General features: G+C 38.5%; 1 protein-coding gene and 1 long non-coding RNA gene across 5 annotated transcripts; one reads left to right on the top strand and one right to left on the bottom strand.

The window, feature by feature from the left end:
- Window positions 1–32117: 32117 nt before the first annotated feature.
- Window positions 32118–63529, bottom strand: LOC143654247 (uncharacterized). Of its 2 annotated transcripts, XR_013161719.1 has the most exons (4): window positions 61337–63529; window positions 51016–51101; window positions 49786–49939; window positions 32118–32405 (listed from the first exon to the last, which is right to left on the bottom strand). It is a non-coding gene; the product is annotated as an uncharacterized LOC143654247 (long non-coding RNA). The 2 variants fall into 2 exon arrangements; XR_013161718.1 differs by lacking the exon at window positions 49786–49939.
- Window positions 63530–63599: 70 nt separating this feature from the next.
- Window positions 63600–103284, top strand: STN1 (STN1 subunit of CST complex). Of its 3 annotated transcripts, XR_013161717.1 has the most exons (11): window positions 63600–63707; window positions 64043–64234; window positions 70518–70613; window positions 74703–74771; window positions 79587–79754; window positions 81066–81189; window positions 82676–82847; window positions 88536–88658; window positions 91015–91087; window positions 94402–94626; window positions 102256–103284. XR_013161717.1 is itself a non-coding variant. In XM_077125931.1 (10 exons), exons 2-10 carry the CDS (start codon window positions 64102–64104, stop codon window positions 94557–94559), a joined length of 1116 nt encoding a protein of 371 aa, XP_076982046.1. In that variant the 5' UTR covers window positions 63600–63707; window positions 64043–64101; the 3' UTR covers window positions 94560–95664. The 3 variants fall into 3 exon arrangements, 2 of the variants coding, with proteins under 2 accessions (XP_076982046.1, XP_076982047.1); XM_077125931.1 differs by lacking the exon at window positions 102256–103284 and having other exon boundaries at window positions 94402–95664; XM_077125932.1 differs by lacking the exon at window positions 102256–103284 and having other exon boundaries at window positions 63704–63802; window positions 94402–95664.
- Window positions 103285–138306: the final 35022 nt, after the last annotated feature.

The raw sequence follows: 138306 nt of genomic DNA, 5'->3' as shown, positions 1-138306 counted from the left end.
GACTGTGGGTTTGGTTTTCAGAGATCTCAAGGTTGAGACCACAGGAAATAAGATTTTCCTTCAGGGCACAAATAGAAACTTTTACATCCTTCATATTGCATTTAAGTTGCAAATTTGAAGCCTTCAACTCATTCCTTTTCATCATAACTGTATCCAGTGTATCTAAGAACAACCAGCCAACATCATTATACCTCTTAACTCCAAAAATTCCATTAAAGTGACAAAAATACCCTCACCTAGAGCCTTGCCTCATATAAGCATACAATTAGCAGCATCAAATGGTGCTATTTTGCGTATCTCTATTGCTAGCACATACCATGGATTGTCAGTGCCATCCTGATTATTGGAAATAGAGTCATTAGTGCCTTTGAGTCTAGTCAAAGTAGAAAGCCAATTGCAAAAACCCGTTTTTAAGATTCTGTTTCTCAAAGAATCACTCCTGATAGGAAGCTTATTAGTCAGGGTTCTCAAGAGAAACAGAACCAACAGGGCAGTAGATATCTGTAAATATGAGATTTACAAAAGTGTCTCATGCAACCATGGGATGCAAGAGTCCAATGGATTCATAGGGCAGGCTGCGAGACTGGCAACTCAATGGAGGGTCTCCACAAACTCCACAGGAAGGCTCACTGGCTGAAGAAACAGTGAAAATTTTCTCTTCACCCTTGAAAGTTTTCAACTGATTGAATCAAATCCAACTGACTGGATTTTCTCATTTGAGGAAAACATACCCTTAGTTGGTTGCACATTAAATCAGTCATAGATGCACTCAACTAACTGACTGATGATTTAATAAACCAGCCTTCTGACTTATCAACCAGCCACAAAATATCCTTGCAGTAATGGTCAGGGCTTGCCTGACCAGACAACTGGGAACCATTACGTGGCCAAGCTAACACCTGAATCCAATTATTACAGTCACGATTTTCACTTTTGAGAGAGGTGACTTCAGAAAGGTGAAACAATTTAAAATGACAGAAAAAAGGAGTTCATTTTGAAGTAATTTGCCTCAACAAAGTGACTATATGATTTCTAAGAGCTCTTGGAATTATAAAATCCTATTTTCGTTGTACCCTAGCTTTGCTTCTTGCTTTATTTTCCTAGACTGCTGAGAGCAGATACCATGAAGAAGTGGAGTAGCTTAACAATGGGAATTTCTTTGCATTCAGTTTTGAGGCTGAGAAAAATGCCCAAATCAAGGCATCATCAAGGCAATGCTCTCTTCCGAAAGACTGGCTGCCATTGATCCTTGTCTCCTCTGCCTGCTGGACTCTTCCTTCTCTTACCAATTTCACTACTTTCAGCTTCTTCCTTCTGTGGCTTTCTCTCTCTCTGTCTTCATTTCATTTATGAGACTCCAGTAAGTGGATTAAGACCCATCCTGGATGAGGTCACACCTTAAGAGAAATAGCTTCATCAAAAGGTCCTACTTAAAATGGGTACACCCCACAGGAATGGGTTAAATTTAAAAACATAATTATCTGGGCTACATACAGCCATTTTTAGAATGAGTGACTGAAGAGTAAATAAATGCAGCCAGGAATTTCAAAATGAATGGCATGCCTGTCAAAGTTCATTGAGAACCCTTAAAAAATGTACCTGGTGAGATGAAGAGAGTCTGCCATGTATGTGTAGGGGTGTGTGTGTGTGTGTGTGTGTGTGTGTGTCATGGGAGAGGGGGGTGTTGTTTTCAGAGTAATATCAGTGGCTATTTTCCAAAAGAAATTTTAAGTTACCTCTGTAAAGAACTAACTTCCCAAGTACTTACTACTACCTTGTGCTCTTCCTGCTCTTTCTTCTTTCCTCTTCTAATCTTTCAAAATCTAGTACTTCTCTCAGTTTTTTAATACAAACTTTGTTGTTGCACATTCCCCTTTCACAGAGCTACCACAACTATTTCAAACCACAAGTTGTAGCTTATTGCAGTAAGTTATTAGCATGGTCATGAGATACTGCCTATTTGTCTTGAAAATCACTATCTTTTGTATTTCATGACTCACATTTCATTACTACATGAGGAAATTAACTAACAAAGTCCTATTTAAAGACACATACACTCATGTTTTATATGGGGGTGAACTTCATAAAATGCCCATTTCTAACAAAAATGAACCAAGTGATTTGTAATAAAAAATTCCACTGAATACAAAAATATAAATTACAGAGTTCATTCTTTAAATAATTATTTAGAATTGCTACATTTCTTGTATTCAGTCAACATATATTCATCAAATTCTCTATTATGTCAGGCAATATTCTAGAAACTAGGGAATTCATGAATCAAAACAGACCAAAAAAAAAAAAAATCCTGCAGCTTCATGGAACTTATGCTCAAGAAAATTAAGTGGGGCTTTAGATAAATAATAAAGGATAGATATTCCATTCTAACTGAGTAAGCCTCAACCAGGGGCAATTTGGCAACGTCTGAAGACATTTTGATCGTCACAAATGGGAGAGGAGATACTACTGGCATTTCGTAGGTAAGAGTCCTGGGATGCTGCTAAACATGCTACTGCACAGGACAGGCTCCCACATCAAAGATTTATCCAGTCCAAAATGTCAATAGCACTGGGCAGTGCGACGGTAGCACAGTGGCAGAATTCTCGCCTGCCATGCCGGAGACGCAGGTTCGGTTTCCGGTGCCTGTCCATGCAAAATAAAGTCAATAGCACAGAGATTAAAAAATCATGTACTAATATTTGGTATTAGAGGTTAGGAGAGTGGTTACCCTCAAGAAAGCAGTGACTGGAGGGGAACAAGAGTGAAGCTTCTGGATGCTGATTACATGAGTGAGTACAAAAATTCACTAAATTCTGTACTTGTGGTTTGTGCATTTTTCTATATGCAGGATTTTCATATAAGCCCTTAAATTCTTTGAAACTTCTCCCATTGGAAGGTGGGTCTATGGACCCTACCCTTGATCAACTCTTGCATCTGTGACTGCTTAACCAATGGAATGCAGCAGAAGTGACTCTGTGCCAGTGTCCGTACCCAGGCCTTATGGAATTGGCAGTTTCTACTTCTTCCCACTTAGGACACTCACTCTTTTTTTTTTTTTTTTTTTTTTTTTTATAAGTGTATTTTTTTAATTAATTAAAAAAAGAATTAACAAAACAATTAGAAATCATGTGCAATCAGTAATTCTTAATAACATCACATAGTTGCATATTCATCATTTCTTAGTACATTTGCATCAATTTAGAAAAAGAAATAAAAAGACAACAGAATAAGAATTAAAACAATAATAGAAAGAAAAAAAACAAAAAAAACAAAAACAAAAAACCTATACCTCACATGCAGCTTCATTCAGTGTTTTAACATAACTGCATTACAATTGGGTAGTATTGTGCTGTCCATTTCTGAGTTTTTATATCCAGTCCCGTTGTACAGTCTGTATCCCTTCATCTCCAATTATCCCTTCTCTTTTTTTTTTTTTTTAATTAACGGAAAAAAAGAAATTAACCCAACATTTAGAGATCATACCATTCTACACATGCAATCATTAATTCTTAACATCATCACATAGATGCATGATCATCATTTCTTAGTACATTTGCATTGGTTTAGAAGAACTAGCAACATAACCGAAAAAGATATAGAATGTTAATATAGAGAAAAAAATAAAAGTAATAATAGTAAAATCAAAACAAAACAAAACAAAACAAAACAAAAACCCATAGCTCAGATGCAGCTTCATTCAGTGTTTTAACATGATTACTTTACAATTAGGTATTATTGTGCTGTCCATTTTTGAGTTTTTGTATCTAGTCCTGTTGCACAGTCTGTATCCCTTCAGCTTCAATCACCCACTGTCTTACCCTGTTTCTAACTCCTGCTGAACTCTGCCACCAATGACATATTTCAAGTTTATTCTCGAATGTCCGTTCACATCAGTGGGACCATACAGTATTTGTCCTTTAGTTTTTGGCTGGACTCACTCAGCATAATATTCTCTAGGTCCATCCATGTTATTACATGGTTCATAAGTTTATCTTGTCTTAAAGCTGCATAATATTCCATCGTATGTATATACCACAGTTCGTTTAGCCACTCTTCTGTTGATGGAGATTTTGGCTGTTTCCATCTCTTTGCAATTGTAAATAATGCTGCTATAAACATTGGTGTGCAAATGTCCGTTTGTGTCTTTGCCCTTAAGTCCTTTGAGTAGATACCTAGCAATGGTATTGCTGGGTCGTATGGCAATTCTATATTCAGCTTTTTGAGGAACCGCCAAACTGCCTTCCACAGTGGTTGCACCCTTTGACATTCCCACCAACAGTGGATAAGTGTGCCTCTTTCTCCGCATCCTCTCCAGCACTTGTCATTTTCTGTTTTGTTGATAATGGCCATTCTGGTCATTATCATTCTGGTGGGTGTGAGATGATATCTCATTGTGGTTTTGATTTGCATTTCTCTAATGGCCAGGGACATTGAGTATCTCTTCATGTGCCTCTTGGCCATCCGTATTTCCTCTTCTGAGAGGTGTCTGTTCAGGTCTTTTTAGGACACTCACTCTTGGAACACAGCCACCATGATCAGAAACAAAAGAAAAAACCCAATCAATCTGTGGAAAGACTCATGTGGAGACACTGTGTGGAGAGGAACCAAGACCCTCCATCCTGAGTCCCAACTGACAGCTAGCATCAACTTGCTGGCCACATGTGTGAACCATCTTGAGGAGCATCTTTCAGCGGAATCTACATGGAGTAGAGATAAACCTTCCCCTCTGAGCCCTGTCTAAGTTGTAAATTCTGAACTAAATTAATGACTGTTAATTTAGGCCAATAAGTGGTAGAGCAGCTTGTTAAGCACCAATCAGTAACTGGAACAGTGTTAAGTAAATTAATATTTTATTTAAAAAAGGAATACTATAGTGGTGCAACAGTGGCTCAGTGGCAGAGTTCTCACCTGCCATGCTGGAGACCCAGGTTCAATTTCTGGAGCCTGCCTATGCCAAAAAAAAAAAAAGAAAGTGTAAGAAACTCTGGATTAAGTAAAAATTTTAAAGTTTCACTTAGTGCATAACTTTCAATGGGTTAATGTGTTCATGTTTCTCAAATGTTTTTAAACCCAGAATCTGTATTTTAGAGCGCCGTCTTGCAAGATTGGTGTTCCAGGGGCCAGACTTTAAGAAAACCTAGACTAATCTTTTAGTAATTCAGCAATGGAAATTCTAACCCCTAGAATTACAAAGAGTTACTAACAGGACAGTTTTTTGTTTTTTTTTTTTGTCTCTCTTTACCTTTCTTTTTTTAAATTTATTTATTAATTAAAAAAATAAAGAAACAAAATAAAACAACATACATAATCAGTAATTCACAATATCATCACTTAGTTGCATATTCATCATTTCTTAGAACATTTGCATTAATTCAGAAAAGAAATAAAAAGACAATAGAAAAAGAAATAAAATGAACACAGGAAAGAAAAAAAAAAGATTATACCTACCATACCCCTTACCCCTTGCTTTCATTGATCACTAGCATTTAAACTAAATTTATTTTAGCATTTGTTCCCCCTATTATTTATTTTTATTCCATATGTTCTACTCCTTTGTTGACAAGGTAAATAAAAGGGGCATCAGACACAAGGTTTTCACAATCACATAGTCACATTGTGACAGCTATATCATTATTCAATCATCCTCAAGAAACATGGCTACTGGAACACAGCTCTACATTTTCAGGCAGTTCCCTCCAGCCTCTCCATTACATCTTGAATAACAAGATGATATCTACTTGATGCATAAGAATAACCTCCAGGATAACCTCTCGACTCTGTTTGGAATCTCTCAGCCATTGACACTTTGTCTCATTTCCCTCTTCCCCCTTTTGGTCGAGAAGGTTTTCTCAATCCCTTGATGCTAAATCTCAGCCCATTCTAGGGTTTTTCTCAGTCACTTGATGCTGAGTCTCCGTTCTTTCCAAGATCTCTGTCCCACGTTGCCAGGAAGGTCCACACCCCTGGGAGTCATGTCCCATGTAGAGAGGGGTAGGGTGGTGAGACTGCTGGTTGTGTTGGCTGGAGAGAGGGGCCACATCTACCAGGACAGTTTTAACTTGAAAATTCAAATGTTAATTCTGATAATGATGTGAAATACCCTAAAATCATATAAGCCTTTCTAAATTTGCCTAATAAAAAGCTTAGATAGCACATTAAAAGTTATTCAAAGTCCCTGAGGCTATAATAAATTCTAAATAAGTTAAAAAAAAAAACAGCCTGGGTTCTATTTTTACTTGGAAAATAATAGTACCTATGTATATGCTGATTGAGATGTTATGGAATGCATTCCGAGTTTCCTTATATTCTCACTTGATCTTAAATTAAATTACACAACATATTTTTTAAAACATTTTTTATTGTGAAATATATGTAGGAAAGTGATAAATTTCAAAATATAGTTTAACAGGTAGTTATAGAGCAAATTTTAAAGGTACAGGGTTACGGTTCCACAATTTCAGGCATTTCCTTCTGGCTGTTCCTAAATACTAGAAACTAAAAAAAAAAAATCTAAATAATGATTAGGTATAAATACATAATCATTTATAGTGTATTTCTAATCCACTGACACAATGTTCATATCTACCAGTCCAACGCCTTAAAACAACATCGGGCTGAAGTAGATAAATTGAAAAATTATATCCTATCTCGTTTCTGATGGAACTTAAATTCACTCTTTATTGCCATCACCCAAAATCAGATGGAGGTTTTGTGGTGGTTTTTCTACCAAGACCCACTCCTAACCCCCATCCACATACAAGCAGCCCTCCCATATCTCAGCTCAGGCTTATCACTTCAGCATGAGAGAACTTTGGAACAGAAACCAAGCAGAGAAAGCTTCATGAAGGCCAAGGTATTGAACAGTTTTCCAGGTACCCCTTGTCATCATTCTCCATTAGCCTTTGAGATCCTCCTCTAGAACCTCACTTCCAGAGATACAGTGCTCCAATCCATCTTCTTTATTCCATTTTTCTCCTGGATCACTGTCAAGTCTCATCCACCTTAATCTATCACTGATTGCTAGAAAATTTATTTTTTGTTTGAACCATTGTGTTCTAACTGCTCTGACTATAATTACCTCACTCCCAAACCACCTGGATTAAGAATTCTGATTTTGAGATTTCTCTTTGGCTTATGGCAAGATCACTTGCATGATTTTTGTATGCCACACAAAAGCATACAGCCAAGAGGGCAGGGGAAACACTGAAATCCATTCATTACCATGCTGGGTGTCTATGAGTATGTGTCTGCCCAAAAGGGACACATTTTTCTAATTTTAACAAAGGCGACTTATAAAGTAAATCACTTATCAGGTGGTTACAGCCTAGTCATTTAAGCATCCAGTATGTTCTCTTCCTTGTTCTTTTTTCTTAGTCTCTTTTCAGTTCCCTAGCATTTCAGATACATCCTTTAAAACATGAGAGGTTTGACCCAGTGACTTTGAAAGATCTCTCTACACCCTAAAGTTCTATGATTCTAGATTCTGTTCTACCTATCTCCCTTCTTCTTATGGATTCAGTGCCCCATCCCTCCATTTCTGAGGCCATCTTGCTCCAGCAGAAGTTCCAGTTCTTCCTAACCCAGCTAGACATTACTGCTTTTTACAACAGTCTCATATAGAGTTGACTGACCACCCAGTTGACGTTTAAAGGTAAACCCTATTGATTTCTACTACAACTTTCAAAACAGTGGAAATCTGTGATCACATTTAATGGGGCTATTTTTTTCAGAGGAAGCCTAAAATAATTGAAACATGTTGCATGTGCCCACCCTTACATATTTTATTTTTGTTAAGTTCTGAATGAAAATGAATCTGTCTTTGGTAAGTAATTCTGAAAGACAGTTCCCTGTTGGAGATACCTGTAATCTCTTGATACGGTAATATAAAGTGATATCATGAGTCTGGGGGCAAAGGGTAGCATTTTTTTATAAGAATGAATGAAAAATGTGAAAGTTCTATGGGAAGGGATACAACTTCATGAAAGCCCCCCAATATTTTGGCCTATCTCTGTTCTAAGACAGTTATAGTTTTTTATTGCCACTTAAAAGGAAATACAGGTTTTGACTTCCAAAGCACGTTTTAATGATCTCTTATAATCTAATTATTGTAATCATTGATTGAGAGAATCTCACAGATACCCAAATAATTGGAGGGATAGATCATGCTCATGGACTGGAAGACTCAATATTATTAAAATGTCAATACTCCCCTCATTGATGTCTATGTTCCATGAATTCACAATAAAAATCTCGAGATATTTTTATAGAAATGGATAAGCTAAACCAAAATTTATTTGGAAATGCAAAGAACCTAGAATATAACAAAAGAGAGAAAAAGAAAATAAAGATGGAAACCTTATACTACCTTATTTCAAAATGTATCATAAAGTCACTAAACAAGTGAGGTTCTCATTGTAAAGATAGACAAATAGAAAACTGGGAATAGGTAAGACAATTAGCAGTAGACACATACATATACGATTAATTGATTTTTAAGAAAGGTATCAAAGTAATTCAATGAGGAAAGTATAATGTTTCCAACAAATGATACTGGAACAATCAGCTTATAAAAGATAAAAAGGAGCCTCAACTCCTGCCTTCTGTCACTTCACAATAATTGACTCAGAATGGATCACAGACCTAAAATGTAAAAGCTAAAATGATAAAACATCTAAAAAAATAGGAGAATAATCTTAGTGACCTTAGCTTTGAAAAAGATTTCTTAAACATGATACAAAAAGCACAAACTATAAAATTAAAAAATCAATAAACTAAACTTTATGAAAATTAAAACTTATTTTTAAAAAAACACTGCTAGGTAGTGCAAGGGTGGCTCAGTGGCAGAATTTTCACCTGCCATGCCAGAGACCTGGGTTCATTTTCTGGTGCCTGTCCATGTAAAAAAAAAAAAAAAAAAACACTGCTAAGAAATGTAAGCCACAGATAAGGGGAAAATATTTTTGAAATATTTATCCAATAAGAACTTGAATCTAAAATAGTTAAAGAACTCTTATAATTCAAAGGTGACTTATAGGAGAGTGAGCCCAATCGCCTAATTTGGAGATGGTTAAGAAAGGGACAAGTCTGTACTCTAGGCCAAACAGCAACATAAGAACTTGGAACAGAACCCTTGTTCTAACTGTCCTAAGGGTATTCCTTCCAACAAAAACAAAACAAAAACAGATGTCCCATATCATTAGTCAGAAGGGAAGTGCAAATTAAAACCACAAGAGATACCACTATATACCCACTAGAATAGCTAAAATTAAAAAGATGATCTAGTAAATTTTGCTAAGTGTGGAAGAACTAGAACTCTGATAGACTGCTGGTGGGAATATAAAAAAGTACAACACTTTGGAAAACAGTTTGGCAGTTTCCTAAAAAGTTAAACATACACCTACCATATGATCTGCCATTCCATCTCTATGTATGTATGCAAGAGTAAGGAAAAATATGTTCATATAAAGAGTTGTACACAAATGTTCACAGCAGCTTTGAAAATTGGAACCTGGAAACAACACAAATGTCCATCAATATGTGAGTTGATAAACAAATCGTGGTGTAGCCATGCCATAAAATAGTACTCAGCAATAAAAAGAAATGAACTATTAATATACACAAAACCATGGATGAACTGCAAATAATTATGGTGAATGAAAGAAGCCAGAAAAAAAGAGCACATTCCACTTATACAGTAAATGGAGGCTAAAATGCAAACTAATCTACAGTGACAGAAAGTCCAATGATGGTTGCCTAGGATACAGTGGGGGTGGGAAGGGATGGGAAATAAGGGGTCTATGGAAACTTTGGGGAATGATAAAGACATTCATTATCCTGATTATGGTGATGGTTTTAGATGCAAATACATATGTCAAAACTTATCATATTGCACATTTTAAATATGTGCAATTTATTGCATGTTAATTATACCTCAATAAAGATAAAAAATATATTTTAATGATGCCATCTAATCAACTAATGAGTATAATTAATGATTATGACCTTGTACTTTATTCAAAGGCAACTCTTGGCTTTGTTCGAATAAAACTAATAGACACGTTTACATTACTGCTGTGCAGCTAACATAAGTTCAATTTCAGGGTCTCTAAGCAAAACATTAAGTTATCTCTCTGGTAACTTAATGAAATGAAAATTAGTTTTCATAGGAAAGGACAATGGCATCACAGAGAGCTGAGCTACATGGGCATTTGAGCCTCCATCATCATCATTGCCAAACAACCCCTCCCTTCTTTGAAAGAGATACATATTATAGGTATGGTTTTCCTCAACCTTATGTAAAATACTATGTTAACAAGTTTGGAGATAAGTCCTCCACTCCAAGTGGATGGCCATCCCTAAGTCTCTCCCACATATAATTCTGAGACCCAACTGGAAGTGAACTTCTTTTTGTGACCCTTTCTACAACATGGAAATCACTTTGCTGGTTGTTATGCCTTTGATTAGCACTGATGATTATACTGGGATTTGTTGAACATTTTGCTTCTCATTTAGTATTTTCTGGTATTGCTAAATTCCCCAAAACATAGTGTTCAAATGGAACCCCAAGAGTCCTTTGCTCCCATTGAACCTTTCTTCCTCATTCAGGAGAGCATCCTAATTCTATCATACAGTTTTGCCTGACAAATATTGGCTAGTTCACATAACAACAAGGATTAGGGAATTATTAAGGGATAAAGACTGCTTTGAAGCCAATATTACTGCCATCCAGTGCTAGAATCAATCCTGCTAAACCAACAAACTCAAAAACACTAGTTTTCTTCCAGAGAGCTTTCCTTTGTCTTCTCCAAGCCCCATGATTTTGTTTCCCAAAGAGAGATTATGTTCTATTACATTTTTGACAGCATCCAGATTCTCCAGATAAACTAATTTGCAATCTGGTACATTCCTGTAAACCAGGCCCACTGAGTTATTTTCAAATTACTCACCTCTTTATTGAACTGGCAAGGCAAGCTAGCTCAATTACTAATATAAAAGTGCTGTAAGGTGATGTGTTTCTTCAGCTTCAATAAAATGTTGTTTTTATTAAAGAATGAGGGTCTTTGTGTGGTCAAAAGTATTACTGACTCACACATTACGCAGAAGAAAGAATTCAGTATGCCCTTAATTCACAAGGGCATGCAGCATAATAACCAGAGGATTTAAAATCTCTTCAATATGAGTTTCAAACAATGAGTGGGTTGACACTGTTTGTTTTTTTTTAACAATTAAAAAAAAAGAACAGTGATGTTTCTGTATAGAAGACATTTCTTCTTTTACAATTTACTTAACATGGGAAATTAAGTACTCAAAAAGACTAGCAATTAAATAATGTCAGTCAATTTTTAAATTAAAAAAACCAGAGTCAGGGAGCAAGGGCTAAAAGCCAGAGCTGCTCTGAGCTGTTTCAGCTGTCTTTGAAAGGGCTAACTCTGTGGACTTTCACTGACAGGTTTTAAATTGTTGTTGGACATTTTAAGATGGGTTTTGCTATAGAGATGACGCTCTATGTAATGCACCATCCAGTTTCCCCTTCGAAACTTCCCCCCATCCCTGGGAGACAGTCCTCATCAGAACTGCCTCAGCTGAAGAGTGTCCTTCACCAAGATACACCTTCCTGAGGGAGCTCTTGACCTATTGACTGGTTGATGCTGGGATGTATCAAGGCCAGGCCCTTCCACACCAACTAGAGACAACCCTAAAGGGCTATCTCAGCTTTCAAGGTGTCTGTGAGGTCAGCTGAGGCCTTTGTTGAGCCTGGTCCACAGTCCAACGTCTTCCCAGTCCTGCTTCCTTCCCTTCCCTTCAACTGGTGTTGAACCCAAGAGCACCTGTCAATACTCTTCTCTGCCTCAGTGTTTACTTCTTCCAAAACCCTTATATTTGTTTTAATTTATTTTTTTAAAAAGAATTAAACAACAAACTGGGAATACCCATATTCCCTTGGTACATTTCCCAGTAGGCACCACAAACTCTTGCTTGTGTACCTTCCAGAAAAGTCCTCTAAATCTACAACTATACACATATATAGGTATGTCACTTTTTTCTACAAATGAGAATATGTGTTCTGCAACTTGACTAGTTTCATTTAAATATAGTTTGTATCTCTTATTATATTAGTTATCCGTCATAGTGTTGGCATGTTACTCCCCTACATAAATATACCAGGGAATGTTTTAACCAGATTCCCCTACATGGATATGCAGTAGTTTTTGTTTTTTTTTTTTCTTTCACAAATAAGGTTTCAAAGAATATCCTTGAATATTTTCTTTGCCCATTTGTATAGCATTTCTGTAGGATAATTCAAAGAAGTAGAATTACTACTTAATGTGAGAATTTAAAATTTTTGAAAGCTATTATCAAAGTGCTCTCAGAGGTAGACCCAATTTAAATTAGAAAACTTCTTAAAGTCAATGGAAGAGAATGCTTCTTACCTCACACTCAATCAGCTTTTAATCTTCACCAAAAGTAATAGGTGGAAAATATTATTTTACAGGGCCCCTGCTAACTTATAGGGTGCCTATTTAATAAAGTTGTTCCCTCTGGGTGGGTGAACTAAAAGAGTCCCCTCCACTGCCACCTTCCAGGTGGACACAGGCCATGCAGTACCACAGGGTTTGCCATTCAGAACTGCATTTCCACCCCTAGTCACCCCCTTAGTCAGAGGCCATTGCAGGATGCTCAAACCGAACAATTGTACATGGCAGCCCTGGAGCCTCATTTCTTTCATTGTGAGTAAGCTTGAACATCCTTTAACATGTTGATTGGCCATTTGTTGTTGTTGTTTTCCTTTTCGTTGTGGGTACCTGTTCTGAGCAGCTTGAAAACTTTTCAAGTATTATTTTCACCAATCTGTACAATATCACAATAAAACAGATAAATAGTAAATGATAATATCACTTTGTATTTTGCTTACTATATTTGTTCAATGTAAATTTGCTTTTAAATTTAGTGATTCTTGGCCATTAGCCCATCTGTTGCAACTAAAACTTTATATCCAAACGTATGCAGTTATTCTTCGGTTGCTGCCCTCCTTAAGCTCAATAGAGATAGTGATAAAAACAATAGATACCATTAATCAGGCCTCTACCATACGGCAAGGACTTCAGGAGGTAGGGCTGCTTAGTGGTCTCATCTGTACCAGCCATGCCTGATGTGTGGCCCTGACTCTGAGGTCTGATTCACACTATTTTCATCCTTGCTCAAGCTCTTATTATCTGTGTGACTTTGGAGAATTCATTTTACCTCTCTGAAACTTGGTCTCTGTACCTACAGAGGATACTATGTAGGTACATAATAATATGTGTGGATAATAATAACAGTGCCTATCTGATGGGGTTGTTGTGAGGATTAAAAGATGTAGGGGCGGGCCGCGGTGGCTCAGCGGGCAAAGTGCTTGCCTGCTATGCCGGAGGACCTCGGTTCGATTCCCGGCCCCAGCCCATGTAACAAAAAACGGAAAAACAAAATACAATAAAACAAGAAAATGTTTAAAGATGTTTCCCTTTCTTCCTTCCTTCCTTCCTTCTATCCTTCCTTCCTTCTCTCTGTCTTTCCTTTAAAAAAAAAAAAAAAAAGATGTAGGAAAAGCATGTGACACAGCACTTGCTACATGGCAAGGGGTCGACAATTGTGAGCTGTGTTTACTTGGCATTTTATGTATACTCTGTAATATTCCTGATTGGTAATTAACAAAGAGGCAACAACAACACTTCAATGTTCCTCTGTTACCAACACAAAATAATTGTTTTTGGAACTGTGGAGATGCACCAGGCGCTACCACAGGGAAAAGACAGAGAGAGGGAAAGCAGGAAAAGCATCCAGGCCCTCTACTTCAACCAGAATAGTTCCACTTTAATTTGTCTTTTACACTGTGGTTCTAAATAAGACCCATCATGAAAAAAGTTCCACTGTTTTTGAAAAATGGAAAAATCTCCAGGCCACAGGGGAAAATGCTGGCTTTCAAGGTTTTCCACACTTTTGCCTTAACCTACTTTTCCATTCTTATCTTCCTTGATACTCAGCCATGAACTCATGCTCCAATTTGCTACAACTGTGTATTTGGCTGCCTGAACACTAGGTTACTTATTTTTTAAAGATGGACATTGTGTCTTTTTACTTTGGTATTTTTCCAAGACTAGCAGGGTGTCTGACATCTACTAGGCATTCAGTAAATCTTTGTTGAATCAAGAAAGGAATCAATATTCTCAACATGATAAAAAGTATACATGAAAAACCCACAGCTAACATATACTCAGTGGTGAGAAACTGCAAGCTCTCCTCCTAAGATCAGGAACAAGACAAGAATGCCTACAAGAATGCCCAAGAATCACCACTGCTATACAATATTGTACTGTAAGTTTTAGCAAGAGCTATTAGACTAGGAAAATTAATAAAAGGTATCCAAATCAGAAGGGAAGAAGTAAAACTCTCAATATTCACACATGACATGATCCTACAAGAAAGCTACTAAAAGCTAATAAATGAATTCAGCAAAGTTGTGGGGTATACTATCAACACAGAAATCAATTGTGCTTCTATACACAAGCAATGAAACCAGCTGAAAAAGAAATAAAGAAAATAACATAGCATCTAAAAAGAATAAAATAGAAATAAATTAAACAAGAATGTAAAAGATTACATAGTGAAAATTACAAAACACTACTGAAATAAATTTAAGATGTAAATAAAAGAAAGGTTTCTTGTGTTCATGATTGGAAGACTTAATATTGTTAAGATGTCAATACCACCTGTGCCAGTTTCAAAGTATTATGTACCCCAGAAAAGCCATGATTTACTCCTGATACAATTTGGAGGAGGGGAGGGACAGCATTTCTTTTAATCCTGATTCAATATTGTAGGGGGGAAACATTTGATTAGTTTATCTCCATGGAGATGTGGTGCACCAAACTGTGGGTATGCCTAGGTGGAGATGTGACTCCACCCATTCAAGATGAGTCATGATTAGCTTACTGGAGTCCTTTAAAAGAGGAAATATTTTGGAGAAAGCTCAGAGACAATGCAGACGTTTGGAAAGCAGAAGTAACAGAGCCCACACAGCCAGAGACTTCTGTAGATGTAAGTGGAAAATGCCTCCAGGGAATCCTTATGAAACAAAAAGTCAGAAAGAAAGCTAGCAGACATTGCCATGTGCCTTCCCAGCTGACAGAGGTGTTCCAGATGCATTAGCTTTCTTGAGTGAAGGTAACCTCTTGTTGGGGCCTTAACTTGAATATTTTCATGGCTTTAGAACTTTAAACTTGCAACTTATTAAATTCCCTTTTTAAAAGCTGTTCCATTTCTGGTATATTGCTTTCCATCAGGATTAACAAACCAAAACAGATTTTGGTACCAGAGAAGTGGGGTGCTGTGGTTTGCAAAAACCAAACACGTTGGGATGGATTTTTAAATGGATAAGGGGAAGATTTTGGAAGAATTGTGAGGAGCTTGATAGAGAAGGCCCAGAATTCTTTGAAGAGACTGTTGGTAGAAATGCAGACTCTAAAGATACCTCTGATAAGGCTTTAGACAGAAATGATGAACATGTCATTGTAAATTGGAAGAAAGGCAGTCTTTGTGGATGGAAGGCAGAATTTGAGAGTGCTGAACTAGGATATTCAGAAGAAGAAATTTCCAAACTACATGTGGAAAATGCAATTTGCTCCTTGCAGCTTATAGTAAATTGCAAGGAATGAGATGAGTTGAGAACTGAACTCTTAGGTACAAAGAAAACAGAAATTGATGATCTGGAAAACTTCTGAGCTTCCAGAAAGTAAGAATCCAGAGAATAGGGCCCCATGTATGTGAGGATTTAGCCAAACACGGCAGCAGTCAGCTATTACAGGACAAGCAAAGATTGGAGATGGGGTTATTCAGAAAGGATTTGTGGGAAGTCCTATTTTCTAATGGGTATGATCCCTGCATAATACATAGAAAACCAACAAGAATATTGTGGGATCTGTATACATGGAACCATTGATAGTCTTGACTAAAAGGGACAGAAAAGGGGCAGATTGAAGGAAAAAGGACCTTAAAGGCAGAACCATGGATGCTAAGGTATGGAGCCTAGAAATTCTGGAAAAGTTATGGTGGCCCAGGCCTCAGAGAGGGTGGAACATATTCCTTGGAGATTGGGGAGACTCTGCCTGCTACCCCATTTTTCTGGAGGGGTTGACCATGTGCCCTGGAGATAGCAGTGATCCTGGGAGCTGCCCCGAAGTTTGGAGAAGGTGGAACCAAGAAAAAGGTAGTCTTCCCAATGTCCCAGGAGGTTGTGCCCAGCACCCCAGCATTTGGATAGAGCAGAGCCCCCTGAGTATGCCTTTGCAAAGGGTGAGACTGCTATTTTTAAAGCTCCAAAGATAACTGACTCTCAGACATTGAATAAATGACTCCAGTGGAGTTTGCCCTGCAAGTGTTTTGGAACGTTGGGTCCGGTGACCCCTGTTTACCTTTAAGATTTTTCCCTATGGCAATGGAAATGTGTTTCCTATGGCCATCCCTCCTTTGTATATTAGCAGCAGGTAATTTGTTCTGAATTTCATAGATTTAGAGCCAGAAAGTAATTTTGCTTTAGGACAGACAATGCCTATAGCTGACTTTGATGAAATTTTGTAGTTTCTGACTTTGTATGGTATTTGTACTGTTACTGAAATGGTTTAAGGCCTTTGTGATATTGTGATGGAGTGCATGTATTTTATATATAGAAGAAACATGTCTTTTGGGGGTATAGAGGGTGGAATGTGCTGGTTTGAATTTATTATGTACCCCAGAAAAGCCATGTTTTAATTCTGACCCAATCTTGTGAAGGTAGCCATTTCTTTTCATCCTGATTCAATATTGTAGGGGGAAAACATTTGATTAATTTATCTTTATGGAGACGTGGCACACCAAATTATGGGTATGAGCTTTTGATCAGACGGAAATGTGACTCCACCCTTTTAAGGTAGGTTTTGGTTAGCTTACTGGCGCCCTTTAAAAAAGGAAACATTGGGTGGGCCTCGGTGGCTCAGCAGGCAGAGTTCTTGCCTGCCATGCCAGAGACCCAGGTTCATTTCCCAATGCTTGCCCATGCAAAAAACAAAATAGGTAATATCTTGGAGAAAGCTCAGACCCAATGCAGACACTTGAAAAACAGAAGTGACAGAGTCTACACAGCCAGAGACTTTTGTAGATGTAAGCGGAAAAGGCCCCCAGGGAAACCTTGTGAAATAAGTAGCCAGGAGAGAAAGCTAGCAGACATCATCATGTGCCTTCCCAGCTTACAGAGGTGTCCAGAAGTCAGAGACCCTAGCAGATGCTAGCAGATGCTAGCCACATGCCTTCCCAGCTGACAGAGGTGTTCCAGACAGCATCAACCTTTCTTGACTGAAGGTAGCCTCCTGTTGGTGCCTTAATTTGGACATTTTCATGGCCTTAGAACTTTAAATTTGCAACTTATTAAATTCCCTTCTTAAAAGTTGTTCTATTTCTGGTATATTGCTTTCTGGAAGCATTTGTAAACTAATATACCACCCAAAGCAATCTGCAGATTCAATATAGTCCCTATCAAAAGCCCCACAGCCTTTTTAGAAGAAATGGAAAAAGCAGTCATCAAATTCATATAAAAAAGTAATGAGCCCTGAATAACAAAAAACATCTTGAAAATGAAAAACAAAGTTAGAGGATTCGCACTTCCCAATGTCAAAACTTACTACAAAGCTATAGCAATCAAAGCAGTGAGGTACTAGCATAAGGAAAAACATGTAGGCCCATGGAAGAAAATTGAGAGCTAAAAAACAAACCCCCACATCTATGGACAATTAATTTTCAACTAGGAAGCCAAGTCTACTCACTGTGGAAAGAACAGCTTTGTCAACAAATGGGAAAACTGGATATCCCTATGCAAAAGAATGAAATTGGACCCCTACTTCACACTGTATATAAAAATTAACTCAAAATAGATCAAAGACCTAAACGTAAGAGCTAAAATCATTAAACTTTTAGAAAAAAAATAGGAGAAAATCTTCAGGACTTTCTATTAGTTGATGGATTTTAGATATGACACCAAAAGTACAAGTAACAGTAGAAAACATATATGAACAGCAATGAAAAAAATAGATAAATGGATCTCCTCAAAATTAAATACTTTTGTGCATCAAGGAACTTTGTCAGGAAAGTAAAAAGGCAGCCTACCCAATGGGGAGACAATATTTGGAAGCCACATATCAGATAAGGGTTAAATATTCAGAATATGTAAACAGATTCTACATCTCAACAACAAAAAGACAACAACTCAATTTAAAAATGGGCAAAAGACATGAATAAACACTTTTCAGAAGAGGAAATACAAATGGCTAAAAGGCACATGAAAAGATGTCCACCCTCACTGCTATTAGGGAAATACAAATCAAAATCACAATGAGACATCATCTCACACCCATTAGAAAGGTCATTATCCAAAAAAAGAAAAGAAAATGACAAATTCTAGAGAGAATGTGGAGAAAGGGGCATACTTATCTACTGTTGGTGGGATTGTATCCACTCATTGCTCTGGAAGGCAGTTTGGCAGTTCCTCAGGAAGTTAAATATTGAATTGCCATATGATCCAGCAATCCCATTACCAGATATACATTCAGAGGAATCAAACACAAGGACCCAAATGGACATTTGCACACCAGTGTTTATGGTAGCGTGATTTATGATCACCAAGAGATGAAAACAGCCCAAATGTTTATCAACAGGCAAATGGTTAAACAAGGTGTAGCATATAAATACAATGGAATACCACACAGCTGTAAGACAGGATAAAGTCATGAAGCATGCCACAATGTGGATGAACTTGAGGACATTATGCTATGTGAAATTAGCCAGAAACAAAAATACAAATACTGTATGGTCTCTCTCTAATATGAACTAACATTAATGGGTGAACTTTAAGAATTAAAGTTAAGAACATAAGTTATCAGGAGATAGAAAGAAGGTAGAGATTGGGCATTTGGTGCTGAAGGAGTTCAGAATGTGGAACAGAACTGATTGTGAAAATCAGAAATGGATAGCACAATACTATCTGTTGGTAGCATGATAATATAAACCTTCATATTATTGAAGGCTTATATTATTGAAGCTGAATGTGAGTATGGTTGAGGGAGAAGGGCTGGGGTCATGTATGACACCAGAAGGAAGGATAGAGGATAAAGACTGAGAAAGTACAACTTAGGAATGCCTAGAGTGGACAATAATGGTGATTAAATGTACAAAAATGAAAACGTTTATGCATATGGGAGAACAAATGAATGTCAACATTGCAAAATGTTAAAAATGGGATAGTGTTCTAGTTTGCCAGCTGCCAGAATGTGATATACCAGAAACAGAATGGCTTTTCAAAAGGGGGAATTTATTAAGTAGCAACTCCACAGTTCTAAGGCCATGAAAATGTTCCAACCAAAGCAAGGCTATAGAAAGATCCAATCTAAAGCATTCAGGGAAAGACACCTTAGTTCAAGAAGGCCAATGATGTTCAGGGTTTCTCTTCAACTGGAAAGGCACATGGAGAATATGGCAGCTCTCTCCTAGCTTCCTGTTTCATGAAGCTCCCCTAGGGGTGGGTTCCTTCTTCATCTCCAGAGGTCTCTAACTGTGCGGGCTCTGTGATTCTCAAGGCTCTCTTTCCCTTGTCTTTCTGATGGATCTCCTCTCTCCAAAACGTTTCCTCTTTAAAGGGTTCCAGTAAACTAATCAAGACCCACCTGGAATGGGTGGAGTCACAACTGCATCTAATCAAATATTAATACCCACAACTGGGTGAGTTACATCTCCATGGGAACAATTTAAAAACTCCAACCCAGCAATACTGAATGAGGATCAAAGGACTTGGCTTTTCTGGAGTCCACAAATTCAATCCAGCACATGCAGGAAAAAATACAATCAAGGCAAGTGAGGTCTATATCTTATCAACAGTAAGATTGCAATATGCCTCCACTGAAATGTAACAAAGTATTATGCCAAAACTAAATGTCAACAAGCGAGGGTGGGAGTGGTATGAGGGAGGGGTATGGATTCCCTGTGGAAAAAAAGGAAACGTCTTCATATAGATTATGGTGGTAAAGGGCACGGCTATTTACTTACGTTGGATTATATGATGTGCAAATAAAACTTTTAAAAAATTAACAGGAGAAAGGAAGAAAGGTTTATTTTGTCCAGAACCTAAATTTTCTGTAGCACATAATCTAACTTAACCTGTCTGGATAGATCATTTAAACAATCCAAACACAGGGAGTCCAGTAGAAGAATGAAAGCCTTTAATCCTGTACAGTTTAATGTAATACCTGGATACATCCCAGATATATTGCGCAGATAATCAGAAAGTATTGGCATAGTCAATTGAGGAATGGGAGAAAAAATATGAAACTATTAAACTTTACCACCTAGGAAACCTCTGATACTGTGTCAAATATTAGGGACACCCAAATCAATAGGTTAAGCCCTTGATCTTGAGACTTGCTCTTGTAAAGCTTATGCACGTAGCAGAGAATCTTAGCCTACCTATAGGTATGCCTAAGAGTTACTTCTGGAGGATCTCTTTTGTTGCTCAGATGTGGCCTCACTCTCTCTAAGCCCAATTCTGTAAGTGAAATAATTGCCCTCCCCCCTACATGGGACATGATATCCAGGGGTGAAAGTCTACCTGGCAGTGTGGGAGATGACTCCCAGGGATGAATCTGGCCCTGGCACCATGGAATCAACAATTCCATCCTGACCAAAAGGGGAAAAGAAGTGTAACAAATAAAGTTTCAGTGGCTGAGAGAGTTCAAATAGAGTCGAGAGGCTACTCTAGAGGTTGCTCTTACACAAACTTCAGTTAGACATTGCTACCTATCATAACTTGCCCAAACCCAACCAAAACCAACCCAGCCAATCCCATAGAACATCTAGAGCGATATATAAGATTCTACAAATGTTCCATGCACTAGGGTAACGTTCCAGAAACCTACAACCTCCGTATGGGTCCCTGGACAAGATAAGTCCTGAAACCTAGAGGGCCCAGACTCTCCAGAACATCAGTTAGTTCCATTTCCCTACCCCTTATTATTGACAGCCCTTCCAACATGAAAAAGTTAGAGTGGACATAGCTCAAATACCCCTAAAGAGTGGGAGAAAGATCAAAGGTGATGGTGGCATTATACAGAGAATATTGCTATTTCTTTTAGTCTCCAGTATCTTAGAGCAGCTAGATGTAAAATCTAAAATTGTGGAATTGAAACCCATATCAAACTCTGAAGTCTGTCCTACAACTAATTGTTGTGCTGTGCTTTGAAATTTATTACTTTTTTGTATATATGGTTTTTTCATAAATAAGAAAAAAAGTTGATTGTGATGATAAAAAAATACTTATTCCTTCTAGCCTTCAGTGTTCTGGAGCAGCTAGCAGGAAAAATATGAGATGATGGTATGGCAGTCCATGATACTTTCTGGGATATGTCCTGTAACTACTTGTTGAAGAGTGCTTTGGAAAACTATTGCTTTTTTCTTTGTTTTATATATATGTGTTATATTATACAATTTTAAAAGTTAAACAAACAAACAAACTACCAGATACCCCTTCATACCCATTAGGATGACTATTATTTAAAACATGGGAAATAACTATGTGGGCAAGAATACAGGGAAATATTCTAAACACTCCTAAATTGCTGGTGGGAATGTAAAATTGTGCAGCCACTGTGGAAAACATTTTGGCTGTTCTTCAGAAAGTTACACATGATTTAGAGTTACCATATGACCCAGCAATTCCACTCTTAGGTATATACATCAAAGAACAGAAAGCAGGGAATTAAACAGATTTATGTATACCAATATTCACAGCAGTAATATTCACAATAGCCAAATGGTGGAAGCAACCCAAGTATCTATCAACAGATGAATGGAAAAACAAAATATCATGTAAATATTCAATGGAATATTATTCAGCCCTAAAAAGAGCTGTCATGTTACAACACATATCCTTGAACCTTGAAGTCATCATGTTGATTGAAATGCCAGAGGCAAAAAGACAAAAACTGTATGATCTCACTTATATGAAATACCTAGAAATAAGCAAATACATGGAGAGAAAGAGCAGACTACAGTTTACCAGGGATTGAGGGGTGGAGTGGGAATGGGGAGTGTTCTACTTTGTTAGCTGATGAATGCAATATACCAGAAAAGGGATGGCTTTTAAAAAGGGGAATTAAATAAGTTGCAAGTTTACAGTTCTAAGGTCAATTAAAGAAAGTCTATAGAAATGCCCAGTCAAAGGCATCCAGGGAAAGATACCTTGGTTAAAGAAGGCCGATGATGTTCAGGGTTTCTCTCTCGGCTGGAAGGGCACGTGGCAAAGTCTGCTAGCTTTCTCTTCTGGCTTCTCATTTCATGAAGCTCCCCCAGGGGCATTTTCCTTCTTCATCTCCAAAGGTCTCTGGATGCACGGGTTCTCCTAGTGGCTCTCATCATTTTTTGTCATTCTCCTCTCTCAGAATCTCCAGCTTTCTCCAAAATTCTTCCTCTTTTATAGGATTCCAGCAAATTATTCAGGACCCACCTGAAAGGGTGGAGTCATGTCTCCATCTAATCAAGTTTAATATCCACAATTGATGGAGTCACATCTCTGTGGAGATGACCTAAACAAGTTTCCAACATACACTGCTAAATAGGGATTAGAAGAAACTGTTGCTCCCACAAGACTGATTAGGATTAAAACATGGCTTTTCTAGGGTACATAAATTCATTCAAACCAGCACAGAGAGTTAATGCTTGATGGATACAGAGTTTTACTTTGGGGTGATGAAAATATTTTTCTCATAAGTGGTGGTGTTGGAAGAACAATATTGTGCATGTAATTAATATCACTGAATTGTACACAATAGTGAGTAAAACGGGAACTTTGTGCTGTATATATGTTACCACAATAAAAATTAAATTAAAAAATGAATCAATAAACAAGCTCTACAATTCACTTAAATTTTTCTGTTAGACATCTCTCAAATATGTCTTGTGTCTCTTTTTTACTTGTCTCTTTTCTGCCAATTGCTCATGAAGATTCTCTTGTTTGGACAACCCCTCCCCACCTCAGCTCTATCAGAATCATAACTCAATCTTTAGGACTAAATGAAAGTTCATGTTTTCTATAAAGCCAGTAGTGACCATACTAGTTGGAAGGCCTCTCTCTCTTCCTACATACATAGGGTTTATGAGTAGTTTATACATTCACCTAGTGCCTTAGTATGAACAACTTTCTATTGCTACAATGTGCAGGTCTCATTTTCCTGTCCAGGAGAGCAGTGACCATGTCTTAAATGTTTATTTTTTCCTTTTTCTGCTTAGGCTAGTCTCATCTGTAGTAGTTCTTCAATAAATGTTTGAAGAACGAATCAACAAAGGAATAATGAGTGTTGGTTTCTTGATATCCCATCCAGACTAGCCCCAGAAAATGAGGCCATAAAATAGAAAAGTGGGAGTAAAACATTATTTCTCAGAAGTTTGAGTACTGGATTCTTGGATATGAGCACACTTACCCATGGAGAGATGGGTGAGGGGGCCCTCAATTCCATACTTTCCAAGTGACAACCAAATAGGTATTACAATAATGTAAGCTTAAATTCAAGTCACAAAGCAAAAATAAAAGGAAACATTTTTTGCTCCCTGTTAATTGAACAATAAATTAACATCTTTGGGCAGAAATCCCTTGTTTCTACAGAACCTTTGTGATAGAAACTCTTTGGTCAGCTTTGCCATCTATGAAGAGCAGTGTTTCAGATTCCTATTGCTGGGTAACAGACCATTCAAACCTTGGTGGCTTAAAGTATTGATCATATTATCTCTCAGAATCCTGTGCATGACAATCTGGACTCCTCTTTTTCTGGTCTCCCCTGGGATCACTTATATGACTATAGTCACCTGACCACTGTCTAGGGCTGGAGAATCCAAGATGAGCTCACTTACAGGTCTGTCTGCTGGGTCCCTTAGCCCTCTTCTGTGCAGTCTAGACTGGTGGGGACAAAAGTGGAGGCTGCAAAATCTCTTATGGTCTAGACCCTGGAATTTACATAGCATCCCTTCTGTCACATCCACTAGTTAAAGGCAGTCACAAGGACAGTTCAGATTCAGGGGGGGAAATAGGCTCCATTTATTGACGGGAGGAGTGGCAAAGTTATATTGTCAAGAGAATATGGGCACAGGGAGGTGGGATCCATTGGGGGCCATTATAGTGATTTACCACAGGCAGCTTTATAAATTTAATTAATACTACTCATTCCACTTATATCCATCCCCACCCCCCATATTTTGGTAAGAAAGAACAACTCAAATAGTCTCAGTGGAGAGAGACTCACTTTTAAGTGTTTCTTATTTAAAAACAAACAAATGTAATATGGATCCATAGGAGAAAATTTGGAAATGCTATCAAAGCAAAGGAAAGAAAACAGCAGTCACCTCTAATCCATTACCCCAAAGTAATCATTATTAAGATTTAGGTATATATCCATCCAACCTTTGTTATATAATATTGGTAATAACAATATTAGCCTACCTTATTGTATACTTTCTTGCACTGTGCTGTGCATTTTTGAGATCATCTCATTTAATCCTTACCACAATTCTTTGAGAGAGATACTATTATCATTCCCATTTTACAGAACTATAAATTCAGGCTAAGAGGCCTTAGTTAGCTTGCATAATATCATATGTGATGTGTTTCTAGCTTGCTAGCTGCTGGAATGCCATATACCAGAAATGGAATGGCTTCTCAAAGGGGGAATTTATTAAGTTGCAAATTTACAGTTCTAGGCCGTGAAAATGTTCCAGTAAAAGCAAGTCTATAAAAATGTCCAAATTAAGGCCCCCAATAAGAGCTTACCTTCACTCAAGAAAGGCCAATGAAGTTCAGGGTTTCTCTCCCAACTGGAAAGGCACGTGGTGAACGTGGCAACCTCTGCTAGCTTTCTCTCCAGGCTTCTTTTTCATGAAGCTCCCCCCAGGAGTGTTTTCCTTCTGTCTCCAAAGGTCTCTGGCTTTATAGTTCTCCTGGCTCTGCTATGTCTCTTAAGCTTTTTCCAAAATGCTTCCCCTTTAAAAAGAGTCCAGTAAACTGATCAATGCTCACCTGGAATGGGTGGAGTCACATCCCCTCTAATGAAAGATTAATACCCACAGTTGGGTGAGTCACATCTCTGTGAAGACAATCTAATCAAGTTTTCAACCTATAGCACTGAGTAGGGATTAAAAGAAACAGCTGTCTCCACATGATGGTTTAGGATTAAAACATGGCTTTTCTAGGGTACAAAATCCTTTCAAACCAGGACAATGTGTGTACGTCATACTGTTTGTAAATTCTGTTTTTTTCATATAATATTATATTGTGCACACTTCCTTCCCTGAGAGCTTTTGAGAAGGACTCAATCAGAATTGAAAAACAACAATGACACTACAATATCTGGGATTCTGGTTGTCGGCCAAGTTTCTTTCTTGAGCCTGTCATGTGGTTACAGATTAGAACAAAATAATGATATATGCCCTTCTCTGCAAAGTACTAGCTTTGAAATTTTAATCTTTTTTAAGAGCCTCAAGGATTGATTTTGGCAAAACTGGCTGGTGGAGAAACGAGTATCTGAATTTTTTGAAGGTGATGAAACATTTCCTAAAAGTGCAGAGACTTGAGTTCAAAGTTGAAAATATCCATTCCTCCAAGGCTTCAAAAAGTGGGGAAAGACAACGTTAGGGAGCACAATAAAGCTAAAAATCCTTCCAGGTATAGGCTACTTATTGATTTGCAACAAAATATTAAATTTCATTGATCAGCTAGCTCTTAGTTAATTCCACTGCCACATGCCTTAAATTTCTTACTTTAATCTCCAAATTTTGCTCCATCTAGAGCAAAGTTGGCAGGAGTTTCTGTAAGTGGTAGGGAGGGGAGAGATAATATTTGGGGGAACAAAAATCCAGAAAGGACTCTTTTTTTTATAGGAAATCTTAGATAAATAAAACAAAAGGTATGAAAATAGCAAATGCTATATGAAATGTCATCTAAATGTAAAGAATAAAATCATGTTCTTTACAATTACTTTGTAAATTTAGTGCTTACTTGTTCATATTTATTTGTGAAGAGATGGTTTATTATAATTCCCCTAAGGTTTCTAAAGAAACAGAGCTAAGTACAATGAGCTCTCTACCTCTCTTTAGTACTCTACTATTCCTTGCACCCCACATCCTATCTGAACATCCCTTAAAAGGCCTCGGAAGTTGCACTTCCCATCACCTCAATCTGTCCTGTTATTGCCTGTGTCCTAAACATTCTAAATCCACTATAGCTTGGCCAGCCAACAGAACATATTGGGGAACTGCAAGCCTTTCCATTTCTCCAGCTCTGCAACAAACAGAACATCGGTCTTTATTATACAAGAAACCCTCTAGATTCCTTCCCAGGAGCACTCTTCTATCTTTTAGACCAGTTTAAAGCTCATCAACCTACCACACCTCCTGTTACAGGTGCTATAACTCCCAAGTAATAACAGCTCCTAATACCACTTTCCCTTTTTGCATAAGATCAAACTCCACCAAAGGTCCATACTTAGGAGAAATACCACCTAAATTGTGCAACTCCATAACTTATATCAACCCAAATGGACAAACTTGGGACTTTGAGGTAACAACCATAAGCCCCAAACGCCAAGCCGGATAAAACCCCAGAGCAGGACACCCTCCTTCCTGCAACAACCCCAACTATTTCCTCACTGCTAAATTAGATGAAGAAGCAGCTCTTTTCTTAGACCAGTTCTTGATTAACTGCCAGGATGGAATCCAATTCTGCCAAAACAGGCCAAGCCGCAAGTTTTTCCTGAAAACTACTACTCAACAGGAAGAATGCTATAAACATTCTAATAAAGTAATAGGTCCCTTCATAAATATGACCTGGCAAAATAAAAAGTCACCTGGCATTCTTTTTTATGAACACCCGGAAGCACCATCACCTCTTCTGTCACCCATAACTGCCATTTGAATGAGTCTTTCCAAAATATGTCTTTACACCCAAGGCAGATAAAGGAAAAAATACCTGTGGAATAACCCAAATCGGTTTTCGGCAGCCAGCTGGCTATATTACTTCAATCTGCTAGCATCTAGCTACCCTATACTTTGATGTCACCCTCTGTTCTAGTTTGCTAGCTGCCAGAATGCAACACACCAGAGATGGATTGGCTTTTAATAAAAGGGGATATATTTTGTTAGTTCTTCAGAGGAAAGGCAGCTAACTTTCAACTGAGGTTCTTTCTTACATGGAAAGGCACAGGGTGATCTCTACAGGCCTTCTCTCCAGGGCCCTGGGTTCCAACAACTTTCCCCCTGGGGTGATTTCTTTCTGCATCTCCAAAGGCCTGGGCTGAGCTGTGAGTGCTGAGATGAGGTATGCTGAGCTGCTTGGGCTGTGCTACATTGAGCATTCTCATTTAAGCACCAGCCAATTAAGTCAAACATCATTCATTACAGCAGGCACGCCTCCTAGCCAACTGCAGATGTAATCAGCAACAGATGAGGTTCATGTACCATTGACTCATGTCCACAGCAACAGAACTAGGTACCTTCACCTGGTCAAGTTGACAACTGAATCTAACTACCACACCCTCAAACTGAGGAAGGAGTATTCTTTTTCTGTGGAACTAATACCTACCTAACTTTTCCTGGCAGTTGGACTAGCTCTTGCTCTTCAGCTTATGCTAGCTCAGAATTATCCCATTTACCACACTAACCCAGTTCCTCTTCCTTCCTTGATAATGTTCTCCTGACCAAAACACGCATTACCTCTCCCAATCCCTCTTTTACTAGGCACCACACTCACAGCCACTGGATTCGGTGTAAGAGGACATGTTACCAGCCACCAATTCCACCAAGACCTCTCTTTTAGAGCTCACACATAGTGCAGAATCCACTACATGAACTCGAGGCCACCACGGGATCCAGATAGAATCCCTAGCAGTCGTGGTACTCCAAAACAGATGAGCCTTAGATGTACTCACCGCAGCACAAAGGAGAATTTGCCTCTTCTTACAGGAAGAATGCTGCTTTTATGTCGACCACTAGGGTGAAATTCAAGAAAACATGCGAGACCTTTGGGAACAATCTCAACAAATTAAAAACAATGCTAAAAATGACTGGAATCCTTCTCCTACATCTACCTAATCTAACTACTTGGGTCCTCCCTTTTCTAGGCCCCTTAATTTCCTTTTCTTCTCATTCTTATCTTTGGCCCATGTATATTTCACCTCCTTGTCAAATTTGTTTCCAACAGACTGCAAGCATTCCACATTAAACTCATGCTCACCCAGTTCTGCAAATTGAATATGAAGCCATTCCAGATCACGACCAGCCTAGACCCACACTTACTAGGATAGAGAAAGAGTTTTGTACCCTTGCAGATGGGGTCTACCGCCCTTAAAAGAGCAGGAAGAAATTTCAGAAGATTGACCTTCACCCCTCAGCCCCTCTTAAGATTCAGGGTGTTCTACTCTTTCATGGGGGAAATTGAAGCAGGATAGAACAGGGCATCAAGGCTGGGATCCCTGGTCTTCTATTCAGCTCTGGAAGAGTTAACACACAACTGCAAGTCTCTTGTTTCTTATCTAGCTCCAAAGGAATTAAAACAGAGCTGCAAGATGCCTGGGACAAAAAAATCTCACTAAAGCCCTGCAACCATTGAACTTTCCCAAACCTAAAAGCTTGTAGGATTCTGGGCCCAAAGAAAAGTTACTGATAGGAAGCATAGGGTCATAAAGATTGCTAACCATTTCAGGTATGTGGCAACAAACATCCTCCTAAAACAAAAAAAACTATAAAGTCAGCCAAACCCAGGCCACTTAGTAAGTGTCTCTCCCTTGGGCAAGCCCTTTGTTAACCTCTCTAATGCATACTCTCTCTTTTTAAATGAACTTCTCCTTTAATAAACTTTACTAAAAAAGTACAATGGTCCAATATTTTCAAACTTTAACTTCTATGTGAGACCAACGAGCGACATGTTTATTTGGTGCAAAATGTGCATTTTGGGTAGCACATTATCTAATTTAACTTGTATGGTCAGTTTACTTGAACACCATAATTACATGGACTCTCAAATAGGGCATGAGATCCTGTTGGTCTGCACAGGTTAGTGTGATGCCCCGATATATTCCAGAGTAAGTTAGCCAGAGAATAAAAAAGTATTTGCAAAGTCCCCTTAGGGGACTGGGGAGAAAGGAAGAAATATTAAATTTCCCCATCTGGGGAATTCCTGGTATTCTCAGAAACAGTGGGGACAACCAATTCAATAGGCTGAGCCCTCAATCTTGGGGCTAGCCCCTATGAAGCTTATTCCTGCAGAGGAGAAGCTAAGTCTACTTATAACTATGCCTAAGAGTCACCCCCAGAGAACCTCTTTTGTTGCTCAGTTATGGCCTTTCTCTCTAAGCCAACTTGGCAGGTAAACTCATTGCCCTCCCTGCTCATGTGGGACATGACTCCCAGGAGTGTAAATTTCCCTGGCAACGTGGGACTTGACTCCTGAGGACAAGCTGGGACCTGGCATCATGGTAAAGAGAAAGCTTTCTTGACCAAAAGGGGGAAGAGAGAAATGAGACAAAATAAAGTCTCAGTGGCTGAGAGATTTCAAACAGAGTCAAGAAGTTACCCTGGAGTTTATTTTTATACATTATGTAGATAGCCCTTTTTCGTTTATGGTATATTGGAGTAACTAGAGGGAAGTGCTTTGTGCCGATTTGAAAGGATTTACAAACCCTAGAAAAGCCATGTTTTAATCCTAATCAATCTTCTGGGAGCAACCATTTCTTCTAATCCCTATTCAGTACTATAGGTTGGAATCTTGATTAGGTTATCTCCACGGAGATATGACTCACCCAATGTGGATATTAACTTTCAAATGGAGGGATATGTGACTTCCACCCATTCCAGGTGGATCTTGATTACTTTACTGGAATCCTTTAAAAGAGGAAGCATTTTGGAGAATGCTTGAGAATGACGAGAGCAGCAGAGACATGAGAACTACAGAGACCACCAGCCAGTGATCTTTGGAGATAAAGAAGGAGAATGCCCCTGGGGGAGCTTCATGAAGCAAGAGGCCTGGAGAGGACATGTATGTCTTGTCTCTTTCCAGTTGACAGAGAAGCCCTGAACTTCATCAGCCTTTCTTGAGTGAAAGTAACCTCCTGTTGGTGCCTTAATTTGGACATTTTTATAGACTTGCTTTTGGGACATTTTCTTGGCCTTAGAACTGTAAACTAGCAACTTATTAAATTCCCCTTTTTGCTCTGTTTCTGGTATATTGCATTCTGGCAGCTAGCAAACTAGAACATACTTGAAACTGTTGAACTGTAATTCAGTAGCCTTGATTCTTGAAGAAGACTGTATAACTATATAGCTTTTACAATGTGATTGTGTGATTGTGAAAACTTTGTGTCTGATGCTCCTTTTATCCAGGTTATGGACAGATGAGTAAAAAACCAAAGGATAAATAATAAATAAATAATAGGGGAGATAAAGGGTAAAAATTGGGTTGATTGAAATATTGTGGGTCAATGAGGGGGAGGAGTAAATGTATGAGATGCATGAGTTCTTTTTTCCCCTTTTTATTTCTTTTTTTAGAGTGATACAAATGTTCTAAAAATGATCATGGTGAAGAACAGACAACTATATGATGACATTGTGAGCCACTGATTGTATAATATGATTGGGCTATATGTGTGTGGATATTTCTCAATAAAAATATTTTTTAAAAAATTCAATAATCCAATACCGACCCTATCACTGGCAAGGAATTTGGACCAAGAAGGAGGCAGAAAGAAAAACAAGAACAAGAAGCCCCAAAAGAATAAGAAGCATGAGAAGCACAAGTAGTACAAAAATACATAAGAAGGAAAAAACTGTGGTTGCAGCTGCTGCAGCTACGGTAGCCACTGACCACTCCCACAACTGCATCAGCACAGGAAGAACCAGAGCCAGACCCAGAACCTAAGGAGATTGAAAGTGAAAGAGAACCTTGATGACTGAGAAAAGCACCTATGAGAAAAGGCATTGAGATCAATGTAGAAGGCTCCAATGTCCACATAGACTTAGATGGAAATGTTTGTTTTGATGCAAATTTTATTTGGTTTGTATGCAATTCAATTGCAAAATTGCTAAAATGTTTGAGCTTTAGACTATAACATTATTTGTTGTAATAATTGCTAGGTTGAAGTTCATCATGTAAAAAGGGGGGAGGGAATGGATTTACATTGCAAAAGGTGTTCACAGTGTCTTAGTGACATTCTGTCATTGATAGCTGACATAATTTCATTTAAGTTAAACTATTTTAACCCCCCATATCATCTTTTTTTAAAAAAAAGAAAAGGGAATTCAAATATAGTTGGCTTTCTTATGGTTTCTTTAAATGCCTCTGGCTATTTCCAGAGGTTTTTCTTTCTTCTTTACTTTCTCTCTTTTAAGTCTTAGCATCCATTTAAGTCATGATGCTACTGACCTTCTAAGGGTTTTAACCTTGCCCTGAAATAAGGTCAGTGTTGAACTACCACAAAAGTACAAATGAGTATTTTAATGCCACAAACTTTCATGTCTTCTTTGAAGACTCTGCTGGAATGAATCAGGATTCCAGCTCTGGGATGAGACATAAAATGAAAGTATATTGTTTGCCAGGACACTGTGGCTTTATATTGATGTGTAACAACTTGATCTGGAATACTGGAATTTCATTCTACTCTGATTTTTCTCTTTTCTTTCTTTCTTTCTTTTTTTTTAACATGGGCAGGCATCAGGTCTCCAGCATGGGAGGTAAGAACTCTGCCACTGAGCCACCACTGCCCTCTTTCTTTTCTTTTTTTTAAAGGCAATTACTTAGTCCCAGAAGGATCCTTCAGCTATATAAAATTTTGTTTTATAAAATGGCATGGCTCCATTAGTAATTTTGTCCTTTTCTTACAACTTGCATACATAACTTTCAGAGGGCTGGAAAAGTCCAAGACAAATAGTCTTGTTTTCACTGTCTTCGTGTTTGTTTTTAACTAAAGCTATATAAAGCTTGTGAATTAAACAATAAATTTTTAAATTAAAAAAAAATAATGGAACATGAAGCAAAAATAAATGCAAAGTGCTCCTAATCATCATAACCTGATAATTTATTCGCTGGTAGCTTCTTTCCAAAGAGTTTCAAAGAGTGCACTTGCTGCGCATGATGTCAAAGTAATCTTCAGTTATGAGAGTCAAACTTTTGTGAGGAGTGACTTCAGGAAATGCCTGAAGTAGAACTGCCCCATGGACCCCACCCCATTCATACTCATCTTGAACAGCTTGCTGGGGCGGTGCCCCTGAAACAATACAGTCTTCTTTGACCTGTGTCTTCAAATAAGAAGTTCTTTGCTCTTCTACAAAAAAGAGAAATAGAGAGACACAAGTTCCCAATGGAAAGGAAAATGCTTAACTTGCTAGTATTAAAGTCTTATGCCTTGTCCATGAAACATTGTGTCTGCCAACTCTCAAAGCATAGTTAATACGTATAAATTGGAGACTAAAAGACCTAGCATATTTTCCAGATCATCCTCCTTGACCAAATACACAATCGCTTCAGACAACTCACCTCCTTATATTTTCCTCAATATAGTTTTAAAATATTCCTATTATAAACACAGCTATGCATTGAGTTTCAAAATCTAGTCCTTTCATTCATTTAATACAAATATTTTAGTTTCTACTCTACATCAGACATGTGCTAGGCGTTGGGGCTATATTGATGAGTGAAAAACACACAGTCTCTAACCTCAGGGAGTTATAATCCAGTTGTTTTTTGAAAACATTAATCAAACTAAAACATCAATAAAGAAGAAAATTAAAGGGTGCTATAATCAAGAGTAGAGGCAAATGGGAACTACAATTTAGAAGGAGGGAGATTAGGAAATATGCCTTTTTAAGGTAGTGACTGCTGGTGACTTAGGGTAGGAAAGTGATAGTGTCTAGATATTTGCAATATCTTTTGATGGCTATACTGATAGGTTTTAATACATAACTGGTATATGAATGGAGGGAGATGGAAGATCCAGGATGGAAGGTATATGGATGGAAGGAGACGGAAGGTGCAAGAGGGAGATGGAAGGCCCAGGATGGAGGGAGCTGGAAGGTCCAGGATACATAAATGATATATGGATGGAGGGAGATGGAAGGTCTGGATGGAAGGTCCAGGATGGTTCAAACCCTGTGCTGGTTTGAAAGGATTATGCCCCCCAGAAAAGGCATGTTTTAATCCTGATTCATCTTGTGGAGGCAGCCATTTCTTTTAATCTCTATATAAATCCTTTTAATCCTCAATATAAATATTTCCTCAGATACCCATTGAAGATTTTCTCTCATCTAGTCTTACACAAATACCCATATTCATTTTTATATTTCATTTTATGCATGAGTGTTTGATTCTAAACCTTATACATGCCCTTTCCTGACAGGTGAATCAGCAGGATATTAGTTACATTTAACCCTGTTGCCCTAAGCACCACCTGTACTCTTTTTTTTCCCTTTAGCCAGGATATTGCTAAATCCAGAGATTCAAGGCTCTCTTCTACTGCTGCTCTCCATAGTTAGTTTACAATCTTCAAAATGGAATTTTAATTTAATTACTATGCCACGTTTAATCTATATTAATGTGGAACAAAATTCATAAGAAAAAAGGATGCACAGTGAAAAGCAGGACTTCTTTCATGACAGCTCTCAGTGGTATACCTGCTCAAAGTCAAACACCATTGTCAATTTCTTGAGTTTCCTTCAGAGATAAGTTTTGCATGTTCAAGCACATATTTTGAGAAAAAAAGGAAGGATGTCATATGCACTGTTCTACACCTTGCATTCTTCATTTAATAAATCTATACGATCTTTTCATATTATCTATTTAATGATAGCAGATTTTCCTCTGTATGGATGTAATATATTTATTTAATCTGCCCTTTATAAGAGGACATTTAGGGTTTCTTTCCTAATTATATGCTATTAAAAACAATGCTGCAATAAATAACCTTTATATACCTCATTTCACGCGTGTATAAGAAACTCTAAAGAATAAATTTTTAGTCTTGAAATGCAAAAATAAATAAGTGAAATGTAGAACCAAAGGGTATATGCATGTATAATTGTTTTTATGTGATTATTTATTAGAGAAGTTATAGGTTTACAGAAAATTCATGTAGAAAATAAGTTTCCATATACCCCCTGTGTTGGTTTGAAAGGATTATGTCCCCCAGAAAAGGCATGTTTTAATCCTGCTCCATCTTGTGGAGGCAGCCATTTCTCTTAATCCCTATTCAGCACTGTAGGTTGGAAACTTGATTAAATTATCTCCACAGTGATGTGACACACCCAATTGTAGGTATTAGCCATTGATTAGAGGGAGATGTAACTCCACCCATTCCAGGTGGGTCTTGATTAGTTTACTGGAATCCTTTAAAAGAGGAAATATTTTGGAAAAAGTGAGAGAGCCTTGAGAACCATAAGAGTCCACCCAGCCAGAGACCTTTAGAGATGAAGAAGGAAAATGGCCTCTGGGGGAGCTTCATGAAACAAAAAGACTGGAGAGAAAACTAGCAGACAGTACCATGTTCGCAGCTGAGAGAGAGAGAAACCCTGAACTTCATCAGTCTTTCTTGAGTGAAGGTAATCTCCTGTTGGTGCTTAATTTGGACATTTTTATAGACTTTCTTAAATTTGGACATTTTCACTGCCTTAGAACTGTAAATTTGCAACTTAATAAATTCCCCCTTTTAAAAGCCATTCTTTTCTGGTATATTGCATTCCGGAACTAGCAAACTAGAACCCCCCCTCTCTCACACACAGTTTTCCCTATTAATATCACTTCACATTACTGGGGTACCTTGTCTCAATTCATGAAAAAATATTATTATAATTGTATTATTAACTATAGTCCATAGTTTATATTAGGGTTCATTCTTTGTGTTGTAAAGTTCTATGGTTTTGTTTAATTTATATTCTAGTAATATATTTATATATATGTGTAAAATTTCCCCTTTTAACCACATTCAAATTTGTAATTCATGCTGTTAATTGCATCCATAGTGTAGTTACTGTTGCCACAACCATTACCAAAACATTACATCACTCCAAAGAGAAATTCTATACCACTTAAGCATGAGCTTTCCATTCCCTATCCCTACCCCAGCTCCTGGTAACCTGTATTTTAGTTCTAACTCTATGAATTTGTTTATTCTAATTATTTCATGTCAGTGAGATCATACAATATTTGTCCTTTTGAGTTTGACTTATTTCACTCAACATGACGTCTTTAAGGTTCATCTATGTTATCACATGTATCAAAACTTCATTCCTTTTATGACTGAATAATATTCCATTATAGGTATACACAGCATTTTGTTTATCCATTCAGTGGTTTATAGACACCAGGTTGCTTCTACCTTAAGGCAATTGTGAATAATGCCGCTGTAAACATTTATCTGCAAATTTTTGTTCGAGTCTCTGCTTTCAATTTCTTTGAATATGAAGTTAGAAGCAGCTGCACCATTTTACATTCCCATCAACAATGAATGAGTGTTCCTATTTCTCCAGACCCCTCCAACACTTGTTATTTTCTGTTTTTAGAATAGGAGTCATTCTAGTAGCTATGAAATGATATCTCACTGTGGTTTTGATTTGCATCTTCCCAGTGATTAATGATGCTGACCACCTTTTCAAGGGCTTTTTGGCTTTTTGTATATTTTCTTTGGAGAAACGCTTATTCAAGTCTTTTGACCAGTTTTTAATTGGGTTGTTTGTCTTTTAGCTGTTGAATCGTAGGATTACTTCATGCATACCGGATATTAAATCCATATCAGATATGTGATTTCCAAATATGTCCCCCCAGTCTATAAGTTATCTTTTTACTTTCACAATGAAGTTCTGTAATGCACAAATGTTTTAAATTTAAACAAGGTCCCATTTGTTTGGTTTTTTGTTGTTGTTGCTCATACTTTTAGTGGAAAGCTAAAAAACCATTGCCTAACACAGGGTCCTGAAGATCCTTCCCTGTGTTTTCTTCTGGAAGTTCTATAGTTTTGGTTCCTATATTTAGGGCTTTGAAGCAGTTGGGATTAATTTTTGTATATAGTATCAGGTAGGGTCTACCTTCATCCTTTTGCATTTGGATATCCTGTTTTCCCAGTACCACTTGTCGAAGGAAATATTAGTGGACTGTTTGAGTGGACTTGGCACCTTTGTCAAAAATCAATTGGCCGGGGTGGGCCATGGTGGCTCAGTAGGCAGAGTTCTTTCCTGCCGTGCCTCAGACCCAGGTTCGATTCCCAGTGCTGCCCATGTTAAAATAAATAAATAAATAAGTTGGCCCTACTTACATACAAGAATGTATTTTTTAACTCTCAATTCAATTCCATGGATTGTTCTATGTGTCTGTTCTTGTGCCAGTACAATGCTGTTATGATTCCTGTGGCTTCTAAATAAGTTTGAAAACTGGAACTCATGAATTCTTCAACATTGCTCTTCTTTTTCAAGATGGTTTTGGCTACTTGGGGCCCCCTATCTTCCACATAAATTTGACAACTTGCATAAATGGCTTTTCCACTTATGCAAATTAGACTGTGGGAATTTTAATTGGGGTTGGTTGAATCTGTAAATTGCTTTGAGTAGAATTGACATCTTAACAATATTTAGTCTTCCAATCCATAAACACCGAATAACTTTCCATTCATTTAGGTCTTCTTTGATTTCTTTTAGCAAAGCTTTGTGTTTTCTATTTTTATGTCCCTAACATTTTGGTTAACTTTATTACTCGGTATTTGATTCTTTAGTTGCTATGGTAAATGGAATTTTTTCTTTATTTCCACTTCATTTGTTTACTACTAGTGGACAGAAATACCACTGATTTTCTCAGGGTAATTTTGTACCCCACCACTTTGCTGAATTTGCTAATTAACTCTAATAGCTTTCTTTTGTTTTTTAGTTCCAGGCTTTTCTGTATATAGAATTATGTCATCTGCAACAAAGAAAAATTTTAATTCTTCCTTTCTAATTTAGATACCTTCTATTTCTTTTTCTTTCCTAGTTTCTCTGGTGAGAATTTCCAGTACAATATTGAATAACAGTGGTGATAGCAGGGATCCTTATCTCTTCCTGGCCTTAAAGGGGAAGCTTATATCTTTCACCATTCAATATGATATGAGCTGTGGGTTTTTCATATATGCCCTTTATCATGTTGAGGAAGTTTCTCTTTTTTTGCTAGTTTTTTTTTTTTTTTTTTATAATGCTTTTATCAAGAAAAGGTGCTGGATTTTGTTAAATGCCTTTTTGGCATCAAATGAGATGATGACGCATTCCCCTCTGTGTTAGTCAGGGACTCTAGAGAAACAGAACCAACAGGAGAGATCTGTAAATATGAGATTTATAAAGTTATCTCATGCAACTGAGGGAATGGAAAAGTCCAAAATCCATAGGGCAGGCTGTGAAGTTGGCAACTCTAACGAAGGGTCTGGATGAACTTCACAGGAGAGGCTCAGTGGCTGAAAAAAAACTTTTTACATTAAAAGCTTTCAGTTGATTGGATTATCTCATGGGGGACACAACTTAGTTGATTTCAGAGGTAATCAATCACAGATGCAATTAACTGATGACTTAATACACCAGACTTACAGTTGATCAAACAGCCATGAAATATCTTTACAGCAACAGTTAGGCCAGTTCTTGCCTAACCAGACAAGTGGGCATAATCACTTGGCCAAGTTCACACCAGAACCTGACCATAACAGTCCACCTCTTGTCAACTTGACACCTATACACATCACCTTGAAACATGCTTAATTTCCAAATAGAACACAACAATAGACATATGTTTCCCCTAACAATACTCAACTGTCCTGAGTACTACTAGAAACGCACTACATCTCTTCAGAATAGGGTGGAAATCCTTAGATAACAATCTTAAACTGCATTTCTTATGACTTAAATACTATAATATGAACAATACAACTTATGCCATATGATAAGAGGAAAACAAGATATTTGCTTATGGTGCAAATGTGAACATACTCATAACAAAACAGGGGGGAAATATACAAACAATCTCAGTCCTTATTTCTATAAGTGGTCACATGGTCGTAGCTCATCTTTATCACTACCTTCTTCTACTACCCATTTCATGTTCCCTTTACCCTTAGCAAGCACTTCAGCTGGCCATAGTTCTTTGCCTTGTAGAGTGACCCAAATCTTCATTCCTGAAGCTATTGGTAGACCTGCATAGATTGGGTTGTTGCAGTTTTCCATTGACTTTGATCATAGGGCAAGGTAGTACTAAGAGACACCCTAGGGGATCTCCTGTATTCCAGGAAAATTTTTCTTTACTTCCATTGTGTAGTTGCAGTCCTATTTCTCCTTAACAGTCAGGATCAATCACCCCAAACAGAACAGTAATCTCCTTTTGTGCCTGTTGATTCAGTGGCATGAGAAGCCAAAAGTGGCCAGGTGGCAGTCTTAACTTCCAGTTCAATGGAATCATTGTTGTGTCTCCTGGTAGGAGTATGCTTCCTTTTGGAACTAAGACCTGTTGACCAACAAAGCTTAAGATTTCAGGAACAAGAAGCAAAATGTTTTCTAGTGGATCATGAGGGGTGATAGTGTGTGGTACCTCTCCCATTTCCATCTCTTGATTCCTGGACCTGTGAATCTTAGCTATGGAAGGAACAGCATCATAGAGTAGATGCTGATTCAGAGCATATAAGCCTCCTGTAGAACACTGCCCCAGTCCAGTAATGTGTTGCCACCTAGTTGGCACCATAATTGGGTCTTTAAAAGGCCATTCCATGGTTGTATTATCCCAGCTGCCTCTGGATGATGGAGAACATAGTAAGATGAGAGAATTCCATGAGCATGTGTCCATTCCCACAGTTCATTTGCTGAGAAGTGGGTTCCCTGATCAGAAGTAATGCTGTGTGGAATACCATCGCAGCAGACAAGGCATTCCATAAGTCCATGGATGGTAGATTTTGCGGAAGCATTGTGTGTAGGGAATGAAAACTCATATCCAGAGTATGTGTCTATTCCAGTTAGAACAAGTTGCTACCACTTTCATGATGGAAGTGGTCCAATGCAATCAACCTGCCACCAGGTAGCAGACTGATCACCTAGGGAAATGGTGCCATATCAGAGATTGAGTGTGGGTCTCTGTTGTAGACAGATTGGACACTCAGGAGTGGCCCTAGCAAGGCTGGCCTTGGTAAGGGGAAGTCCATGTTGCTGAGCCCATGCATAAGCTCCATCTCTACCACCATGCACACTTTGTCCAGGAACCCATTGGGCAATGGTAGGAATGGCTGAGGAAAGAGGATGAGTTATATCTACAGCATGGGTCATGTTATCCACTTGATTATAAAAGTCTTCTTCTGCTGAAGTCACCCTCTGGTGAGCATTCACATGACAAATAAATATCTTCACATTTTTTGTACACTCAGAAAGGTCTATCCACATACCTCTCCACCAAACCTCTTTGTCACCAATTTTCCAATCATGCTCCTTCCATGTCCCTAATCATCCAGCCAAACCATTAGCAACAGCCCATAAATCAGTATATAAATGCACCTCTGGCCAGTTCTCCTTCTAAGCAAAATGAACACCACAAAATGAACTGCTTGAAGTTCTACCCACTGGTAGGATTTTCCCTCATCACTCTCTCATAAGGACATCCCAGAATGGAGTTGTAGTGCTGCAACTGTCCACTTTTGGGTGGTCCTTGCATATCATGCAGAACCATCTGTAAATCCGAATCAAGTTTCACTTTCTCAGTTAACTAACTGTAAGGAATTCCCCATAAGGCCATAGCTCTGGTATGGAAAGGGAAGATAATGTGGTTGGAGTGGGGGCCATCAACATTTGGGCCACTTCCTCATGTAACTTACTTGTGTTTTCAGGACCTACTTGAGCCCTATGTCCTACATAGCATTTCCATTTTATGATGGAGTGCTGTGTGCACGCCCAACTTTATGGCTTGGTGGGTCAGACAACACCCAGCTCATAACAGGCAACTCCTGTCTCATGGTAACTTGGTGGCCCATGGTTAAGTGTTTAGTCTCTAGTAAGGCCCAGTAGCAGGCAAAAAGCTATTTCTCAAAATGAGAATAGTTATCTGCAGCAGATGGTAAGGTTTTGCTCCAAAATCCTAAGGGTCTGCACTGTGATTCTCCTATAGGGGCCTGCCAAAGGCTCCATACAGCATCCCTATTTGCCACTGACACTTTCAGCACCATTGGTTCTGCGGGATCATATGCCCAAGTGGCAGAGCAGCTTGCACAGCACCTTCTCTTTTTCTGGCCTCCATTCAAAACTAGCAGCTTTTCTAGTCCCTTGGTTAATGGGCTGGATTAGCACATCCAAATGAGGAATAAATTGTCTCCAAAATCCAAAGAGGCCAACCAGGCATTGTGCCTCTTTCTTGGTTGCAGGACAGGCGAGATACAACATCTTACCCTTCACCTTAGAAGGGATATCTTGTCATGCCCTCCACCAATGGACATCTAGAAATTTCAGAGATGGAAGTCTCCTGCATTTTTGCTGGATTTATCTCCCATCACCTGACACACAAATGCCTTATCGATAAGTCTAGAGTAGTTGCTCTTTCTTGCTCCCTAGGTTCAATCGGCATATCATCACTATTATGTCTTGTGAGAAGGAGAAACAATTAAGGTCCCTGAGAAACAATTAAGGTCACAAGATTGTGACACAGGGCTGGAGAGTTGATATATCCCTGAGGCAGGACAGTGAAGGTATACTACTGGCCTTGCTAGCTGAGTACAAAGGGTTTCTGGTGATCCTTACTGACAGCTATTGAGAAAAAAAAAACACTTGCCAGATCAATAACTGCACACCAAAGACCAGCCTATGCATTGATTTGTTCAAGCAATGATACAACATCTGGAATAGCAGCTGTAATTGGAGTTACCACCTGGCTGAGTTTACGATAATCCACTGTCATCCTCCAAGCCCCATCTGTTTTCTGCACAGGCCAAATGTGAGAGTTGAATGGGGATGTGGTAGGAATCACCACCCCTGGATCCTTCAAGTCCTTAAAGGTGGCACTAATTTTTGCAATCCCTTCAGGAATATGGTATTGCTTCTGATTCCACTATTGCACTAGGTAGGGAAAGTTCTAATGGCCTCCACTTGGCCTTTCCTACCATAATAGCTCTCACTTCATGAGTCAAAAAACCCATGTGGGGATTCTACCAGTTGTTGAGTATGTTGATTCCAATTATGCATTCTGGAACTGGGGAAATTAATGGGTCTGGGGATCTGCTGGACCCACTGTAAGATGGACATGTACTAAAACTCCATTGATCACCTGATCTCTTTAAGACACTACTCTGACTGGTGGACCAGAGTGACATTTTGGGTCCCCTGGAATTAGTCCATTTTTGAGCCACGGTCTAGTAATCCATGAAATATATGATCATTTCCTTTTCCCCAGTGCCCAGTCACCCTGGTAAAAGGCTGTAGGTCTCCTTGGGGAAGGCTGTGAAGAAGGTTAACAGTGTACATTTTGGGCAATGTAAAGGGTCTTTCCCAAGGGTACCCGACCCTCCCTTCATTTGAGGGGCTCTGGGTCTATAAACTGTCTCAAGTCTGGGAATTGTGGAAGGGACCATGACTCTCTGTTTTTGTTATTCAAGTTAGACTTCTGTTCACTTGACCTAGAATTCTTCTGCTTATACAGCTCAAACAAGAATTTAAAAGTAGGAAGATGGCGGCTTAGTAAGACGCGCGGATCTTAGTTTCTTCTCCAGGACTCCTACTAGGGGAGTAGAAACGATACAGAAAGCGCCCAAAGCCACAACAGAGATAAAAAAGACAGCGTACCCCATCCTGGAACGGCTGGCTGGCTGAGAGAAGCAGCTCGGGTGAGATTGCCGAGGCGCGCGGGCCTCACCGGGCGGGGCGGGAAGCGGCCGGAGTTACTCCCTTCCCCCTTCCCGGGCCGGCTGGGAGAATTGGAGAGGCGGTCCCCTGAAACCAAGGCACCTGGCGCCCACACCACGCGCAGCCCCCCGGACCAACTGAGAGAATTGGATCGGAAACCCCCAGGCCGCGGAGAACGGTGACGGGTGGGGGAGGCCCCTTCCAAACCCGTGACTCCCGGGGAACGTGCACTCTCTCGGGCGGGCCGCTGCCACTGGCGCCCTCCCGCCACGCTTGTTGCCCAGGGCCGACTAGGAAATTCGGACGGGCTCTTTCCCTGGCTGCGGCGACCAGCAACCCTCCCTGCGTTCGGACCCCGGGCCGGCTCAAGCCGTTTCGGCTAGCGAACCCCCAGGACGGCGAGAGTTTTCCAAAGTTTAAGGTCCCACAGCACCTTTTACTGGTGGGACCCGCAGACAAACGGGTGCCACGAGCGCCACCTACTGGGCAGGATAAGAAAAACAGAAGCCAGAGATTTCACAGAAAAATATTACAACCTTGCTGGGTCCAACACCAAGAGAAATCTGAATAAATGCCCAGACGCCAGCAGCAGAAGATAACTGTCCACGCTCAAAAGATTGAGAATATGGCTCAGTCAAAGGAACAAACCAATAGCTCAAATGAGACACAAGAGCTGAGACAACTAATGCTGAATATACGAACAGAAATGGAAAACCTCTTCAAAAATGAAATCGATAAATTGAGGGAGGACATGAAGAGGACATGGGCTGAACATAAAGAAGAAATAGAAAAACTGAAAAAACAAATCGCAGAACTTATGGAAGTGAAGGATAAAGTAGCAAACATAGAAAAAATAATGGATAGCTACAATGATAGATTTAAAGAGACAGAAGATAGAATTAGTGATTTGGAGGATGGAACATCTGAATTCCAAAAAGAAACAGAAACTATAGGGAAAAGAATGGAAAAATTTGAACAGGGTATCAGGGAACTCAAGGACAATATGAACCGCACAAATATACGTGTTGTGGGTGTCCCAGAAGGAGAAGAGAAGGGAAAAGGAGGAGAAAAACTAATGGAAGAAATTATCACTGAAAATTTCCCAATTCTTATGAAAGACCTAAAATTACAGATCCAAGAAGTGCAGCGCACCCCAAAGAGATTAGACCCAAATAGGCGTTCTCCAAGACACTTACTAGTTAGAATGTCAGAGGTCAAAGAGAAAGAGAAGATCTTGAAAGCAGCAAGAGAAAAACAATCCATTACATACAAGGGAAACCCAATAAGATTTTGTGTAGATTTCTCAGCAGAAACCATGGAAGCTAGAAGACAGTGGGATGATATATTTAAAATACTAAAAGAGAAAAACTGCCAACCAAGACTCCTATATCCAGCAAAATTATCCTTCAAAAATGAGGGAGAAATTAAAACATTCTCAGACAAAAAGTCACTGAAAGAATTTGTGACCAAGAGACCAGCTCTGCAAGAAATACTAAAGGGAGCACTAGAGTCAGATACGAAAAGACAGAAGAGAGAGGTATGGAAAAGAGTGTAGAAAGAAGGAAAATCAGATATGATATATATAATACAAAAGGCAAAATGTTAGAGGAAAATATTATCCAAACAGTAATAACACTGAATGTCAATGGACTGAATTCCCCAATCAAAAGACATAGATTGGCAGAATGGATTCAAAAACAGGATCCTTCGATATGCTGTCTACAGGAAACACATCTTAGACCCAAAGATAAACATAGGTTGAAAGTGAAAGGTTGGGAAAAGATATTTCATGCAAATAACAACCAGAAAAGAGCAGGAGTGGCTATACTAATATCCAACAAATTAGACTTCAAATGTAAAACAGTTAAAAGAGACAAAGAAGGACACTATATACTAATAAAAGGAACAATTAAACAAGAAGACATAACAATCATAAATATTTACGCACCGAATCAGAATGCCCCAAAATACGTGAGGAATATACTGCAAACATTGAAAAGGGAAATAGACTCATATACCATAATAGTTGGAGACTTCAACTCACCACTCTCATCAAGGGACAGAACATCTAGACAGAGGATCAACAAAGAAATAGAGAATCTGAATATTACTATAAATGAACTAGACTTAATAGACATTTATAGGACATTACATCCCACAACAGCAGGATACACCTTTTTCTCAAGTGCTCATGGATCATTCTCAAAGATAGACCATATGCTGGGTCACAAAGCAAGTCTTAACAAATTTAAAAAGATTGAAATCTTACACAACACTTTCTCGGACCATAAAGGAATGATGTTGGAAATCAATAATAGGCAGAGTGCCAGAAAATTCACAAATACGTGGAGGCTCAACAACACACTCCTAAACAACGACTGGGTCAAAGAAGAAATTGCAAGGGAAATTAGCAAATACCTCGAGGCGAATGCAAATGAAAACACAACATATCAAAACTTATGGGACGCAGCAAAGGCAGTGCTAAGAGGGAAATTTATTGCTCTAAATGCCTATATCAGAAAAGAAGAAAAGGCAAAAATTCAGGAATTAACTATCCATTTGGAAGAACTGGAGAAAGAACAGCAAGCTAACCCCAAAGCAAGCAAAAGGAAAGAAATAACGAAGATTAGAGCACAAATAAATGAAATTGAAAACATGAAAACAATAGAGAATATCAATAAGGCCAGAAGTTGGTTCTATGAGAAAATCAATAAGATTGATGGGCCCTTAGCAAGATTGACAAAAAGAAGAAGAGAGAGGATGCAAATAAATAAGATCAGAAATGGAAGAGGAGACATAACTACTGACCTCACAGAAATAAAGGAGGTAATAACAGGATACTATGAACAACTTTACGCTAATAAATACAACAATTTAGAGGAAATGGACGGGTTCCTGGAAAGACATGAACAACCAACTTTGACTCAAGAAGACATAGATGACCTCAACAAACCAATCACAAGTAAAGAAATTGAATTAGTCATTCAAAAGCTTCCTAAAAAGAAAAGTCCAGGACCAGATGGCTTCACATGTGAATTCTACCAAACGTTCCAGAAAGAATTAGTACCAATTCTCTTCAAACTCTTCAAAAAAATCGAAGTGGAGGGAAAACTACCTAATTCATTCTATGAAGCCAACATCACCCTCATACCAAAACCAGGCAAAGATATTACAAAAAAAGAAAACTACAGACCAATCTCTCTAATGAATACAGATGCAAAAATCCTCAATAAAATTCTAGCAAATCGTATCCAACAGCACATTAAAAGAATTATACATCATGACCAAGTAGGATTCATCCCAGGTATGCAAGGATGGTTCAACATAAGAAAATCAATTAATGTAATACACCATATCAACAAATCAAAGCAGAAAAATCACATGATCATCTCAATTGATGCAGAGAAGGCATTCGACAAGATTCAACATCCTTTCCTGTTGAAAACACTTCAAAAGATAGGAATACAAGGGAACTTCCTTAAAATGATAGAGGGAATATATGAAAAACCCACAGCTAATATCATCCTCAATGGGGAAAAATTGAAAACTTTCCCCCTAAGATCAGGAACAAGACAAGGATGTCCACTATCACCACTATTATTCAACATTGTGTTGGAGGTTCTAGCCAGAGCAATTAGACAAGAAAAAGAAATACAAGGCATCAAAATTGGAAAGGAAGAAGTAAAACTATCACTGTTTGCAGACGATATGATACTATATGTCGAAAACCCGGAAAAATCCACAACAAAACTACTAGAGCTAATAAATGAGTACAGCAAAGTAGCAGGTTACAAGATCAACATTCAAAAATCTGTAGCATTTCTATACACTAGTAATGAACAAGCTGAGGGGGAAATCAAGAAACGAATCCCATTTACAATTGCAACTAAAAGAATAAAATACCTAGGAATAAATTTAACTAAAGAGACAAAAAACCTATATAAAGAAAACTACAAAAAACTGCTAAAAGAAATCACAGAAGACCTAAATAGATGGAAGGGCATACCGTGTTCATGGATTGGAAGACTAAATATAGTTAAGATGTCAATCCTACCTAAATTGATTTACAGATTCAATGCAATACCAATCAACATCCCAACAACTTATTTTTCAGAAATAGAAAAACCAATAAGCAAATTTATCTGGAAGGGCAGGGTGCCCCGAATTGCTAAAAACATCTTGAGGAAAAAAAACGAAGCTGGAGGTCTCGCGCTGCCTGACTTTAAGGCATATTATGAAGCCACAGTGGTCAAAACAGCATGGTATTGGCATAAAGATAGATATATCGACCAATGGAATCGAATAGAGTGCTCAGATATAGACCCTCTCATCTATGGACATTTGATCTTTGATAAGGCAGTCAAGCCAACTCACCTGGGACAGAACAGTCTCTTCAATAAATGGTGCCTAGAGAACTGGATATCCATATGCAAAAGAATGAAAGAAGACCCATCTCTCACACCCTATACAAAAGTTAACTCAAAATGGATCAAAGATCTAAACATTAGGTCTAAGACCATAAAACAGTTAGAGGAAAATGTTGGGAGATATCTTATGGATCTTACAACTGGAGGCGGTTTTATGGACCTTAAACCTAAAGCAAGAGCACTGAAGAAGGAAATAAATAAATGGGAACTCCTCAAAATTAAACACTTTTGTGCATCAAAGAACTTCATCAAGAAAGTAGAAAGACAGCCTTCACAATGGGAGACAATATTTGGAAATGATATATCAGATAAAGGTCTAGTATCCAGAATTTATAAAGAGATTGTTCATCTCAACAACAAAAAGACAGCCAACCCAATTACAAAATGGGAAAAAGACTTGAACAGACACCTCTCAGAAGAGGAAATACGGATGGCCAAGAGGCACATGAAGAGATGCTCAATGTCCCTGGCCATTAGAGAAATGCAAATCAAAACCACAATGAGATATCATCTCACACCCACCAGAATGGCCATTATCAACAAAACAGAAAATGACAAGTGCTGGAGAGGATGCGGAGAAAGAGGCACACTTATCCACTGTTGGTGGGAATGTCAAAGGGTGCAACCACTGTGGAAGGCAGTTTGGCGGTTCCTCAAAAAGCTGAATATAGAACTGCCATACGACCCAGCAATACCATTGCTAGGTATCTACTCAAAGGACTTAAGGGCAAAGACACAAACGGACATTTGCACACCAATGTTTATAGCAGCATTATTTACAATTGCAAAGAGATGGAAACAGCCAAAATCTCCATCAACAGAAGAGTGGCTAAACAAACTGTGGTATATACATACGATGGAATATTATGCAGCTTTAAGACAAGATAAACTTATGAACCATGTAATAACATGGATGGACCTAGAGAATATTATGCTGAGTGAATCCAGCCAAAAACTAAAGGACAAATACTGTATGGTCCCACTGATGTGAACGGACATTCGAGAATAAACTTGAAATATGTCATTGGTAACAGAGTTCAGCAGGAGTTAGAAACAGGGTAAGACAATGGGTAATTGAAGCTGAAGGGATACAGACTGTGCAACAGGACTAGATACAAAAACTCAAAAATGGACAGCACAATAATACCTAATTGTAAAGTAATCATGTTAAAACACTGAATGAAGCTGCATCTGAGCTATAGGTTTTTGTTTTGTTTTGTGTTGTTTTGTTTTGATTTTACTATTATTACTTTTATTTTTTTCTCTATATTAACATTCTATATCTTTTTCGGTTATGTTGCTAGTTCTTCTAAACCAATGCAAATGTACTAAGAAATGATGATCATGCATCTATGTGATGATGTTAAGAATTAATGATTGCATGTGTAGAATGGTATGATCTCTAAATGTTGGGTTAATTTCTTTTTTTCCGTTAATTAAAAAAAAAAAAAAAAAGAGAAGGGATAATTGGAGATGAAGGGATACAGACTGTACAACGGGACTGGATATAAAAACTCAGAAATGGACAGCACAATACTACCCAATTGTAATGCAATTATGTTAAAACACTGAATGAAGCTGCATGTGAGGTATAGGTTTTTTGTTTTTGTTTTTTTTGTTTTTTTTCTTTCTATTATTGTTTTAATTCTTATTCTGTTGTCTTTTTATTTCTTTTTCTAAATCGATGCAAATGTACTAAGAAATGATGAATATGCAACTATGTGATGTTATTAAGAATTACTGATTGTACATGTAGATTGGAATGATTTCTAATTGTTTTGTTAATTCTTTTTTTAATTAATAAAAAAAATGTGAAAAAAAAAAAAAAGAATTTAAAAGTAGACTACCCATTTATTTTAATTCTAGGTACTCCATAATCTACTAGCCAACACAACAAGTCTCTGCAGGTCAGAATATTTTGACTGCTGCTTTGAGTCTGCTGTCCATTATGGTGGCCATGTCCACCTTGTCTATAGAGGTTAACTGTCACCACATGGCCTCTGCCAACCTGGGATCTCATCATCCCCATTGTGTTGGAAGATATCCAGCTCAGTGACAGCAGTTTCCAGAGTAATATCTGACCTACAAAGAAGGGTGATTACAGAGCTCTTCAGGGATGATGGAGCCAGTCTCATGAATTTATTCCTCAAGGTTATAGTGAAAGATGTGTCCTCTGGATATTGCTGGGGTGTGTGAGCAGAACTTCCGTGATAAATCCACTCTAACATTTCAGTCTCTCTAAGCCTCTGGATCCCTTCATCTATATTATACCAGGGCAGTTCTGGCATTTCAACTTCAGGTAATCTCAGCCACCTATGGATCCAGGTTTCAGCCAACCATTCAAAAAAACAGTTAATGCCCCTTGCAACCCCTTGAGCTACATTACTGAATGCAGAATCTCTGCTTAGTGGACCCTTATCAATAAATTCAGCTTGACCCAACTTTATATTCTTCCACCATCATCTCACACCCTTAATACCCATTCCTGCACATATTCCCTTGACTTCTTTCTATATAGATTGGAAAACTAATGCAGTTCTTTCAAAGTATAGCATACTTCCTCATGGGTCACACTTTGTACCTCACCTTTCGGGGCCTGTTGGGACTTTCATCTATTTATAGATCTTGAAGAAAAGAGAGGTGGTAGTGGTGGGGGTGGTCATGAAAAAAATGCAAGTGTCTTTCAGGCCAATTACCTAAGGGCACTTCATTGCAGTTTCAGCTGGTAAAACAGGATTAGTCACTCCAGACAGAGGAGTAAGGGCTATTTCCCCAGGGGAGGTGGTTACAGGGTTTTTAGGCACTAAAGGATTAATTTTGTTATGTGGGGGTGGACTCCTCTAGAGAGACTGGAAGCCTCAAGGCAGACTAACCTTCTGGAAGCTCTTTCTTCAGGGCAGGTCATTATAGGTCTATCTAGCAAAGACTCAGCAGATATCAGGGATCCCGTCTCTCCATTGCCATCATTATCAAGCCATATATAACCATCCTACGTTTCAGAATCCCATTCTTTTCCAATCAAAGCCCTTATTTTAATAGCAAACACTCTTCAAGGTTGAGATTTTAGTTTATGATGTAAATCTGCTCCTTGCGCAATGAGGCTTTGTGTATTATTTTCAGAGATCTTAAGTCTGTGACCACAGGAAATAAGATTTTCTTTCTGGGAACACATGGAAACTTTTACACCGCTCATACAGCACTTAAGGTGTAATCTGCAGCCTTTCAGCTCATCCCTTTTCCTCATCACCATATCCAGTATATCTAAAACCAACCTGTCAACCTCATTATACCTCTTAAGGCCACAAAACTCTGTAAAGGTGTCAAAAACATTCTCACTGAGAGTCTTGCCTTGTATAATCCTACAATAAGCAGACTCTAATGGTGATATTTTGAGTATCTTTTTCCAACTTACCCCATGAACTGTCAGTGCTATCTTGATTACTGGAAACAGAGTCATTAGTGCCTCTGAGTCTAGTCAGAGTAGAAAACTGATTGTAAAAATCCATTTTTAAGATTCTTTATCTCAAGAACCACTCCTGGTAACAAGCTGTGTTAGTCAGGGTTCTCTAGAAAAACAGAATCAACAGGAAAGATCTGTAAATATGAGATTTACAAAGGTGTCTCACACATCTGTGGGAATGGAAGAGTCCAAAATCCATAGGGTAGGCCATGAAGCTGGTGGCTCCAATGAAGGGTCTAGATGAACTCCACAGGAGGGGTTCACTAGTTGAGGAAACAGTGAAAGAGTCTCTTTTCTTCCTTAAAAGCCTTCAACTGATTTGATCTCATTGTGGGAGATCTGCCTTAGCTGACTGCAGATGTAATCAGGCACAGATGCAATCAACTGTCTGATGATTTAATACACCAGCCTTCCGGTTTATCAGCCAGCCATGAAATATCTTTGCAACAACAGTCAGGCCAGTTCTTGCCTGACCAGACACCTGGGCATAATCACTTGGCCAAGTTGACACTAGAACTTAACCATCACACACCCCCAGCCTGGACTTATAGTTAAATAAAAACCCTACAATCAGGGACTTCCAGCTATGACAAACTGAAAAGATCAGCAAATTTCCATTCAAAAATGCAACCATAAAACTGGACACAATTGAGTAGTTAGAAGGAAAAACATGAAATTGTGAAACTGTAACCTATACCAAACTTAAATCTGTCCTATAACTAATTGTTAAAATGTACTTTGAAATTTGCTTTTTCTGTACATATGTTATATTTCACAATAAAAATCTTAGGAAAAAAACAGACACAATTGACTAAAACAGTCATTTTGGCTCTCTGAGAACAGATCAAAGACATACAACAATCTGAGAAATATTTATACTTGAAGAACTGCTGAAATTTGGTAGGAATAGTGGCAGCCTGTGGCATCTGGCCTAAGGCTGCTCCCTTTCTCCTCCCTGCCCCCAGATTTGGCATCTTCTAAGGTAGGGCAGGCCAAGAAGATCAGCAACACCTCTGCCACAGTTGAAAGGGGCTCATTCAATTTGGAGTATTGGGTGCATCCCCTTCCTATCAGCCATATCAGTAAATGTGACAGTCTCAGAGGCAGGCAACTGGGAGGATCAAGGGCCCTACTAGGCTGAGGTTGCATGGAAAGGGCAAGCAAATGCCTCGCTGAGGGTACCTGATGAGCAGCAGAGACTAGAGAAGACCCAAATCAGCCATGAGCTCCTGGCCAATCTTCATACTGTGCACATGCACAAAAGACACCTAGAAGAGCACAAAGAAAAGGAAAAGCTGAGACAGATATTTAAAAGGCCTGAATTTTAAATGTGCTCCCCACCCACATAGACCCATTGGTAGATGTCAGAGGCTTATTGGCTTGAGGTCCTTGAGTACTACCACTGTCCAATTATTAACTGAGTACTAACATTTCCAGACAAAGTACTACTCTTAGAAAACCACACTTAAAAAATAAAAATATGAATATATATGTTCATATACATTCCTTTATATATATATATACACACACATACATGAATGCATACATATATAAGGAAACAAGAATTATATGTGTGTGTGGGTATACAAAAAACACATATATACTGAGCAAAGACATCAGCAGATGTACAATTCAGAAGACAGACTTCATAGATTTATCAAAACATTAAAATAAATGAATGAATGGAAACAGAAACAAACTAAAAAAAAAACAATGTAGCAGCATCAACAATAACCTTCACAAGGAAAATCAGAATTCATATTTATTTCAATATCATATCTAAAATAAGTTTTCAACAAAATTATGAGATATGCAAAGAAACAAGAAACTAAGCCAAACAGAGGGAAAAATGGAGTTAATAGAATCTGTCCCTGAGAATCCTCAGATGTTGGATTTAGCAGGCAAAGACTTCAAAGCAGTTATCAGAAATATTATATATTCACAGAATTAAAGGAACTCATGTTTAAAAAATGGAAACAAAGGATGAGTACAATAAAGCAACAAATAGAAATAATCAAGAGGGAGAAAGAAATTATAAAAAAGAACCAAAAAGAAATTCTAGTATTAAAAAGAATATAATTGATAGGAAAAGTTCTTTAAAAGAGCTCAAAAGCAGATTATAGATGGTAAAAATAAAAGAGTTTGTGAATTTGAAAACAGATGATAGAAATTATCCACTCAGAAGAAGGAAAAAGATTGAAGAAACAAGAACAGAAACTCAAAAACCTGTGAGACCACATCAAATATACTAACATACACGTATGTGACTTCCAGAAGGAAAGGAAAGAAAAGGGCATAAAAATAGTTGAGAAAATAATGACTGAGAATTTCCCAAATTTGATGAGAACCATTAACCTTCACCTCCAAAATCTCTTCTAATTCCAAATAGGTCAAACACAAAGAGATGTACACCTAGACACATCATAGTTAAACTGAGAAAGCCAAAGCCAAAGAGAAAATCTTGAAAGCAACAAAGGATAATGACACATCACATATAGGGAAGCATCAATATGATTAATTACTGGAGGCTACAAAGAAGAACATGACAGGCCTAAAGAGCTACAAGAAAAAGCTTTCAACCAAGAATTCTATGTTCAGCTAAGTTATCATTCAAAAGTGAAAGTGAAGAAACTTCTGGGGAAGATGGCAGTGTAGAGAGCTCCAGTATTCCTTCTTTCTACCAAAACAGCTATTAAATAGACAGGAATAGTATGAAATAACTATTCTGGGAATCTGGAGGCCAGAAGAACACTGTACAGTATCCAGGGAATAGCAGGAGGAAAAGGCTGATAAACTATGGAAAAGGGCAGTCCCAGGACATTTTGGAGCCATTCTGTACCCTTTTGTGAGCCCCTGCTGGTGTTCTGTTTGAGAAATACTGAATTTGGAAAGACTCTCTTGGGTGACCCTCCTACCAGAATTTACCCTCCAGGCAAAATCAGCTAGTGACAACAAAAGGAATGCAAAAAAACTATAGAGGCAAAACAAAAACAAATAGAATAGATCAAGATTCCCAAAGAAGAATCAGGGAAAAGGAAGCTTTCTACTAGAGGTGAAACAATTCCACAAAAGGCATAAACTTAAAAATAGTACAATATATCCAGGACAAGAATCAGATGATGAAGAGCTACAAACATCTGATTATTTAAACACAGGCTATTCTAAAGTTACAGAATAAGCAGACTAAGCATCAAAGAAAAGCCTTAACACAAAGTCAATCAACAATAAAACCCTAGATGAGAAACACTGACCTTCAGAGTAACACTACAAGATAATCATATGCATGAACATTAGCAAAAAATTACTAGCCATATTAAGAAACAGGAAGATATGGTCCAGTCAAAGGAACAAATTAAAGCTTCAGAGGAGACAAATAATTTGAAGCAATTAATCAAAGATGTTCAAACAAATCTCCAAAATAAATTCAAGGGAATAAAGGAAAATATGGCTAAAGAGATAAAGATATTAAGAAGACAATGTGAAAGCATAAAGAAGAATTTTTCGTTTTTTTTTTTTTTCAGACATGGGCAGGCTCTGGGAATTGAACCTGGGTCTCTGGCATGGCAGGTGAGAACTTTGCCACTGAGCCACCGTTGTCCACTCAAGAAGAATTTTAAAGTATAAAAATAATCATAATGGAACTCATGGGGGCGAAAGTCACAATAAAAGAGATTAAAAATACCCTAGAGGCATACAACAGCAGAACTGAATAGGCAGAAGAAAGAAGCAGTGAAGTAGAAGACAGGCAATTGAAATCTTACAGACAGAAGAACAGATAGAGAAAAGAATGGAAAAAGTTGAGCAGCGCCTCAGGGATTTGAATGACAGCATGATGCACACAAGCATATGTATCATGGATGTCCCAGAAGGAAAGCAGAAGGTAAATGGGCAGAAAGAATATTTGAGGAAATAGCGGCCCAAAATTTCCCAACTCTTAGAAAAGACATAAATATACATGTACAAGAAGTGCAACATACTCCAAACAGAATAAATCCCACCAGACCTACTCCGAAACAATACTAGTCAGAATGTTAAATGCCAAAGACAAAGAAAGAATTCTGAAAGCAGCAAGAAAAAAGTGATCCATCACATACAAGGGATCTTCAATAAGACTAAGTTCCAATTTCTCAGGAGAAACCATGGAAACAAGAAAGTAGTTGAATGATATATTCACTTGAAAGAGGAAACCTGCCAGCCCCAAAGTCTTTATCCAGCAAAACTGTCCTTCTAAAATGAGGGAGAGTTGAAAATATTCACAGATAGACAGAAATTGAAACAATTTGTCAATAAGAGACCTGTTCCCACAAGAAATACTGAACAGAATGCTGTAGGCTGAAAGGAAAAGACAGAAGAGAGTAGCTTGAAGCAGTGCGAAGAAATGAAGAGTATCATTAAGGGTAATGAAATGGATAAAAAGAGAGATGAGGAAAAAAAATGACCTATGCATTAGTTTGAAACTGTTATGTACCATGTTCTTCTAATCCAGTCTCATGGGGATTGGATTGGGGGCCTATTCTTGGGTGGGGCCTTTCGATTAGGTTGTTTCCATGGAGATGTGACCCATCCAATTGTGGGCAGGACCTTTTAATTAGATGGAGATGTGGCCCTGCCTAGTAAAGTAGCTTAATCCACTTTCTGGAGTTCTTTAAAAGAGGGACATTTTGGAGGGGACACAGAGATTTGGAGGTGCAGAAGGAAAATGCCCCAGGAGACACCAGAATCTGAGAGAGCCATTTGAAACCAGAAGCAGGGTGAAAAGTACAGCAGATATCACCACGTGCCTTCCCATGTGAAGAGGAGCCGTATGCCAGCTGCCTTTTCTAAGAGAACATATTCTGTTGTTCATGCCTTAATTTGGACATATTCATGGCCTTACAATTATAACCAGTAACTTAATAAATCTCCTTTATAAAAGCCAATTTATTTCTGGTATATAGCATTCTGAGCTCTTTCACAAACCAAAACTACACATAAAAACCAAAGGAAATAACTGTAATACAATAATGTTAGAACACTGAATGAAACTGAATGTGAGAATGATAGAGGGAGGAGGCCTGGGGGCACAAATGAAATCAGAAGGAAAGATATATGATAAAGACTGAGATGATATAATCTAGGAATGCCTAGCGTGTATAATGATAGTGACTAAACGTACAAATTTAAAAATGTTTTGCATGAGGAAGAACAAAGGAATGTCAATAATGCAGGGTGTTGAAAATAGGTGGTAATTAATATTTTAAAACTTTAACTTATGTGTGAGACTAAAGCAAAAAGATGTTTATTTAGTACATAACTTATATTTCGACTAGTGCATTTCCTAATATAACTTATGTGGACAGCTTAATTCAACACCATAAGTACATGGAACCTTGAGTAGGGCATGAAATTTTGTAGGTTTGTTCAGAGTGATGCCCTTGATAAATTCCAGAAGGATTTGAACAGTGAATAAAAAAGTATAAAGTCCCCTTGGGGGAATGGTGAGAAAGGGGAAAAATTCAACTTTCCCAAGTGGAGAATTCTTGATATTCTCACAAGCAGTAGGGACAACCAAAGCAATAGGCTGAGCCCCCAATCTTGGGTTTGCTCATATGAACTTCACCCCACAAAGGATAGGATAAGCCTACTTAAAATTAGGTCTGAGAGTCACCCCCAAGAGATCCTCTTGTTGCTCAGATATGGCCTCTCTCTCTCTCAGCCAACATGAGAAGCAAACTCACTGCCCTCCCCCTCTCTACGTGGGACATGACTTCCAGGGGTATGGACAGATATCCTAGAATGAGCTGCGACTCAGCACCAAGGGATTGAGAAAACCTTCGCAACCAAAAAGCGGAAAAGAGAAATGAAACAAAATAAAGCATCAATGGCTGAGAGATTCCAAACAGAGTCAAGAGGTTATCCTGGAGGTTATTCTTACACATTAAATATATCACCTTTTAAGTTAAGGCATAACAGAGAGGCTGGAAGGAACTGCCTGAAAATGTGGAGCTCTGTTCCAGTAGCTATGTTTCTTGAAGATGATTGTATAATGATATAGCTGTCGCAGTGTGACTGTGTGATTGTGAAAACCTTGTGTCTGGTATTTCTTTTATCTACCTTATGGACAAATGAGTAAAGCATATGAATTAAAAATAAGTAGATGATGGGGGAACAAATATTAAAATAAATTTAGTAGATTGAAATGCTGGTGATCGGGGACAGGGAGGGGTAAGGGGTATGGTATGTATGAATTTTTTCTGTTGTCATTTTATTTCTTTTTCTGAATTGATGCATCATGTTCTAAGACATGATCATGACGATGAATATACAACTATGTGATAAAAAACAATGTTCATATTGTATGTTGATTGGTTTTATTTTTTATTAAATAAAAAATTTTAAAAAATCAAATGCTTTTGTACCTCAAGAGACTGTCAAAAAGGTAAAGAGGCAGCCAACTCAATGGGAGAAAATATTTGGAAATCACACATTGGATAAAGGTTTGATATTCTGTATACATAAAGAAATCATACAACTCAACAACAAAAGAACAAGTAACCCAATTATAAAGTAGACTAAAGATATGAGCAGACATTTTTTTCTGAAGAGCAAATACAAATGGCTAAAAAGCATATGGAGGATGCACATTCTCATTAGCCATAAGAGAAATTCAGATCAAGACTACAATGAGATACCACCTCACACCTGTAAGAATGACTGCTATTAAACAAACAGGAAACTACAAATGTTGGAGAGGAGGTGGAGAAAATGTGACAATTATGCACTGCTGGTGGGAATGTATAATGGTATAGCCACTATGGAAGACATTCTGGCAGTTTCTCAGAAAACTAAATATCAAATGTTGCCCTATGATGTGGCAATATCACTACTTGATATATACCCAGAACAGGTGAAAGTAGTTACACAAACAGATATTTGCACAGAAATATTCATAGCAGCACTATTCACAATCACCAAAAGATTGTGCCCATCAACAGATGAGTGAATTAACAAAATGTGGTATGTAAATCAATGGACTATTATGCAGGATTAAGAAAAAATGATGTCCTGAACCACATTAAAAGATGGATCAGCCTTTAGGGTGTAATGCTGAGTGAAATAGCCAGAAACAAAAGGATAGATACTATATGATTCCATTTTTATAACTATGGTAAAGATAAAATCAGAGGTTTATAATACAGAATATAGGGGACCTAGAGATACACAGAAGCTTGAGATGGGTGAACAATTTGCTAATGAAGTTGAACTTAATTGTAAAGAAATAGATAGAAGTGAAGGCAGTTCACTAGTGGATCTATAAGTAATGTTACCATTTTGAAGGTGAACCCGATTGAAAGGGGTTATATAGAATCACGTGTCATTTTGTAGTAATTAACACTACAAAAAATAAGTAAACTTTTGCATGAACTGCTGCAAAAAAAAAAAGAAAGAAAAGAAAGGTGGGCCACAGTGGCTCAGCAGGCAGAGTTCTCACCTGCCATGCTGGAGAACCAGGTTCAATTCCTGGAAAGGAAAAAAATGGTTGAAGTAAGTACTGCCTTTATAGTGATAACATTGAATGTTAATGAATTAAATTCTCCAATCAAAAGACACAGATTGGAAGAATAGATAAAGAAGGATGATCCAACTACATGCTGTTTATAAGAGATTCACCTTAGATTCAAAGACACAATCAGGTTGAAAGTGAAAAGTTGGAAAAAGATATTCCATGCAAATAGTAACCATAAAAAAGTTGGGGTAGCTATACTAATATTAGACAAATAGACTTTAAAAGCAAAACTGTTATAAGAGACAAAGAAGGACTCTATTATATTAATAAAAAGGGCAATCCACCAAGAATAAAAAACAATAATAAATATTTATGCATCTAACCATGGTGCCTCCAAAATCCTGGCAAAACTGAAGGAAGAAACAGATGTCTCTACAACCTTACTTGGAAACTTCAATACATCACTTTCATCAATAGATAGAACATCTAGACAAAGGATCAAAAGGAAGCAGAGCCATGCCGGAGACCCAGGTTCAATTCCCGGTGCCTGCCCAAGGGAAAAAAAAAAAGGAAACAAGAGATATTGAATAATATGATAAAATGAATTAGAAGTAAAGGGCATATACAGAACATTCCATCCCAAAACTGGATAGACATTTTTCTGTAGTGCACATGGATCATTCTCCAGGAGAGACCACATGTTGGGTCACGAAACAATTTTCAATTATATTTCAAAATACAAACAACAATTATATATTCAATTGCTGAATTTCAACAAATTTCAAAATATAAAAAGATTGAAAGTACTTGTACGAAGTACTTTCTCTGACCGTATTGTAATGAAGCTGGAAATAAAAAAATAAGCAGAGAACTGGAAAATTCAAAAATATGTAGAAGTTAAACAGAACATTGTTAAAAATAACAGTGGGTCAAAGAAGAAATTGCAAGAGAAATCAATAAATATCTTGAGATGAATGAAAATCAGAAAACATCATATTAAAACTTATGGGATGCAATAAAGGCACGTCTGATAGGGAAATTTATAGCCCTAAATACATACATTAGAAGAGACGCAGAAGCTAAAATCAAAGGTCTAACTTCACATCTGAAGGAATCAGAAAAAGAATAGCAAACTAATCCCACAGCAAGCGGAAGAAAAGAAAAAACAAAGACAAGAGGAGAAAGAAATGAAATTGCGGAAAAGAAAAACCAGAGAGCATTAGTGTGCCGGTTTGAAAGGATGTATGTATCCTAGAAAAGCCATGTTTTAACCCTAATCCCATTTTGTAAAGGCAGCAGTTTCTTCTAATCCCTATTCAGTACTATATGTTGGAATCTTTGATTAGATTATTTCCATGGAGATGTGATACACGCCAAGAGTGGGTGTTAAACTGGATTAGGTGGAGACGTGTCTTCACCCATTCTAGGTGGGTCTTGATTAGTTTATTGGAATCCTATAGAAGAAGATGTATTTTGGAGAAAGCTAGAGGAGCAGAGAACTACCAGAGAGAAAGCCATGAGATTCTGAGAGAGCAGAGAACACTACAGCACCACAAAGCAGAGAGTCCATCAGCCAGTGACTTTCGGAGATGAAGAAGTAAAACGCCTCCCAGGGAGCTGGAGAGGAAGCTAGCAGATGACGCTGTGTGCTCCATGTGCCCTTCCAGCTGACAGAGAAACCCTGACCATGTTTGACATGTGCCTTTCCAGATGAGACAGAAACCCTGAACTTCATCGGCCCTCTTGAATCAAGGTATCTTTTCCTGGATGCCTTAGGTTGGATATTTCTATAGAATTGCTTTAATTGGGACACTTCCATGGCCTAAAAACTATTAATTGGCAATTTATTAAATTCCCCCTTTTAAAAGCCATTCCATTTCTGGTATATTGCACTCAAGCAGCTAGCAAACTGGAACAATTAGCAAAACCACAAGTTGGTTCTTTGAGAAGATCAATAAAATTAACACCTTAGCTAGACCAAGAAAGAAAATAAGAAAGAAGACGCAAATAAGTGAAATCAGAAATGACAGGGGGCATTACTACTGAGTCACAGAAATAAAAAGTCTCATAAGAGAATACTATGAACAACTGTATACCAACAAATTAAGACAATTCAGATGAAATGGATAAATTCCTAGAAACACAGAAATAACCTACACTGAGTCAAGAAGAAATCGAATGAGTAGATGGAAGTACTAGTGGTCAAATAAAGGGAGGGGTAATGGGTACAGTATGTATGAATTTTTTTTTTTTTAGGTGTGCAGTCTGGGATTAGAACCCGGGTCTCCCACATGGAAAGTGAACATCCTACCACTGAACCACCTTTGCACCCTCTTTTTTATTTCTTTTTCTGCAGTGATGCAAATGTTCTGAAAAATGATCATGGTGATGAATGCACAACAACTATGTGATGATATTGTGAGCCGTTTACTGTAAACCATATATGGAATGTTTGTATATTAAGATTTATCAATAAAAATATTTTTAAAAAGAAGAAATTGAAGGCCTCAACAGACAAACTATAAATAAATAGTTTGAGTCAGTCCTTCAAAATCTCCCAACAGAAAAAATCCCAGGACTAGAAGGTGTCACATGTAAATTCTACTGTACTGGTTTGAAAGGATGCATGTCCCCTAGAAAAGCCATGTTTTAATCAAAATCCCATTCCCTATTCAATACTGCATGTTTGAAACTGTAATCAGATCATCTCCCTGGATCATGCGATTTAGTCAAGAGTGGTTGTTAAACTGGATTAGGTGACGACATGTCCCACCCATTTGGGTGGGTCTTTGATAAGTTTCTGGAGTCCTATAAAAGAGAAAACATTTTGGAGAATGGAAGAGATTCAGAGAGAGCAGCACCACGAAGCAGAAAGTCCACCAGCCAGCGACCTTTGGAGATGAAGAAGGAAAACGCCTCCTGGGGATCTTCATGAAACAGGAAGCCAGGAGAAGAAGCTAGCAGATGATGCCGTGTTTGCCATGTGCCCTTCCAGATAAGAGAGGAACCCTGACCATGTTCACCATGTGCCTTTCCAAATGAGAGAGAAACTCTATGTTCGCCATGTGCCTTCCCACTTGAGAAAGAAACCCTGAACTTCATCGGCCTTCTTGAACCAAGGTATCTTTCCCTGGATGCCTGAGATTGGGCATTTCTATAGACTTGTTTTAATTGGGACATCTTCTCGGCCTTAGAACTATAAACTTGCAACTTATTAAATTCCCCCCTTTTGAAAACCATTCTGTTTCTGGTATATTGCATTCCAGCAGCTAGCAAACTAGAACATCTACCAATTATTCCAAGAAGAACTACTACCAATCCCACTCAAACAATTTCAGAAAATTGAAGATGAGGGAATACTTCCTAACTCATTCCGTGAGGCCAACATCACCTTTATACCAAAGCCAGATAGAGATACTATAAGAAAAGAATATTATAGAACAATTTCTCTTATGAATATAGATGTACAAATCCTCAAGAAATACTCGCAAATAGATATCAACAGCACATTAAAAGAATGATACACCATGATCAAGTAGGTTTTATCCCAGGTATGCAAGGGTGGTTAAATATAAGAAAATCAATTAATATATAATATACCACCCTAACATATAATGAAGGGGAAAAAAACATATGATGATCTTGATTGATGCTGAGAAGGCATTTGACAAAATCCAGCATCCTTTCTTGATAAAAGCACTTCAAAAAGTAGGGATAGAAGGAAACTTCCTCAACATGATAAAGGGCACATTATGGAAAAATCCACAATTAACATCATGCTCAATGGTGAAAGACTGAAAGCTTTCCTTCTAAGATCTGGAACAAGAGAAGGTTGTCCACTGTCACCACTGTTATTCAACATTGTGCTGGAAGTTCTAGCCAGGGAAGTTAGGAGGAAAAAAGAAATAAAAGGCATCCAAATTGGAGAGGAAGAAGTACATATTTCTCTACTTGCAGATAACATGATCCCATATGTAGAAAGGTGAAGTGCTTTCTCCTCTGGGCATTTGCTCTTACTGTGACTGCTGCTGGAATGCTCTTCTTAGCTCTTTCCATGGCTTGCTCTTTCTCAACCTTCAAGTCTCAGACTGAATGTCATGCATGTCCTCAAATGAAAGTAGAGTTATGTAAAGCAGATCCTATATCCCATAATTAATTATCATAATACCTTCTTTATTTCCTTCAAACACTGAGAACAATATGTACTTATTCATTCATTTGTTCAACAGAATGGAAGCTCCCTAAGAACTTGAGTCCTGCTCTATTTTGATGCTGTTTTACCTCCAGAGTCTAATGTAGTGCTTGACAAGTACTTAACAAATACATTTCAAATACTTTTAGAATAAATGAAGAGTTTCTCCCTCATTTTTGCAAAAGGCTTTGCTAAAATATTAACTTTCCAGAAAGGATTGGCTATTTCGTCAAAATTGCCCGCAAAACCCAAGAAAGGGTACCTAGTATTAGATGTTGACTGTTGGGTTTTGAACTATCTACTTTGTAGTGTTTCCTGAATCCCAAATTGAAAGGTTCTCCAGTGTTCACAGAGATTTTCTGAAACTATTCATATACCTCTTGGCAGTGGCTTGCGATACCTGGAATCTATGTGACTGAGATTGCAGTTTGGAAATTCTGCCCTATACCTCAACATTTCAATTGCAGCCTACTCCTTTATATTTTGAGCTCAGACAAAAAAGGAGCACCTCTAGACTCCAAGAATTCTTCCTTTTATCATAAAAGATGATATGGGGCAATCCGCTTTGGTTTAAACCATGATATAGCCTTCACCAAGGCTCGTAGGAAGCTTGCAGACCCCTAGGGCGCCTACCACGGGCACGCTATTCCTGAGAGTGGAAAGCCAGTCTTAAATCAAACAGGCTCTGAACTCATCCAAGTGCTGATTTTCGTCTTGGGCTCCACCTGGAGCAGATGTGTGCAGTCAGGATAATGTCGTTCAACCTGTCTCTCTCCTTCTGAAAAGTCAGCCAGAAGCACCTGGGCTTCCTTGAGGCGCGTTCCTTCCTACTGGAGAGTGTATCTTCTCTTAATAAAATCCTAAACTCCACAAACCCAACTCCTTATTGCAGCAGAAGCTGAATGTTTTCAGCTTCCTTAGTGGCAGGGGATGTAATTAAATGCCCTTGTCCTAATCACAAACATTTCCCATTCCAGCTGCTTGAAATTCCTTCTCTGCTAAAGGGTTTAGCGATGATCTCTTTGACAACCAACTTCCTTTCCCAAGAATGGCCAGCCAGAATAGCAGGTAGTTCTCTGGAGAATTTAGAGTCCTGGTTAGTTTGGAAGATTTTTTGCCATCTCAAGCAATGGTAGGTGCTTATTTATTTATTTATTTAATTTAGGGGAATAGAACTTGCTATCGTTTTCTCACTTTAAATTAGAACTGCTGAAGACCAAGGTCCATTAAGGTACCATGATTTACCAGAATGCCAGTTTTTCAGTGTTCAAAAGCGTGCAATATTCCACGTTGTAAACCAAGAAAGAGGAAAGGAGACAAAGTTTATTGTCATAGTTTTGCAGGGCTGCTCTTGGGCAAAGCGAAGTCCTCACACTCAGGCAATGGCTCAAATTTAGATAGTGCCTCCAAGTAAGACTGTAGAATCCTAACGTGCACCCGTTAATAGATCATTTATAAGGAGTAAATGAACACTTTATGCCACAATGTAATCCTACTTTTGGCACTGCTTTGCTTGTTTATTGTTTAATATGTCAAGAACAACAACAAAAAGAAACCGAAGCTTCCCGCGACCTCTGGCTAGAGGTCCCATCATCAGCAGGGCTGGGGTGAGGTGAGATGACTTGTAGGGACGGGACTGGGACAGCGGGTATGTCAGGGCTAGTTCCCAGACCTCCGCGATTTGGGCCCAGTGAGCTGGCCGTAGTCCCGCGGACAGTCGAGCTAAGACCTGGAGCCGCCATCTGACGCCGGGCAGTCAAAGAGTCTGGTCGCCGCCTGGCGGGCCGGGTGGGGCGCCATCGAGAACGGATGGGGCGGAGCGACCTCGGACGGTGGATGGGCGGAAGCACGGCCGGGTCAGGCCTCAGGAAGGCAATGGCTGGGCCGGGCTACTGGGATTAGTCGGACGCGGGGAGCGGTGGAGGACTCCGGCCGGAACTCCGAAGTCGAAAGACAACGGTGGTCAGCCGCTCCTGCGCCGGGCGGGGCCTCTGGGCTCCTTCCGGGCTGCCCGCCCCGCGGTCTCCGCGCTCCCGGGAGCTGCCGGCCAGGGCGCGGCGCTGCAGGAAGGGCTTCCTGCGCGTCCATGTTTTGTTTCCTTTTTCCTTTTTTTTTTTTTTTCTCGAGCTCATCCTGAAAACCAAAGGTTCAGGGGCAGGGCGACGGACAGATCATCCCACTCTGCCACCAAAACGTGTAAGGCCTGGAGGGCGCAATGCTCCCTTCCCCGCACCCCCTCTCCCCCGACTAAAGCCGTTGCTGGGTTTGCCTGTGAGGACTTCCCCGAGAAGGTAGTTTAGCCTTTTCCAAGGTGGTGCATTTAGAGGAGAAAACTTCTGTGGGGCAGAGGGAATTCCAGCGGGAGAGTCACAGGGAACTCACGATCCCTCATGTGAAGACACAGAATTTGATAGGGCGATTGAATCCTGGGTTTACCTGGACTCGGGGTGCCCGCCTGGGAACAGCTTCATAGCCACGTCAGTTTCCCCAAGTTAAAGGCCCGGCATCCCGATTTTTGTGTCCTTATGCAGACCCTTGACCTAGTAATGCAGAGTCTTTCAGCGTTGGCTGGGAGCCACAGTCCTTCTGGATGCAGTCGAGATCCACCAAGTGTGAAGAGGAGATTCCTTCCCTCTGGTGGGGTTTGGATCCTGTGTTCCTAGCCTTTGCAAAGCTTTACATCAGGGATGTCCTAGACTTGAAGGCGTCCCGGGAGGTACCAGGTATGTGGCTGGTTGGCAGGATGTCTGCTTGTGCTGCATATGCACCCATCTCCCCCCAAACTGCAGAAATCTGGGATTGAGGGGCTTTCAGGAGAGGCTTCCCTGCTGAAGCCTCATTTGAAAATGACCAAGCTTGGACCCTCCAGTAAGTTAATAATTACGTAAGTTCAAAACATTCTAAATCATTAGTTGTTTTTTTTTTTGTTTTTGCTTCGTTTGTAAATAGATGCTTGGTGGGATAACATCTGTACTAAAGAAACGTTTATCCGGCTTTGGAGCATCATATATAAAAATGTGTAACTGTTTTGGGGGAGCCCTACCATTGGTGAGAAGATCACTGGACCAGGCATCCTTAGATCTGGCTGTGTTTCCTAACTGCCATCCTACCTGACCTGGGCATCTTCTATAAAGCTTAGTAAAAGTGGGGATTAACCATGCTTGATTTTTTTGTGTTTTGAATGAATCAGATTCAAAATAATATTTACTGCTTGAGAGGAAGTATGTCATCTGCCTTGTTCACCAATGTAGTCCCACTTCGGAGAATAGTGTCAGGCATGTTGTGGGCCCTCAAAAAATACCAATTGAAAGAACAGAACATTATTAATGTAAACTTTAAAGGATGTTTTAATTAGAGTAGTGGCTACTAAGGATAGATTCTTCATTCCTAAAAATATAACAAATAGATTTTGGGAGTGAATTTAAATAATTCACACAGCTATGGGTGGATCTTCACGTGGATACTGTGTTATATGAGAAGTTTGGTTAAACTGTCTGTGCTCTATGAGTAAAAGTTTCCAACCAAGGGCCTTCTGAATTGCAAAATATAAGGCAGAAGTAGTCAGTCTGCATTATTTAGTTTTAATGAGGCAAGGTTTTTTGTGTTTTCAGTTCCATATACAAATATATCTGGATGACATTACTATGAAGCCTTTTCACAGATTGTTCGCCACACCTTTATTTTCTAATTATTCTTGGAAAAGTTGTGTAATTTCCTTGACAGCCAACCTCCCCAAAGTTGTCTATTGTAGAACAGTCTGGTATTCTTCATAGTTCCTCTCCTCAGAAGGAAATTGATTCATACCAAATGTCAGCCTCGCCTAAAGAGCTTCTGTAAGTGCTCAAGGAAGTATCAGAGGATGAGAGTGGCCTGTTGTGAGAGCTTAACTTTCCTGCAATGAAAGACCTTATGAAGTATTCAAAACAAACCAAGAAAAACTGGTATTTGTGATCTCTACCATATCACTGGTGATAAAGTTTCAAGTGTTTTTCTAAATCAAATCTCATATTTAAAGCAGACATCAACCAGATATTCAGAGAATAATTTTTAAACTATACTGTACAGACCTGAGGAGGGGGAAATGCCACTAGCCTTGTTTTATTGTTTTTGCTCTTTTTGTTGTTGTTTGCTATAAATTTATTAACATTTAAACACTAAATATTATCTTAAACAAAACTAATGCTAGACCTTTTTTTTTTCCAATCAAAATACAGCGTGGTATCTAATTCTGGAGGGTCCAGTGAAGTATAAAGAATTCATAACAATTATACCAAAGAAATCTGTATTTGAAAAATACTAACTAAGAAATAATATTGCCATCAGACTTCAATAACAGCAGCAATTAAATGATAGCAGTTAAACTAAACTAAGAATAATTAAAATTACTTTGAAAGAGAGAAATCCAGACATATGTCTGTAGTTGTGGATTTTCAGGGTTCAGAGACTAAAAGCTGAATTAAACCTTTGGGCTTCTGTGGGTTGCAACGTTCAACAGTAGGGGCAGAAGGGCCACCTGGGAAATCTGGGACTTCAGCTCTACTTTCACCAATGTTTGCCTGTTGTAATCATTTTCCTTTCTTAGCTCATTGAGCTTTATCTCAGTTGACAGAGCATTCTTGAGCTTTTTCCTTACAGAAGATAATCTGGTTTGGTAGAAGGATGTGGTTCTTTCCAATTCTTTGCCCAGTTCTTCAGCCATCTTCTTGTAGAGGCTGCACTTCTGATATGTGAGGTTTATGTTTTTATACACTTTGCAGAGTTTCTTCTCCATTTCTGAGCAGTAAATTTCCTCCTCAACTGAATTTGTCTGACATTGCATAACATGTTTTGTTGGATCTTAGGCAATATTTTGAAATTTCATCTGAAGCTTCTCAATCTCATAGCCAACCTGTGAATTTTCAGACTGGAAAGATTCTTGCTCTTTTTGGAGAATTTTTTTTGGCCTCGAAGCTCTCTATTCACTTTATTTTCTTCACATATGTTCTTGACTATTTCTTGTTTTTCTATTTCAAACATTTTGGAAGAAATATGGGCGTTCAAAAAAATGAGTTTGTTAAATCAACTGCTGACTAATAAACCAGGTTATCACCATTTTCTGATTCCTTCTTTTTGTCTAATTCCAGGTTGCCATCATCCATTTAATCTTCTCTAAAGATATGAGGCAAATTTATGATCTTCAGCATAGTTTCAATCAGGGATTTTATCTGGCTCTCTTTATTCTTCAACACTCAATTAATTCTTGAGTGTTGGAGAGCTCAAGCATATGTTCTCTTGGTTCCCGTACTTCTTGCAGTTTCTTGGGCAAGCACTTTTGCAGACTTTCCTGAAGATAAGCATTGCCATTCACACCATCCCTTACTTTCTTCTGAACTTATTCTACATTCTTCTCAGATGTTTTTAAGATTTTCTTGCATCAGTCGCATGGGATTGGAAGAATTTTGATGCCTCTTGGAGTGACTATGTCTATTCTTGAAGGTGAACCCTCAACTTTCCATGAGATGAATGTTTAGGGGGCTCACTTTCCTGTTTTTTTTCCCCAGAAAGTCTACTGTATCCTCAAGTGTTCAGACTTTTATTGAGTGCTGCCAAACATAAGGTCTGTAACATCAGCAGACTGGCTTTCACCTCATGGAACTTGTAGGCTAGCATCATTAGACCAGTCTTCTCACAGACTCTGTGATGTTCTTCAACATGGGCAGAAATACATTTGACCTCTTCTTTGTCCCTCCTTAAACAGTGATTTCTCTGTACTATAAAAACAACCATAGCAGTACATACCAGCATCTCCCAGGGAAACCCAAAGATACCTGGGAGTTGTCTCAAACATTCATATAACAGCAGCAGAGAACTACACAGCTATTCGAGGACCAGCTGGGAAGATACTCTGGTGGCCAACAGCAGACCCTCCATGGCTCCAGAGGGTACCACAGCTCTGCTTGTGTCAGTGTCTTATAAGCCACAACCAATTTCACAGCACCCTGTGAAAGGTTCCGACTCTAATATAAACTAGTGCCGTGCAACCAGGAAGAATATCAATTGGTCAGGGGAAAGGGAGGCTAGCCAGGTTCTGTAACACAGGGTTCTCTAACTTTTCTCTGCTCACTGCACAAAACAGCAAGTGGTAAGACTTGTAGCGTACATTTGGGAAAGGGGAAAGATCTGATTCCAGCCCAAGAATATAGGCCCATGAGCTCTCGCCACTCTAGGCCCCAACACCTAGTCCTACAGCTTAGAGGATCTAAGCAGTGCCATACCACAACCCCTCCCCTGCACACGAGCATGTCAGAGCGTAATGGTGGGGCATGCAGCAGAACAGGGCTCCTGTACCCACATCCGTTGGTGGGCACATTCTCCTATTGAAAATTCTCTTTTGTGCAGCAAAGTCTGATCCTGACTGCAAGGATCACAGGGATCTCCTTGCCTTGAAGGCTCTCTCTCTCTTTGGTTTGTTTGGTCAAAGCAGGCAGGCCAGGGATAGAGACTACAGACTTTCACCAAAATGTATCAACTAAGAAACAAGTTAATTAACTTGCTTCTTAGTTGATACATTCAGGAGGTCAGTTTGAACTAGCAACATGTTAATATTTCATGAATTTTCTGTGGAGCCAGTTTGTCCCTGTCCAATGCTAGGATGACTCTCCTCTGGGGGTGACTCAGAGACCCAGACTCCTCCCCTCATGGGGTCCTGCTGTCTACAGCACATGCCTCCCAAGACTGTCCTTGGGGATGGTCTCCACTTCAAGATGTCATCTTCAGAAGTGTTCCTGTTTGGAGGGAGCATACCCTTCCTGATGTATTTGACCCTTTTGCTTCTGTAAACCACATCTTATTCTCCTAGTATCTCTCTGGTACACTCAGGCTCAGAGCCTTGTTCATCAACAGAAACTCTGCTGTGAGTGACCTGCCCCAGGACCTTTACCCAGGAGAGAAATGAGAGAACCATCAACAGGCCTGCCTGGGGATCCTGAGGGTGCCTGGGTTCGGAATTACAGGCCCCCACACATGAGGAGAAGACAGGCTCTGACCAGGTTTGGTGGTGAGGGGAGGAGTTGACCAAATGCCTGAAGTAATTATTGTTTCTAATTCATTTAGTATTTTAAAAGCAAATTGCCACTTCAAAGTTTTTAACCAGTTTCTGAAAGTTAAGAATTTAGCACTTGTGGGAAAAAAATAGAAGAGGTTTGAAAGGATTTTAATTGGGAATCTTTAGTTGAGGTGACAGTAAACACAACCAGAAGTAGCTAAAGCCAAAATATGAGGGGGCGGGGAGAGAGGGAAGGCGGGTGAACCACAGAAGGAAAACACTGCAGGAGCCAGGGCAACCCTGAAACTAGGATTGGAATCAGGGACTCCCATGCCCAGGAGTCCTTCTGTCTGTGTCCCACCCTTGATTCAGAAAAAGCCTGTGTGTCTGTGGGCAAGGTTCACCTTCTCAGGTTTCTCCATGGTGGGAACATGGCTACTGGCATCTGTAGTGAAGGTTTTTAAATAGAATTATATAAAGGGAAGCTATTCAATTCTAAGTGGCTGGCCCCAAAGGGTAGTTTTTTGTAACCTATATATCTTCTTTTTTTATTATGTAGTATAACATATATACAAAGCAAAGAAATAAAAAAGCAATAGTTTTCAAAGCACTCTTCAACAAATGGTTATAGGACAGATCCCAGAGTTTGTCATGGGCTACCATACGATCCTCTTATATTTTTCCTTCTAGCTGTTTCAGTATAGGAGACTAGAGGGCTTAAATACTTTATCATCACAGTAGACTTTTTTTCCATCTTTTGTGTGTGTGTGTGTGAAAAATAACATATATACAAAAAAAACTATACATTTCAAAGTACAGCACCACAATTAATTGTAGAACATATTTCAAATTTTGACATGGGTTACAATTTTACAATTTTAGGTTTTTACCTCTAGCTGCTCTCAAATACTGGAGACTTAAAGAGGTATCAGCTTAATGCTTCAGTATTCATATTCATTTGTTAAGTCCTATCTTTTATGTATAATTCCACCATCACCTTTGATCTTTCCATACCTCTTTTTAGAGTTGTTTGGGCTATGGCATTTCTAAATTTTTGATTTTGCAAGCGTCTGTCACCAATATGGGGTAGGGAGATGGAACTATCTGATGTTCTGGAGAGGCTGGGCTAGGTTCAGGACTTATCTGGACCAGGGAACCACCTGGAGGTTGTAGGTTTCTGGAAAGTTACTCTAGTGCCAGAAACCCTTGTAGAATCTTATATATTGCCATAGGTGTTCTTTAGGATTGGCTGGAATGGTCCTGGTTGGGGTTTGGCAGGTTATGATAGGTAGCAATATCTAACTGAAGCTTGCATAAGAGCAACCTCCAGAGTAGCCTCTCAACTCAATTTGAACTCTCTCTGCCACTGATACTTTATTAATTACACTTCTTTTTCCCCTTTTGATCAGGATGTAATTATCGATTCCATGGTGCCAGGTCAGGATTCATCCCTGGGAATCATTTCCCACATTGTATATCATCTTCTTTTTAAAAAGAAAATGTATTGCCAATTCATAGAAAAAATGCTATTTTAGAAAATGTTTCTTAGAAAAGCATTTGTAGTAAAAAGCCAAACTTTTCTCATAGTTTCCCTCACTTTCCTTTTTTCCAGTCTCTCACAATATAGTACAGCGTATGGTCAATACTGTAATGACTATTTTTAGCCCCTTATAAGAGTTCTAAAAGGCCGTACATTTAATTTTTAACAAGCAGAAAGTAGATTAACCAAATCTACCTGGGCAACGTTAGTTTTCTTTTTCTGCATTAGTATAAGCCAAGTTTTCTACCTATGACTCTTGAAGACAATACATTTGAATTTCTTGGGGCTTGCCATTCCTCAAGTGCTGGAATTTCAGCAAGCAGCATGTCACTAGTCTTTGACGTCTACACTCCTACCTCAAACCCCAATTAACATTTAACAAACCAAACAATGTAATTATAAGATAAATGGACTTTGCCTTTTTTTTTTTTTTTAATTTCAGGTATATATTTTTACAATGGACATCCAATAAAACAAGTAGATGTCTTGGGAACTGTAATTTCAGTGAAAGAAAAAGATGCTCTCTACATTTATGGAGGTAAGGGCAATTGTGGCTAAAATTAGTTTGTCTAGAAGGACCCCACTTAGCTGAAAGTTGAATTTTAAGGAACCCAACATTTCAGAGCAACTGGGAGACTCACCTAAGCTCATACATGCACTTTATTCTCTTAGAGACTTCTTGGAGACATTGACATGGACTAAGTGTAAGATGAGGATCAGTTAGAATGTAGAATGATGAATACTGTGAGTGACAGATGCTGGGGATTAGGAAGTAGAATAATTAAAAGCACAGTGCTCTAGGGTCACTTCTTCTCAGGATGTCTTTATACCCAAAGGCATAGCTTTAAAGAGCAAGGGATGATATTATGTGTTTGTATTGATAACTTTAAAAAGGCCAAATTCATGTTAAAGTAGACTCTGTTTAAGAAGAAAAGAAAGTTTGAAAAATAATTTTAAAATAATTAAATCCAGAATAGTGTTAACAATTTTAAAAAGCACCTTATGTTGCTCAGAGGGTAAATACCTATTATCACAAAATTTTACTTTCCTTATGATGATGGAAACAAAAAAAAAAGATTCACATATCTTGGACACTAGGGAATTCTTAGAATGTAATTTTAATGTCAGTTGTCTGGATGTTTTCATTAACTTAAATGTAGGCATTTTAATACATTGTCTTGTATAATTCCAAGATTGTCTGTAGTTAAGAGGCCAAGCTAGATATTTTGTGGGAGTCTTAACCCCAATTTCCAAACCTTGATTGTAGTTGACATTACCACTTTTTGTTTTTGTTTGTCTTGGATTTATATTCTTGCTCTGCTTGGGGGAAAGATAGAAAGCAATTAAACTATGTAATCAAGAAGAGTCTGTGCATGATTGATAACTTATAGATAAACTATGACTGCATTTTTTTACACATATTAAATTTCCTAAAGACGATTGTCTTGCAGTTATAAAATAACGTGAGGGCGCACAGGGGTTCCGTGGTAGAATGCTCACCTTCTATTTGGGAGAGCTGGGCTTGATTCCTAGACCATGCACCCCCCCAAAAAATTAAAATTAAAATTATAAAATAATGTGAGAGATGAGATTTCTCATGTCCTCAGCTTTTTCCAGTATACATTTTAAAATTCCAGATAGGTCATCTTATCAGGCAGTCCCTTACTAAATTTCTTCTCTGCTTTATTATTCCAAAGATACTTACTGATCCTGTTTTTCTCCCTCAAAAAGATGAGCTGAATCTGTTTTTTGGTTATCTCTTTTTTAGTTTAAAGGATTGAGACTGTTTGAGGACTTCAAATACTAGCCTTAAAACCAGATCAGATATTTAGGCATGTGACCTAAAGGGGCCTGCATAACCCCTTCTCCCACTATAAAAAGTTTAATATTTTTGACTCTTCCCTAATAAACATTTCTCTTGGAATGGGCATCTGGGGCCCAAGGGAAAACAAAAAGTATCTGAATGTTGAAGTAATTAAGAGTAGAAATATCTTTGCCCCTTTTAACTTTTGTGGCCTGCTCAAGTGGCTTCTCTTCCAGCTGTCCTCAGGCCCAGCTTGGCTCTCAGGCCACGTGCCATGCACCACTCCCTGCAGTGCTGGTCCAGCTCACCTGACTCACCGCAGGCCTGTTCTGGGGGTGAGTCCTGCTCATGCTGACTAGCCCCATTAGAAACAAAAGGCCAGTGGCTCAATGGCCCTGAAGAGGATACAATGCTACCCAGCTGGAGAGAATGCTGCCCAGCCCTGCAGGAATGTAGCTCTTCCCGGTCATTCAGCATCTAGACCTCAGGGAAAGGTTACAAACTAGGGGAAGTCAGAGGGTTCAGTGATGGTGCCAGCAGTGCACAGAGCACCTGCTGGCAATTCCAGCTGAGACCTAGAATCCTGGTAGACTACAGGCAAGACCAGAATGACACCACCTTTTCCAGAACAAATGTTTATGTACCGTATTCTTTTACTTTCCCTTTTTTTTTCTTTTGCATGGGCAGGCACCAGGAATTGAACCCAGGTCTCTGGCCTGGCAGGCAAGAACTCTGCCTGCTGAGCTACAATGGCCAGCCCTTTCCATTATTTTAAACTAGCCAGAGAAGTCTCCTGCTGAGAGGTGTCATACATTTTTTAACTCAAGTGGCTTTATTGATTTTTTTGCTTGTTTGACATGACACTTATCCATTATAAAATAAAATTTAAAAATAAAGAAAATTTGGGGTAGACCATAGTGGCTCAGCCGGCAGAGTTCACGCCTGCCATGTCGGAGACCCGGGTTCAATTCCTGGTGCCTGCCCATGCAAAAAAAGGGGGGGTGGGCAGGAATAGACAATTTTAATAAAGTACATAAAGGCAGAAAAAGTACTGTTAATGTTTGTGTAACCATCCCTCAAAATGCAAAAGTGTTCTTAATTTGGAAGACAGTAGATATGCCTTATTTCCTCGTTACCATTATACATTTCTTTCACTTAATATTTTTGAAATTAGGCTTACAGTCAATATATACATTAACTGTGGGGTCCCTCCCCCACATTCAAAAAAAGTTGCTATTAAACAATGCTTTGTCTTAAAAAATACTGCTGTCAAAATATGCCATTTAATGATTTATGTAAATTTGATTATATATGTTATATTAAATTTGTTTTACGAGATGAATACTTTTTAATGGCAGTGAACAAAATCTTCATTACAACTTTTTATATTCATATACTATTCCATTGTCATTTCTTTAGTCAATTCTATACTTATAAATGTTTAGGTTATTTCCAATTTTAAATATTACAAATAGTATTGCATTGAACATACTTTAACAAAATGTATGTATTTGTGTACCTGCTCTGTTTTTCTTGTCAGGATAAATAACTGCAAAATAATTGCTAACTCAAAGGATATATATAGTTCAAAATTTGATGCATGTTTCCAAACTTGCTGTTTGGATATTTGGTACTAATTTACATTTTTGCTAATGGTATATGAAGAGTATTTCTCATTCTAATAGTTAACAATTTTTTTAAATTTGTTTTCTTAAATTTTTTTTCTGATAACTAGTAAATTTAGTATTTTTATATGTTTATTGGTCATTTTTATACCTTTCATTAATTTCATATTTTTTTGCCATTTCTATTGTGCTCTTGATCTTTTTCTTATTAATTTGTAAGAGCTTGTTATATACTAAGGCATGAGCCCTATAATTTGTGAAATTGCTATATAGTTTTGTTTACCTAATTTATATTTAGTAAAATATATCTAGATTTATTTTAATATAAAGATATGCTTCTCAGCATCTGTTTTCAACAAAAGTGTTATTACTTCCATGATCTAATTCAGCAATAAAAAGTTTTGGCTTAAGATTCTTCTGTATCATATGTGCTTTCACAACAGTCTGATGACTTTAAAAATAGTCACTAGGCCCTTTAACCCCGTAATGTTCTGAGTTGATCTGAAATTGGGCAAAGAGAAAACACCTATCATCCCAAAGGAAACAGCTCCAAATACCTCTATAGTCATAAAACCAAGTGCAGTGAGAATTATTTGAGCTTTCGCAATATGAATAAAATAAAACAGACCAGTATTATTTTTAGGGCCAAGATATAACTGTTTTCTAGTATAAAAATAAAACTTTACCCTTCTTCTATGACGTACTTTGCTTTCATTACACTCCCTTCAGTGGTAAGTACTGGGCAGAGAAGCCCAGGCCAAAAGGCTTAAAATGCTTTGTTTTGGCAAGTCAGCAAGCTTTTGAGCACATGGTGACAGGAGGCTGTGCCTTCTTCCACAGACCAGATGATGCTTGCTGTTTACAGGTAGGTGAGAAGGGCTGATTTTGTATGGCAGTAGTCATGATAGTTTTGCACTTTACTTCCCGAGGACCTCATTTTTGGTAGAGAGGGGTAACAAGAGTCATTAGTACCATGGAGATATGGTAAGTAAAAGGCTGAATAACAGTACACTGAGGTGGTATACAGCGTTGATGTGCAGATAAGCAGTGGTACTGGTGTATGATGAGAGATTATTCCTATTGAGAAGGGATTAAGATGAAAACTGCCATCTTTTTGGATGGCTGAATTCAGTGATGAAATGCTAATTTCATAAGCAATGCCAAATTTCTCTTCTACTCTCTGATGCTTCTCTTGCAGTGGATGATAGCACTGGAGTTATAAACTGCATCTGCTGGAAAAAGTTGAGCAATGCTGAATCTTCATCAGGTAATTTTATTTGCCATGTTCTTTACTTTTCAGCTGACCAGTGGATTTTACTTAAACAAACACATCGGAACAGTTGTAGGGCTAAATTTCACATTTATCCACTGGTGAATTACATTGATCAGGTGGAAGAGAGGGACCCAGATCTTAGGCTGTCCTGAAAACTGACACCATGGAGGAGCTGGTTGTTTTTCTTTCTCCATCTCTTTTGTCCTCACTCCCTTCTAATCATACAGGAAAGTAATAAGATACTGAGAGGCTTCAGGAATTCATTTTTATTGTTTCAGTTATTACGTAAATCAAGATGTTTTAGCCTATTTCTAGTCAGGTCAGAACTCCCTTCTGCCAAGCCTATCTCTTGACCTAAGAAGATTTTGAAGACTTCTTGTAATGTTTGCCACTGACTTCTATGCTGGCATGATCCACATTTTCTGCAATTTCTAATATGTTGAAGCAAATATTCCAGGAATTCTAAGATTGATATGAAGGTAAAACAGAAGCTATTAAATAATATTAATTGAAAGATAAATTGTATATTGAACACATTATAACTGAAATAACACTTGGAATTACTCGCTTACATTTTAATAGTTCTTAGGTTCTTTTTTAAGTTGCTTAAATTCATAATATTAACAAAATATCATGCAATTTTTTATCATTTTTAACTCTAAGGAAGCTACAGAAACTAGGTCCTTGTTTTTCTCTGTTTTATAAAACGAGTTGTATGATACTATGCATGGTAGAGGTATTTGGTAAATGTTGCAGGCTCTAATATCTAATATCTATTATCTGTCTCCTTGTGTTATACCTGGTAAGAGTGTCTAACACTTGGAATATTTTCTCCTTTTCTTTTCCTCCTTGCCCGTCAGGATCTCAACTTCCTGCTTTGATCATACTGAGCAATATTATGCTTATTTGCTTAATTTCTGATGTACTTAACATTTAAAATTTAGCCATCAGTTTCACACAACTCAGTATTCCCATTTCCTAATTTGGGAAGATTTAAATCAGCAGCAATGGCTTGCCTAGGAAGCTTTGTAGTCAAAAGACAAAATTAAGGGGACAATAGGTTTTATGTAGATATATACAGGCATGAAATAAGTGTATAAGATAATCAGATGTAAATTTTCATATGTCTAGGTTAAAGTAATTTGCAGATTTATGTTATAATCTTCAACCAGAAAGTGTAGTTTTATGCATTTTTGTTTTGGAGTGAGGGCCAGTAAACTTTTTGTAAAGGGCCAGCTGGCAAGTATTTTGTTTTTGTAGGCCAGATCTGTGTCTCAGCTATTCAAAACTGCTGTTGTAGTCTGAAAGCAGCCTGGAATAAAACATAAACAAAAGGGCATGGCGATGGTCCAGAGATGGTCCAATAAAGCTTTTTTTTTTTTTTTTTTTTTTACAGAAACAGGCTCAGGGCCAGATTTGGTGTATGGGCTGTAGTTTAATTTTCAGAAATACCTTTTATCTAGAAATGGCTTAGTGAACATTGTATAATTCTTATACTTGGTAATTGTTTAGATAAAAACAATAGCTGTCAATACTGAGAGATTTTTAAATATCAGTAAGGAATCACAGTAGATAGTCATAATTGGAAATTATGTTGAGAATTTAAACAGAAGATAAGAGTATAAGGTGAAAGCCTGAAAATAATTGTCATCATGTTATATATGAAGCTTTGTTTTTAAATTGTTCCCAAGTCTATTCTCTCCTTTTCATTTAATTGCCCTCAGTTCAAAAACTTTCCATTGGAAAGTGGCCACTGAAGACTAATTTTTTAAGCAAAATTTAGTCTGAGTAAAAATATCATGTTCCAGTCAGGTAAAGTATAAGAAATAAATATTAATTCCTATAAATGTCATGCAGAATGTACTATTTGGACTCAGCTTTAAGAGCAAAGAAAGGTTGGCTCTTAATTTTAGAATTTTAGAAGGGGTTTATCTTCAGGGTAGAGTAGGCAACTTAAAATGATTCATTATATCCATTAAATTATATAGCTGGAGCCCTTCTTTTGGCAATTTGGATCACCCTTTAAATGAAAGCTGAGCCTCTACACAGACCAGTTTCAGTATCATAATTTCAGTGGCGCTCTATGAAGCATTTATCACCACCTATGATTTCTGAATAATGCTAATGAAATAGAAATGTATAAATACCTATAAAATTCAGCCTAAATACATGGTATGTGAATATATAATATATGTATCAATAAAATTGCATAAAAATTTTAAAAAAACTATTCAGCCTAACTGAAGAGGATTGGGGACAGGAACACAGATGGAATAGGCTTGTACAAAGTAATATTTCATGTGACACCTGAAACTCAGAGTTACAGCACTGAAGCCATGCAAGTCAGCATTACGCCATACAGCAACTGTTTAAAAAGCCAAATAAAGTGATCAGACTACATCTGGAGTATGAATGAGGCTGATTTGGATAGGACTAAGGTAAATCATAATACTGGGTAAAGGATGATATGACCCATATTTTCAGACTTCAACCTCTATGTGAGACCAAAGGGAGAGGTGTTTATTTGGTGCAAAATGTGTATTTTGAGTAGCACATTATCTAATCTAACTTGTATTGTTAGTTTACTTGAACATCATAGTTATGTGGAATCTTGAATAGGGCATGAGCTCTTGTTGGTCTGTACGGATTAGTGTGATGCCCCAATATCCAGAGTAATTTGGACAAAGAATAAAAAAGTATTTGCAAAGACTGGGACTGGGGATAAAGGAGGAAATATTAAACTTCCCCATCTGGGGAATTCCTGATATTCTTGCAAGCTGTGGGGACAACCAATTCAATGGGCTAAGCCCTCAATCTTGGGGCTCACCCCTATGAATCTTATTCCTGCAAAGGAGAAGCTAAGCCTACTAATAATTATGCCTAAGAGTCACCCCCAGAGAGCCTCTTTTGTTGCTTAGATGTGGCCTCTCTCTCTAAACCAGCTTGGCCGGTAAACTCACTGCCCTTCCCACTATATGGGACATGACCTCCAGGGGTGTAAATCTCCCTGGCATCTTGGGACCTAGACTCCTGGGGATGAACAGGGACCCGGCATCATGGGAATGAGAAAGCCTTCTTGATCAAAAAGGGGAAGAGAGAAATGAGACAAAATAAAATCTCAGTGGCTGAGAGATTTCAGTCAAGAAGTTATCCTGGAGGCTATTCTTACACATTATATAGATATCCCTTTTTAGTTTATGGTATATTGGAGTGGCTAGAGGGAAATATCTGAAACTGTTGAATTGTGTTCCAGTAGCCTTGATTCTTGAAGGAGACTGTATAACTATATAACTATATAGCTTTTACAGTATGACTGTGTGATTGTGAAAACCTTGTGTCTGATGTTCCTTTTATCCAGAGAATGGACAGATGAGTTAAAAAAAAAAAAAGGATAATAAATAAGTAATGAGGGAGATAAAGGGTAAAAATTGGGTAGACTGAAATACTGTGGTTCAGTGAGAGGGAGGGGTAAGGGGGTGTGGGATATATATATATGAGTTCTTTTTTTTTATTTTATTTTTTATCTGAAATGAAGCAAATGTTCTAAAAATGATCATGGTGGAGAATACACAACTATGTGGTGATACTATGAATCATTGATTATATGTTATGGTTGGACTGTATGTGTGTGGATATTTCTCAACAAAAATATTAAAAAAAAAAAGCATGGGAACCAACTTGCTTGTATGTTAACTATGGCTATCTCTTGATGGTGGTATTTTGGATTTTTAAAAAATCTTTTTTTTTTTGGTTGATTCTGACTTTTCTGTAATGAGCATGAATATATATATTCCTTGAAAAAATGTAAAATATTTCAACACAGGATACACAATCCTTTTTTTTTAACTTTTATAATTACTTTTATTTATTCTGAAATAAAGTATTTAAAAGTCTAAAAAAAAATATTTAGAATTGAATGTACATTGGGTTGTTTTCATCATGAGGTTGCCTGAATTTATAGTTTTTAGTGGTATGTGTCTGTGTAATTAGACTAGTTACCCAACACACAGATGAGAAGTTGGGGTGTTGAGCACCTAGGGTTGGGAATCACCTTGAGATGGATTTGCCTTCCCCCTAAACAGAACCACAAATGGAGTCTCTTCGGCCCTCTTTTTCCCTTATCCTAGCCCTCTGCTTCCCTGCAAAGACTCTTTGAAGTGTGGTTTAGAGCTACTGCCACTGAACCTGGCTGAACTCCTTCCTGATTCCTTCACTCAGATTTCCCAGTTGTTATCATTTTACCACATTTGCTTATTCACAAAAATTTCACACAAATCACTGCAGTGATTTATCCCCCAAACAAGGACAGTCTCCTAAGACACCATGACGTAACCACCAGTCAGGAAATCAATATTGCTTCAATACTAATCCAACCACAGAATCCTTCAACTTTGCCCCACTGTTAAGCACTCTCTCTCAATGTGGAACTCTTCCTGAGACTTCCCTTCATTTCCACATCTTTGACAGATTTAAGGAATACAGAATTCAGTTCAGGGAATTAGGAACCATTTAATACACTGGTGATACAGGAAAGAAGGTAATGGGAGCCATATCAGAACTCACCCGCTTTGGCTGTCAAGCCTCACTCTATACTATAATCCAGTTCTTGCCTTTATTTTTGAGTAGTTATAGCTACATCTTTTATTCAGTAGAGGATTTCAAAAAGTTTAGTGGATTTCCTATAAATAACAACCAAGCAGAAGGAGAATAACAAAATGTATTATAATGGTCTTACCCTAAACCTCCTCACAAATGGCACCACATTTGTGGGGTGACTGTGTTGTATGTTTCTCTTTGCTTCTGTCTCAGCTACAGTTCCTTCAAGTGCAGCAAGAGATCTGAGCTTAATCTCACAGTTTAAGAAGCTGCAAGAAACCACTGAGCAAAGAACAAAGCTAGAGATTGGGGATATTATCCAAATCAGAGGCTATGTCCGCACGTACAGAGAAGAGCGAGAAATTCATGCCACTGTCTATTGTAAGCACAGGATATGTTTGCCAAATGAGTGGTTATTCTGGGTGTGTATGCCATAAACTCTTGTTTAGTGAAAAGTCATTGTTCCAAAAGGTTTGATAAGATTAACTCATACTTAACAGAAATTGTATTGTATAACATGTTTTCTTTAGAAAAGGAGCATTTCTTAGTTTTGTTTTGAAGAGAAGTAATGATAAATTGGGAAAGAAAAATGATTTACTGTATGTTTCAGTTTGCTAAAGCTTCCAGAATGCAATATACTAGAAATGGATTGGTTTTTACAAAGGGATTTATTAGGTTATAAATTTACAGTTCTAAGACAATGAAAATGTCCAAATTAAGGCATCAAAAGGAAGATACCTTGACTCTGAAGAAAGGCCGCTGGCACTGGGGTTCCTCTGTCATATGGGAAGGCGCATGGCAATGTCTGCTGGTCTCTTGCTCCTGGACTCCATTGCTCTCAACCTCTGTTTCCAGTGGTTTTCTCTTTGTGCATCTATGGGTCCTTGCTTGCTTCTCTGGGGATACTTCTCTGAGCTCTCTGTGACCTGTGGGTCTCCTCTTAATATCTCTGGAATATCTTTCTCCCTCTGTGTCCTTCCCTTGGTTTCTTTCTCTGCTCTCTGAATTGGCTCTGAGCGCTCTCTGTTATTTGACTTTTATTCTCCTCATACAGAACTCCAGTGAAAGGATTAAGGCCCATCTTGAATTGGGTGGGTCACATCTCCATGGAAACAATTTAATCAAAAGGTTCCACCCACAACAGGGCTGCCCCTGATTGGATTAAAAGAGCATATGCTTTTCTGGGGTATAGAACAGATTCAAACCTGCACACTACATATACTTGGTGAATTTTATTTTGGACAGCATAGTAGAGTTTCCAAAGTACTCTGGAATCCAAGTGTCCATCATCAGGACAAGTGTTCACATTCAAAATGAAGAATGATTTCTTGAACACCATTATTTGAGTGATGCCCTTTGCTTTGCTCTGGCTGATTTTCCTCTAGAAATCTCAAGGATGGCAAACCTAGTTGTACACCAGAGTAACAGATAAATGGATACATGAATGTACTTTGTGTAGTCCCAAGCAACTCCCTAGCAAAGCTTTTGATGCTTAGGGAACTGTATTCCCTCCTGCAGGGTGATTGGGAAACAGTTACTGCATCTAGACTCTAATGACCCCTTGGGTCCCAAGTCGAGGCCAAGGGATCAACTAAGTGCCCCCTATATTGTCTTCCTAGCACCATTTTGGACATGGGAAAGAACTGATATTAGTGTAATTTCTGTGGCATCTTCTTCCCCATGGTTTGTTAGATAAAGTGGACGATCCATTGTGGAACATTCAGATTGCAAGGATGCGTGAGCTGCCCAATATCTACAGGAAAGTTTATGACCAGCCTTTCCACAGCCCAGCCCTAGAGAAAGAAGGGGCACTGAGGTAAGTTTTGGCTCATCACTGCTGACAGTGTGACCACAGGCGTAAAGCCAAGAGATGCCTGGGTTCAAATCCTGAATTGTCTACTTATTCACTGTGGGACTCTGGACAAGTTCTTCTACCCTCTATATGCCTCAATTTGTTTATGTCTAAAGTAAAGATAATAATAGTACAGACATTATAGGGGTGTTATGAGAAAAATATATGTGAACTGGAATCTCAGAAGAAGAGGAAGGGAAGAACAGAAAAAATATTTGAGGAGATAATGGCTGGATTTTTTTCGAATTTGATGAAAACTATAAACCTATACATTACAAGAAAATCAACAAACTCCCAAGGCCAGACACATGAAAATTATATCAAGGTACCTCATTATCTAAATACAACACCAAAGCATATCATGATAAAAAATGACCAGAAACTACACCAGTAGTTCTCAACCAGGGATGATTTTGCCCGCCAGGGGATATTTGGCAATGTCTGGATACATTTTTGATTGTCCTGACTATCCTTTAGTGAATAGAGGCCCAGAATGTTGCTATAAATCCTACAATGTACAGGTCAGCCCCCTCACAATAAAGAATTATCGAGCCCAAAATATGGGTAGTTACTGAGGCTGAGAAAAACTGAAACCATATTGTTGGGTAGCTGATGGCTGGTTAGCTGATGGCTGGGGGTAAGTGGGCGTACTGAGTCAGTCACACAGACACAGAGCACACAGCACACGACTCAGGAGACAACCCTCGGGGGTGAGTGGAAGACATCTGCTTTATTGAGGAAGTGCACAGGCTAGGCTGGGAGCATGCAGGGACACGTGTCGGATGGGGATTGGTGGCCGTTGTTGCTAGGGTGGAGGGCAGATTTAAGGTTAGCGCTTTTGGCACGAACCACCGCCAGTTCCGGGAAGAAAGCCAGTCGCGGGTTAGGCCATTTGGTGTTGCCCTGCATCAACCACGGCAGCCATGTTGGCAAGAAATTATGACATCTCCATCACCATATCATAATAAAATGCTTAAAACTTGTGTTAAAGAGAAAATCTTAAAATCATAATTTTATTATGTAATCTTCATTCTTGACATATATAGAAAGTAAATGTGACAAAGTAATAGTGAGCAAGTTTTGTAAATCACTCACCACATTGCAAACTAGAAGGTTACCACTGTTTGTAGGTTGATGTGGATCCTTCTGTGCATGCTCATGCATGAATCTTCAATCATATATTTATAAAACTGAGAACTCACCCTGCTATTCTGCAGCTAGATATTTTTCTTCATCTCTCATGAATGTCTCTGTCAGCTCACATAGTTCTGCTTCATCCTTTTAAACCATCCTACAACGTTAACTGTTTGGATTACCCTTTTTTTGTTTTTCCAAAAACATGCATACAGTGTTGCATTTTCTAGAGAGAGATTTCTTTTATTTGCACAAGAAAATGGAACAAAGGTGATGTTTTCTGTGGGCTTTTAAAAATCCCCCCCCCCCCAACTAGCAATCCAGGTGCCTTGGACCTCACCAGCCTCACATGTTTGCTGAGTGAAAAAGCCAAAGAATTCCTCGTGGAAAACAGAGTGCAAACCTTTTACCAACAGGAGTTGGAAATGGTGGAGTCTTTGATGTCTCTTGCCAATCAGCCCGTCATTCACAGCACCTGCTGTGACCAAGTAAGTGCAAGATGCCCATGTCAAGAATTCAGGTCTCCTGCCTGAAATCTGCAGCTACAGGGTTATGCGCGAATGTGACTGTGGAATTAAGAGTCAAATGGTCAGACCCAGGGGACCAAGATTGTGATTCTACCACATATCATTTCCCTTCTTTAAAGGTCACTGACCACTGAAAATTTGAAATTAGAATGGATATGCCTCTTTTCTCGCCTCACTTAACTCATTAAGCTTTATCTTAGAGTAGCAAAAAATAATAATAGCAATCTAAAGTTCTTAGTACTTAGTCCTCACTGAGATGGGTGTTTAATCTCAGCAGGAGCCAAGAGAGGAGGAAATGGATGAGAACTGGTAATTATCATTCAGAGATTATTAATCAGCAAGATAAGATTCTTAAACTTGAACCAAGGTTTTGAATGACATGCTCTCTCTTCTTGAGAATAAGATTAACCTGTCATGTTTTAAAAGTTCAAATAAAGACTTGTTTGTATTCAGTCTTGTTTATAAGTAAAAATTTCAAGGGACACAAAGTAATTTTTTTATTCCTCCTGGAAAAAGCTGTCCTTGTTTTTCATGTTAAGTGTTACAAATTAACTTGCATTGTTATAAGTTTGTTCATTTGCTTGGGAGTAAGCCCTTTTATTGCTACTCTTATTATTTATTTTATTTCATTTTTTTTGGTGTTGTAACACAAATTGTATTTATTTTTTATTCCACTAGGGAATTATCTCAGCTTCAGGTTCACTCTCTTGCCCATCCTGACCATCTGCACCAATAGCTACTCGTCCCTCGCAACATTATCACTGTTTACACATCTCATGAGATCACTGATATTTGTCTGCCAGTTCTTCCTGCAGAATTTAAATTCTGTAAGAGCAGAGGTGTTGTCTTTCTGTTTGCTTTGTACCCAGGGTCTAGAAAGAGGCTAGTGAAAAGTTAAGATTTTTCAGTAATTTTTTGTTGATAAAAGGACTAAATAATTTTTTAAAATTCAAATGGTCCTAGAAAGTATACAGTCAAAGGTAAGTTTACTTAATGCATAATTGGTGAAGGGTTTATATTTGGATCATAGAAAAGTTCTGGTACTGGATGATGGCGAGTATAGATCACTGTTGCAAATGTAATTAATCCCACTAAATGGTATCCTTGGGAGTGGCTGAAAGTTTATGTTGTATATGTTTCCACAATTAAAAATAAAGAGCAGTGAATGAAACAGTGGCAGTTAAATGCAACATATGATCCTGGATTGGATCTAATAATAGAAGAGAAAGGCTCAAAAAGACCTTATTAGGATAAATGAAAAAAATAGTATATAAATTCTAGCTTTATATCAATATTAAATTGAACTTAGTAACTTAAGGTGGTTACATAAGTGAATATCCGTATTCTTTGGAAATGTACATGGAAATATTGTATTGAAAGAGCATAATGTATACAACCTGCTCTTCAATGTTTAGACAATAGATAACGAGACAGACAGATAAATGCATAGATAGAATGATACAATAAACATAGCAAAATGTCAAAACTGGTGGGTCTGGAGTTGGAGTTGGAGTTGCTGTATGAGTTTTGCATTATTTTGCAACTGACCTATAAATTTGAAATTATTTCAAAATAAGTTTAAGTCAAATTTAAAAAGTAACTTTCCATCCCATCTTCCCTCCCATGTCCTTTCTCCAGAGACTAGTACCACTTGGAGTCTCTTAAACTATAAGTGGGTATATTCCCCCCTTTTTTTTTCACAAATGATATTATGCAAAATACAAACCTAAGCCTAGCTATGTCTCGTAGATCCTTTAATATCAGCATATATAGATTTGCCACTATATAATAAACTTTTCTTATAAATATTATTTATTTAATTGGTCTCTCCATTGTTAGACTGTTCAGAAGTTTTCCAGTCTTAACACCATTACCCACAGAGCTGCTCTTTGTTAGGTAATGTAGGTTGTTAATGATTCTGGTGAAACAGATACCTAATCATCATTCTCAACTCCTCAGTACAATCACTGCTTCTCAGTTTTGTTACCACGCCTGATTGTCTAGTGATCTGCCATTTCCTACACGGAGATGAGGGATGTTGTTTCAGGAAGTACTAGGGCGGAGAGGGCCACTACTGGGCGTCTTCTTCTCTGCTAAGACGGCATCTAAACAGTTGCAGTTTTCCAGCTGTCTATTGGCAGCAAGACTGAGCTACTCCAATATTTAATCTTTTTTGAGGAGGCTTAATGCCCAATTGGCCTCCTAGGATTTCTGATGAGTAACAGCACATTTGGAAGGAAACTATAAAGCTTAGTAAAGTCCCCATTCTTCACGTGAAGCCAGCTCTTCCGTGTTAGCTGTAATTAAGTTGAGAGATTTAAAGACTCTTTGAGGACTAAAAGGCTCTTCAGAATGATCTGCAGGGAACTTTGGGTGTGATATTTTTTTGAAAATGGTTAAAGCAGAAATAGTCTCCCAGTATCATATGTTTTAAAAAGAAATGAATCTGACATTCTATTTGTTTTGACTTTGGAATCTATTTTTCAACCAAGTATGAATTATTCCCTCACACTGTTCTGGTTAGAGAAGAAAATGTCATTAAATTAAATTCTGTTTTATAGAGTCCTTTTAGAATATAGATGCTTTACAATGAGGGTGAAACCCTAGATCCTTTGGCATTTTCTGTTTTCATAGACATGACAACCAAAAATAATTGTAGTGTTATAGTTCAAAGGCAGGAGAAGAGCAGATTTGAATGCCCCCCTTTTTTTCATACTGACTCTTCTTAGCTGATCTGGAAACATCCATTAGCAAACAGTTAAGTAGAACATGCACACAGCTGAGTGAATGCTGAGTTTGTCTGGGAATGAAGACTATATATATTTCAGAGACCATCCAGTTCCTGACTTGGGACAAGGAGAGGCTCAGGAAGGCTCTATATGTTTAGCCAGTCACTGCTTTTGCCTATGAGCAAATTCAGTTTCTTTAATCAGATTACTCTGCCATTGCTCTTTAGAAAAAAAATCCTATTTTCTTCAGGAAAAGCTACTAGTTAACAGAGGCTTTACCCTTGAGTTAAAACCAGGCCAGGGAAATAGGTCCCAAGGTCAGCTGAGGCAAATGTTTTTGGAAAGGAATCTTCCTAGACTGTTTATATTTACAAGGGGTCTTTTCTGTTGAGCCTCCCTTGTTCACAGCTCAAACTGCTTTTAATCTCCCAGGCCTAACACTCTTTCTGCTTCTTGATCTGACTGAAATCTGGAAGGAGGAACGAGGCTCTTTATATGGTCTGGGGATAACCAGGAGTCATTGTTAATGACAGTAATACTTGTGTTAACAGTCATTTCTAGTTCCCAATTTTTTCTAGCTTGGTGAGAGATTTAATAAACTCTACCCTTAGGATCCTTATGCAATTTAAATTGAGTTAAGAAAATGAATCTCCTTAGAATTATGGAGATTACGTAGTTGTTACAAAGGTTTGCAAGGAGACACTTTGAGTTGATTGTGCTTCCCCTAAGTAAAAGCACTCTTGTATAAAATTAAAGACGAGCTTTAAGTCCCCCTGAATGAAAAGATGTATGGCTGAGGATTACTACATGAGGTGTTTATTCTAAACACACTCAAACAGCTTTCCTACCTGTGGTTGTCATCAAATATCTCTTGGCCTTACTCTTCCTTAGAGGATGAGTGCTTTTCTAACCAGGAATGGTGGTCAGCTTTTAGTTCCTAATGTTCTAATGACTAGTCCTGCAGCTTGTTCCTGTTAAGGAAAAATTTAGACTCTTAATTTAATTAAGAGTTTTAGACTGTTATTTTTAGCCCAGTAGAACATGTTTGTAAACATTGCTGGGATTTAATAGATTAAAAAATGCCTGTTTTGGAGGCCTCCTCTGAGGAGGAGTTTCTTTTTTTTTTTGCATGGGCAGGCACTGGGAATCGAATCCAGGTCTCTGGCATGGCAGGCAAGAACTCTGCCACTGGCCACTGTGGCCTGCCCAGGAGTTTCTTTTGGAATGGAATTATCAACACTTGAGATCTTATGGGAGGTTTCTTTTTTTTTTTAATTTAAATTTTATTGTGATAACATGTATAACAGAAAAGTTGCCATTTTACCATTTTTAAGTATAAAATTCAGTGATATTAATTACATTTACAATGCTGTACTACCATCTATTACCAAAACTTTTTATCACCCCCAACAGAAATTCTGTCTCCATTAAGCAATAACTCCAAATTCCCCTTACCCCAGCCCCTGATAACTTCTAATTTACTTTCAGTCTCTATGAATTTGCTTATTCTAGATATTTCATATAAGTGGGAATCATACAATATTTGTCCTTTTCTCTGTATGTGTGTGTACACATACATACATATATATATATATATGGAGGTTTCTTTCCTTTCCCTATCCCTTTGAGAAAATGTCAGCACGTGGTCACCATACTCTTTTTCAACATCTGGGTGCTTTCCTGGAAAGCCTTTTTAACTCCCTTTCATTAAAGCTAGGACTTTGCCTTCAAACGCGTTCGAAGCTTTGCCATATCTCTTTGGAACTCTATTCTATTTAATATCCTAATAAATTTCTGCCACATGAAAAATAGATCTCCATCAAGACTAATTGTTTTGTCATCATTTTCTTTGATTTAAGGACAACCTGAAAATCCCAAAGGAATAACCAGGAGGATATAGCCTTTCTAATGGGGCATTTATTTCCATTAATTTCATAAATTGGCCACCAATTATGCAAGGGAGGAAGTGACTGAGATGAAATACAAAGTCCCTGGCTCAAGAAGCATGCGGATCTAGTTAATCATGGAGGATGTTGCTAATAACCTAGTTACCTTCATATGTGCAGAGAAAACCAGGTTGGGAGTAAGAAATAGGGTGACCTGATACCCTCTTAGGGTGACCTGATACCCTCTGTAAGAATCCAGATCTCAGAGAGGGGAAGAAATATGAAAGTGAGGAGACAGAAAACTGATAGCATCAAAGTTCCCTTCTTCCTTCTTCCTTCTAGTACCTCTTTGGAACCTTCATCCTTCTGGACTCATCTTTGTCTGGTCTCTTCACAGCTCTTTCCCCCCACCCCCACCCCCACCATCCTCCATTTAAAATAGCAGACTGTTTGATAGAGACCTCAGGCTGGGACCCTCTGATTTCAATGTGTGTGAAAGTCTTTGAAGTGCTTAGGAAGAGACTGTATATAGTTTAGTTTTAATGAAGAAAGGAGCTAAAATGTATAAAATGTTTTTTTTGTTTTTTTATATGTATGGGCAGGCACCGGGAAACGAACCCAGGTCCTCGGGCATGGCATGCAAGCACTCTTACCTGCTGAGCCACTGTGGCCCACCCATATAAAATGTTTTGATTCCATAGTGGAAAAAAAAAAATCAAAGATTTCAAACACTGAGCATAGCTTTTTGGTTTTCCATTTTATATTAAAGAAGTCAACAACAAAATAAAAAATCACAAGTAAGTTACAGAGCAGTTATCCAGGACGATTTTGCCAGAGCAAACTTCCCAGTCCTCCTTAAATACCATTCTTGTTAGGCAGGTACATCCCTGGGTCTTTTTGACTCAGCAGGTAAAAAGCCAGTCAGGCAAATTCATAAACCAGTTGGTCTAGGGAGTTGCTCTGTGGTGCTATAAAGCAGGACTGATGGCATATTTTCTTAACAATGCTTTTTCTTCCTACACCTCTTTCTACAGGTGGATTTTAAGAATGATACTGTTTCCAGGGCAATTCATAGTATATTTAAGAATGCTATACAGCTGCTGCAGGAAAAGGGGCTTGTTTTCCAGAAAGAAGGTGGTTTTGACAACCTATATTATGTAAGACTTGCAATTTATTTTTTCCTTTATTCCTTCAATTACAAATATTTTTAAATAAAAAATGCCAGTTTATTGTTTTTAAAAATCATTAAAGAAGGTATATAAACTAAGAAGTGAAAATTTGCCTTCGTCTTTTCTCAAGGTACCACTTTTAACAACATATCCTTCTAGACATTTGTCTATACATTTATAAATGCACATTTACAAACATATGCTCCTCTACTTTTTTGTTTTACAAAAAAATGTGATCATCCTCTAAATCAGGGTTTCTCAACTTTACCACTGTTGGCATTTGGGGCTGGATGATTCCTTGCTGTAGAGGTCCATCAGTGCCCTGCAGGATGTCTGGCAGTGTCCCTGTCCCTCATCAATAAATAGCACCCCCCAGTGTGACAACCCAAAACGTCTCCTACATTGCCAGTTGTTCCGTGGGGCAGTTGAGGAAGCAGTGAATTAAAATAATGCTCAGCAACTTTTCTGGTCCCAGAGGAGCACATCATGAGCATAGCATCTCTGCATATTGGTACTTCTATATCTACTGGATTTCATTCTTTTTTTTTTTTTAACATCTGCATGGTAGTCTGTATGATGGATACTTACCACAGTTGGTTTTTTTTGTTTGTTTTTAACATTTCTGTCTTTGTGGACATTAAAGTTGTTTCCAACTCTTTGTTTCATATACAATGTTGCTATGGTTATTTTTGCACAGTTTTCTTTATGAGCTTATGTATGTATTTCTGTAAGACTGACTCTTAAGAGAAGCACTGCTGAATGAAAGGTACGTACTTGCAAGGCTTCCGGCAACACAGCCTGACTGACCTCCCAAAAGGCTGTACAAGGTGCCACTCCCACCATAAGTATAAATGCTTGTTTGCCTCATGGTTAAAGAGTTAAAAATCCACCTCTCAGTCATTTCTAGAATACTGTAGGAGACAAGCTGAAATTGGCTTCCTCAGGACCACTCTTACCTGCTGTATAGATGTTTCAGTTACCTGTGATTCTCCTGGAGACAAATCAGAACACTGAGGTATCCCAGAAGCCACTCCATTTCCTTAGGAGAAACCTTCCGTAATAGCACTTTTTCCTGAAGTTGATCTGCTTTTGTGGTTCCCTAGTATAGAGAATTTTAAAAATTAGAAATGTGTTTTAAATATTACCTGAATAACTTTAAAAAGACATATTTTATTTCAGTCCCAATAATGGGGGACTGTCGTTCATCCCTGTCTGGTATAAGGCCTGGTGGGAGTTGGCTGCCTCCTGGGAGGTAGGAGCAGGTTCTGAGGCCAGTCTCCTTGTGGTCTGTTCAGAGCAGTTCTTCCTGGGGAGCAACCTTCCAGGGTCAAGGTGTGGCAGGGCTGGGGCACTTCCTCCATGAATCATGATGAGTCTGAGTCAGAACGAGGTAATCAAGCCCAAATAGCTCTCCTTTCCCAGTATCACTGTCGCTTCTCTGACTTTGCTTCTCCCCTTCCACCTCATTGCCAGGCCCTGCCTTAGAGCTCTTTATTAAAGTAATGTCAATACTTCTATCCGTACATGCTTTCCAGCTGTCAGTAGTTTTCACACACATTACATTATACAGCTGTCAGAATAACCTTATGAGTTGAGAGAAGGCAGGTGTTATCTGGATCCCCATTCTGTAAGTCCAGACAGGTAAGCATTCCTGGGCTGTCACTAAGGCTGAAACTTACAGGTGTGTTTACACATGCTTCTTCCTTTCTTTTTCTTTTTTTATATTATTAGATTTAGTTTGGAACATGAAGGAGGAACCCTTTTGGTTGTTGTTGCCCTCTTACTTGAGCTGGTTAATAAAGGAAGTAGGTTATGTTTGCCTTTGAGAACAGCAAGTGTTTCACTGGATAAGCTAGATTTATTAGCTTTTCCATAAAGTTTTTCCCCTTTTGTTTTCCTTGTGGTTGGGAAAAGGAATGAAGCTAATGAAACACAGGACATATGTGAGGGCCCAGAAGAAAGACTAGTGTGGAGACCAGGAACTTTAATCAGTTGTCACACCCTCAAAAATATAACAACAAAACAATATATAATGTGTTATGAATGATTGAGATTACAAAGTTGCTTAAAAGCACAGAATTCCAGTTTTTCCTTACATCATGGCTCCAGTGAACCAGCTCCTGAAGGAATGTGCCTCTGGGAAAACTACAGACCAGTGAAGCGTTAAGGAACAGATAGGGTTGATTATACACCAAGTATTGAAAATTGGGTTGTTGATGGGGAGAGGGTGTTTATCATTATGAAATCATTAACAGCGATCCTAAATACTAAATGGGAAGTCTGAATGACACAACTGCTATATCACTTAAGAATGCTTCTCTCTGAACGGTTTTTTCCTATCTAGGTAACCAGAGAAGACAAAGAACTGCACAGAAGGATCCACCAAATTATTCAAGAAGACTGTCAGAAACCAAATCGTAAGTAGTGATGATGTATATGTGACACCCTGGTGTACTACATTTCCTCTCAGTGGAGCAGTGGATGGAGAATCAGGAGACTTAGGGTTTCCCCAGTAGTAAATGGATGACTGATTGGTCAAGACACCTGCCCTCTCTGAGCCTCATTTTCGTCCTCTCTAAAATGAGTGTTAGGCTAGCACAATTATTCTGATCTTGGCTGTACATAATATCCAACCTTGGAGTTTTTAAACCTACTCTGCCGAAGTCCCACCTTGGAGATTCTGATTTGGTACGAGTGTAGGCAGTGTTAGGGGTTGAACAGTTGAGCTCCCCAGGCAATTCTGATAAAATGTGATAAACCACTTTGCTTGGACTTTTAACTCTGTTGATTCTTATATTCCTTCTGATTTGGATTATTTCTTGTTCCACTCTTGCCCCTTGTTTCTGAACCAAATATGACATTCCCCTCTTTTCTAACACCTAGGCCCTTCATTGTTGGGAGGAGCAGATGTTTACATTGGAGTTTGAATGATGTAATTCAGCCATCTTGACAACTAATGATGTGCAAAGAAGTGGTTTGGAAAATAGTTGGTTTTTGTGGAGTTAGGTCAGCCCCTAGTGGCTAGCAACTCAAAGTGTAGACAGTCTGACAAGGAACATTAGCATTTCACAGTAGTTAGAAAGAAGAAGAAAGCATTACAGTCTTATCTTTAAATTCTTGTTTAAACTGATCAGTCTTAAAGGTGACTTCTGAAAGTCTATCTTTTTCAAACATATACTAATAATGACATGTCAACAAACGATAATAGAAGGAGAATGGAAACGTTCATTCATGACTTCAGCTGTCATGACCCTGTTTTCTTTCTCTCGCGTCCTTTTAGCTCACATATCCATGGGGCCAGGACCTACTGCAGGCAGAGGTAGCAGATGGAGCTAGGCCAGGTCCCCAGCCCTGGTGTTTATGGAGTGCAGCTCTAATTAGCCTTTAAGAATCGATGAGGTTGGTTAGATCCCATGATTGTGTGAGTACATATCTTGAAATACAACTCAAAGTAATCTATTATTTTAGTGCAAGGTTTTCTGACTGTTCTTTGTTTCATCAAGAACAATAAAAACATGTATCCTTTAGTTGGAGGAAAAGACAATCTACCTATAATTTAAGGAGCTGTTAAGAGCAGAGATATGTGAGTTCCTCAGCCAAGAAGGGTCTTATAAGTGGCTGCTCCTGAGATCACCTTCCTGCTCTCATCCTAGTGCCCAGGCCTACTGGCCAGTTTCTATTAGTAGAATACATTAGGAAAATAATCAGTTGCGGGCTGAGGGCCTGGTGAAGCAAGTGAAAAGAATTCACATTTCATTTCTTTGGAGAAACAGATAGCCTGGGTAACCAAGGAACCATAAATGTGGCAGGTTTTATATCCATTTCTATCTTCCAGGCTGGCTTCTGCTTTGGTGAGTGTGTGTCAGGTGACATGGCTCTGGCCCTCTGTCTGGAATGTGAACCTGCCTCTGAAAGCCATTAGCCAATTGCCTGGACCTAGTAAACCCACAGGAACTAATTCAGGAGTATGAGAAACTGACGTCTATTAAAATACCCTGTAATGATGTGGCCACACCTTTTCATGGGAAATACCTATGAATTTCAAAAAATTATTTCGTATAATAATATATTTAAATGGTAAAAAATCTAACAATTTAAAAGTACATGCAGAAACACCAAACTTTCTCTTAACCCTATATATTAGTCAGGGTTCTCTAAGAGAAACAGAACCAATGGGAGAGATCTGTAAATATGATATTTATAAAGGTGTCTCACACAACTGTGGGAATGGAAGAGTCCAAAATCTGTAGAGCAAGCTGTGAAGCTGACAGCTCCAGTGAAGGGGCTGGGTGAATTCCACAGGAGAGGCCTACTGGCTGAAGTCTCATTGTGAAAGCTATATCATTGTTCAATCATCCTCAAGAAACATGGCTACTGGAACACAGCACTACATTTTCAGGCAATTCCCTCCAGCCTCTCCACTACATCTTGAACAACAAGGTGATATCTACTTAATGCGTAAGAATAACCTCCAGGATAACCTCTGGACTCTGTTTGGAATCTCTCAGCCATTGACACTTTGTCTCATTTTACTCTTCCCCCTTTTGGTCGAGAAGGTTCTCTCAATCCCTTGATGTTAATTCTCAGCTCATTCTAGGGTTTTTCTCAGTCCTTTGATGCTGAGTCTCAGCTCATTCCAGGATCTTTGCCCCACGTTGCCAGGAAGGTCCACACCCCTGGGAGTCATGTCCCACGCAGAGAGGGGGAGGGTGGTGAGACTGCTCGTCATATTGGCTGTGAAAACAATCTGTCTCCTTCCTTAAAAGTCTTCAACTGATTGCATTACCTCATTGGTGGAAGACATGCCTTAGTTGTCTGCAGATGTAATCAGCCACAGTTGCAGTCAACTGACTAATGATTTAACATATCAGCCTTCTGGTTTATCAACCAGCCATGAAATATGGTCAGGCCAGTGCTTGCTTGGCTAAACATACGGGCATCATCATTTGGTCAAGTTGACACCAGAACCTAACCATCACACCCTAATTCTGTGTTCCCCTCTCCAAAGGCACTGGTTGTTACTAGTTTCTTGCATATCCTTGTAGGGATGTTATATGTACTTACAAGTATATTTGTATAGATTATCTTTTTTATAAAATATAAATAAAGGTTAGCATACAATGCAAATGTTCCATCCCTTGCATTTATTGCTCTAATATTGGTTTCCAAAGGTCACTCAGCAACAGTACACATAAAAGTGCCTCAGTCTTTTTAATAACTGCACAGAATTCTGGCATATATGTAAATAAATATTCACCCATTTCCTTAACCATTTCTATTGTGCCTTTAGTTTCTTTCTAACTTTTCATACAACAGTATAGTATTGGATTTTTCCTTGTCTGGATGATTAGTATATGAGAATCTCAGAAAAGCTAAGTCTACAATAATGAAAGGAAAGTAACATCAAGCCTGTTTTAAGTTCCTAAAGGAGTGATACCAGGCTTGTTTAAAGAAAGACAGTGGTATAGTTCTGAAGAGTTGGACTCAGGAGCCATTTCACCTAATTTTTAATCCAAGGTCTGGAACGTTTTAGTTGTATGTCCTATGATAAATGTATGCCTCAGTTTATTCATCTTCAAAATAGAAATAACAATAGAACCTACATCATGAGTTACCATGAGGATTAAGTGAATTGATGTTTGTAAAGCTGTTAGAGGAATTATTGCTTATCTTTAGAGGGAGAGAACAGAGTGGTGGGTCCAAGCTTAGCCAACTACCTCTTTTCCTACAGATGTGGAAAAGGGCTGCCACTTCTTGCACATCTTGGCCTGTGCTCGCCTGAGCGTCAACCCAAACCTAAGTGAAGCTGTGCTGCAGCAGGTGCTGGAGTTTCTGGAGGACCAGAGTGACATCGTCAGCACTATGGAGCAGTATTACATGGCATTCTGAGGAGAGACATGGAGACAGCATGGGGCAGAACTGGACCAAGCCAAGCTGAGCCAGGCTGAGCCAACAGGTGTGCCTGAAGGAAAAAGAAGGGTATTTACTCCTAGGCCCTGATTTTAAACATCTTTCAGGGGCTTAAATGTCTGGAGGCAATTCCCTAAGAATAAATATAAAATATAATCATGTAGGGGATGGAATTTGGTATAAAACCTGCAGACTGTCTTCTACGTGCTTAATCCCTAGGATAAGATAGCTTTTACATAGTTACAATATTCCCTTTGTCCTCCTGGCTGGCCTGGGCATAGCTCATATTACAGAAGGGAGAGGAAATGGTGTTGGCAGTTTTACAGGAGGTCAAGGCTGTATTATAGGAAAGGCCCATGCCCTGCAGAATATGAGGAGCAAAAGGCATACAACACAATCCTAAACCGACTTAGAAATACAGACTACCAGGTACAGTCTTGTGGGCCTCTCAATGGTTAAGAATAGTTTTCTTTAATGAGTGTCACTCCCCTACAGTTTCTGTGGGCTCAGTCACCAGTGATAGAAGCTGGCCCTGGGTCCTGGTTTCATGTTATTCTTAGACCCCAGCCAGAAATGGGAATAAATGGGAATCCAAGGCATGGCTCTTTGTCATTTTCCTTATTTGCCTTCTGAATCAAAAGGTATCTCAGAACATTTCTCTGCATTTAAGGAGTGCACAGCTAAATATACCGTCCCTTAATGCCCCTGAAGATCATGAAGGCTGTCATCCAATTGTTTGGCAGGAGGTAGATGTTATTTTCAAGGTTGCCATGGAGAGTGTATGACATGCTGACACCATCCAGCCAAGGACTTAGTCTGTGCCCAGACAGGTGATAGAGTCATGGACTTGCTTGGGATGATAAGTTCAAGCGAAAAAATCTGAGGTATGTAGGACAGCAAAATACCAAATTCAACTAGCAAAAATAAAGTGAGGAGAAAGATCTGGAGTTAATTATAGTTAGCTCACAAAAGGCCTATCAGCCTTTCTCTGTTACCCTGTATCTGTGTATGCCCTTTGCTCCTGACATAATAAATTCTGAGTGGTTTTGCTGGAGATCCCACTGGCTTGGAAGAGTTTTGTTCGATGTGGAAGGAGAATGTTTTTGTTTTGGTTTATTTGGTTTTCCTTTTATTTTTTTTTAGTAGAATGGTTTTTTTGTTGTTTTTTTTTTTTTTTAGACTGGTTTTTATGCTCAGCAACTGGATGGAGCCTAAGATGTGAGTCTGAGAGGTAGTCCCAGCACATTACTTTCTGTCACGACTTTTCTGATGTGACCCAAACGTTTGCCTGTTTCCTCAGCACCCAGGGCTGCTCTGTGTCTTCCTTGTCAGAAGGAATTCTGTAGAATAGGGTCTAACCGGAATGGCCTTCCAGCAGTTCTTCCTTGGGATCAGCAATTGTTCAATACTGAATATGTCTCTGATGATTGGGGCTGACTCAGGAAGGAGTCTAGAATCACAGAGTAAAAAGGTATACCCTTGCACACATCAACCCCACTTCTAGAAATTATCTCAAGTAGAGGATTGAACAAGTGTGATGAATGCCCAAGGTGTCCAGTGATGTGTAACTTAAAATTCTAAAACTGGGGAAAACAAATATTTACCGATATGGAAAAAGTTAATTATGGTGTATCTATGCAGTGAAATACTAGGCAGCCATTAAAAATAATGGAGCAGACATACATTGTTTCATTATGGACACCATTCTCAATATATATAATGGGAAAACAATTAAGTTATAGAACAGTTTACATAGTATAATGCTGTCAGTATAGAACTACCTGAGTATGTATATAACTACACATAGAGAGAATGTGTTCCTGCATATACATATATATAAATTCAGCACATAGTTACATATATACTGTGGGCCACTCCCAACTCCTAGAAATACTTTCGGGACTTAGCTTTCAGGACACCACACCCTCTGGCTGCTCCTTCTCAGTTGCCTTTGCTCAATCCTTCATCTATATAGGTGCTCAGGGCTCTGTCCCAGGACCCCTTTTCTATCTAGCCTGTTCCCTTGGAGACTGCAACCAGTCTCATGCTCCTACCCTCTATATCCTGATACACCCCCAGTTTATATTCAGTTTGAAACTCTCCCCTGAACTCAAGACCCCAAATCCAGTTTCCTACTGACATCTTCACGGAGGTGTCTGGGAGACATCACAAACGTACCATGCCCCAAACCAAGCTCCCAATCCCCCCGACCCAGATTCTCGTCCTGAAATTTTCTGCATTTCAGGAATAGGTAACTCTGTTCTTCCAGTTGCTCAGGCCAAACCCCTTGACTTCTTTCTCTCACCCTCATCTGATCTGTCAGCAAATCATCTTGGCTCTACCTTCAAAATATTTCTAGACCCTGATCTCACTCATCCACTGCTATGACCCTGGACTACTGCAGTTCAGCTCCTAACTGTTTTTCCTGTTTCCACCCTTGTCCCTCTTTAGTATGTTCTCAGCGCAGCAGCCAGAGTGACATTATTAACACCTAAGTCAGATTTTGTCATCCTCTGCTCACAGTGTCCCTTGTCTTTCAGCCTCACCCCAGGTAGGTCCCTGAAGCATCACAGTGGTTCAGCAAGACTCCCCTACTCCTCTCCCCTCTGCTCGAGTGCAGGGGCCTTGCCTTTCCTCACCTCACCACCAGTGTCCTCCCAGATAACCAAACATGTTTTCCTCCTCCTATCCAGGTTTTCACGTCATCATCTCTGTGACGCTTGCTCTGATCCTGCTTTGCTTATTACAGCCAATCCCTTCTCCCTCTTTCCCAGAACTCCTTAAATCCCTACCCTAATTTCTCTATAGGAATTGTCACCATCTAACATACTCCATATGTTTGTTTCTTTTTTGGTTTGTTCATGGTCTGTCTCCTCCACAATAGAAAGAATACTCCATGAAGGCAGTGATTTTTCTCTGATTTGTTTCCTGCTGTGTCCCATCATCTAGATAGTGCCTGGTACATCTTTCAACCAATACTATTTCTGTGTGTGCCTGGCTGCCTTCCAGCTGCCAGGATCTGCCTCCCTTTCCTGGGGGCTTTCTCCAATGCTTTGAAAGGCTGTTCTGCCCACCTGTAAGGCTGGCAGGAAGTGTCAGGGAATTATCACCCCCTGGTGTAATGCCAAGGAGCACTATTTCAGTAGATTTAGTGGGAAGAAAATCAAGTTATAGAACAGCTTATATAGTAAGAATGCCAACAAATGAATGATGGTTGCTTGGATATAAATTCTCCAATTTCTTCATCCTCAGAGATTATTCTGAGGTACATATTTTGCACTATTTTCCAGAGTTTCTCTGTGGGATTAACTTCCACCCACCTGAGGTAGCAGCTAACTTGATGACATTCCCTTAACTCGCTGCTTTACCCTTTGTCTTACCTCCCACTCCCCATTCTGTTTATTGCACCTTGTTCTAGTTTGCTAGCTGTCGGAATGCAATATACCAGAAATGGAATGGCTTTTAAAAAGGGGGAATTTAATGAGTTGCTAGTTTACAGTTCTAAGGCCGAGAAAATGTCCCAATTAGAAATGTCCAATCAAAGGCATCCAGGGAAAGATACCTTGGTTCAAGAAGGCCGATGAAGTTCAGGGTTTCTCTCTCTAGTGAGAAGGCACATGGCGAACACAGTTAGGGCTTCTCTCTCTCAGCTGGAAGGGCACATGGCGAATACGGTGTCATCTGCTAGCTTACTCTTCTGGCTTCTGGTTTCATGAAGCTCCCCGGGAAGCGTTTTCCTTCTTCATCTCCAATGGACTCTCCGCCTTGTGGTGCTGCAGCATTCTCTGCTCTTTCTCAACCTCTCTGAATCTCTCTGAATCTCTCATTCTCCAAAATGTTTCCTCTTTTACAGGACTTCAGAAACTAATCAAAACCCACTCAAATGGGTGGAGACATGTCATCCCCTAATCCAGTTTAACAATCATTCTTAACTAAATCACATCAACCAGGGAGATGATCTCATTACAGTTTCAAATATACAGTATTGAATAGGGATTATTCTACCTTTAAGAAATGGGATTTATATTAAAACATGGCTTTTCTTAGGGGACATACTTCCTTTCAAACCAGCACACACCTCCCCCAATAAATCACTTGCTTTTCAATCTCTGCCCCAGGGTCTGCTTCTGGAGAAACACAAATAAGAACATACCCACAAATATATTTCAAAAATGTTTTATGACTAATTATATTCATCAAACATATTACTAGAAATGGTCACCAAAGTAATGCACTTATCACTTCTGAAAGGTACAACGTCAGGTGCTTTTTAACCTATGTATTTAAAAAATTTTTTTTACAGGAATCATTTCTACATATGATTTTTCTTTTACAAGGGTCATTTCTACAAAAGCAATAAAGCTATTTGTCACTCCCCAACCCACACTAAACTTAAATCATGAGTGAACCAGGAGTGAGACAGGCCTCTTTGCTCAAACAGCACCATAAGACTAAGAAAATGAATCTCCTGGAGAACTCACTAGGACTAACTACAGTCGACTCATTGCTAATAGTCTTATCATATGGTTCCCTTTGAAAAGGAGAGAAACCAAGGAATCAGTCTTTAGCTATCCCCGTGTGCACCTGTTTCAGGATATGAGAGCACTGCATATGGTTTATGTAGGCTAGAAAAGAAACAGTGCTTTTGTCTGGCCAAGGATTTATTTATACCTTGGTATAATAATTTATTTATACCTCTCATAGAGCACCAGTGCTTCTCACTCAAATAAGACACTGCCTTCTCCCATTGGCATCAGCTGTAGAAGCAGCACAGAGGCCGGCCTCTGTTGCCCTAGTTAATGCACACCTGGAATAAACATCCTAAAGAGCTCAAATCTCAAGATTCCTCACCTATTACTTCAAGAGCTTGGACACATTGCTGTCCCATATTACATTTAACATAATACAGTAGGTCAGCAACCATTAAAAAACAAACAACCATATGCCAGAGCTGTCTTAGACTTCACATAGACCAGGAGCCATTCAGCTCTGGTTCACTGACACTGTGCCCAGTCAGATAATGGGAAACACTAGGGATGTTTTACTGGTTTTTGTGGGGGTTTTTTTGTATGCACCGCGGGGGTCACATTTCTTTCTTTTTCCATGCGAATATCCCATTATTGCAGCACCATTTTGTTGAGTTTTTTTTATTTTTTGGGGGGGGGAGGTGGAGTGCATGAGCAGGGAATAGAACCGGGTCTCACACATAGCAGGCGAGACTTCTACATCTGAACTACCCTTGACCCCTACGGATGTTTTTAAGGTTGGGTAAGTGAAGATGGCTTTAGTAATAGAAATGGTCTTAATCCTGCTTCCATTTTAATCAAAATAACCTAATTACCATAACAGGGTGATGCTCATAGTTTCATCACTGACTATGTTTAGTATAGTCAATTGGGGGATTGGGCAATACCCCTTTTAATAATCCTGGCTAGCAACTGCTTCCTCAGGGAAGAGGGTTTCATTTTTCCTGAAGACAATCAGGGAATGGAGGAAATAAAGCAGAGTATCCTTCCATTTATTTTAGCTCTAATTTAGCACACAGCAATGGTGATGTTGTATAAGCTATAGTGTGTGGCACAAATAATATGAGACAAGTGGTCCTGAAATTTGCGAATGATTAGTTTATTCTAATATGAAGTATGTAGCAGGATATTATATTGCACTGTTGGCACTGGTTTTGTTTTTCCTGTATTTTATTTCTTCCTTCCAAGCAGGAAGCCAGCCCTGCCTCAGAGAGGTTTGGTTCAAGGGCAGAAAAGAGAAGTTGTTTGTTCAGACAACTAGCTTATGCTTTCTGGAAGCCTGCAGCCTGGGGAAGGGTCTGACATAAGTAGATCCCAGGCATTGTAGACCAGGATCTGCTTCTAGAAATGGCCTGAGTCTTGGAGTAGCACAGAAGGACATCTACAGAGAAGCTTTGTGGTGTTTCTCAGGTTAGAATCTTGGACTAGAATTCCCAGCTTCAGCCAAGATTCTCTGCCCAAGGTTGGAATACAAGCTGCCAGAAGCCTTCTGCCCTGAAGGAACAAGAAGGCTGGATCCTTGGGGTTGTCAGCAGAGGCCTTGACCTCAAGAAAAGAGTGCATCCGTCTCCATTTCCCAGGCACTTTGCCAATGCCCTGAATTCTCACTAATCCCCAAGGAACAGGAGATCCGGCCCCACTCCCTACCACCAATATTAATTTCATGCCAGCAGAAGATGGTGGCTCCAAGTCTGGGTTAAGGTGAAATAAAGAAAAAAGAAATATGACAAGCCTTGCTCATCTGAATTTGGGGAGTAAGATTCATACAGCGCTACAAATAGAATCAGTGCAAGGTGAATTCTAGAACATCATGCTCCCACTTATTTGCATTTCAGGATGTTCTCATAAGTGGGAGATAAAGGGATGAAGTTGTAGTGCAATTTCAGGGAAAGTACCTGTGATCCTCCCACAGGACTGTTCATGCAAAAACCATCTGTCCAGCATCCCTGTCGAAACAGAACTGAAAAGCACTACCTCACAGGATGAGAGCATAAAATGGGATAGCAGTTTGTTACATTTCCTCAGTGGGGTCCTCTTGATTATGAACTGTAAATATAAGCCTCTCTGGCAACCATGGTACATACTGACTAGTAAGACAGGACCTCTGAATACACACCCCATTCATTTCAGGTGGAGAAGTCAGGGGCATGAGAAAATAGAATCTAACAAAGGTGAGAACCCAAAAAGCACCTGAGCAAGAGTTTTACTTACACCAAGAAGCTTGAAAAGACCTGATGCCAAGAACATAGGAGGTTCGCGCAAGGGGCAGGGCCTGGGGCACGTGGCTGAGCTCCCGCAGCACGCCGTGCGTGGGGCGGGCCGGGACGGGATGACGTCATGGAGTGTGGGCCCCGCCCCTTCGCTCCTCCTTCAGTAGACCCCATTTTGCGAGGATGCAAAGATGGCAGTAAGTAGCTTTTTGGTTTCTGCGCTGGGCTTTGGCCTGTGGCACAGAACGCCAGCTCCTACCCTCGCCGCGAGGAGCAACGCGGAGCGGCGCAGGCAGTCCTGGTGCCAACCGGCCGAAGGTCGATGGTTCATTGTCCTCGTTTAGGAACCTCCTGCCCTGTCAGGTCTGAGTGCAACCAGTTTCAAATAGATCCTGGTCATATGCGACCCGGCCTCAATTATAATAATAGTAGCTAACATTTACAGAGGATTTACCCTGTGCCTACAGGGTGCTAGGCGTTTTACATGAATTTTGTAATTTTAGCCTGATTTTGACCCCGTAGGGTAACCATCATCACTTCCATTTTATAGACAGGAAACTGAAGCTTGGAAAGGTAAAACACTTGCTAAAGTCGTGCAAAGAATGAGCAGGAGTCCAGACAGATGGTCTGCATCCGGAATCCATACTCTTTCCCCCAACGCTCTCTGCCTTGTATGAGTTCAGAAAAACTATTGAGAAGTATTTTTTAGTTTTACTGTGCCTTGAAACAAGTTGGCAAAATGTAATGGTGACATAGAAGTGGTGGGAAAACAATGAAAATATACTTGTCCATCAAATTGTGGTTGCTCTAGGTGTAAGCTGTCGTTATTTGGGTTAGGGTTAGCTGAGGTATAGTCTTGACATTGCAAACTTCTCAGACTTTTTAAGTTTGCTGTATAATATGGGCAGTGAGATCTAGAATTTATTTTTTGCATTTCAGGTCAAAGTAAGATGCTGGTATTTCAAGTGAGACAAGCAATTACTTCTATCTGGTTAAAGAAGACTATTAGCCACATACTTCTCAAATTTCAAAAGAATTCCAGCTGATATTTTTACAAAATTGAACAGGCTGGAAATGAGATTGAGAAAGCCTTCTTGATCAAAAGATGGAAGAGAGAAATGAGACAAAATAAAGTTTCTGTGGCTGAGAGATTTCAGAGTCCAGAGGTTATCCTGGAGGTTGTTCTTACGTTATATAGATATCCCTTTGTACTTCATGGCATGTTGGAGTGGCTAGAGGGAAGTATCCAAAACTGTTGAACTGCATTCCAATAGCCTTGATTCTTGAAGATGACTGTGTAACTATACAGCTTTTATAATGAGACCGGGTGATTGTGAAAACCTGTGTCTGATGCTCCTTTTTTTTTCCAGGATATGGACAGATGAGTGGGAAAAAAAATAAGGATAAGAATTAAAGAACTAATTGGGGGAATAAAAGGTAAAAATTTGAGTAGATTGAAATACTGGTGGTCAATGAGAGGGATAGGTAAGGGGTATGGAATATATGAGTTTTTCCTTTGTCTTTATTTTTCTGGAGTGATGCAAATGTTCTAAAAAAAGATTATGGTGAAGAATACACAACTACGTGATGATATTGTGACCCATTGATTATATAATATGGTTGGTCTGTATGTGTGTGAAGATTTCTCAATAAAAGTATTAAAAAATAAAACCAAACAGGCTGAACTTGGATTGTAGTATTGACATTTTGTTCTATTAAAAGCTTAAAGAGTTAACAACAAAATCAAAACTAAACCTGGGCTCTGTATTTTAAGATCATAATTCTGATTTGAACGTTTGCAAGATATTTAACACATTAAAACTCAAAGATAATCAGGTTTTTTCAATGGCATCACTAAAAACCTCCCAAAGTTACAAAGCAGATTTTTTTGTTTTTGTTTTGCCAAACAATGAAGGTAAAAATTAGTAGAGGAACCTTTCATTGACTCCACAACCCTTGAAATTGAATCAGTTAAAGAATTTAAGAGTGGTTAGACATTATTAGTAATTTAACTTTGAAACAGAAAATTCTAATTACTTGCCTTTCAAGCTTCTCTATCAGTTTCGTGGAAGAGTGTAAGAGGACTGAAGGCAAATTGCCTGAAACTGTTACTATTCGCAATACTCCTTGAGTGAATTAAACTATACTTCATCCTCTGCAACTTAAACAACATAGAAACTAGTTGATGACACCATATGAAACTTGAGCTGCCGTCCATACCAACAATTTCTGGTTTCTGTGCTTAGCAAAGCATATTCATTGTCCCCACTAATTTATTTTATTTTTTGTATTTAACAAATTCTTTTAAAATCGCGAATATTGGGAGGGCCGCGGTGGCTCAGCGGGCAAAGTGCTTGCCTGCTATGCCGGAGGACCTCGGTTCGATTCCCGGCCCCAGCCCATGTAACAAAAACGGAGAAACAAAATACAATAAAACAAGAAAATGTTTAAAAGATGTTTCCCTTTCTTCCTCCCTTCCTTCCTTCTCTCTGTCTTTCCTTTAAAAAAAAAAAAAAAAAAAAAATCGCGAATATTTCAAACATACTTCACAATACAGAGAATCATATATTAAAAAGATTTTCACCCCCACTTTTAACAATGACGTCTTATCAGATTTTATTTAATCCTTTTTTAAAAAGACAAATAATACTGCAGATACAGAATCCTTCCATTGCCCTTTCACCAGAGGTAATCCTAAATTGGTGTGTATTCTTCCTGACCACTTTTATTACTTTTACCACAGAGTTATATATCACTAAACATTTATTATGTGTTATGATTAAGCTCATATGTCAACTTGGCCAATTGTTTGGTCAAGCTACTCTGGCCTAATTGTTAGTGAGGATATTTTGTGGACTTAAATCATCAGTAAGTTGATTGTGTCTAGGGCTGATTAAATCTACAATTAACTGAGGAGATGCCTTCAGCAATCAGTTGAAGGCTTTAAAAGGAGAAGTGATGGTTTCAGCAGTGAGCAGAGAAAATTTTCCATTTCTCCTTCAATCAGTCAGCTTCTCCTGGGGAATTCATTGGAAACCCTCATCGGAGTTCCCAGCTTATGGCCTGGCCTGCCCTATGGAATTTGGACTTGTCTATCACTAGAGTCACGTGAAACAAATTCTTACAAAAATCTCACAGTATTTACAGGTAGCTCCTTTCAGTTTTGTTTCTCTAGAATCCTCACAAATACATTTCTATAGTATTGTATTTTCTTTATTTTTTTAACACTTCTGTATTGTATATACTGTACATATCCTTCTGCAACTTGCATTAATTTTACTCACCAGAAACAGATTTGTTCGGCGATGTTTAATTCTATCTTGTCCATTCTTTCTTTGTTTTTTATTGCAGTAAAACATATATACATTGAAGAGCAAAACTTTAGTGCACAGCTCAATATCCTCTGCTCAAACTATTTCCAGCACAAGTGCTTTTTTGTGCCCCTTCCAGTTCATACTTCTCAGAGGCAACTGTCATTCTGAGCTCTAAAACCATAAATTTTGGTTGTTTTTGAACTTTATATGACTGAAAACATAATATGTTACCATTTAAGTCTGTTTTTGCACAATGTTAGGTCTGTGTATAATAGTATTTTTTTCCATTGATATATAGTATTCTGTTGTATGATATGGCACCTTTATTCATCCACTCAGCATTAATGGACATTAGGATGTTTTTCAGTTTGGGCTTATTATGCATAAAGTTCCTATAAATATTTTTGTAGATATTTTAAGAACACATGCACTAATTTCTCTTGGATATATAGCTAGGAATGGAATTGCTCGGTGTTAGAATCGGTACTATGTTTGGCTTTAGGTAGTAATGCCAGATTTCCAAAGTATTGTATCAAAACACACTCCCACTAGCAATGAATGGGAGTTCCAGTTGCTCCAGACCTTCCCAAGTCTTGTGATAACAAACTTTTCTAGTCAAGGGCAAGATAGTAAATATTTTCATCTTTGCATACTATGCGGTCTTTGTTATAACTATCCAACTCTGTCATTATATTGCAAAAGCAGCCTTAGAAAGTATATACATGAGTGGGCATGGCTGTATACCAATAAACGTTGTTTACAGAAACAGATAATGGCCACCATTGGCTGTAGTTTGCCAGCACCTGTTTTAGGCTACTTCATTCATTTTAATGATGACATATACAGTGTATCATAATGTAATATAACATGACATAATATGTCATATCATATATCCTATCATCTCATGTTATATATATTTTATCCATTCTCCTGTTAATGGATATTTTGTGTATTTTGTAGAGTTTTTTTAGGGTGTATATTTAGAAGAGGAATTTCTGATTCGCAGAACCAGAATTAGTTATTGCTTAATTGCCCTCCAAGGAAAATGCACTATTTTATAATCCTGATAGCAGTTTAATCCTTGCAAATGCTTGGTATTGTCATATTTTTAATTTTTGCTAAACAAATGGCTATGAATCACTATCTCGTAATTTTAAATTTGTATTTCCTTAATTAGTCATAAGGATACGTTTTTTACATGGTTTTTTGGTCACAAGGGGCTTCTTTTCTGTATCTTGTATGTTATTATCCTCTACCCAATTTTCTGTTGATTTGAAGAAACCCATATGTTCATATATTCTGGATTCTAAAACTTCATCAGTTTTATACATTTAATAAATATCTTCTGAGTCTGTAGCTTGTCTTTTCACATAAAGTGTCTTTTACTATAAAAAAATTTTGTTTATTTTAATATGGGCTGGTTTATCCAACTTTCCTTCATGCTTTATGTTTTTTGTACTTCATTTGAGAAATCCTTTCCTACCTGGAAGTCATATGGATATTCTATGTGCTCTTCGAAAAAGTTTTCATTTTTGTTTTCATATTTCTGTTTTTAATTCATCTGAATTTCATTTCTAAATGATATGAGGTTTGGGCAGAATATTTATTCCTTTCCAGTAATCGCAACACAATTTATTAATTGACTATTGATTAATTCCCCCATGTCACATCAATTTGAAAAGACAAGATTATATACGAGTGTTCTAGTTTGCTAGCTGCCGGAATGCAGTATACCAGAAATGGAATGGCTTTTAAAAAGGGGAATTTAATAAGTTGCTAGTTTACAGTTCTAAGGCCAAGAAAATGTCCCAATTAAAGCAAGTCTATAGAAATGTCCAATCTCAGGCATCCAGGGAAAGATACCTTGGTTCAAGAAGGCCATTGAAGCTCAGGGTTTCTCTCTCAAGTGAGAAGGCACATGGCGAACACAGTCAGGGCTTCTCTCTCATCTGGAAGGGCGCATGGTGAACACAGCATCATCTGCTAGCTGCTACTCCTGGCTTCCTGTTTCACGAAACTCCCCGGAAGGTATTTTCCTTCTTCATCTCCAAAGTTCGCCAGCTGGTGGACTCTCTGCTTCGTGGTGCTGCAGCATTCTCTGCTCTCTCTGAATCTCTTTCTTTCTCCAAAATGTTTCCTCTTTTATAGGATTCCAGAAATTTATCAAGACCCACTCAAATGGGTGGAGACATGTCATCACCTAATCCAGTTTAACAACCACTCTTGATTAAATCATATCTCCAGGGAGATGATCTGATTATAGTCCCAAACATACAGTATTGAATAGGGATTATTCTACCTTTATGAAATGGGATTTAGATTAAAACATGGCTTTTCTAGGGGACATACATCCTTTCAAACCAGCACAACCAGTTCCCCCTAATATGTTAGGGACTGTCCTGGAGTTTTCATTTCTATTCCATTTGTCTGTTTTCCTTTCTTCTTCAAAATTGTCTTTGCTGTTTTGGGCCCTTTAATCATTAATTAGTACTCTCTCCCATCCTTTATGCTATTGACTTTATGTAATTTACTTCTAAGTATGTTATAAATTCCACAATATTTGATACTCTTTTTGGCTTAAACAGTCCATTTATATTTTAAAGACCTATGGGGGAGGGGACAAAAAACATCTTCTGTTTTTATCCACATATTTACTGTTTTCAGAACTCTTCATTTCTTTCTGAAAATCCAAGTTTCTGTTTGGTATCATTTTACTTCAACCTGAAAATCCTATTTAATTTGACAGTGCTTCCCATGCAACTTAAAATATCAAATAAACCTAATTATTTCTAGCACCTCTCCCTTTACAAGTTGAAATAACAGATCCTTTGTGATTTTTCAGGGACCGTTTGGAAAATCCCAAAGATAGTTGAGATCAATAAGTTGTCATTTAGGGCTTGCTTTTGGGAAGGCAAAATGTCAAAATTCATCAGGTTTGCACATTTTTTTTCAATAGGAAAATGAGTCATTGTGAAACAATATTAGGTTCCCTGTTTAACCAGTGACAATAAAAGCTTTTTAAAGTAAATAGGAGGGTAGGCCACTCAGCAGGCAGAGTTCTCACCTGCCATGCCAGCAATCCAGGTTTGATTACCTATACCTGCCCATGCAGAAAAAAAAAAAAAGTAAATAGGAGTTAGCATGATTTCAAAAAATAAAAGGAAAAGAAAACCTTAGTTCTTTTAAAAGCATTAAGATGTTCTCTAAACAGTAAAGGATGATAAGGTCAACATAATATCAATGAGGATATTACTCTGAAAAGACACAGAATCTTTGCCTTATAGGCAGATTATTGGTGGTTAAGAAAAATTTTTTATAACCTCTCACTAAAAACAAAACCAATAATCCAAAAAAAAATCATTTTAACAAAATAAAACCAAATTCTAATTTTGCATGAAGATACTGTCTGACAAGAAAACTCTTAAAATCTTCTAATCCTGTCAAATCATAGCTAACCTTGACTGTGACAAAAAAAAAAATTCCTTTTCTGCAAACTTTCTACAACTTACTTTATCCATTCAAATTTTGTCCTAGACATTCCTGTTTCTCATTCTGTAACAACCAGTCATTTTACTTTTAGGAAAAATCTATCTTTTTCTTAACAAAAATACATCCTCCATACCTTACATACTTAAGTTACCATAAAGATATTGAAAACTGCCTTCAAGCCAACATCCTACAAAACACAATTATTCTAAAAGTTTGTCAGAATAATAACTCAATTTGGTTAAACCCAAATTTACATTTTCATCATCTTAAAGATCTAATAGATAGAATGCAAGCTTATTTAACAGTAGAGCTGTATAAATTTAGGGAGAACATACCCAAATAGAATAAATGCTGCCTGTATTATACTTAACATAATAACTCATAAGGCTTAGCTGTTTTTATTTAACAATATTAAACTAGTCCCATTTATCAAAGTTTTATCTGAATTATGTGAACTTGAATTTTTAAAAACATTTGGATTTAGTTCTATGAATACTCTTTTTTTCCCTTGGAAATATTAGAAGTTTGGTTTCCTTAACTTCTCAGACTTTAGGAGCATCATATATAAGTGCTTATTCATTTTTAAGCCTATTTGAATAGTTCTTTTATGGAGTTTTATGTTAATTTGGTAATGCCATCTGGAGGTAGGAAAAAAACATACATCAAACATACAGATACAGGGCAGACCACGGTGGCTCAGCAGGCAAGAATGCTCGCCTGCCATGCCAGAGGACCCGGGTTTGTTTCCTGGTGCCTGCCCATGTAAAAAAATAAAAATAAAAATATACAGATACAAATAGAGAGCTTACAGCTTCAATTTAAAATTTTTCAGCCATGAGTCTGACATAAAAACACAGAAACACAGGAATACAAAGCACACTAGTTTATATAGGTTATTTTAGACTTCTGCAGTTTCTTATTGGACTCTGAGTACCAATTAAAATTGACATCCCATTTGGCCTAATTCAGGAGCCATATATCTAGAACGCACCTCTGAGATGAGGAAATTTGTCTAATTGAAATGTTTTCCATAATGGCTATTGCAACTCTAGGTTGTCTTTAGTGAAATTTTCCTATTTGGTTAGATATACAGCATTTCCAGCCCCATAATTTTTGAACATGTAATATACTGAGGTGCCAGAGAGTGGAAAATTAATTTTTTAGAATTTGAGGATCCCATCTTTTATCATTTCACTTATTACCTTGTGCACAGACAAAGAAACTAGCAGTAGCAAAAATGAAACTGTGGACTGAACTGAAAGCTTGGGACTCGGACAAAAAATTTGAGCTTTCTTGTCAATAAGATTAACCTGCTAACTTGGTCAAAGCACTTCTTGCTTTGTGCACAGGACAAAGCAAACAGTAGTATCAACGAAACTACAGACTGAACCAAAAGGCTAGGGACTGTGAACTCAAAATTTGACCCTTCTCATCAACAAGATTGACTTGCTAACCTTTGGACTAAAAGATAGTGAGATCTGAAGCTTGAACACTTGTCTCCGACAGGAAAGATGAGCAAAGCCACCATGAATCCTTTGAGTTCTCTGTCTTCGCTGTGTCCAAGGGTCATGTGTGAGCACTTCTCAGATTCAAGCTTTTCAGAGCCTGTCCTTGTCACCAAAACTGATAAAAGAAAAACTTTTCATGCTGTTTAGAATCTCACAGCTTTATTGAGCAATTCATGAATCAGAGAGCATCCCATTCAGAAATCCCCTGTAGGTCAATTAGTTTTGTTCTTTGGAAGAGTCTTTATAAAAGGGTCTTCTCCTGCAACACCCAATGCAAGTGGCCATTTTATTTATTTATTTATTTTAATTTTTTAATTCATGGGCAAGCTCCAGAAATTGAACCTGGGTCCCTGGCATGGCAGGTGAGAATTCTGCCACCGAGCCACCGTTGCCTTGCCTTGTGGCCATTTGACTTTATTTAACAGTGATAAAAATGGAACTGTCTAAATCAAACCAGGATGGGTGGTTTGCTTGGATGCCCACACCTTGACATACTACAGGGACTCTTGTGAGACCAAAGGAGAGATGTTTATTTGGTACAAAATTTATATTTTGGGTAGCGCATTATCTAATTTAACTTTATGGTCAGTTCATTTGAACACCGTGACTACATGGAATCTTGAATAGGAATGAGATCTTGTTGGTCTCTACAGGTTAGTGTGATGCTCTGATACATCCCAGAGTAATTTGGGCAGAGAGTAAAAAGTATTTGCAAAGTCCCCTTGGGGGCCTGGGGAGGAAGGAGGAAATATTCAATTTCCCAGTCTGAGGAATTCCTGATAATCTCACAAGCAGTGGGGACAACCAGTTCACTAGGGTAAGTGGGGCTTGCCCTAAGAAACTTTTTCCTGCAAAGGAGAAGCTAACCCTACTTATGACCATGCCTATGAGTGACCCCTAGAGAGCCTCTTTTGTTGCTCAAATGTGGCCTCTCTCTCTAGGCCAACTCCGCAGGTGAACTCACTGACCTCCCCACTATGTGGGACAGGACACCCAACATGAGCCAGGATCTGACATCATGGGATTGATAAAGCCTTCTTGACCAAAAGGGGAAAGAGAGAAATGAGACAAAGTTTCAGTGGCTAAGAGATTTCAGAACTGAAAGGTTATCCTGGAGGTTATTCTTATGCATTATATATAGATATCCCTTTTTTGTTTATGGTGTATTGGAGAGGTGAGGGGGAAGTACCTGAAACTGTTGAGCTGTGTTCCAGTAGCCTTGATTGTTCACTTGATTCTTCACTGGATGAAGAAGACTGTATAACTGTATTGCTTTTACAATGAAACCGTGTGATTGTGAAAACCTGTTTCTGATGCTTCTATTATGCAGGATATGGAAAGATAAAGAAATAATAAGGAAAATAAATAAATAAATAAATAATGGGGGGATAAAGGATAAAAAAATTGGGTAAATTGCAGTACAAGTGGTTGTTAGGAGGGAGGGGTAAGGGGTATGGGATGTCTGAGTGTTTTATTTTCCTTTTATTTATTTTTCTGGAATGGTGCAAATGTTCTAAAAATGATCATGGTGAAGAATATACAACCATGTGATGATATTGGAGCCACTGAGTGTACACTATGGATGGAGTGTATGTGTGTGAAAATTTCTCAATAAAAATATATATTTTTTAAATGCTACAGGAAGCTGCACATTTGCCAAATGCAATCTTCTTTGTAATATTGAGTATCAATTAGTAGAATGTGCATCAGTGATTAAAATGCTGGACCACTGTCCTCTATCCTCCCTTATCTCTGTCTTTGTGAGAGTGCCTGCCAATCTTCTTACATGTGTATTTAATAAGTTTTCTACCAAAAAAAAAAAAGACTACTGGGCCACTGGATGAACATTCAAAGAGAAGCTGAATTACTAAAGGCGACAAGAATATTTGTGATGATATTTTACTTTTACTCTTTAATGAATGAGTCAATGAACAGGAATATTAATACCTTTTAAGTCAGGTCTCTGATTTAAATACAACAGAAGTTGCTTGGATAAGGCCTTTAGAAGTAAAAAAAAAAAACATAAAAAAAATTTAGGAATATCATAGAATCCAGGAAGATGAGCAACAGCCCCAAAATCATCTGGGGCACTGATTGCAAATGGAGGGACCTATCAGTAGAAATGCTGATTTGGCATATGTGGGGTGGGGGTTGGGGGGTCATGAGCCACAGGGGAGCTTCCTTTTTCAAGCTTCATAAGGGATTCTGATGCAAGTGATACCAGAACACATTCTGGAAGACACAGCTCTAGTTCTACCACCCACTTATTTTTTCTTTATCCAATTATGGTTTTTCTTTATCCAATTCTGGTTGCTGGGTAAAATACAGGACTCCCAGTTTAATTTGAATTTTCAATAGCAGTGAACAGTTTTTAATAACAATATCCCATGAGCGCATATAATAATCCTGAATTTTTGGTAAAATAATGAACAATTTTTTTTGTAACCATATCCCATGAGGGCACATAATAAAATAATGACATAAAATATAATATGTCACATATTACAAACTATTACAATATAAATACTATTGTTAACTATGTTATTACATTAATGTATGTCATGTAATAAAGTATGATATTTAAATATTTTATAAAAATAAAGTATTTACTATCAGAAATGAAAATTTAACTGGGCATCCTATATTTTTATTTGTTAAAAGTGGTAGCTATGCTACCATGCTAGCAATGGAATATTCAATCACATACTAAAAGTAGAAAGAATAGTAGAATAAGCTCATATGTCATCATCACCCTATACTGATTTGTCATCATTTTTGCACCAATTATCTTCAATTTAAATTTGGTGGCTAACATTATTCTCTCCTACAACACTACCAGGAGTATGGGGGAAGAGGGATTCCTTTAATTAGCTTATCAGCAAGTTTGGGGAATAAGGTAAACATTCATGAAATACTTAGTGAATAATTAAATAATATAGTATATGATGTGACTGAATTCCACAACAGTTTGCAGAAGGGAGGATCAGTGTTGACTTTTGAAATACAGAGTGCAAAATTCATGCTACTAAACTTAATCCAGCCTCTTAGATACAACTTTTGTTATGATGCAATCATTCTCTGTGCTCCAGGATGAACTCCACTATTTACCTTCTGCTTGCTTCATCTTTTTGAAGGCTCATCATCCTGATTTCTGGATCGCCTTTGGTGGAACCAGACCCTTTGACCAGGAAGGAGGATCTATTCGGTTTAGATGTAAGGTCCTAGGCAGTATCTTACCCTCAGCCCTCTCTCTTTGTCATTTCTGGTTCTTATTTCAGAAAGTGCTCCTATGAGTTGCATCCAGATTCATACCTTGTCTTTTGCTGATTTAGGAAGCGCCCTGAAAGTTCATGGCATAAGCATGTCATTAGCTGTTAAGGCAGGATGAGTTGTGGAAAACTTTTCTCCAACCATGCCATTTCTGACCCTATTCAGTCCTTCATCCTTATTTCTTGAGCCACCTCATCCCTTCTGCCCAGTGAACTTACTCATTGTTAACTAAATACACTACTTTTAAATTCATGATATGCCAAATAAGATTAGCAAATCTTTTCTCCAACTTATACCTAGTCAAAATTTACCAAACCAACCATTGTATCACTTTAAGAACAAATCAAAGGCATACAGCAATCTTAGCAGTATTTGTGCTTCATAGAACAGTTGGAATCTTGGCATCTAACCTAGGGTTGCTCCTGGTCACTCCCATTCCCTTCCGCTCCCCCAGGATGGTCAGTGTGGAGGTTCCAGCAAGGTTGATGAACAACAGCGCCTCTGCCACAGTCAGAGAGGGCTCATTCAATTTGGAAACATGGGAGTACCCCTACTTAGCAGCATTGTTAGTGGAAGTGACAATCTGAGAGGCAGGCAACTCAAAAGCGTCAAGACTTCTAATCCCCTGAGGTTGTGTAGTAGAAGCATGCATATGATTTGCTAAAGCTACATGTAAAAGCAGTGAGCCAGAGACGACCCAAGTCAGCCACAAGTTTGGCTGTCCTCAGACTACATGTGTGTACATAGGAGATCTAAAACAGCCAAGTAGAAAGGAAAACTTGGGGCATACCTTGAAATGGCCTCAACTCTGAACGATCCCCTACAACACAGACCTAGTATCAGATGACAGAAGCCTTACTGGCTTTAGGTGGGAAGCTCAATCTCTTTTCAATTAGTGGACTCCAATCTTCTTAGACAGACACAGGTGCAATACCTAGGAAATTAGACTTAAAAGTACAAGCAAGAATACCTATATAATCCAGACATACATACACATGTATACATATTTATGAACAATTTTATATATGTGTGTGTTTATATAAGTATATAAATGTATACGCACATATATTCTGAGCACAGACAGCAGCAGTTATATACTGCAGGGAGACAGATTTCACAAATTCAGTTCAAGCAAGTTACTAAGCAAGTGAATGAAGAAAGAAACAAAGTTTGAAACAGCATTTTCAAGATGGCAAAAGAAAGAATCAACGTACTTGAAGATAGATCATAGAAATTAGTTACTTTGAAAATCAGGGGGGAAAAGACTGAAGAAAAAATGAACAGAGCTTCAGAAACCTGTGAGACAACAATAAATATACAATATACATATAATGGGACTCCCAGAAGGAGACTATAGAAAGAAAAGTAGAAAAAATATTTAAAGAAATAACAGAATGAAAAAAGAAGTAATGGCAAAGGAGGACTGTGGGGAGGTGGCAGAGTAGGGAGCTCCAAGAATTAGTCTCTCCACCAAAACAACTTTTGAAATGGCATGAACTCTCTCAATGGACTATTTTGAAACTCTGGAGTCCACTGGGACACTGCAGTATCCAGGGAAGAGCTAAAGGAAAAGCATAGTTGCTTGTGGTAAATATCACTGAATTTTACCTTCCATGCAGTGACTATGGAAACTGCACCCTGGCTTCTTGGTACAGCTTGGTAGTGCCAGGATGGACTATTATAAACTTGCCCTCCAAAATCCAGGGGTGTGTGGTCTGATTACTGATCATTGGTTTTGATCAGCTAAGATCTCTGGAGGGCCTGCTCTAAGAGGCCATTGTTCCAATCCACCTCAGGCGAAAGTAGCAGCCGGGTCTTGAAGAGTCAGTACATATTTTTTCCTCTGTTCTGTTTCCATCCCCTGATTGGGAGCAAAAATAGTTTGCAAAAGTCACAAAGTGATGACTCCAGCCCTCAACAACAACAAAACAAACAAAAAACTAGCAATTCCAGAGGAATAAGATAATTAGATTTCCAGAGTTATAACAACAAAACACTTAGAATGTCCAATTTTCAACCAAAAATTACAAAATGCAGAAAGAAACAGGAAAATATGGCCCATTCACAGGAAAAAAAGATTTTGCCAGAAACCATCCCTGAGGAATTTCATATATCAGAACTATTAGAGACTTTAAATCAACTGTTCTAAGTATGTTCAAGGAACTAAAGGATTCCATATATAGAGAACTAAAGGAAATTAGGAAAATAATGTCTGAACAAAATAAAGAAGTGGAAATTGTTAAAAGGAACCAGCTTTGGAGCTGCAAAATTCGGTTACTGAAATGAATAACTCATTAAATGGATTCAACAGCAGATTTGACAGGTAGAAAAAAGGATCAGCGAACGTGAAGACAAATAATTGAAATTACCTCATGTGAGAAGCTGAAAGAAGAAATAATGAGGAAAAATGAACAGAACCTGAGAGAACTGTGGGACACTATCAAGCACGCCAACTTATGTATTATTGAAATCCAAGAAGAATGAGAGAGAAAGAAAAAGGGCAAAAAGTATTTGAAGAAATAATGGCCCAAAACTTCCCAAATATGATAAAAAGTATATACATCCAGGAAGCTCAATGAACCCCGAGAAGGATAGACTCTAAGAGATTTGCACTAAGATGCATTATATCAAAGTTGCCAATATCCAAAGACAGAATTTTGAAAGCAACAAGAGAGAAATAATAAGATTAGCAGTGGATTTGTCATCAGAAACCATGGAGAATAGAAGACAGGGGATGACTATTTAAACTCATTAATGAAAACATTTATCACCCAAGAATTCTACATTTGGCAAAATTATCCCAGAAACAAAGGCTAGGTTTCCAAGAAGATGGCAGAATAGGGTAGGCTGAGTTCACCCCTGCTCCAAAGGACAACTAGACAAGTGACAGAAAAATGACTGGACAGTAATTCCAGGGTGAGAGAGACCTGAGGCAGTCTTCTACACTACCTAGGTAGGTAGTGAAAAAGTTGAGGAATTGAGATGCAGAGGACTGGATCTCAAGTAGAGTTTCATCTCCTGCATGGGGTCTGGAGCTTCGTTTCATGGGGAAGTGCAAAAGGAGACCTTCAGCAAAAATCCAAGCAAATCAAAACTTTAGATGACTGAGGAAAATCAACTTCCAAAGTAACTCTATCAGAATAATTAGAGAAGTGGGGCAAGTTAGTGAGGTGTGGAAGTTAGTTCATCTTCCAGAGCAACTAGTAAATAGCCTGGAACTGTATGGGATACCTGCTGGGAGACATCAGTGACTGGATACACAGCATACACCAGTCTGCAATGGGCAGAATGGCTGAGATCACACAGAACTGTAAGTCACCCAAGCTGCAGAGGCCAGTGCCTCTCCACCACAGGCATGGTAGGCTGGTTCCCCAAGGGGAAAAGAAACAGACTTTATTAGCACAAGGACTTAGCTTAACCAAGCTCCAATTGTATAGTTAATTAACAAATTTTGATTACTGAAAACAGGCCCTGTGCATGGATAGACCTGAGTAAGCACTAGAGGAACCAGGAAATTTTGCTCCACCAGAGAGGGGGAGGGACTGACAGAAAAATAATTAAAAACCTGAGGCTTTTTGAGTTGGATGGTACAAAATACTTGAAAATAGCTGGACCCCAAGAAAATGAGGCACATAGAGCCTGGGGATGAATAGAGCCACATGCCAACTCAAGCTCTTGCTTGGCAAACCCTGGGAATGGGGATCCAGCTCTGAAAGGGCTTTTTTTTTTTTAACTTCTTAACGTCTCATTAAATAGAACTTTAAATACTCTCAGTCTCCAGCACTGCCCCAGGCAAGGGTGGAATTAAGTCATGTCTGAGAGACAAAGTAACTAGTCAAGGGAAAGGGGTTAATTTCCTAAAGGGCATATCTTCTTCAAGGGAAGAGCAGCAGGGCACAGCTCAACTGGAGGACCTCCTTCAGGGAATTCAGCCCAGGGGCTAGAAAACAGAAGCAATCAAAGCCCGTCTACTACCTCAGCCTCTGTCTCAACTGCACCACTGGCAAGAGAGGCTGATGATTAAAGGTACCACATCACTTTACACTGGTGGGGAGCTGCAGGCTAACAAGTGCCACATGCTGAGCAGGATAGGAAGAGCACAGGGTCTGGAAGCTTCAGAGAACAATCTGACAACCTACCAGGTCTCACCCTCAGGGAAACTTGATACTGGCTACTCTTTCCTCCTCAGATGTGGGCCTGTATGGTCTGGAAAAATCTGATGGTAGTTGATAATATCCGAGGGGAGCCTCGGCAAAAAAAAGATTCCAAATAAGCAGGGCAAGAACCACAAAAACAAAACAGAAAAAATCTGATCAGTTAAACAAAAGTTATGGTGGAGGTCTAGAATAAATTGAATTGAATGCCAAAGAACAGATAGAGAACAAAGCTATCCAACAAGAAAACCCTGGTAAAAGAATGAAAAAACCTCCAGAAAAACTAGTTAGGGAAATCAAATCCCTAGACACCAGGAAAAACTAATGAGTCATACTAGGATACTAAGAAAATCAAAGATTTGGCCCAGTCAAAGGAACAAATCAACACTTCAAATGAGATACAGGAGTTAAGCAACTAATTCAGGATGTTTGAACAGACATGAAAAATCTTGTCAAAAATCAAATCAATGAATTGAGAGAGGATATAAAGAAGACAGTGGACAAATTAAAAGAAGGATTCTAAAGTTTGAAAAAACAAGTTGCAGAACTTATGGGAAAGAAAGGCACAATAGAACAGATGAAAAAAAACATGGGTGTGTTTCCACCCATTGAAGGTGGAGTTGCTTACTGGAATCCTGTAAAGGAGGAAACATTTTGGAGAGAGTCCCTTTTTGTAGAGCCACAAGAAAGCCAGCAGATGCTGCCATGTTTCCCATGTGCTCTTCCAGCTGAGAGAGAAACACTGAACGTCATCGGTCTTCTTGAACCAAGGTATCTTTCCATGGATGCCTTAAATTGGACATTTCTATAGACTTGTTTTAATTGGGACATTTTCTCAGCCTTAGAACTGTAAACTTGTAACTTATTAAATTCCCCCTTTTAAAAGCCATTTCCATTTCTGGTATATAGCGTTCTGGCAGCTAGGAAACAAGAACAGATTTTGGTACTGGAGAGTGGAGTGCCACTGCAGATTGCAAACACCAAACGTGTTGGGATGGCTTTTTAAATGGATAAGGGGAAGATTTGGAGAAGTTGTGAGGAGCTTCATAGAGAAGGCCTAGGATGCTTTGAAGAGACCATTGGTAGAAATGTGGACTCTGAAGACACTTCTGATAAAGCCTTGAAGAAAGATGAGGCATGTGTTATTGCAGACTGGAAGGAAAGCGAGCCTTGTTTTAAAATGGCAAAATTGACTAGGGGCTTTGGCTGGAAGGCTGATTTTAAAAGCAGGAACTTGGATATTTAGTAGAAGAGATCTCCAAATTAAATGTCGAAAGTGCAGCGTGGTTTCTCCTCATAGCTTATGGTGAAATGCAACAGGAAAGAGATAAACTGAGAAATAAACTCTTGGGTACAAAGAAACCAGAAATTGATATTCTGGAAAATTCTGGGCTTCCAATAAGGGAGACCCAAAAAAATAGTGCTCCATGTGAGGATTTGACCATATGTGGAACCAGTCAACTATTTCAGAGAAAGCCAAGTTCGGACATGGAGTTATCCAGGAAGGATTTGTGGAAACTCCTTATGTCTGATGGGCATGATCCAAGGCATGTAGAAAGCCAACAAGAATGCTGTGGGACCTGTATAAACAAAGTCACTACCAGTCTGGGCTGGGGGGTTCAGAAAAGGGACACATTGGAGGAAAAATAACTTCAGAGGCAAAACCATGGAGGCTGAGGTTTGAAATCAAGAAGCCTTGAGCCAGGAGAGCGGACCCACCCAAGCCCATGGAGAGGGTGAGTTTGCCCCAAAGGCAGAGGATGGACCTTCCACCTCATTGCAATGGAAGAGTCATGCCGCCTCAGACCTTGGAGGGGGTGAAGCACATTCCTTGGGGTTTGGGGAGAGGCTGGCTTCCACCACATGGAGGGGTTGAGCATGTGCCCCGGAGATGACAGAGAGCCCAGATACAGCCCCAATGCTTGGAGAGCGTGGAGCCGAGAAAAAGGTGGTCACCCCAATGTCCCCCAAGGTTGCATTCAGAGAGAGGCAGGCCTCTGCGTAGGCCTTTGGAAAGGGTGACTGCCGCTTTCAGAAGCCCCAAAGATAAATGACTCTCAGATTTTGAAATCTAATGGACTTTGCCCTGTGGGTTTTCAAAACTGTATGGGTCCAATGACCTCTGTGTTCCTTCCTCCCTATGAAAATGGGTATATGTATCCTATGAATGTTCCTCTTTTATATGTTGGCAGTTTTGCAGGTCCAGAGTTGGAGGAGAATTTTGCCTTAGGACAGACCATTCCCGTAACTGACTTGATGAGAGTTTATACTGTTTGTAACTTTGTATTTAAATGTATTGTTACTGAAATGGTTTAAGGCTTTCTGATATTGTTATGGAATGAATGTTTTACATTTGGAAAGAACATGTCTTTTTGGGGTCCAAAGGGTGGAATGTGCTGGTTTGAATCTATGGTGGACCCCAGAAAAGCAATGTCCTTTAATCCTCATTCATTATTGCTGGGTGGGAGCATTTTGATTGTTCCCGCGGAGATGTGACCCACCCAATAACAATAACCAGAAAAGAGCAGAAGTAGCTATGCTAATAACTGACAAATTAGGCTTTAAATGTAATACTATTAAAAGAGACAAAGTAGGACACTATGTATTAATAAAAGGAACAATTGAACAAGAAGACATAAGAATCATAAATATTATGCACTGAACCAGAGTGCTCCAAAATACATAAGTAAAACACTGACAACAATGAAGGGAGGAGCAAACACTTCTACCATGATAGTTGGAGACATCAATTCCCCAGTCTCATCAAAGGATAAAGCATCTAAACAGAGGATGAATAAAGAAACAGATTTTGTATGATACGATAAATGAACTAGACTTGACAGACATTTACAGAACATTACACCCCATAACAGCAGGATAAACTGTTTTCTCAAGTATTCATGCATCATTCTCACAGATAGACCATTTCTAGTTTGCTAGCTGCCTGAATGCAATATACCAGAAACGGAATGGCTTTTAGAAAGGGAAATTTAATAAGTTGCTAGTTTACAGTTCTAAGGCCAAGAAAATGTTCCAATTAAAACAAGTCTATAGAAATGTCCAATCTAAGGCTTCCATCCAGGGAAAGATACCTTGGTTCAAGAAGGCCGATGAAGTTCAGGGTTTCTCTCTCAAGTGAGAAGGCACATGGCAAACACAGTCAGGGCTTCTCTCTCAGCTGGAAGGGCACATGGAGAACACGGTGTCATCTGCCAGCTTTCTCTCCTGGCTTCCGGTTTCATGAAGCTCCCCGGGAGGCGTTTTCCTTCTTCATCTCCAAAGGTCACAGGTTCATGGACTTTCTGCTTCGTGGTGCTGCAGCATTCTCTGCTCTCTCTGAATCTCTTTCTTTCTCCAAAATGTTTCCCCTTTTATAGCACTCCAGAAACTTATCAAGATCCACCCAAATGGCTGCAGACATGTCATTTACCTAATCCAGTTTAACAACCACTCAATTAAATCACATCTCCAGGGAGTGATCTGATTACAGTTTCAAACATACAGTATTGAATATGGATTATTCTGCCTTTACAAAATAGGATTTAGATTAAAACATGGCTTTTCTAGGGGACATACATCCTTTCAAACCAGCACATTCCACCCCCTGGTTCTTAAAAAAGACACATTTTCCCCATATACAAAATACATTAATTTCATAACAATGTCAGAAATCCTTAAACCATTTCAGTAGCAATACAAATAAAATACAAAGTTAGAAACAGTACAAACTCCTATCAAAGTTAGTTACAGGCATGGTCTGTTCTAAGGCGAAGTTATCCTCTGTCTCTGGACCTATAAAAACTCAAAACAAGTTATTTGCTGCCAACATACAAAGGAGGAACAGTCATAGGATACATATACCCATTTCCATAGGGAGGAAGGAACACAGGGGTCACTGGACCCATATGGCTTTGAAAACCCACAAGGCAAAGTCCATTAGATTTCAAAATCTGAGAGTCATTTATCTTTGGGGCTTCTGAAAGCAGCAGTCCCACCTTTTCCAAAGGCCTACACAGAGGCCTGCCTCTCTCTGAATGCAACCTTGGGGGACATTGGGGAGACCACCTTTTTCTCGGCTCTACCCTCTCCAAGCATTGGGGCCACACCCGCGCTGTCTGCCATCTCCGGGGCACATGCTCAACCCCTCCATGTGGTGGCAGACAGGCTCTCCCCAAACCCCAGGGAATATGCTTCACCCTCTCGAAGGCCTGAGGCTGCATGACTCTTCCACTGCAAAGAGGTGGAAGGTCCATCCTCTGCCTTTGGGGCAAACTCACCCTCTCCATGGGCTTGGGTGGGTCCGCTTTCCTAGCCCAAGGCTTCTTGACTTCAGACGTCAGCTGCTGAAGTTGTTTTTCCTCCAATGTGCCCCTTTTCTGAACCCCCAGCCCAGACTGGCAGCGGCTCTGTTTATACAAGTCTCACAGCACTCTTGTTGGCTTTCTATGCAGTAGCCTTGGATCATACCCATTAGACATAAGGAGTTTCCACAAATCCTTCCTGGATAACTCCATGTCCAAATTTGGCTTTCTCTGAAATAGTTGACTGGTTCCACATATGGTCAAATCCTCACATGGAGCACTATTTTTTGGGGTCTCCCTTATTGGAAGCCCAGAATTTTCCAGAACATCAACTTCTGGTTTCTTTGTACTCAAAGAGTTCAGTTTTAAGCTTATCTCTCTCCTGTCGCATTTCACTATAAGCTGTGAGGGGAAACCAGGCTGCACTTTCGACATTTAATTTGGAGATCTCTTCTGCTAAACATCCAAGTTCATGGCTTTTAAAATCAGCCTTCCAGCCAAAGCCACTAGTCAATTTTGCCAGATTATCTGCCATTTTAAAACAAGGCTCATCTTCCTTCCAGTCTATGATAACACACACCTCATTTCCATCTAAGGCTTTATCAGAAGTGTCTTTAGAGTCCACATTTCTACCAATGGTCTCTTTAAAGCATTCTAGGCCTTCTCTATCAAGCTTCTTACAACTCCTCCAGAATTTTCCCCTTATTCATTTAAAAAGCTGTTCCAACATGTTTGGTATTTGCAAACTGCAGCAGCAGCACCTCACTCTCTGGTACCAAAATCTGTTCTAGTTTGCTAGGTGCTGGAATGCAATATACCAGAAATGGAATGGTTTTTAAAAAGGGGAATTTAGTAAGTTGCTCATTTACAGTTGTAAGGCTGAGAAAATGTTCCAATTAAATAAATCTATAGCAAGGCATCCAGGGAAAGATACCTTGGTTCAAGAAGGCCAGTGAAGTTCAGGGTTTCTCTCAAGTGGAAGGGCATATGGCAAACACAGTTTTTCTCTCATCTGGAAGGACACATGGTGAATACAGCATCATCTGCTAGCTTCTTCTCCTTGCTTCCTATTTCATGAAGCTGCCCGGAAGGTATTTTCCTTCTTCATCTCCAAATGTCGCTGGCTTGAGGGCTCTCTGCTTCTCATGGCTATGTTGTTCTCTGCTCTCTCTGAATCTCTCATTCTCCAAAGTGTTTCCTTTTTTATAGGACTTCAGAAACTAATCAAGACCCACCCAAATGGGTGGAGAAATGCCCCTGCCTAATCCAGTTTAACAATCACTCTTGATTAAATCATATCTCCAGGAGATGGTCTAATTACAGTTTCAAACATACAATGCTGAATAAGGATTAGAAGAAACAGCTGCCTTTACAAAAGGTATTAGGATTAAAACATGACTTTTCTAGGGTATATACATCATTCAAACCAGCACAGACAATATGCTGGGTCACAAAGCAAGTCTCAATAAATTTATAAACATTGAAATTATTTAAAGCACTTTCTCAGATCATAATGGAATGAAGCTGGGAATCAATAACAGGCAGAGGGCCAGATAATTCACAAATATATGGAGGCTAAAAAACACATTCTTAAACAACCAGTGGGTCAAGGAAGAAATTACAAGAGAAATTAGTAAATATCTTGAGGCAAATGAAAATGAAAACACAACATATCAAAATTTCTGGGATGCAGCATAGTCAGTGCTGAGAGGGAAATTTATTGCCTTAAATGCCTATATTAAAAGCGAAGATAGAGCCAAAAAGGAGGAATTAACTGTTCACTTGGAAAAATTAGAGAAAGAACAGCAAACTAATCCCAAAGCAAACAAAAGGAAAGAAAAAACGAAGATTAGAGCAGAAATAAATGAAATCAAGAACATGAAAACAATCAAGAAAATCAACGAAACCAGAAGTTGGTTATTTGAGAAAATCAATGCAATTGATGGACCCTTAGCTAGGCTGACAAAAAAAAAGAGAGGATGCTAATAGATAAAAATCAGAAATGGAATAGGGAACATAACCACTGACCCCACAGAAATAAAGGAGGTAATGAGAGGATATTGTGAGCAATATATGTCAATAAATTAGACAATATAAATGAAATGGACAACTTCCTCAAAAGGCATAAACAACTAACATAGGCTTGACAAGGAATAGATGAACTTAGCAAACCAATCACAAGTAAAGAAAAGTCCAGGACCAGATGGCTTCAAATGTGAATTCTACCAAGCATTCAAGAAAGAATTAGTACCAATCCTGCTGAAACTCTTCAAGAAAATCAATTAATGCAATACATCATATCAATAAGTCAATTGATCACCTCAATTGACGCAGAAAGGCATTTGAAAAAATTCAACATCCTTTCTTGATGAAAGCACTTCAAAGGATAAGAATAGAAGGGAACTTCCTCAACATGATAAGGGGAAAATATGAAAAACCCACAGCTAACATCATACTGAATGGGGAAAGACTGAACACTTTCTCTCTAAGATCAAGAACAAGACAAAGATGCCCATTGTCACCATTGTTATTCAACATTGTTCTGGAAGTTCTAACCAAAGCAATTAGACAAGACATAAAAGGCATCCAGATTGGAAAGAAAAAAGTAAAACTCTCACTGTTTGCGGATGACATTTTATATATGTTGAAAATTCCAAAACTACAGCAAAGCTACTGGAGCTAATAAATGAGTACAGCAAAGTGGCAGGGTACAAGATCAACATTCAGAAATCAGTAGTGTTTCTATATAGCAGTGATGAGCAATCTTAGGAGGAAATCAAGAAAAAAATCCATTTACAATAGCAACCAAAAGAATCAAATATTTAGGATTTTTTTATTTTTTAAAACTATTTTATTATAAGCAACAAACAAACATTCTTGACATACAAACATTCTTTTTAATTTAATTTTTATTGATGCAACAACATACAAGCACATTCATTCTTAATATACAAACATTTCACACATGGTGTACAATCTATGGCTCACAATATCATCACATAGATGATATTGCATAGATGTATATTCATCACCATGATCATTTATTAGAACATTTGCCATCACTCCAAAAAAAGAAAAAACTCATATATACTATACCCCTTGCCCCTCCCTCTCATTGACCACTAGAGTTTCCATTTATTCAATATATATATATTTTTTAATTTTAACATTTGTTTCCCCTATTATTTATTTATTTTTAATCCATATATTTTACTCACCTGTCCAATCCATAGATAAAAGCATCACAAGGTTTTCACAATCACACAGTCACATTGCGAAAGTTGTATCATTATACAATCATCTTCAAGAAACATGGCTACTGGAACATTGCTCTACAGTTTCAGGTACTTCCCTCTAGCCTAATACACCTTAATCTAAAAAGGGGATATCTGTATCATGCATAAGAATAACCTCCAGGATAACCTCTAGACTCTGTTTGAAATCTCTCAGCCACTGACACTTTATTTTGTCTCTTTCTCTCTTCCCCCTTTCAATCAAGGTTTCTCAATCCATTGATGCTGAGTCCCAGCTCATTCTAGTATCTGTCCCACATTGCCAGGGAGGTTTATACCCCTGGGGATCATGTCCCATGTAGAGAGGGGGAGGACAGTGAGTTTGCTTGCTGTGTTGGCTGAGAGAGAGAGAGGCCACATCTTAGCAATAAAAGTGGTTCTCTGGGGGTGACTCTTAGGCCTAACTTTAAGTAGGCTTAGTCTGTCCTTTGTAGGGATAACGTTCATAGTGACAAACCCCAAGATTGAAGATTCAGCCTATTGATTTGGTTGACCCTATTGCTTGAGAGAATATCAGGAGTTCCCCCAAAGCGCAAGTTGAATTTTCCCCCTTTCTCACCATTCCCCCAAAGGGATTTTGTAAATACTTTTTTATTCACTGTTCAAATCACTCTGGGATTTACTGGGGCATCACTCTGGACAAACCTCCAAAATCTCATGCCCTATTCAAGGTTCCATGTACTTATGATGTTCAGGTAAATTGTCCATATGAGTTATATTAGGAAATGCACTAGTAAAAATATAAATTTTGTACCAAATAAACATTGTTTTTGCTTTAGTCTCATACATAAGAAAGTTGTGGTTTTTAAAAATGTTTATTAAAAAAATAATCAACATATAACACGAACATTCTTAACATATGGACATTTCATACTTGGTGTTCCATAAATGGCTTACAATATCATCACAGTTGTATATAAATCATTATAATCATTTCTCCAGACATTTACATCACTCCAGAAAAAGAAATAAAAAAGAAAAATCTCATACATACCATACCTCTTACCCCTCCCTCTCATTGACCACTAGTATTTCCATCTACACAAATTATTTTAACATTTGTTCCCCTATGATTTATTTATTTTTAATCCATATTTTTTACTCATCCATCCATACCATAGATAAAAGGCATATCAGAACAAGGTTTTCACAATCACACTGTCACTTTGTGAAAGCTATATCATTATACAATCATCTTAAAGAAACATGGCTACTGGAACATAGCTCTACAGTTTCAGGCACTTCCCTCTAGCCTCTCTAATACATCTTAAACTAAAAAGGGGTTATCTATATAATGTATAAAAATAACCTCCGGGATAACCTCTCAACTCTATTTGAAATCTCTCAGCCACTGACACTTTATTTTGTCTCATTTCTCTCTTCCCCCTTTCAGTTGAGACAGGTTCTCAATCCATTGATGCTAAGTCCCAACTCATTCTAGGATTTTTGTTGCACATTGCCAAGGAGGTTTACACCCATGGGAGTCATGGCCCATATAGAAGGACAGTGAGTTTTCTTGCCATGTTGGGTGAGAGATAGACCACGTTTGAGCAAGAAAAGAGGTTCTCTTGGGGTGACTCTTAGGCCTAATTTTAAATAGGCTTAGCCTGTCATTTGTGGGGATAAGTTTCATATGAACAAACTCCAAGATTGAAGGTTCAGCCTATTGATTCTGTTGTCCTCACTGCTTCCGAGAATATCAGGCCTTCTACAAATGGGGAAGTTGAAATTTCCCTCTTTCTCATCATTCCCACAAGGGGACTTTGCAAATACTTTTTTAGTCACTGTTCAAATCACTCTGGGATTTATCAGGACGTCACTCTTGTCAAACCTACAAAATCTCATGTCCTACTCAAGCTTCCATGTACTTATGGTGTTCAGTTAAACTGTCCATATAAGTTATGTTAGGAGATGCACTAGTCAAAACATAAATTTTGTACCAAATAAACATTTTTTGCTTTAATCTCACATAAGTTAAGATTTTAAATATGAATTACCATCTATTTTCAGCACCCTGCAATACTGACATTCCTTTGTTCTTCCTCATGCAAAAACATTTTTTAATTTGTACGTTTAGTCACTATCATTGTACACTCTAGGCATTCCTAGATTATACCATCAGGCTTTATAGTCTATCTTCCCTTCTGATTTCATTTGTGCCCCCAGCCTTCTTCCCTCTATCATTCTCACATTCAGCTTCATTCAGTGTACTAACATTATTGTGCTACAATTAAGAAGTATTGTGCTATCCATTTATGAATTTTTACAATCAGTCCTGTTGCACAATCTGTATCCCTTCAGCTCCAATTACCCAATATCTACCCTATTTCTATCTTCTGATGACCTCTGTTCTTAACTGAAATTCTCCACGTTCATTCACTAATGTTAGTTCATATCAGTGAGACCATACAGTATTTGTCCTTTTGTTTCTGGCTAATCTCACTCAGCATAATGTCCTCAATGTCCATCTATGTTGTTACATGCTTCATGACTTTATTCTGTCTTACAGCTGCATAATATTCCATCATATTCCATACCACAGCTTGTTTAGCCACTCATCTGTTGATGCACATTTGGGCTGACTCCATCTCTTGGCAGTTGTACATAATGCTGCTATAAACATTGGGGTGCAAATGTCTGTGTCCTCGCCCTGATTTCCTCTGAAAAGATACCTAGCAATGGTATTGCTGGATCATATGGAAATTCTAGATTTAGCTTCCTAGGGAACCGCCAAACTGCCTTCTACAGCAGTTGTACCATTTTACATTCCCACCAACAGTGGATAAGTGTGCCTCTTTCTCCACATCCTCTCCAGCACTTGTCGCTTTCTGCTTTATTGATAGTGGCCACTCTGGTGGATGTAAGACGATATCTCATTGTGATTTTGATTTTCATTTCCCTAATAGTCAGGGAAGTTGAGCATCTTTTCATGTACCTTTTGGCCATTTGTATTTCCTCTTCTGAGAAGTTTCTGTTCATACATTTTCCCCTTTTTGTAATTGGAATTTTTGTCTTTTTGTTGTTGAGATGTAGAATCTCTTTATATATTCTGGATACTAGACCCTTATCTGATATATCGTTTCCAAATATTGACTCCCATAGTGTAGGCTGTCTTTTTACTTTCTTGACAAAGTTCTTTGATGCACAAAAGTGTTTAATTTTGAGGTGTTCCCATTTATCTATTTCTTTCTTCAATGCTTGTGCTTTGGGTGTAAGATCTAGGAAACCACCTCCTATTATAAAATTTATAAGATATTTCTCTACATTTTCTTCTAGAAGTTTCATGGTCTTAGACCTAATGTTTAGCTCTTTGATCCATTTTGAGTTAATTTTTGTATAGCATATGAGATATGGATCCTCTTTCATTCTTCTGCATGTGGATATCCAGTTCTCTAGGCACCATTTATTGAAGAAACTGTTCTGTCCCAGGTGAGTTAACTTAACTGCCTTATCAAAGATCAATTGTCCATAGATGAGAGGGTCTATATCTGAACACTCAATTCAATTCCATTGGTCAGTATATCTATCTTAATGCCAGTACCATGCTGTTTAGACCACTGTAACCTTGTAATACACCTTAAAGTCAGGTAGTGTGAGACCTCTGGCTTCATTTTTCTTTCTCAGGATATTTTTAGCTATTCAGGGCATGCTGCCCTTCCAGATAAATTTGGTTATTGTTTTTTCTATTTCTGATATGTTGGGTTTTTGTTTTCATTTTCCTCAAGATATTTACTGATTTCTCTTGTAATTTCTTCTGTGACCCACTGGTTGTTTAAGAGTGTGTTGTTGAGCCTCATATATTTGTGAATTTTCTTGCCTACTGCCTATTATTGATTTCCAACTTCATTCCTTCATGATCCAAGAAAGTGTTTTGTATGATTTTAATCTTTTTAAATGTATCGAGACTTGTTTTGTGACACAGCACATGGTCTATCCTTGAGAATGATCCATGAGCACTTGAGAAAAAGGTGTATCCTGCTGTTGTGTGGTGTAATGCTCAATAAATGTCTGTTAAGTCTAGTTCATTTATTGTATTATTCAAATTCTCTGTTTCTTTATTGATCCTCTGTCTAGATGTTCTGTCCATTGATGAGAGCAGGGAATTGATGTCTCCAAATATTATGGTAGATATGTCTATTTCTCTTTTCAGTATTTTCAGTGTTTGCCCTATGTATTTTGGAGCACTCTGACTTGCTGCATAAGTATTTATGATTGTTATGTCTTCTGGTTGAATTGTTCCTTTTATTAATACATAGTGTCCTTCTTTGTCTCTTTTAATTGTTTTACATTTGAAGTTTAATTTGTTGGATATTAGTATAGCTACTCCTGCTCTTTTCTCATTGTTACTTGGATGAAATATCTTTTCCCAACCTTTCACTTCAAACCTATGTTTATCCTTCGATCTAAAATGCATCTCCTGTAGACAGCATATAGATGGGTCCCTGTATTTTAATCCATTCTGCCAGTCTATGCCTTTTGATTGGGGAGTTCAATGCATTAACATTTAGTATTATTATTGTAAGGGCAGTACTTTCTTCTACTGTTTTTTCTTTTGGAATTTATGTGTCATATCTAATTTTTCTTCTTTTTACCTTTACTGATAGTCTTCATTTCTACACTTTCTTCCACATCTCTCTCTCCTGTCTTTTCCTATCTGTCTCTAGTGCTCCCTTTAGTATTTCTTGCAGAGCCAGTCTTTTGGTCACAAATTCTCTCCGTTATGTTTTTGTCTGAAAACATTTTAATTTCCCCATCATTTTTGAAGGACAATTTTACTGGATATTAGAATTCTTGGTTGGCAGTTTTTATCTTTTAGTATCTTAAATATATCATACCACTCTCTTCTCGCCTCCATGGTTTCTACTGAGAAATCTACACATAGTCTTATTGGGTTTTCCTTGTACTTGATGGGTTGCTTTTCTTTTGCTGCTTTCAAATTCCTCTTTCTCTTTGACGTCTGACATTCTGATTAGTAAGTATCTTAGAGTATGTCTGTGCTAGTTTGAAAGGATGCATGTCCCCTAGAAAAGCCATGTTTTAATCTAAATCCCATTTCATAAAAGCAGAATAATAATCCCTATTCAATGCTGTATGTTAGAAACTGTAATCAGATCATCTCCTTGGAAGTGTGATTTAATCAAGTGGTTGTTAAGCTGGAATAGGTGACAACATGACTTCACCCATTCGGGTGGGTCTTAATAAGTTTCTGGAGTCCTATAAAAGAGGAAACATTTTGGAGAATGGAGGAGATTCAGAGAGAGCAGAGAATGCTACAGCACCACGAAGCAGAGAGTCCACAAGCCAGAGAAATGAAGAAGGAAAACACCTCCCGGGGAGCTTCATGAAACAGAAGCAGGAGAGAAAGCTAGCAGATGATGCTGTGTTCACCATATGCCCTTCCAACTGAGACAGAAGTCCTGACTGTGTTCACCATGTGCCTTCTCACTTGAGAGAGAAACCTTGAACTTCATCAGCCTTCTTGAACCAAGGTATCTTTCCCTGGATGGATATCTTTGATTGGACATTTCTATAGATTTGTTTTAATTGGGACATTTTCCTGGCCTCAGAACTATAAACTAGCAACTTATTAAATCCCCTTTTTAAAAGCCATCCCGTTTCTGGTATATTGCATTCCAGCAGCTAGCAAACTAAGGCAACATATTTGTATCTATTCTGTTTGGGATACACTGCCCTTCTTGGATCTGTAATTGTAAGTCTTTCATAAGAGTTGGGATATTTTCAGGGAAAATTTCTTCCATTAGTTTTTCTCCTCCTTTTCCCATCTCTTCTCCTTCTGGGACACCCACAACATGTATATTCATGCGCTTCATGTTGTCATTCACTTCCCTGCTTATATTTTTCCAATCTTTTGCTTATCGGATTTCAGATATCCCATCCACAAGTTCACTAATCTTATCTTCTGCCTCTTAAAATCTAACATTGTAGGTTTCCATTGTTTTATCCATCTCTTCTACTGTGCCTTTCATTCCCTTAAGGTCTGTGATTTGTTTTTTCAGACTTTCAATTTCTTCTTTTTGTTCACCCCTTGCCTTCTTTATATCCTCCCCCAATTCAGTGATTTGATTTTGATGAAATTTTCCATGTCTGTTCAAACATCCTGAATTAATTGTTTCAAGTTACATAATGGAATCTCATTTGAATTGTTGGTCTCTTCCTTCGACTGGGCCATATCTTCAATTTTCCTAGTATGATTCATTATTTTTTGCTGCCAACTAGACATTTAATTTCCTTAATTAGCTTATTCTGGAGATTGTTTTTCACTTTTTTTACCTAGGATTTTCTTGCTGAATGACTTTGTTGACTATCTGTTCTTTGACCTTCAGTACAGCTTATTCTAGACCTCTAGCTTAGGTTTTGTTTAACAGATCAGAAATTTTCAGTTCTTGTTTTCTTGTTTCTTGCCCTGCCTGTATGGTGCCCTTTTTTTCTTTTACTTAAGAGGGTCTACTTAGGTATTATAGACCCTAGTCAGATTTTCCCAGACCAGACTGACCTCCTCTCAGGAGGAAAGAGTCACTTGTGTCAGTTTTCCCTGATGGTGAGACCCAGGAAGTTGAAAGGCTTTCCTATGAAGCCTCTGGACTCTGTGTTTTTCTTATTCTGCTGCCTGCAGGTCGCACCAGCATAAGGAGATGCAGTACCTTTAATTTCAGCAGATGCTCCCTACTGGGGGAATGGTTGAGACAGAGGAGAGACTGTAGGCTGGCTTTAATCATTTCAGTTTTCCAGACCCTAGGGTCTGAATTCCTTGAGGAAGGGGTTCCACCTGAGCTGGGCCCCACCCCTCTCCTGGGGAAGGCACAGCCTCCAGGGAATTACCTCCTTTTACCTGACCAGACTTTTTGTCTTTCAGACAAGCTTAATTCCACCCTTGCCTGGGGGAGTTGGAGCCTGAGAAGCCTTGCAGTTGTATACAAAGAGTAGTCAAGCAGTAAAAGCACAGCCACAAAAAAAAAAAAAAAAAAGAAAGAAAGAAAAGAATCCTATTCAGAGCATGATCCCTGTACCTCAGGTTTGCCAATCAAGAGCTTAAGTTGGTATGTTGCTCTATGTACCCCCAGGTCCTTTGTACCCCCTCCTTTCCTTCAGGGCCCAGACCTTTTCAAGTATTTCATCCTGTCCAGTCCAAAAGAACCTGTTTTTCTTTTTCTTTTTCCATCAGCCCTGCCCCCTCTGTGCTGGGCAAATACAGCAACCTCAGCTTTTACTCGAGGTTCAGCTGAGCTGGGGGTCTATCTTTAGTAGTTAGAATTTGTTAATTAATTCCACAATTGAGCTTGGTTGAGCTCAGCCCCTTGCTGTTAATAAAGTCTCTTTCCTTTTCCTCTGGGAACCAACCTGTGGGGGGGGGGCACCAGCCTCCTTGGCTTGGGGGACTCATGGTTCTGGGTGCGATCGCAGCTGGTCCAGCTTTCTAAACTGGTGTACACGGTGTGTCCAGTCACTGATGTGGCCCCAGCAGTTCTGTACTGTTCGTGGCTATTTACTAGCTGCTCTGCAGGATGAACTAAATTCCACCCCTCACTAAGCTGCCATCTTGGACCCCATACCTATTCAGGAATAAATTTAACAAAAGACCTATACATTGAAAACCTCAAGAAATTGCTAAAAAAAAATAATGGAAAACCTAAATAAATGGAAAGGCATACTTGTATTCATGGATTAGAAGACTAAATATAGTTAAGATGTCAATTCTACCCAAATTGATTTATAGATTCAATGCAGTACTAATTAAAATCCCAATGACTTACTTTGCAGAAATAGAAAACCAATAACCAAATTTATTTGAAGGACAGGGTATCCCAAATAGCTAAAATATCTTGAGGAAAAAAGAAATGAAGTGAGGGTTCTCACATTACCTGACTTTAAAGCATATTGCAATGCTAAAGTGGTCAAAAAGTCATGGTACTGGCATAAAGATAGATATTGTGACCATTGGAATCATATTGAGTGTTCAGATATAGACCCTCTCATCTATGGACAATTCATCTTTGATAAGGCAATCAAGGCAACTCAACTGGGACAGAACAACCTTTTCAAGAAATGGTATTTGGAGAACTGGATATCCATATGTAAAAGAATGAAAGGGGATCCATAGCCCACACCTTATATAAAAACTGACTGAAAATGGATCAAAGAACAAAACATTAGAGCTAAGCCCATAAAACTGTTAGAATAAAATGTAGGGAAATATCTTATAAACCTTGTAATAGGAGGTAGCTTCCTAGATCTTACATCCAAAGCATAAGCATTGAAAAAAGAAATAGATAAATGGGATCTCCTCAAAATTAAACACTTTTATGAATCAAAGAACTTTGTCAGGAAAATAAAAAGGCAGCCTACACAATGGGAGACAATATTTGGAAACCACATATCAGATAAGAGTTTAGTATCCAGAATATATAGAGATCCTTCAACTCAGCAACCAAAAGACAACCCAATTTAAAAATGGGCAAAAGACATGAATAGACACTTTACAGAAGAGGAAATACAAATAGCTAAAAGGCCCATGAAAAGATGCTCAACTTCATTGGCTATTACGGAAATGCAAATCAAAATTATAATGAGACATCATCTCACATCTACTAGGATGGCCATTAAAAAACACACACACACAGAAAACGACAAGTGCTGGAGAGGATGTGGAGAAAAAGGCACAGTATCCACTCTTGTTGGGAATATAAAATGGTACAACAGCCTCAGAAGGGTGTTTGGTGGTTCCTCTGGAAGCTAAACATAGAATTGTATATAATCTAGCAATTCCATTCCTAGGTATATATTCAGAGGAACTGAAGGTAAGGGCACAAATGGACATCTGCACACTAATGTTTATAGCAGCATTATTTACAATTGCCAGGGATGGAATACATCCCAAATGTCCATCAAGAGACAAGTGGCTAAACAAGGTGTGGTATATACATACAATGGAATGCTATACAGCTGTAAGACAGAATAAAGTCATAAAGCATGTAACAATGTGGATGAACCTTGAGGACATTATGCCAAATGAATCAACTGAAAACAAAAGGACAAATACTGTACAATCTCACTAATATGAACTAACATTAATGAGTGAACTTTGAGAGTTAAAGTTAAGAACACAGGTTACTAGGAGTTAGAGAGATGAGATTGGGCATCTGGTGCTGAAGGAATACAGATTGTGCAACAGGACTGATTGTAAAAATTCAGAAATGAATAGCACAATACTACCTGATGGTAACTCTATAATATAAGTACATTGAATGAAGCTGAATGTGAGCATGGTTGAGGAAGAAGGGCTGGGAACACGTAGACATCAGAAGGAATTTTAAGGGATAAAGACTGAGACAGGATAACTTAGGAATGCCTAAAGTAGACAATGATAGTGATTAAATGTAAAATATAAAAACACGTTTTTGCATGAGAGAGAAAAAATGAATGTCAACATTGCAAGGTGTTGAGAATGGGATGGCATACATAAAAAATACAATCAATGCAAGCCAGGATCTATAGTCAACTGTAACATGATAATATACTTCCACTGAATGTAACAAAGGCATTATGCCAAAGCAAATGGGAGATATGGGGGAGGGCTATGAATTCCTTGCAGAAGAAAAGGAAATGTCTTCATATAAATGATGGTAGCAAAGGCATGGCTATTTACTTAGGTTGAAGTGTATGATGTTTTAATAAACTGTTTAAAAATGAACAGAGAGAAACAAGTGTTAGAGAAAATGTGGAGAAAGAGATGTACTTATTCACTTTTGGTAGGGAAGCTGAGTGGTACAGCCCCTCCAGAGGGCAGCGTGGTGGTCCCACAGGAGACTAGTTGGGTTGCCACATGATCCTGCAACCCTGTTGCTTGGTATATACCTAGAGGAACTGAGAGTAGGGACAAGAATGGACATTTGCACATTGTTGTTTTTGGAGGCACTATTCAGGATTCACAATAGAGGTGGCCTGAGTGTACAGCCACTGAGGAATGGAAGGGGGAACTGTGGTTTTACATACAACAGACTACTAAGCAGCTGCAAGAAAGAATGAAGTTGGGAGGCATGTGTGATATTTAGGTTCAGGTATCAACTTGGCCAGGTGATGATGCCTCATTGCTCTTTTTCTGGGAACTTAAATCATCAATATGTGAAATTCATCTATGGCTGATTATATTTTTGGTAGGCTAAAGGAATGCCTTCCACAATGAGCGAGGTTTAATTTAATTAGCTGGAGGCTTAAAAGTGAGAGGTCAGAAGAGAGCAGAACAGCTCACCATAGCCCACCTCAGCACTCACAGCTCAGCCCTGATGTTTGAAAGTGCAGAAAGGAATCTCCCTGGGGAAAGCCATTGGAATACAGAAGCTAGGAGAAAAGGACAGCAGATGTCACCGTGTGCTTTCCCATGTGACAGAGAAACTGAGATGAAAGCTAGCTGTCTTTCCTCTGAAGAACTATAAAATTTTAACTAAATAAATACCCTCATTAAAAGCCAATGCATCTATGGTGTGTTGCATTTTGGCAGCTTCAGCAAATTAAAATAGCATGCAACTATGTGAATGAGCATTAAGGACAGTATGTTGAATAAAATGTCAGAAGCAAAAAGACAAATATCATGCCTCACTCATACAGATTAACTATAATATACAAACTCAGAGAATTGAAGTTGAGAGCATGGGTTATCAGGTTGGGGCCTATTGTAAAGGGTCCTAGACCGTAAGCTCTTACAGCAGTCACATATATTTAGGAGTTGGATCTGATGGTTCTAAATTTTGAGATATTGAGCTACTTGTATATAACCTGGTTGTTCCCTTAACTTCAGGTATTTATGCGATACTTGAGACTCAGAGTTAGAGCGCTGAAGCTATGAATGTTAGCATTGCCCCATTCAGCAACTGTTAAAAAAAAACCTGAAAACAGTGATCAGACTTCATCTAGAGATATAAATGAAGCTGATGTGGATAGGACCAAGGTAAATCAGAATACTGGGTAAAGGATGATAAGGCCCATATTTTCAAACTTCAACCTCTGTGTGAGACCAAAGGGAGAGATGTTTATTTGGCGCAAAATTTATGTTTTTGATAACACATTATCTAATTTAACTTGTATGGTCAATTTACTTGAACACAGTAATTACATGGGATCTTGAATATGATGTGAGATCTTGTTGGTTTGTACAGGTTAGTGTCATACCCTGTTATAACTCAGAGTAATTTGGGCAGAGAGCAAAAAACTATTTCCCAAAGTCCCATTGGAGGAGTGGGGAGAAAGGAGGAAATATTAAACTTCCCTATATAGGAAATTCCTGATATTCTCACAGGGATTGGGAACAACCAATTCAATAGGAAGAGCCCTCAACCTTGGGGCTCACCCCTATGATGCATATTCCTGCAAAGGAGACACTAAACCTACTGATAATTATGCCCAAAAGTCATGCACTGAGATCCTCTTTTGTTGCTCAGATGTGGCCTCTCTCCCTAAGCCAAATTGCCAGATGAACTCACTGCCACCCCCACTCCCCAGGTGGGACATGACTCCCAGGGTGTAAGTCTTCCTGGCAATGTAGAGCAGGACTCCCATGGATGAGCCAGGACCCAGCATCATGGGAATGAGAAAGCCTTCTTGACCAAAGTGGAGAAGAGATAAAAGAGACAAAATATAGTCTCAATGGCTGAGAGATTTTAAATAAATCAGGAGGTTATGTATTATATAGATATTCCTTTTTAGTTTATGGTGTATTGGAGTGGCTAAAGGGAACTACTTGAAACCGTTGAACTGTGTTCCAGTAGCCTTGATTCTTGAAGAAAACTATAACTATATAGCTTTTACAATGTGACTGTGTGATTGTGAAAACCTTGTGTCTGATGTTCCTTTTATCCAGGGTATGGATGGATGAGTAAAAAAAAAAAAAAGGATAAAAAGTAAATAAATATAGTTTCGATTCCTGGACCATGCACCCCCCAAAAATAAATAAATAAATAAAATAATAGGTGGAGATAAAGGATAAAAATTGAGTAGATTAAAATATTGTGGATCAGTGAGAGGGAGGGAGGGTATGGGATACATGAGTTCTTTTTCTTCTTTTTATTTCTTTTTCTCGCATGATGCAAATGTTCTAAAAATGATCGTGGTGATGAATGTAGAGCTATATGATGATATTGTGAGCCATTAATTTTATGATATGGTTGGACAGTATGTGTTTGGATATTTCTCAATAAAAATATTTTTTTTAGAAAAGGAGAAGAAGGAGTTATAACAGAGAAGATAGCATTTAAGAAATGAGTATGACCGCTGAAACACTAAATTGATATTTCTTCTAGCCTCCTGTGTTTTGTAGCAGCTAGAAGGAAAAATCTGAAATAGTGGGATGGTAACCCATAACAAACTCTGAAATATGTTCTGAAATTGCTTGTTGGAGTGTGCTTTGAAATTATTGCTTTTTCTTACTTTTCTCTGTATATATGTTATATTTCACAATTTAAAAACCCACTTATAAATTAAAAATAAATAAAATAAAAAGCATTGGCAAAGTCCCTTGAGGGATGGAAGAAAAACTATGGAATTATTAAACTTTACCCCTGGGAAAACTCCTGATACTGTCTCAAACATTAGGGACTCCCAAGTCAATAGGCCAAATCCTTGGTCTTGAGGCTTGGTCTTGTGACGCTTATTTATGTAGCGGAGAAGCTAAGCATACCTATAGTTACGTCTTGGAGTTACTTCCAGAAAACCTCTTTTGTTGCTCATAGGTGGTCTCTCTCTAAGCCCAACTCTGCACGCAAAATCATTAGCCTCCCCACTCCATAGGACTTGACATCCTAGGGTGAAAGTCTTCCTGGCAACTTGGGGTATGATTCCCAGGGAGGAGCCTGGCCCTGGCACCATGGGATCAGCAATACCTTCCTGACCAAAAAGGGGAAAAGAATTGTAACAAATGAGTATCAGTGGCTGAGAGGGTTCAAACAGAATCAACAGGCTACTCTTAAACAAGCTTCAACTAAATATTGCTATTTATTGTGGTTTGCCAAACCCCAACCAAAGCCATTCCTGCCAACCCTAAAGAACACCTTGGGCTTTATCTGAGATTCTACAATGGTTCCATGCACTTTGATACTTTGCAGAAACCTATAATCTCCAGATGGCTTTCTAGGCAAGATTAAGTTCTGAAGCCCAGAGGGACCAGCCTCTCCAGAATATTCACTAATTCCATCTCCTGATCTCACATTATCAACAACCCCTTTCCAACATAAGTTAAAATGGGCATAGCCCAAATACCCCTAAAGGTTGGAAGAAAGGTCAAAGGAGAAGGAGGAGTTATAACAGAGAAGGTTGGACTTAACAAACGAGTGTGACTGCTGAAATCATGAGATTGATATTTTAGTCTCCAGTGTCTTAGAGCATTTAGAAGGAAAAATCTAAAATTGTGGAACTGTAACCCATAACCAAACTCTGAAATCTGTTCTAGAACTAATTCTTGCAGTGTGCTTTGAAATGTATTGCTTTTTAGTATATGTTTTTTTTTCATCGTTAACAATAAAACAGTTAATCAGAAATATGACAGTCTTGCATAATCTAAGGGATAACTTTGCACTGCTACTGCTCTGGCTAGTTTTCTTTTGGAAATCTCAAGGATAGTGCACCATGTTTTCACCAGAGCAGCAGATGAAGAG

This window comes from Tamandua tetradactyla, chromosome 13, assembly GCF_023851605.1.
Source record: "Tamandua tetradactyla isolate mTamTet1 chromosome 13, mTamTet1.pri, whole genome shotgun sequence".
NCBI lineage: Eukaryota > Metazoa > Chordata > Mammalia > Pilosa > Myrmecophagidae > Tamandua > Tamandua tetradactyla.
This window is presented reverse-complemented; position numbering and strand designations above follow the sequence as displayed.

Bases quoted from the DNA above. Each gene is read 5' to 3' on its own strand.
- STN1 (XM_077125931.1), top strand. From the start codon at position 64,102: ATGCAGTCGAGATCCACCAAGTGTGAAGAGGAGATTCCTTCCCTCTGG. The intron at 64,235-70,517 runs GTATGTGGCTGG...TTTTAATTTCAG, and splicing joins GGCGTCCCGGGAGGTACCAG to GTATATATTTTTACAATGGA. The intron at 82,848-88,535 runs GTAAGTGCAAGA...CTCTTTCTACAG, and splicing joins ACAGCACCTGCTGTGACCAA to GTGGATTTTAAGAATGATAC.